The sequence below is a fragment of the Pristiophorus japonicus genome, chromosome 8 (genome assembly GCF_044704955.1).
Source record: "Pristiophorus japonicus isolate sPriJap1 chromosome 8, sPriJap1.hap1, whole genome shotgun sequence".
In the NCBI taxonomy this organism is placed as follows: Eukaryota; Metazoa; Chordata; class Chondrichthyes; family Pristiophoridae; genus Pristiophorus; species Pristiophorus japonicus.
This window is the reverse complement of record NC_091984.1, coordinates 42593228-42737406: the sequence shown is the minus strand read 5'-3', so window position 1 is coordinate 42737406 and position 144179 is coordinate 42593228. Positions and strand designations below refer to the sequence as shown.

The following is a 144179-nucleotide window of genomic DNA, read 5'->3' as shown; positions in this document are numbered from 1 at the left end:
AAACTGCGGCATGGACTGATTGGGCCGAATGGCCTGTTTCTGCGCTGTAAATACTTTGTAATATTTATTTGCGCTTATGTTTCTTATTTTTCCTGTTTGAATTTAGAAGTCTTTAAAAAGTTTGTTTTCAGCACTGTTGCCAAATAAGTAAATCCTGCAACAGAATAACAAGATCTGTTGGTATGGGCAACTCAAGAGATGTACAACTCAAGGTAAACGTGGGTTTAAGTTTTATATGCAACTTCGGAGGAGTATAGTATGCAGCGGTGTGGCCCAAGATGATTAAAACATGGACCCCTGCTGTTGACTATTTTAATTCTCGTACCCTTCGATCACTTTATTTGCCGAATAGCTGTCCAATTCTCTGTAGATTTTGCTGACACTATCTATTGCCACTGCTTGCCCAGACAATCTGTTTCAATATTTACCACCCGTTGTGTAAAGATGTTCATTCTAAACGATCGGTTCACCTTCTCTCTGCTGAGCTTAAGTCTGTGCCCCCTTGTTAAGGTACCAGACAGATTTGATTTTTTTTAATTATTGTTCCCTATGGATCCTATATCCTGACTGTCCTACTTTATATTTCTGTTTTTGTATCAGATCTTCAATATGCTGGCTACAGCAGATTTTTTTAATAACTGGTAAGCAAGAGGTCTTCAGGAAAATAAAATCAAAAGCAAAAAATATTCCCTAACCATCTAAATAATTATGTATAATTGGCTGCTCCACATATTTTGCAAGTTTAGTAATAATAGTGCATCTTTCAATTGCTTACTTTCAGAAATTGCTAATTTTATGGTTTAATTTGTTTCACTAGTATATGTTGCAGTTTAAATCTGTGAATACAAATAGAGCAGGATGCATAGAATTATATCGAATATACGGCACAGAAACAGGCCATTGGGCCCAACCAGTCCATTGCTGGCGTTTATGCTCCATTCGAGCCCCCTCCCATGCTTCCTCACTTAACTCTTATCAGCATAACCCTCTATTCGCTTCTCCCTCATATGCTTGTCTACCTTGCCCTTAAATGCATCTATACTATTCGCTTCAACCACTCCTGGTGGTAGCGAGTTCCACTTTCTCACCACTCTCTAGGTAAAGAAGTTTCTTCTGAATTCTTTATTTGATTTGTTGGTGACTATCTTATATTGATGACCTCTGGTTATGCTTTTCCCCACAAGTGGAAACATTGGGGCCAAAATTCAGGCCCGCCAGAAACCTGGCCCACCTGCCTTCTTTTTGGCGCCAGGGTTTGCAGCTAGGCCCTGAGGAGGGAAGGAGTTGTGTTCAAGGATGGCTGGTGCTGCTGGGCCAAGGAGTGCAACTCGATTTTCAGACGCTGAGCTGGAGACCCTGATGCAGGCTGTCGAGGGAAGGAGGCGAGTCCTGTACCCAGATGTGGGGAGACCCACTCACGAGGTGTTTACCAATGCCTGAAGGGAGATTGCTGTCGAGGTCTCAGGGACCTCCATTCATAACCGCACCGCCACGCAGTGCAGAAAACGGCTGAATGTCATCATCTATCTGATGAAAGTGAGTACCTGTTCCACCAACTGCTGACCTTGCATCTGTGAGCCTCTCCTTCATCCTTTTCTTATTTCCCACCTTCACTGTATAGTCACTGAAGCATCATCTCATTGTTGAAGCCTCAATATATATACACGTGTGTGGGTTTGCACAATGGAAGCTCCCTCTCATCTCACAGTTACAGCTGCATGTCAGGGACATACTTGTGCACTCATTTCTGAGTGTTAATAAAACAAGCCTGAAGGCTCTGTGTCTCAATGCAAGGAGCATTCATAATAAGGTAGATGAATTAACTGTGCAGATAGCTGTTAACGGATATGATGTAATTGGGATTACGGAGACATGGCTCCAGGATGACCATGGCTGGGAACTCAACATTCAGTGGTATTCAATATTCAGGAAGGATAGACAGAAAAGAAAAGGAGGTGGGGTAGCGTTGCTGGTTAAAGAGGAGATTAACACAATAGTAAGGAAGGACATTAGCTTGGATGATGTGGAATCTGTATGGGTAGAGCTATGGAACACCAAAGGGCAGAAAACGCTAGTGGGAGTTGTGTACAGAGCACCAAACAGTAGTAGTGAGGTTGGGGATGGCATCAGACAGGAAATTAGGGATGCGTGCAATAAAGGTGCAGCAGTTTAATCTACATATGGATTGGGCTAACCAAACTAGTAGCAATATGGTGGAGGAGGATTTCCTGGAGTGTATAAGGGATAGTTTTCTAGACCAATATGTCGAGGAACCAACTAGAGAGCTGGCCATCCTAGACTGGGTGTTGTGTAATGAGAGAGGATTAATTACCAATTTTATCGTATGAGGCCCCTTGGGGAAGAATGACCATAATATGGTAGAATTCTTCATTAAGATGGACAGTGACACAGTTAATTCAGAGACTAGGGTCCTGAACTTAAAGAAAGGTAACTTTGATGGTATGAGACGTGAATTGACTAGGATAGACTGGCGAATGATACTTAAAGGGTTGACGGTGGATAGGCAATGGCAGACATTTAAGGATGACATGGATGAACATCAACAATTGTGCATTCCTGTCTGGCGTAAAAATAAAACGGGGAAGGTGGCTCAACCGTGGCTAACAAGGGAAATTAGGGGTAGTGTTAAATCCAAGGAAGAGGCATATAAATTGGCCAGAAAAAGCAGCAAACCTGAGGACTGGGAGAAATTTAGAATTCAGCAGAGGAGGACAAAGGGTTTAATTAGGAGGGGGAAAATAGAATATGAGAGTAAGCGTGCAGGGAACATAAAAACTGACTGCAAAAGCTTCTATAGATATGTGAAGAGAAAAAGATTAGTGAAGAAAAATGTAGGTCCCTTGCAGTCAGATTCAGGTGAATTTATAATGGGGAACAAAGAAATGGCAGACCAATTGAACAAATACTTTGGTTCTGTCTTCACTAAGGAAGACAAAAATAACCTTCCGGAAATACTAGGCGACCGAGGGTCTAGAGAGAAGGAGGAACTGAAGTAAATCGTTATTAGTCAGGAAATTGTGTTAGGGAAATTGATGGGATTGAAGGCCGATAAATCCCCAGGGCCTGATAGCCTGCATCCCAGAGTACTTAAGGAAGTGCCCCTAAAAATAGTGGATGCATTGGTGTTCATTTTCCAACTTTCTATAGATTCTGGATCAGTTCCTATGGATTGGATGGCAGCTAATGTAACACCACTTTTTAAAAAAGGAAGGAGAGAGAAAACAGGAAATTATAGACCGGTTAGCCTGACATCAGTAGTGGGAAAATGTTGGAATCAATTATTAAAGATGTAATATTAGTGCATTTGGAAAGCAGTGACAGGATCGATCCAAGTCAGCATGGATTTATGAAAGGGAAATCATGCTTGACAAATCTTCCAGAATTTTTTGAGGATGTAACTAATAGAGTGGACAAGAGAGAACCAGTGGATGTGGTATATTTGGACTTTCAAAAGGCTTTTGACAAGGTCCCACACAAGAGTTAGTGTGTAAAATTAAAGCACATGGTATTGGGGTAATGTATTGACATGGATAGAGAACTGGTTGGCAGACAGAAAGCAAAGAGAAGGAATAAACGGGTCCTTTTCAGAATGGCAGGCCGTTACTAGTGGGGTACCGCAAGGTTCAGTGCTGGGACTCCAGCTATTTACAATATACATTAATGATTTGGACGAAGGAATGGAATGTAATATCTCCAAGTTTGCCGATGATACTTAGCTGGGTGGCAGTGTGAGCTGTGAGGAGGATGCGAAGAGGCTGCAGGGTGACTTGGACAGGTTAGGTGGGTGGGCAACTGCATGGCAGATGCAGTATAATGTAGATAAATGTGAGGTTATCAACTTTGGTATCAAAAACAGGAAGGCAGAATATTATCTGAATGGTGACAGATTAGGAAAAGGGGAGGTGCAATGAGACCTGGGTGTCATGGTACATCAGTCATTGAAAGTTGGCATGCAAGTACAGCAGGCAGTGAAGAAGGCAAATGGCATGTTAGCCTTCATAGCGAGAGGATTTGAGTACAGGAGCAGGGAGGTCTTACTGCAGTTGTACAGGGCCTTGGTGGGGCCCCAACTTGAAAATTGTGTTCAGGTTTGGTTTCCTAATCTGAGGAAGGACATTCTTGCTATTGAGGGAGTGCAGCGAAGGTTCACCAGACTGATTCCCGGGATGGCAGGACTGACATATGAAGAAAGACTGGATCGACTAGGCTTATATTCACTGGAATTTAGAAGAATGAGAGGGGATCTCATAGAAACATATAAAATTCTGACGGGATTGGACAGGTTAGATGCAGGAAGAATGTTCCCGATGTTGGGGAAGTCCAGAACCAGGGGTCACAGTTTAAGGATAAGGGGTAAACCATTTAGGATCGAGATGAGGAGAAACTTCTTCATTCATAGAATTGTGAACCTGTGGAATTCTCTATCACAGAAAGTTGTTGAGGCCAGTTCGTTCGATAAATTCAAAAGGAAGTTAGATGTGGCCCTTACAGCTAAAGGGATCAAGGGGTATGGAGAGAAATGGGGTACTAAAGTTGCATGATCAGCCATGATCATATTGAATGATGGTGCAGGCTCGATGGGCCGAATGGCCTACTCCTGCACCTATTTTCTACGTTTCTATGTCATCACAGTGGTACTCACCAGCCATTCTATGTTTTGCAGGCCAAACTGTCTCACAATAGAATGGAGCAAAGGAGGACTGGTGGTGGCGAGCCCCAGCTGCAAATCCTCACACTTTTGGAGGAGAGGGTCGAGGCGCTCGTAGGCAGACATGCTGCCTTCTCGGTGGCCACTGGTACTGTTGCTGCTGATGTAGTTAAGCAAAGGCCCTCCTTTAATGCCCTCTCTCCCTGAATGCTCCAGCGCCTACTGTGCCTTTACCTCTGAAAGTCTGCTGGTTGCAGCCTCAATGCGTCAATCCCCCACCTCCCCCTCATGACAACCCTTCTCCCATTTATGCTTGCAAATGAGACGCCCTTTGTGGACCTTCGGTACTGGCGACGCTGATGTGGGCAGCATGGGTAATTATTATTTAAATGGAGAAAGATTGCAAAGTGCCGCAGTACAGCGGGACCTGGGGGTTCTTGTGCATGAAACACAAAAGGTAGTATGCAGGTACAGCAAGTGATCAGGAAGGCCAATGGTATCTTGGCCTTTATTGCAAAAGGGATGGAGTAGAAAAGCAGGGAAGTCTTGCTACAGCTATACAGGGTATTGGTGAGGCCACACCTGAAATACTGCGTACAGTTTTGGTTTCCATATTTACGAAAGCATATACTTGCTTTGGAGGTAGTTCAGAAAAGGTTCACTAGGTTGATTCCGGGGATGAGGGGGTTGACTTATGAGGAAAGGTTGAGTAGGTTGGGCCTCTACTCAATGGAATTCAGAAGAATGAGAGGTGATCTTATCTAAACGTATAAGTTTATGAGGGGGCTTGACAAGGTGGATGCAGAGAGGATGTTTCCACTGATGGGGGAGACTAGAACTAGAGGGCATGATTGTAGAATAAGGGGCCGCCCATTTAAAATAGAGATGAAGAGAAATTTCTTCTCTGAGGGTTGTAAATCTGTGGAATTCACTGCCTCAGAGAGCTGTGAAAGCTGGGACATTGAATGAATTTAAGACAGAAATAGACAGTTTCTTAAACGATAAGGGGATAAGGGGTTATGGGGAGTGGGAGGGTAAGTGGAGCTGAGTCCATGATCAGATCAGCCATGATCTTATTGAATGGCGGAACAGGCTCAAGGGGCCATATGGCCTACTCCTGTTCCTATTTCTTATATTCTGATGTTCTTATGTTCTTATTAATGCTCTCTCTACCTGAATGCTCCAGCGCCTACTATGCCTTTCTGTAGTGTCTCTGCACCTTGTTACAAACTCACACGAGGCATGGATATATCAGACACGGTCACTCTGTGACCTTCACTTTATTTCCAAGACTGAAGAGTCCTGATCCTGGGTGGGACCTCCCCTTTTACACCTGGAAGCCCAGGTGAGGAGCTCACTCCCTGTGGTTAGGGTGTGCATTACAAGGGTACAGGTACAGTATGCATGAGTTACAGTTACATACTTAAATTCATTGCAAGATGGTGAAATACATGACATCACCTCCCCTAGGTCTTTTAGTTTCCGAGGTTAAGTCTATCGGGTGACCGGCGCTCTCTTGTGGAGCGCCGCAGTTTTGGCTCTGGTGGCTGAGCCTCAGCAGGCGTCTCTGTCACTTGAGGTGATTCCGGCCTGTCCAGGCTGGCCACAGGGACTGTGCATGCTGAGGTCTGCCTTTGTTGCTCGTGCGCTGGCAGAGGTGTGGTTGCTATCTCATCATGCTCTTCTTCCGGTTCCTCCGTGTCTGCACTAAACCTTGTCTTTATTTGGTCCAAGTGTTTGCGGCATATCTGCCCATTGTTTAGTCTGACCACCATGATCCTGTTTCCTTCTTTGCCAATTACGGTGCCCTCAAGCCATTTGGGTCCCAAAGCATGGTTAAGAACAAAGACCGGGTCATCTATTTCTATACACCTCTCCCTTGAGCCTCGATCATGGAGCTCGGTTTGGGACTGGCGCTTGCCCTCAACAATGTCTGCCAGGGCTGGGTGAATAAGTGATAGCCACGCCTTGAGCGTGCGTTTCATGAGGAGTTCCGCTGGCGGGACTCCCGTGAGCGAGTGCAGCCGGGACCTGTAGGCCAGCAGGAGGCGCGATAGGTGGTACTGAAGGGAGGGTCCTTGGATGCGTAGCATGCCCTGCTTTATGATTTGGACCGCCCATTCCACCTGGCCGTTGGAAGCCGGCTTGAAGGGCGCTGTCCGGACGTGCTTGATCCCATTGCCCGACATAAACTCCTGGAATTCATGGCTGGTGAAACACGGGCCATTATCGCTGACCAGGATGTCGGGCAAACCGTGGGTCGTGAAAACCGTACGCAGACTTGCCACAGTGATGCACGAGTTCAATATGCTGCACTCGATCCACTTCGAGTATGCATCGACAACGATCAGGAAAATTTTTCCCATGAACGGGCCCGCATAGTCCACGTGAATACGTGACCATGGCCTGGTGGGCCAGGGCCACGGGCTGAGTGGGGCCTCCCTGGGAGCATTGCCCAGCTGGGCACACGTCGTGCACCTGCAAACCCAGTGTTCCAGGTCTGAGTCAATCCCTGGCCACCACACGTGTGACCGGGCAATGGCCTTCATTAACACGATGCCAGGATACTCGCTGTGGAGTTCCCTGATGAACGTTTCCCTTCCTTTCTGGGGCATGATCATCTGGCTGCCCCATAACAGGCAGTCGGCTTGGACGGAGAGTTCATCCATCCATCTCTGAAACGGCCTGACTTCCTCGGGGCATGCCCTGTGTGCGGGCGCCCAGTCCCCAGTCAGGACACATTTCTTTATCATGGATAGGAGGGGGTCCCTGTTGGTCCAGAGTTTGATCTGGCGGGCTGTGATGGGGGAGCCCGCAGTGTCAAAAGCCTCAACGGCCATGACCATCTCGGCGCTCTGCTCCAACGCCCCCTCGTTGATGGCCAGTGGGAGCCTGCTGAGCGCGTCAGCGCATTTTCAGTGCCTGGCCGGTGCCGTATGGTGTAGTCATACGCAGCCAGCGTGAGGGCCCATCGCTGTATATGAGCTGATGCATTAGCGTTGACAGCCTTGCTGTCGGACAACAGGGATGTTAACGGCTTGTGGTCTGTCTCTAGCTCGGACCGTCTACCAAAAAGATACTGGTGCATCTTTTTCACGCGGTACAAACACGCGAGTACCTCCTTCTCGACCATGCCGTATCCACGCTCTGCCTGGGAGAGCGACCTGGAGGTGTAAGCCACCGGTTGGAGTCGGCCGTCATCGTTACCCTGCTGCAAAACACACCCAACCCCGTAGGATGACGCATCGCATGTTAAAACCAGTTTTTTACAGGGGTCATACAAAGTCAACAGTTTGTTGGAACACAGCAGGTTCCTCGCCTTATTGAAAGCCCGTTCTTGACAGTCCCCCCAAGACCATTCACAACCTTTACGGAGGAGCATGTGTAACGGCTCCAACAATGTGCTTAAGTTCAGCAGGAAGTTCCCAAAATAGTTCAAGACTCGCAGGAATGATCGCAACTCCGACGTGTTGCAGGGCCTGGGCGCCCGGCGAATCACCTCAGTTTTTGATTCAGTGGGCCGGATCCCGTCTGCGGCAACCCTCCTGCCCAGGAACTCGACCTCTGGGGCCAAAAACACGCACTTGGCCTTTTTCAGCCACAGGCCTACCCGTTCCAATCGGCGTAGCACCTCCTCCAGGTTGCGGAGGTGTTCCTCAGTGTCTCGACCCGTTATAAGGATGTCGTCTTGGAACACGATCGTTCCAGGGATGGACTTGAGCAAGCTTTCCATGTTTCGCTGAAAGATAGCCGCTGTCGAACGAATGCCAAACGGGCACCTATTGTAAACAAATAATCCTTTGTGTGTCGTGATGGTGGTCAGAAACTTGGATTCTTCAGCCAGTTCCTGAGTCATGTAGGCCGAAGCGAGGTCCAGCTTCATGAACAGCTTACCACCTGCCAGCGTGGCAAAAAGGTCCTCTGCTCTCGGGAGCGGGTATTGGTCTTGCAGCGACACTCGGTTGATGGTGGCTTTGTAGTCGCCACAAATCCTAACCGAGCCATCTGCTTTGAGGACGGGAATAATGGGACTTGCCCAGTCGCTGAATTCAACGGGCGTAATTATACCTTCTCTGAGCAGCCTATCCAGTTCACTTTCAATTTTTTCACACATCACGTACGGCACCACTCTGGCTTTGTGGTGCACTGGTCTGGCGTCCGGAGTGATGCGTATCACTACTTTGGTGCCCTTGAACGTTCCAACACCGGGTTGAAAGAATGACTTGGATTTTTGCAATACCTGCGAGCATGAACTTCGCACCACGGATGAAATGGCGTGCACATCCCCCCATTTCCAATTCATCTCAGCTAGCCAACTCCTCCTCAAGAATGCGGGGCCATTTTCCGGAACAATCCAGGGTGGCAGCCAGTTCTGTGATCCATTATGCGTTACCACCAAGTTTGCACTGCCCAGCACTGGGATGATGTCTTTGGTGTACATACGTAGCTGCATCTCAATGTGTTCCAATTTGGGCCTGCTAGCTCCGTGTGGCCATAGTCTCTCAAATTGTTGGCCGCTCATGAGGGACTGGCTAGCTCTGGTATCCAGCTCCAAGTGTACCGGGATGCCATTCAGTAAGACTTTCATCATCATGGGTGGCGTTTTGGTGTATGAGCTGTGGATGTCGGCCACATGAACTCTCTGAACTTCAGCATTCATGGTTGTTCCCCAGGCCTCATCCTGCATTTCAGACCCCTCGCCTGGTTCGTCTGTCTCGCAGACTAGCCTCTCTACTGCCTTTTTGCACATCCTGGCCAGGTGTTCCTTGACATTACAAATCCTACAGGTGTAAAGTTGGAACCTGCAGATTTTTGCAGTGTGTCTGCTCCCACATCTCCAACATGAGCTGAGATTGCTGTTAACAAAAGGGCTATTCCCAGGCATTCCTCTCTGATGGCTCGTTTGGCTCTTTCTAAGCACTCCGATGGAGGGTGTTAATTGTCCCATCACAGGATGCATTGTTCCTCGTGATGGCGTGAATTGCCGATCCCCTTTCCATTGCCCCTGTTGCAGGCCCACCCTGGAGCTAGTTGCTGCCTGGACAGTGTCGAATTGCCCTTGCCTGCCTGCCTGGATGGTGTTGAATTGCCCTTGCCTGCCTGCCTGGATGGTATCGAATTGCCCTTGCCTGCCTGTGGGGTTCTGTGTCCTTTTTACATTAACTCCCTGGTTCATTGCAACATTGAAACCAGGGCTGTGTGACTAAATTAGCGTGGTCTCCTCTTCCCCTGCCATGAAGGTCTGAGCGATCAATGCTGCCCCTTCTAAAGTCAAATCCTTAGTCTTTATGAGCTTCCTGAAAATGCTGGCATGATTAATGCCCTCGATGAAAAAGTCCCTTAACATCTCCCCCCTGCAGGCATCGGGGAACTTACAGAGACTGGCCAAACGCTGCAGTTCCGCCCCGAAGCCCGAGATGTTTTGACCCTCACGACGCCGGTGAGAGTGGAACCGGTGCCAGGCCATGTGTACGCTACTTGCCGGCTTGAGATGCTCACTGATCAGCTGGCTGAGCTCTTCGAAGGACTTGTCCGCTGGCTTTTGGGGTGCGAGCAGGTCTTTCATCAGCGCATACGTCTGTGGACCGCAGCTGGTCAGTAGATGCGCCCTCCACTTGTCAGCCGCTGCCTCTTCCAGCCAGTCCTTTGTGACAAAGCTCTGCTGGAATCTTTCCACAAAGTCGTCCCAACGTCCCAAAGTCACCAACACATGCAGGGAGACAGAGGGAAACAAAAAGGAGACAAAAGCAAAAGCCAGAATGGAGATGAGGAAAATTGGAGGGCAGAGAAACCCAAGAAAAAGAACAAAAAGGGCCACTGTACAGCAAAATTCTAAAAGGACAAAGGGTGTTAAAAAAACAAGCCTGAAGGCTTTGTGTCTTAATGCAAGGAGTATCCGTAATAAGGTGGATGAATTAACTGTGCAAATAGATGTTAACAAATATGATGTGATTGGGATTACAGAGACGTGGCTCCAGGATGATCAGGGCTGGGAACTCAACATCCAGGGGTATTCAACATTCAGGAAGGATAGAATAAAAGGAAAAGGAGGTGGGGTAGCATTGCTGGTTAAAGAGGAGATTAATGCAATAGTTAGGAAAGACATTAGCTTGGATGATGTGGAATCTATATGGGTAGAGCTGCAGAACACAAAGGGCAAAAAACATTAGTGGGAGTTGTGTACAGACCTCCAAACAGTAGTAGTGATGTTGGGGAGGGCATCAAACAAGAAATTAGGGTTGCATGCAATAAAGGTGCAGCAGTTATCATGGGTGACTTTAATATGCATATAGATTGGGCTAGCCAAACTGGAAGCAATACGGTGGAGGAGGATTTCCTGGAGTGCATACGGGATGGTTTTCTAGACCAATATGTCGAGGAACCAACTAGGGGGGAGGCCATCTTAGACTGGGTGCTGTGTAATGAGAGAGGATTAATTAGCAATCTCGTTGTGCGAGGCCCCTTGGGAAGAGTGACCATAATATGGTGGAATTCTGCATTCAGATGGAGAATGAAACAGTTAATTCAGAGACCATGATCCAGAACTTAAAGAAGGCTAACTTTGAAGGTATGAGGCGTGAATTGGCTAGGATAGATTGGCGAATGATACTTAAGGGGTTGACTGTGGATGGGCAATGGCAGACATTTAGAGACCGCATGGATGAACTACAACAATTGTACATTCCTGTCTGGCGTAAAAATAAAAAAGGGAAGGTGGCTCAACCGTGGCTATCAAGGGAAATCAGGGATAGTATTAAAGCCAAGGAAGTGGCATACAAATTGGCCAGAAATAGCAGCGAACCCAGGGACTGGGAGAAATTTAGAACTCAGCAGAGGAGGACAAAGGGTTTGATTAGGGCAGGGAAAATTGAGTACGAGAAGAAGCTTGCAGGGAACATTAAGATGGATTGCAAAAGCTTCTATAGATATGTAAAGAGAAAAAGGTTAGTAAAGACAAATGTAGGTCCCCTGCAGTCAGAATCAGGGGAAGTCAGAACGGGGAACAAAGAAATGGCAGACCAATTGAACAAGTACTTTGGTTCGGTATTCACTAAGGAGGACACAAACAACCTTCTGGATATAAAAGGGGTCAGAGGGTTTTGTAAGGAGGAGGAACTGAGGGAAATTTTTATTAGTCGGGAAATTGTGTTGGGGAAATTGATGGGATTGAAGGCCGATAAATCCCCAGGGCCTGATGGACTGCATCCCAGAGTACTTAAGGAGGTGGCCTTGGAAATTGCGGATGCATTGACAGTCATTTTCCAACATTCCATTGACTCTGGATCAGTTCCTATCGAGTGGAGGGTAGCCAATGTAACCCCACTTTTTAAAAAAGGAGGGAGAGAGAAAACAGGGAATTATAGACCGGTCAGCCTGACCTCAGTAGTGGGTAAAATGATGGAATCAATTATTAAGGATGTCATAGCAGCGCATTTGGAAAGAGGTGACATGATAGGTCCAAGTCAGCATGGATTTGTGAAAGGGAAATCATGCTTGACAAATCTTCTGGAATTTTTTGAGGATGTTTCCAATAGAGTGGACAAGGGAGAACCAGTTGATGTGGTATATTTGGACTTTCAGAAGGCTTTCGACAAGGTCCCACACAAGAGATTAATGTGCAAAGTTAAAGCACATGGGATTGGGGGTATTGTGCTGACGTGGATTGAGAACTGGTTGTCAGACAGGAAGCAAAGAGTAGGAGTAAATGGGTACTTTTCAGAATGACAGGCAGTGACTAGTGGGGTACCGCAAGGTTCTGTGCTGGGGCCCCAGCTGTTTACACTGTACATTATGATTTAGACGAGGGGATTAAATGTAGTATCTCCAAATTTGCAGATGACACTAAGTTGGGTGGCAGTGTGAGCTGCGAGGAGGATGCTATGAGGCTACAGAGTGACTTGGATAGGTTAGGTGAGTGGACAAATGCATGGCAGATGAAGTATAATGTGGATAAATGTGAGGTTATCCACTTTGGTGGTAAAAACAGAGAGACAGACTATTATCTGAATGGTGACAGATTAGGAAAAGGGGAGGCGCAACGAGACCTGGGTGTCATGGTACATCAGTCATTGAAGGTTGGCATGCAGGTACAGCAGGCGGTTAAGAAAGCAAATGGCATGTTGGCCTTCATAGTGAGGGGATTTGAGTACAGGGGCAGGGAGGTGTTGCTACAGTTGTACAGGGCCTTGGTTAGGCCACACCTGGAGTATTGTGTACAGTTTTGGTCTCCTAACTTGAGGAAGGATATTCTTGCTATTGAGGGAGTGCAGCGAAGGTTCACCAGACTGATTCCCGGGATGGTGGGACTGACCTATCAAGAAAGACTGGATCAACTGGGCTTGTATTCACTGGAGTTCAGAAGAATGAGAGGGGACCTCATAGAAATGTTTAAAATTCTGACGGGTTTAGACAGGTTAGATGCAGGAAGAATGTTCCCAATGTTGGGGAAGTCCAGAACTGGGGTCATAAGGGGTAAGCCATTTAGAACCGAGATGAGGAGAAACTTCTTCACCCAGAGAGTGGTGAACCTGTGGAATTCTCTACCACAGAAAGTTGTTGAGGCCAATTCACTAAATATATTCAAGAGGGAGTTAGATGAAGTCCTTACTACTAGGGGGATCAAGGGGTGTGGCGAGAAAGCAGGAAGTGGGTACTGAAGTTGCATGTTCAACCATGAACTCATTGAATGGCGGTGCAGGCTAGAAGGGCCGAATGGTCTAATCCTGCACCTATTTTCTATGTTTCTAAGTAGCATTCATCTGTGCCACCGGTGGCCATCCTCGTGGTTCGGTGATTCCCGATTCTCGTCGCCAGATGTAGTGTCTCTGCACCTTGTTACAAACTCACACGAGGCATGGATATATCAGATACGGTCACTCTGTGGCATTCACTTTATTTCCAGGACTGAAGATTCCTGATCCTGGGTGGGACCTCCCCTTTTCTACCTGGAAGCCCAGGTGAGGAGCTCACTCCCTGTGGTCAGGGTGTGCATTACAAGGGTACAGGTACAGTATGCATGAGTGACAGTTACATACTTATAGTCATTGCTAGATGGTGAAATTCATGACACTTTCCTTCTGGAATTCTGCTATTTGCAGCCTCCATGCTTCAATGCCCTACCTCCCCCTCACGGCAGCCCTTCTCCCATTTATGCTTGCAGATGAGAGTCCAAGTGGCAGCTGAGGAGACAGGGAGGCACCACCTGTCAGACCAGTGCCAGGCCTCGCTGACACCCTTGAGGATATCAGTACCGAAACGGCTAATGACAGCATCGAGGACATTGAGGGCTCTAGCCTTGCTGATAAGGTGGAGCACACTCCATCTTTTGGGGATCTCAGTGATGAGAAAGAGGAAGAGGAGGACACTGCTGGCAGCACCGTGTCACTGCTTCCACCCACACGCACCAGCTTAGATACTGGGAGTACTCAGTACTATCTAGTTCAGATAGTACAGGGCTTTGTACTGGGTGTTGCACCGGGGCATAGAGGGCTTTGGCATGGTGACGGGGCTAGGCAACCTCAGGTTCTATCTCTCCGGGGGGGTGGGGGGGCGAGTCGGCACCGGAGTTCTGCGGAGGAGGACTCAGACGAGCCCATCGATGTTGCGGCTTATGAGAGAAAGGTGGAGGCCATGCATTCCCAGATGTTGGGGGCACTGATAAGGGTGCCGGAGAGCCTGTCGGAAGTGGTGGGGAGCGTGGAGGAGTCCGCCTCCCGCATAATCGACAGCTCTGCGCACACCATGGAGTCCAACATTGCCAGTGTGCAGGCGATGGTGGACACCCAGAGTGTCCGTGCGGATCCAGTTGTGAATCTGCAACTTAAAGGTGATGTGTAAGCTGCCATTGCAGCACAGGTGTGAAGGAACAAGTGCATTGGTGCGGGTTTGGAGAGGATGGCCGCGGCCCTGGAAGCTATGAATGCTCTTATGCACTCTGGGCAACAGGCCATGGAGCGTCAAACTGCTACCGTGTCTGCTAGTTTTGAGACTCTGGCTGCTCTCATGCAGTCTCAGCTCGATGCCACCTGAGACCTCAGTGTTGCCTTCGTGACTGGGTCCATCATGGGTCACGGAGGACTTTCCGGTGTGGCGCCACAGCCCCGATCTGAGCTCCCTCCAGTTGATGTAGGTGGTAAAGCGCCGCCCCCGATGAGTGACTTAGGCTCCTCGGACCAGGGTATGGATGATGCGCTCCCTCCGGCTCGCAGCATCCCTGGCCCCAGGCCTGTCACTCCGCCAGTGCCTCCATGCATGGCCTCGCCCGAGCCAAGCCAGACCGAACCCTCCCAGGAGGGTGTTGACCAATCTCCAACCGTCCCTTCCAGACCCAAAGTTGCTCGAGGGCGCCCTGGAAAGAAATCTGCAGCTTCCACATAGGGAACACAGCAGCCTTCCCAGATCCATAAACACAGACACTGAGGCATAGTAGTATATTAGGCACACGTAAGAAGGGTTATAAGGAAATGCACAAGGGTGAGAAATTATGTTTTTGTGTAAGTGTTCTGTTAGTTTTTTTGCACTGATTTGGATGATATCATAAATGTTTATTTTTTTTTACACCTATATCTGGGCAGGTGTATCATTTGAGAGTGGGCAATTTTTTATGAAGGCACTCATTGGTTTGGCCATGGAAAGTAGGTGAAGGATGATGTGGGGATCAAATTATCTCCCCCTCCTCCTCCTCCTCCTCCTCCTCCTCTTGGCTCGACCTCCAGCGGCTGGCCCCTCATGAGAGCCAGTATGCAGCAGACCACTACGAATATGGAAACCCATTCAGGAGAGTACTGCAAAGCGCCAGAGCGGTCCAGGCAACGGATCCTCTGTTTGAGGATCCCAATGCAGTGCGTGATGATGTTGCTTGTGGCAGAATGAGCATCATTGTGAGCCGCTGTCCTGGGGTTCAGAAGTGGAGTCAGCAGCCAAGTGGACAGGGGCTATCCCCATGTACAATCATGGTTTGGCATCGTGAAGACAGCGGGCACACTGCTCTGGCGCAGGATGAACAAATCGTGGCTGCCGCCTGGATATCTGGCATCAGCTGCCAGGATCCTACGCTGATGGTCACACACCAGCTGCACACTGAGGGAGTGGAATCCCTTTCTGTTCATAAAGAGTTCGGGATGGTTCAGTGGTGCCCTCAGACCAACGTGTGTGCAGTCGATAGCCCCCTGCACCCTGGGGAACCCTGCAATCCGGACAAATCCGGTCTGCCGCTCCACCTGCTTCACCCTGGTCATCGGGAAGGAGATATATTGGACTCTTCTCTTACACAGACTGTCATGTATCTCACATTACTGTATATAACTGTATCTTACCATGCTATACATGACTGTACCTGGATATGACCTGTAACAATAAGCATACCTTACCACCAGGGGTGCACTTCCAGGAGACACTCCATACCTGTCCCACTGAGGTATATAAAGGGAGGTTTCAGGCAAGTGCAGGACTGGCGAGCTGGAATTAAAGGTGCAGGTCCTGAGTGACCTTGACTTCAGCATTTGTCTCGTATAAGTCAGTACATTAGAGTCAGGACTTAACAGTGGCGATGAGTTACGGGATCACAGAATCCACAGAATGGCTACCAACAGCTCAGATGAGAAATACAATGCTGGAGACAATTGGGATGACTTTATAGAAAGACTCCAGCAAAGCTTTGTGATCAAAGACTGGCTGGGCGACGATAAGGCAGACAAGAGAAGAGCCCATCTCTTGACCAGCTGTGGCTCGAAAACATATGCTTTAATGAAAGACCTGCTGGCACCCGAGAAACCAGCAAGCAAGTCGTTTGAGGAGTTGAGCACACTAGTGAGAGACCACCTGAAGCCAGTGAGCAGCCTACACATGGCCAGATACAGGTTCTACAACTACAGATGCTGTGTGGGCCAAAGCATACCCGACTTCGTGGCGGAACTTTGGAGGCTGGTTAGTTCATGTGAGTTCCCCGATGAACTAAGGAGAGAAGTACTGAGAGACTTTTTTATTGAAGGAATAGGCCACGCAGGCATATTCCAAAAGCTTATAGAGACTAAGAACTTGACTCTAGAGGCAGCAGCACTGGTCGCACAGACGCGCTTAGCAGGCTACCCCTGGTGACCACAGAAGGGTCCGACGAACAGGACTGTGAGATGGTCATGGCAATCAATGCCTTTGAATCCACAGGTTCGCCCATGACAGCTCGCCAAATCAGAGCCTGGACGACCAGCGACCCCACGTTATCTCTAGTTAAAAGATGCGTTTTAACCGGTGACTGGGCAGAGGCTCGCGATGCCTGACCCGAGGAGGTCAAACCCTTCCATAGGCGCATGCATGAACTCTCACTACAGGCAGACTGCCTGATGTGGGGCAGCTGAGTAGTTATGCCCTTACGAGGCAGGGAGGCGTTTGTCCGGGAGCTCCATCGCGAGCACCCGGGAATCGTCCTTATGAAGGCCATAGCCAGATCTCATGTCTGGTGGCCTGGCATTGACGCGGACTTGGAGCTCTGCGTCCATCGGTGCACCATTTGTGCCCAACTCAGTAATGCCCCCAGGGAGGCCCCCCTAAGCCCCTGGCCCTGGCCCACAAAACCGTGGTCGCAGGTGCATGTAGACTATGCGGGCCCATTCATGGGCAAAATGTTCCTCGTAGTCGTTCATGCATTTTCAAAATGGATCGAGTGCACCATTTTAAACTCGAGCACCACCTCCACCACTGTGGAGAGCCTTAGAACCATGTTTTCAATGCACGGCATTCCTGACATATTGGTCAGTGATAATGGTCCGTGCTTCACCAGCGCAGAATTTCATGATTTTATAGTTGACCACGGTATAAATCATGTTAAGACGGCTCCTTTGAAGCCGGCCTCCAATGGCCAGGTGGAGCGAGCAGTGCAGATCATTAAACAAGGCATGCTCAGAATCCAAGGTCCTATGCTGCAGAGCCGCCTGTCATAGAAACATAGAAACATAGAAAATAGGTGCAGGAGTAGGCCATTCGGCCCTTCTAGCCTGCACCGCCATTCAATGAGTTCATGGCTGAACATTCAACTTCAGTACCCCATTCCTGCTTTCTCGCCATACCCCTTGATCCCCCTAGCAGTAAGGACCTCATCTAACTCCTTTTTGAATATATTTAGTGAATTGGCCTCAACAACTTTCTGTGGTAGAGAATTCCACAGGTTCACCACTCTCTGGGTGAAGAAGTTCCTCCGCATCTCGGTCCTAAATGGCTTACCCCTTATCCTTAGACTGTGACCCCTGGTTCTGGACTTCCCCAACATTGGGAACATTCTTCCTGCATCTAACCTGTCTAACCCCGTCAGAATTTTATATGTTTCTATGAGGTCCCCTCTCATTCTTCTGAACTCCAGTGAATACAAGCCCAGTTGATCCAGTCTTTCTTGATAGGTCAGTCCCGCCATCCCGGGAATCAGTCTGGTGAACCTTCGCTGCACTCCCTCAATAGCAAGAATGTCCTTCCTCAGGTTAGGAGACCAAAACTGTACACAATACTCCAGGTGTGGCCTCACCAATGCCCTGTACAACTGTAGCAACACCTCCCTGCCCCTGTACTCAAATCCCCTTGCTATGAAGGCCAACATGCCATTTGCTTTCTTAACCGCCTGCTGCACCTGCATGCCAACCTTCAATGACTGATGTACCATGACACCCAGGTCTCTTTGCACCTCCCCTTTTCCTAATCTGTCACCATTCAGATAATAGTCTGTCTCTCTGTTTTTACCACCAAAGTGGATAACCTCACATTTATCCACATTATACTTCATCTGCCATGCATTTGCCCACTCACCTAACCTATCCAAGTCGCTCTGCAGCCTCACAGCATCCTCCTCGCAGCTCACACTGCCACCCAACTTAGTGTCATCCGCAAATTTGGAGATACTACATTTAATCCCCTCATCTAAATCATTAATGTACAGTGTAAACAGCTGGGGCCCCAGCACAGAACCTTGCGGTACCCCACTAGTCACTGCCTGCCATTCTGAAAAGTACCCATTTACTCCTACTCTTTGCTTCCTGTCTGACAACCAGTTCTCAATCCATGTCAGTACACTACCCCCAATCCCATGTGCTCTAACTTTGCACATCAATCTCTTGTGTGGGACCTTGTCGAACGCCTTCTGAAAGTCCAAATATACCACATCAACTGGTTCTCCCTTATCCACTCTACTGGAAACATCCTCAAAAAATTCCAGAATATTTGTCAAGCATGATTTCCCTTTCACAAATCCATGCTGACTTGGACCTATCATGTCACCTCTTTCCAAATGCACTGCTATGACATCCTTAATAATTGATTCCATCATTTTACCCACTACCGATGTCAGGCTGACCGGTCTATAATTCCCTGTTTTCTCTCTCCCTCCTTTTTTAAAAAGTGGGGTTACATTGGCTACCCTCCACTCCATAGGAACTGATCCAGAGTCAATGGAATGTTGGAAAATGACTGTCAACGCATCCACTATTTCCAAGGCCACCTCCTTAAGTACTCTGGGATGCAGTCCATCAGGCCCTGGGGATTTATCGGCCTTCAATCCCATCAATTTCCCCAACACAATTTCCCGGCTAATAAGGATTTCCCTCAGTTCCTCCTCCTTACTAGACCCCCCGACCCCTTTTATAACCGGAAGGTTGTTCGTGTCCTCCTTCGTGAATACCGAACCAAAGTACTTGTTCAATTGGTCCGCCATTTCTTTGTTCCCCGTTATGACTTCCCCTGATTCTGACTGCAGGGGACCTACATTTGTCTTTACTAACCTTTTTCTCTTTACATATCTATAGAAACTTTTGCAATCCGTCTTAATGTTCCCTGCAAGCTTCTTCTCATACTCTATTTTCCCTGCCCTAATCAAACCCTTTGTCCTCCTCTGCTGAGTTCTAAATTTCTCCCAGTCCCCAGGTTCGCTGCTATTTCTGGCCAATTTGTATGCCACTTCCTTGGCTTTAATACTATCCCTGATTTCCTTTGATAGCCACGGTTGAGCCACCTTCCCTTTTTTATTTCTATGCCAGACAGGAATGTACAATTGTTGTAGTTCATCCATGCGGTCTCTAAATGTCTGCCATTGCCCATCCACAGTCAACCCCTTAAGTATCATTCGCCAATCCATCTCAGCCAATTCACGCCTCATACCTTCAAAGTTAGCCTTCTTTAAGTTCTGGACCATGGTCTCTGAATTAACTGTTTCATTCTCCATCCTAATGCAGAATTCCACCATATTATGGTCACTCTTCCCCAAGGGGCCTCGCACAACGAGATTGCTAATTAATCCTTTCTCATTACATAACACCCAGTCTAAGATGGCCTCCCCCCTAGTTGGTTCCTCGACATATTGGTCTAAAAAACCATCCCTTATGCACTCCAGAAAATCCTCCTCCACCGTATTGCTTCCAGTTTGGTTAGCCCAATCTATGTGCATATTAAAGTCACCCATTATAACTGCTGCACCTTTATTGCACGCACCGCTAATTTCCTGTTTGATGCCCTCCCCAACATCACTACTACTGTTTGGAGGTCTGTACACAACTCCCACTAACGTTTTTTGCCCTTTGGTGTTCTGCAGCTCTACCCATATAGATTCCACATCATCCAAGCTAATGTCCTTCCTAACTATTGCCTTAATCTCCTCCTTAACCAGCAATGCTACCCCACCTCCTTTTCCTTTTATTCTATCCTTCCTGAATGTTGAATACCCCTGGATGTTGAGTTCCCAGCCCTGCTCATCCTGGAGCCACGTCTCCGTAATCCCAATCACATCATATTTGTTAACATCTATTTGCACAGTCGCGACTGCTGCTGGCATACAGATCTCATCCGCATTCGTTGACGGGGGTTCCCCCCACGCAACTATTGATGAAACGAACCTTAAAGACCAGGCTCTCGTTAATCCTCCCAGACATGCATGAAATTGTTGAGGCTAAGTGTCAAAAGCTAACTGAGTATCATGACCGAAATTCGAGGGGGAGGTGGAATGAGATAGGGGACAAAGTGTTTGTGCTAAACTATGGCCGGGGTCCCAAATGGCTTGCAGGGACAGTAACAGACAAAGAGGGAAACAGGCTACTGGTTGTACAAATGGACAATGGCCAAACCTGCCGGAGGCATGTAGACCAAGTAAAAAGTAGATTCACTGATAACACTGAAGAACCAGAGGCAGACTACAATGTGGAATTCACACCACACCTGGTGGACAGACAGGTGGAACAACCTGAGGAAAGGGCAGTCTCAACAGACAGCCCAGGTGAGATACCAGCAATCACACTGAATGAAATAGACAGCCCAGGTGAGATACCAGCAATCACACTGAACGAAAAACAGGCACCAAGGCAAACAACTGAACCACAGCTAAGACGCTCCACGCAAGAGCGCAGACCACCTGAGAGACTGAATCTATAAAGGCAATAAGACTGTGGGGAGGGTGATGTCATGTATCTCACATTACTGTATATAACTGTATCTTACCATGCTATACATGACTGTAACTGGATATGACCTGTAACAATAAGCATACCTTACCACCAGGGGTGCACTTGCAGGAGACACTCCATACCTGTCCCACTGAGGTATATAAAGGGAGGTCTCAGGCAAGTGCAGGACTGGAGAGCTGGAATTAAAGGTGCAGGTCCTGAGTGACCTTGACTTCAGCATTTGTCTCATATAAGTCAGTACATTAGAGTCAGGACTTAACACAGACCATTGGTCACCTGCCGGATGGAGCAATGGGCGGAGAATTGGGATATGTTGGATATGTCTGTAGTTGCAGACTGGAAAGAGCCTGTCGCGTAAAAGGTTGAGAGCTATGGTGACCTTGGTCTCAATGCTGAGAGCGGTCCTCAGCCTTGTGTGAGGCTGCAGATCTGGCCACAGGACATCGCACTGCTCCCTCAGTATGTCCTTTCTAAATCGCAGCCTTTGCAAACATTGCTCATCACTGAGCTCCAGGAAGGAGAACATGTCGTTAGACCCTTGCACGGTAGGTCCTCCTTCCCCCTGGTCTGTGCTGAGCTCCTCCAATGACAACTGGCTGGTCGCCTTCTCCCTGTTCCTCCTCATGTTCAGGAACCTCTGCAGGCTGATGCTGGCATGGCTCCTGGCCCAGTATCTGGTGCGGGATCAGTGTACCTGACCCTTCTCCTTACGCCATCGCCCTCCTGGCCACCCTCTCTACGTGGAGGTCTGCGGCCTTCTGCAGGCCCTTCTCCATGTTGGGCAGCCATGGCTGCTGGCTCCCTTGCCCGCTGCTGACGTCTCCTGCGTGCCGCCGTGCCTCTCGCAATGTACACTGCCAATACTGAGCCCATTCTGTCTGCAGGCTCGACCCTCACAGTGAGACTCTGTGGAGCAGAGAATGAGGCCCACAGGCCACGACTAATCAGTGATAATGAAAAAGTGTTCGAACTCTCAAAAAGTTCTCAAAACTCTGCTGCAGGTTCAGCAAATCCCTACAGAGAAATCCCCAAAAAAGTTTGCACAAAAAAATACCCAATCACACCAAACCTCCGTTCTCCTCCTCTGGCGGTCTCGAGCAGCCCGGCAAAGTGCACTGACCCAAAAAGCTGGCGGGGACACCGTCACAAAAGAAGCTGTTTTTTTTAAATACTGAAAATAGGTGGCGTGGCGGAGCTGCAGCGGCGCGCACTTTAATGATGTCATTGCGGCCGCAGGACCCACACCGCAGTGTAAGTCGGGGGATCGGGGCAGAAGTGGACACCGCCCCAAAATCTCCCATAATATGGGTCGTGGCGGCAAATCGACTGCAAGGAGGCGGCCACTCAATTCCGCCGCATGGCCGCGGTAACGAGCTATATCTGGTCCCTGAATTTGGGCCCCATTCTCTCTGTGTCTACTCTATCCAAACCTTTCATAATTTTAAAGACCTCTATTAGGTCACCTCTCAGCCTTATCTTTTTGAGAGTAAAGCAACCCAGCCTGTCCATTCTTTCCAGATAGATATAACCTTGCAGTTCTGTTATCATCCTTGTCAATCTTTTTTGCAGCCCCTCTGCTGCCTGGGAAAGTCTTTAGACACACCTATCTGTATAGGTGTTTTTTTTTAAAACATAGATTTTATCTAAATTACCTTAAACGATTTGTCCAAGATTGCTAAAGGTATATATTTGCATATGTTATGGTCCTGCCAATGCTTCTAGTCTCAGTGTATAATTTCTGTATTCAAATTGAGTTAACTTTATCTTTGGCTTACCTCCAGACCCAGAAGTTAACATGTATCAGTCTTGTGCTTGCTGCATGTAGGAATATACAGAGAAACTGTATCTATGGGCCTTTTAATGAATAGCTTTCATAATAGCTTTTTAAATTAGGATTAAAGCAGATCACTTTTCTATGGGCCAATGGCCATCTTGTAGGCTGCTAAAAAGGTACCAATTAGTTTAAAATATGACATAGAACGCCTGCATTTCCATCTATTTCCCCTACCAGCATGATAAATGCTTCTGCACAGGGAAAGAAAATCGACGGTTGAGTCATCCCAAGTCCATTACTGCACACCTTTTAGCAGCCAGCTCAAGATCAACACAGTAGTTAAAGGAAGGAAAGATGACCTGCCTGATCCTTTCAAGATGATATATTGCCATATATGGAGATGAAATGAGACCATCGAAGAAAAATTTGATTAAAAATTCACTATTAGCTCAGTGGGTTGAAGCCTAGATATTCTATTTACATAAATATAACTAATTGAAAGTCATAGAAAGGAAATCTAAACCCAAAGAGCTGATAACTTAACACAGACCAGTACTTAATAGTATCAAGCATACAGTAATTAGTAGTTCTACTCCCTTTTGGAGCAAGAGGACCAGAGAGAATATAAACTCTAATTTGAAGAGTGATTTAATTAAACTTGGATTAAAAATGAGACAGATATATCAATAATACAACAGACAGAGCTAAGCAATAGAGAGATGAATCTTTCTTCAATTGGTGCTAACAGCAACATAACGGGGTAGAGTTTCCGCTTTGAGCATAATCGGCGATTTCGGTGCATATTGCACCCGTTTTGGGAAGTGTTCCTCTCCCCCCCACCAGCCGACCTGGAGTTCTGCTAAAACTCATTTGCATATCACCGAATGGAAAATCTGTCATGAAACACTGCAACCGGGCCATTATTTGTAAAAAAATTGCTTTAAAAAATATTCCTTGATAATATTTAAGAGTGGTAACTTTGTAAAGTTTGATCAATACAGCTGAAAATGGGTTTAATCATAAAAAATAAGTATTTTAAATCAATGTCACTCCACCACCTGTGAGTAACCAGATTTTAAATGACTGAAAATATACAAAACTATTTCCTAGTTAGATTGAGGTAGTTTTTCATTCAACATTTTTCAAAATGTACCTGCTGCCCAAAAGATCCAGCGTACTTTTTGGAGCCTCAACAAAGGCCTGAAAATGAGCGCAATTAGCGGAAACTCCCAATGATGATTCATTCATCCTGGGGGCATGGCCAATTTTGTGGCGAGGCCTGCTTCCAGTGCAATGCTTTTAAAAATAGCACAAAAGATCACAGAAACTCAATTGGCGCTTAAAAATTCTGTAATCTTTTGCGTTTGTTATGCCAATATCAAGCGATTGTGCTTGACAAAACCAGCACAATCAAACAGAAACGCCAGGCCAATGTGTAGTTTAGTATACCCTTACAGGCAAAATTAAACATATATATACATTAAATGCATGTTTTTTGTTTGACTGCTTGCCAAGTTAATATTCAGTAGTTTTAGATCTGTATCTGCCTCAATTACAAACCAGTTCAACAGTTATGTTAGCACACTACAAAGCAGGAAACGTAGGTTTTCTACATGAACAAAATGTGAATACAGAAGAACATCGAGGACATTTATTATATCCTGGGGAGTGTCTAGGGTTGTAACTTTAAAGGTCCTTTTATGTATTTTCCAAAAAGATTTGATGTAATTGCTGATGTGAGTTCTAGTTTTAGAATAGAAAATTAGAATTTTTTTATGGAGAGAAAGATGATGTTTTTACAGCGTTGTACGCTGTAGCATTGTAGCGTCTTAGGGCGCTAGAGCGGCTGAGCATGTGAAAATCCCGAGCTAAACAGCCGGCCGGAGTGCCCTGAGAGAGGCCTGGGGAGAAAAAAACCTCACCAAAAACATTCCCAATACATAGCCCATGCCATCGCAACATAAATCGCAAAAAAAAAAGAAAAAACAGTCACACTTACCTGAGGTGGACATTACTTATCTCACTGCAGCCAGTATAGGTCAGATCACCCATTTTCACAGGCGGACACAGCAGGGGGCGCTGCATGGCACACAGGTTGGGCGGGACCTCTTCCGGGCTGTAATGCACCGTGCTCCCAACGTAACCGGCCCCGAAAACCCCGGCGGGGCGCTGGAAGCTGGAAGCCTACCCAGCAATGCCCACTGCAGCCACTGCCACCCCTCCGGAGTGGAAACAGAAGTGCAAATCACTGGAAAATCCACCCCATCTCTGTTCCTCAGTTTTTAAAAAAAGTCTTACTCACTTATCGGGGGATTGCCAAAAGATGTGGGTGTGATTACGTGTACATGTATCATGCAGCAAGATTCAGAGGGAGAGATTTTTTTCTGTTGTTTAGGATGCTTTCTGGCAGAAAAGTTATGCATTGTAAGATAGTGTGAGGGGGAGGAAATGCTTTGTGGCATGTGAAAGTGGTTTTGCCTCTGGTGGTTTCGAAACAGCCCTCTTACAATAGTTCTAGACTCCGGAATTATAGTCATGAACAGTAATATACAGTCATAGACAGATCTTTTCGGTTTCAACCGTCACAATGCTTTTATTCAAGTGAAAACACACCTGCTCCCAGTAAAAACACACCCTGGTAGTGTTATACAAACAAACACAGTACAACATACAGTCTGGCCTGTCTAAACAGGCCCTTAACGCGAAGTACCCACGTCTAAAACACCCCTGCTCGGATTCAAAATTGCACCACTAAAATGTGCGTACGCTTATGATCCCTGCAAAAAAAACCTCCCCACTAAAACCCCTTAGGCTTGGTTGGGACCCACGACACCCTTTCACACTATGCAGTGGTCTTAAAGATCCGTGGGCTGGAATAAATGCTCACCAATTACCCCTCTGGCTTACTCACTGCTTCTCCCGATAAGGAGTATCTTCTGGGTTCGTACCAAACTGTGGTATTCAAGTCCAGTCTCCAGATCAGCTTCCCAGTCGAAGTAGCAAGGCTCTCTTGGTTCGTAAATGGTGATTTCTTCTCTCCGTCCCAGATAGAGTGCTTGGTCATTGTGCATTGCAAGCAGGTGTAGAAGAGAGGGGGAGAGAGAGAGAGAAATGGCTGCCAACTGCCTTCTCTTATACCTGCAAGACTGCTAAAAGTCCAACTGTCCTTCCCGCCTGAGGTTGTCCAACTGAAAAGCAAAAACAAGTCTTTGCCTGCCCCTTTGTCAAACTGGGCTGTCCCTTGATGGGTGGCTCCGATGAATCTGTAATGAAAATAGCTTTCCTTTGTCTTTCAATGGCCTGAAACACCAGCCACTTTACTTAACATCTCACTGATTGCAAGACAAAAGGCCTCCATTAACCACGATGTTCCTGCTTTCAGCCATTCTCATTCCCGCCCAGTTGATGTGCATTCAAGTTAAAACATGTTTGCACTTGCCCAGGTTAGCTCTTCTGCTGTACAGTGAATAGTAACAATGTCCAAAAAGCCCAAAAAGCTTGTTTTCACCAAATCTTACACATGCAAACTTTGCTCAACCACTTAGTATAAGATAATGAGAGGTACACTTACCTTAAGTGACCAGGCAAAATCTCTGATATATATGGTGAAAAACAATTAAATGTTGGTAGTCAGAGAGATTTGACAGAAATACAGATAATTAGCATGCAGGTACAGCAAACAATTTGGAAGGTAAATGACTTGTTGGCCTTTATTGCTAGAGGGTTTGAGTACAAGAGTAAGGAAGTCTTGCGACAACTGTACAGGGCTCTGGTGAGACCACACCTGGAGTACTGTGCTCAGTTTTGGTTTCCTTGTTTAAGGAAGGATATACTTGCCTTCGAGGCGGTGAAACGAAGGTTCACTATATTGATCCTTGGGATGAGAGGGTTGTCCTATGAGGAGAGATTGAGTAGGTTAGGCTTATACTCTCTGGAGCCGAAACTCATCCCCACTGGAAATGGGTCACACCTACCATTTTTCTTGTGTTTTCACCGTCGCGCTGGATGCGGTGGCCTCTTGTGTGAAATTCAGCTTTGTCTTTTTTTTTCCAAGTGGGGCGGAAGTCGGTTATAATGGGTGCGGAAATGGGGGCGGGAGCAGAATGTCCGCTACTGTCAGTCATCAACGTAGAGCTGATGATGTCATCACGTTGGCGTGTCACCACGTCTCTCCCCTTCACTTAAAGGGGAGAGCCATTGTGAACTCTGCGATTCTTTTCGTTAGGTCCACTGGCCCACCAGGAAGGGTTTGGGCCATGCCAAGTGGGGTTGGCAGGCTGCCTGTTGGCGGCCCGGCCGAACCTGAGGTCATAAGATGCCGACCGCGGCAGTGCGCCCTCCCCTTTAATGGCGGCCACAACGCCAAGAGGCATATAAATTGCCCAGAAAAGCAGTAAACCTGAGGACTGGGAGAAATTTAGAATTTAGCAGAGGAGGACAAAGGGTTTAATTAGGGGAGGAGGGGGGAAATAGAGTATGAGAGGAAGCTCGCTGGGAACATAAAAACTGACTGCAAAAGCTTCTACAGATATGTGAAGAGAAAAAGATTAGTGAAGACAAACGTAGTCAGATTCAGGTGAATTTATAATGGGGAACAAAGAAATGGCAGACCAGTTGAACAAATACTTTGGTTCTGTCTTCACGAAGGAAGACACAAATAACATTCCGGAAATACTAGGGGACCGAGGGTCTAGCGAGAAGGAGGAACTGAAGGAAATCCTTATTAGTCGGGAAATTGTGTTAGGGAAATTGATGGGATTGAAGGCTGATAAATCCCCGGGGCCTGATAGTCTGCATCCCAGAGTACTTAAGGAAGTGGCCCTAGAAATAGTGGATGCATTGGTGATCATTTTCCAACAGTCTATTGACTCTGGATCAGTTCCGATGGACTGGAGGGTGGCTAATGTAACACCACTTTTTAAAAATGGAGGGAGAGAGAAAACGGTTAGCCTGACATCAGTAGTGGGGAAAATGTTGGAATCAATTATTAAAGATGAAATAGCAGCGCATTTGGAAAGCAGTGACAGGATCGGTCCAAGTCAGCATGGATTTATGAAAGGGAAATCATGCTTGACAAATCTTCTGGAATTTTCTGAGGATGTAATTAGTAGAGTGGACAATGGAGAACCAGTGGATTTGGTGTTTGGACTTTCAAAAGGCTTTTGACAAGGTCCCACACAAGAGATTGGTGTCCAAAATTAAAGCACATGGTATTGGGGGTAATATACTGATGTGGATAGAGAACTGGTTGTCAGACAGGAAGCAGAGAGTCAGGATAAACGGGTCCTTTTCAGAATGGCAGGCAGTGACTAGTGGGGTGCCGCAGGGCTCAGTGCTGGGACCCCAACTATTTACAATATACATTAATGATTTAGATGCAGGAATTGATTGTAATATCTCCAAGTTTGCACATGACACTAAACTGGATGGCGGTGTGTGCTGTGAGGAAGACGCTAAGAGGCTGAAATGTGACTTGGACAGGTTAGGTGAGTGGGCAAATGCATGGCAAATGAAGTGTAATGTGGATAAAGGTGAGGTTATCCACTTTGGGGGCAAAAACACGAAGGCAGAATATTGTCTGAATGGCGGCAGATTAGGAAAAGGGGAGGTGCAATGAGACCTGTGTCTCATGGTACATCAGTCATTGAAAGTTGGCATGCAGGAACAGTAGGTGGTGAAGAAGGCAAATGGTATGTTGGCCTTCATAGCTAGGGGATTTGAGTATAGGAACAGGGAGGTCTGACTGCAGTTGTACAGGGCCTTGGTGAGGCCTCACCTTGAATATTTTGTACAGTTTTGGTCTCCTAATTTGAGAAATGACATTCTTGCTATTGAGGGAGTGTAGCGAAGGTTCACCAGACTGATTCCCGGGATGGCTGGACTGATATATGAAGAGAGACTGGATCGACTGGGCCTTTATTCACTGGAGTTTAGAAGGATCAGAGGGGATCTCATAGAAACATATAAAATTCTGACGGGACTGTACAGGTTAGATGCAGGAAGAATGTTCCCGATATTGGGGAACCAGGGGACATAGAAACATAGAAACATAGAAAATAGGTGCAGGAGTAGGCCATTCGGCCCTTCGAGCCTGCACCGCCATTTAATGACTTCATGGCTGAACATGCAACTTCAGTACCCCATTCGTGCTTTCTCGCCATACCCCTTGATCCCCCTAGTAGTAAGGGCTACATCTAACTCCTTTTTGAATATATTTAGCGAATTGGCCTCAACAACTTCCTGTGGTAGAGAATTCCACAGGTTCACCACTCTCTGGGTGAAGAAGTTTCTCCTCATCTCGATCCTAAATGGCTTACCCCTTATCCTTAGACTGTGACCCCTGGTTCTGGACTTCCCCAACATTGGGAACATTCTTCCTGCATCTAACCTGTCTAAACCCGTCAGAATTTTAAACGTTTCTATGAGATCCCCTCTCATTCTTCTGAACTCCAGTGAATACAAGCCCAGTTGATCCAGTCTTTCTTGATATGTCAGTCCCGCCATCCTGGGAATCAGTCTGGTGAACCTTCACTGCACTCCCTCAATAGCAAGAATGTCCTTCCTCAAGTTTGGAGACCAAAACTGTACACAATACTCCAGGTGTGGCCTTACCAAGGTCCTGTACAACTGTAGTAACACCTCCCTGCCCCTGTACTCAAATCCCCTTGCTATGAAGGCCAACATGCCATTTGCTTTCTTAACCGTCTGCTGTACCTGCATGCCAACCTTCAATGACTGATGTACCATGACACCCAGGTCTCGTTGCACCTCCCCTTTTCCTAATCTGTCACCATTCAGATAATAGTCTGTCTCTCTGTTTTTACCACCAAAGTGGATAACCTCACATTTATCCACATTATACTTCATCTGAAATGCATTTGCCCACTCACCTAACCTATCCAAGTCACTCTGCTGCCTCATAGCATCCTCCTCGCAGCTCACACTGCCACCCAACTTAGTGTCATCCGCAAATTTGGAGATACTACATTTAATCCCCTCGTCTAAATCATTAATGTACAATGTAAACAGCTGGGGCCCCAGCACAGAACCTTGCGGTGTCCCACTAGTCTCTGCCTGCCATTCTGAAATGTACCCATTTACTCCTACTCTTTGCTTCCTGTCTGCCAACCAGTTCTCAATCCACGTCAGCACACTACCCCCTTTAACTTTGCACATTAATCTCTTGTGTGGGACCTTGTCGAAAGCTTTCTGAAAGTCCAAATACACCACATCAACTGGTTCTCCCTTGCCCACTCTACTGGAAACATCCTCAAAAAATTCCAGAAGATTTGTCAAGCATGATTTCCCTTTCACTAATCCATGCTGATGTGGACCTATCATGTCACCTCTTTCCAAATGCGCTGCTATGACATCCTTAATAATTGATTCCATCAATTTACCCATTACTGATTTCAGGCTGACCAGTCGATAATTCCCTGTTTTCTTTCTCCCTCCTTTTTTCAAAAGTGGGGTTACATTGACGACCCTCCACTCCATAGGAACTGATCCAGAGTCTATGGAATGCTGGAAAATGACCATCAATGCATCCGCTAGTTCCAAGGCCACCTCCTTAAGTACTCTGGGATGCACACCATCAGGCCCTGGGGATTTATCGGCCTTCAATCCCATCAATTTCTCTAACACAATTTCCCGACTAATAAGGATTTCCCTCAGTTCCTCCTTCTTACTAGACCCTCTGACCCCTTTTATATCCGGAAGGTTGTTTGTGTCCTCCTTAGAGAATACCAAACCAAAGTACTTGTTCAATTGGTCTGCCATTTCTTTGTTCCCTGTTATGACTTTCCCTGATTCAGACTGCAGGGGGCCTACGTTTATCTTTACTAACCTTTTTCTCTTTACATATCTATAGAAGCTTTTGCAGTCCGTCTTAATGTTCCCTGCAAGCTTCCTCTCGTACTCTATTTTCCCTGCCCTAATCAAACCCTTTGTCCTCCTCTGCTGAGTTCTAAATTTCTCCCAGTCCCCAGGTTCACTGCTATTTCTGGCCAATTTGTATGCCACTTCCTTGGCTTTAATGCTATCCCTGATTTTCCTTGATAGCCACGGTTGAGCCACCTTCCCTTTTTTATTTTTACGCCAGACAGGGATGTACAATTGTTGTAGTTCATCCATGCGGTCTCTAAATGTCTGCCATTGCCCATCCACTGTCAACCCCTTAAGTATCATTTGCCAATCTATCCTAGCCAATTCACGCCTCATACCTTCAAAGTTACCCTTCTTTAAGTTCTGGACCATGGTCTCTGAATTAACTGTTTCATTCTCTATCCTAATGTACAATTCCACCATATTATGGTCACTCTTCCCCAAGGGGCCTCGCACAACGAGATTGCTAATTAATCCTCTCTCATTACACAACACCCAGTCTAAGATGGCCTCCCCTCTAGTTGGTTCCTTGACATATTGGTCTAGAAAACCATCCCTTACGCACTCCAGGAAATCCTCCTCCACCGTATTGCTTCCAGTTTGGTTAGCCCAATCTATATGCATATTAAAGTCACCCATGATAACTGCTGCACCTTTATTGCATGCACCAATAATTTCCTGTTTGATGCCCTCCCCAACATCACTACTACTGTTTGGAGGTCTGTACACAACTCCCACTAACGTTTTTTGCCCTTTGGTGTTCTGCAACTCTACCCATATAGATTCCACATTATCCAAGCTAATGTCCTTCCTAACTATTGCATTAATCTCTTCTTTAACCAGCAATGCTACCCCACCTCCTTTTCCTTTTATTCTATCCTTCCTGAATGTTGAATACCCTTGGATGTTGAGTTCCCAGCCCTGATCATCCTGGAGCCACGTCTCTGTAATCCCAATCACATCATATCCGTTAACATCTATTTGCACAGTTAATTCATCCACCTTATTATGGATACTCCTTGCATTAAGACACAAAGCCTTCAGGCTTGTTTTTTTAACACCCTTTGTCCTTTTAAAATTATGATGTAGTGTGGCCCTTTTTGTTTCTTGTCTTTGTTTACTTGGCCTTCCATTATTGCTTTTTACCTTTCTACCATCTGTTTCTGACTCCATATTACTTCGCCCTGTCTTGCTGCATCGGTTCCCATTCCCCTTCCATATTAGTTTAAACACTCCCGAACTGCATTAGCAAATGTTACCCCCAGGACATCAGTTCCAGTCCTGCCCAAGTGCAGACTGTCCCTTTTGTACAGGTCCCACTTCCCCCAGAACTGGTTCCAATGTCCCAGGAATTTGAATCCCTCCCTCTTGTACCACTGCTCAAGCCGCGTATTTATTCTAACTATCCTGCTCCTTCTACTCTGATTAGCACGTGGCACTGGTAGCAATCCAGAGATTTCTACCTTTGAGGTCCTACTTTTTAAATGTAACTCCTAGTTCCCTAAATTCAGCTTGTAGGACCTCTTCCCGCTTCTTACCTATATCGTTGGTACCTACATGTAGCACGACAACTGGCTGTTCACCCTCCCTCTCCAGAATGCTCTGCAGCCGCTCCGAGACATCCTTGACCCTTGCACCAGGGAGGCAACATACCATCCTGGAGTCTCGGTTGCGGCCGCAGAAACTCCTATCTATTCCCCTTACAATAGAGTCCCCTATCACTATAGCTCTCCCACTCTTTTTCCCGCCCTTCTGTGCAGCAGAGCCACCCATGGTGCCATGAACCTGGCTGCTGGTGCCTTCCCCTGGTAAGTCATCTCCCCTAACAGTATAGTTTAAGGATAAGGGGTCAGCCATTTAGGATTGAGATGAGGAGAAACTTCTTCACTCAGAGAGTTGTTAACCTGTGGAATTCCCTACCGCAGAGAGTTGTTGATTCCAGTTCGTTGGATATATTCAAGATGGAGTTAGATTTGGCCCTTATGGCTAAAGGGATCAAGGGGTATGGAGAGAAAGCAGGAAAGAGGTACTGAGGTGAATGATCAGCCATGATCTTATTGAATGGTGCTGCAGGCTCGAAGGGCTGAATGGCCTACTCCTGCACCTATTTTCTATGATTCTATTCCAGTTCACTTAACCTGGCAACCAGCTGCATTTCAAACACTCGAATGTCTTTAATTTTACCAACTAATTTGGAAGATGGTTATCCTTTCAGTAAAGAACATATTTCGAGTATCTATGTTTTAAATTTTCTTTTCACTCATTTAAATGTATGCTCTCTGACCCACAAATTCATCTTAAACATAGTGTAGTAGCCATTACAGAGACCTGGCTACAAGCTGGGCATGATTGAGAGCTAAATATTCCAGACTTTCAGATCTTTAGCAAAGACAAGAAAATTAGGATAGTAAGTGGGAGTAGCACTATTGATAAAAGACACAATTACAGCAGTGAAAGAAGGGATTTCAGTGAGGATGACCAGGCAGTGGAAATACCATGGGTAGAGTGAAAGAAACAGCAAAGGATGCAAGACTCTGGCAGGAGTTGTCTACAGGCTTCTTGATAGTAATTATGTAGTGGAATGATGTATAAATATAGAGATCAGGGAAGCAAAAAGCAAAAACAATGTGGTTATAATGAGATTTTAATGTTCATATAGACTGGGAGAAGAACAGTTCAAGTCGTAAAGGCAATGAATTTCTAGTATTCAGGATAGTTTTCTAGAACAATACATTTTAGAACCGAAACTGGAACAGGCCATATCATTGGTGATGAGTGACAGAACACAATTCGTCAACAATCTGACGGTAAGGGAACATGTTGCAAATAGTGACCATAATATGATTGAATTGGTATCAGATTTGAGAGGGAGAGTGGAGAATCACAAACCTGGGTTTTATATTTAAGACAGACAAACTTTGAAGGGATGAGAAATGAATTGACAGCAGTAAACTGGGCTGAACTGTTACCGGGTAAACCTACAGGCAAACAGTGGGAAGCATTCAAAAAAGAATACAAAACAAGTACATACCCCCAAAAGACAAAGACTCCACTTGTGTAGTTAGGCAACCATGGTCAACAAATGAGGTAATAGACAGCATCGAGCTAAAATAAAATGTTTACGCAAATACAAGGAAAAGTGGAAATCCAGTGGGCTTAGAGAGCTATAAAAAATAACAAAGGGATACAAATAATGGGTGCAGAAGGGGAATATGAAAAAAATCAAGTATATCAAAGCTGACAGCAAAAGAATTTTATAAATATATTGAGAGAGTGGTGAATGGAAATGTAGGTCCATTAAACTCAGATGCAGGCGAGACTATAATTAACAATAAGGAAAAGCAATAAAAACAGGAAATGCTGGAAATAATCAGCAGGTCAGGCTGCATCTGTGGAGAGAGGACCAGAGTAAATGTTTCAGGTTGAGGACCTTTCGTCACAACATTCTGACGAAAGGTTAACTGAAACATTAACTGAAGGTTAACTGAAGGACATGGCTGACAGACTGGACCTGCAGCAGGTGGTGAGAAAACCAACACGAGGGAAAAACCTACTTAACCTCGTCCTCACCAAGTTATCTGTCGCAGATGCATCTGCCCATAGCAGCATTGGTAGCAATGATCATCGCACAGTCATTGTGGAGATGAAGTCCCGTCACACTGAGGACACCATCCATTGTGTTGTGTGGTACTACCACTGTGCTAAATGGGATAGATTCAGAATAGATCTAGCAGCTCAATACTGGGCATCCATGAGGTGCTGTGGGCCATCAGCAGCAGCAGAATTGTATTCCACCACAATCTGTAACCTCATGACCCGGCACATCCTTCACTCTACCATTACCATCAGGCCAGGGGACCAACCCTGGTTCAATGAGGAGTGCAGAAGAGCATGTCAAGAGCAGCACCAGGCATACTTAAAAATGAGGTGCTAACCTGGGGAAGTTTCAACACAGGACTACATGCATGCTAAAAAGCAGAAGTAGCAAGCTATAGACAAGGCTAAGCGATCCCACAACCAACAGATCAGATTAAAGCTCTGTAGTCCTGCTACATCCATTCGTGAATGGTGGTGGACGATTAAATAACTAACGGGAGGAGGCTCCATGAATTCCCATCCTCAAATAATGGCGGAGCCCAGCACGTGAGTGCAAAAGACAAGGCTAAAGTGTTTACAACCATCTTCAGCCAGAAGTGATGCATATTGGCCTCCTCCTCAGGTCCCCACCATCACAGAAGCCAGTCTTCAGCCAATTCGATCCACGTGATATCAAGAAACGACTGAGCGCACTGAATACAGCAAAGGCTATGGGCCCCGACAACATTCCAACTGTTGTGCTGAAGACTTGTGCTCCAGCACTAGCGACGCCTCTAGCCAAGCTGTTCCAGTACAGCTACAACACTGACATCTATCCAACAATGTGGAAAATTGCCCAGGTATGTCCTGTCTACAAAAAGCAGGACAAATCCAATCTGGCCAATTACTGCAGTATTAGTCTACTCTCAATCATCAGCAACGTGATGGAAGGTGCCGTCAACGGTGGTATCAAGCAGCACTTACTCACCAATAATCTGCTCACCAGTGCCCAGTTTGGGTTCTGCCAGGACCACTCGGCTCCATATCTTATTACAGCCTTGGTCCAAACATGGACAAAAGAGCTGAATTCCAGAGGTGAGATGAGAGTGACTGCCCTTGACATCAAGACAGCATTTGACAGAATGTAGCGTCAAGGAGCCCTATAAAACTGAAGTCAATGGGAATCAGGGGGAAAACTCTCCACTGGCTGAAGTCATACCTAGCAAAAGAAAGATGGTTGTGGTGGTTGGAGGTCAATCATCACAGCCCCAGGACATCACTGCAGGAGTTGCTCAGGGCAGTGTCCTAGGCCCAACCATCTTCAACTGCTTCATCAATGACCTTCCCTCCATCATAAGGTCAGAAGTGGGGATGTTCGCTGATGACTGCAGTGTTCAGTGCCATTCGCAATTCCTCAGATAATCGAGCAGCCCATGCCCACATGCAGCAACACCTGGAAGACATTCAGGCTTGGGCTGATATGTGGCAAGTAACATTCACGTCACACATGTGCCAGGCAATGAAGCGAGAGTCTAATCACCGTCCCTTGACATTCAATGGCATCACCATCGCCGAATCCGCCACCATCAACATCCTGGGGGTCACCATTAACCAGAAACTTAACTGGACCGGCCACATAAATACTGTGGCAACAAGAGCAGGTCAGAGGCTGGGTATTCTGCAGCGAGTGTCTCACCTCCTGACTCCCTAAAGCCTTTCCACCATCTATAAGGCACAAGACAGGAGTGTGATAGAATAGTCTCTACTTGCCTGGATGAGTTCAGCTCCAACAACACAGAAGAAGCTCCACACCATCCAGGCCAAAATCAGCCCGCTTGATTGGTACCCCATCCACCACCTTAAACATTCACTCCCTCCATCATCAACGTACCGTGGCTGCAGTGTGTACCATCTACAAGATGCACTGCAACAACTCACCACGTCTTCTTCGGCAGCACCTCCCAAACCCGCGACCTCTACCACCTAGATGGACGAGGGCAGCAGGCGCATGGGAACACCACCACCTCTACATTCCCCTCCAAGTCACACACCATCCTGACTTGTAAGTATATCACCGTTCCTTCATCATCGCTGGGTCAAAATCCTGGAACTCCCTCCCTAACTGCACTGTGGGAGTACCTTCATCACAGACTGCAGCGGTTCAAGAAGGTGGCTCACCACCATCTTTGCAAGGGCAATTAGGGATGGGCAATAAATGCTAGTCTTGCCAACGATGCCCATATCCCATGAACGAATAAAATCCCATGGACCTCTGAAACCCATTTAATTACAGTGAAAGCAGCACTATAAATTAACACATCTTTAGAATCTTTTACATCACTAGGATTGCAAGAAATGTTTCAGTAAAACTTTAAGTGCAAAGAGCTTTTTTTAATGACTGAATCATCCACTTAATTGCATGAAACGTTTCTTATTATGCAAACCCAATCCATTTTTGAAATATTTGTGTAACTTGCTTATTCATGAGTTTCCACTTGAAATTTACGTTACGTGTTCCAGTCGAGTCTTCAGATCGAACTTCCACCAATCAACTTCTTTGCTGTATTGCAGTCACACAAGAATAATTTATAGCATCTCACTTTATGTTAACTATCATAGCCCACATATACAAATTGTAATGAATTGCACATTTAACAACAGGTTTGGAATATATTAAAACTATATTGCACTCATTTGTAAATATTTATGGCAAAGTGACTTTATTATATATTACTAGGTTAGATAATGGACATTTCAGCACATCTCCAATTAGAAAATATCCTGTTTTGTCTTAAGAGATTTGGACTAAAGCCTTTATCCAACCTGCATAAGTGAGGGATCTCTTTCTTTGATGGAAAAGAAATGGCACAGCGAGTTACAACACTCTCCTATCACTTCTCCGGCCTAGGTTAGAATATAGCTCAGACACACAGGATGGTCAAAGGAGATATTTGGCCATTCTCAATACATTGCACATCAGTGATTTACTGTGTATAAAAAAACACAGACTACCTTTGTACAGTCAATTGGTGCTACAATAATCAAGTTGTAATTCCAAATATTGCATGAGTGTATTATTGGTTTAAAATATTGTCAAATGCACATTACAATCCAGTATATTCAGTTCCAATGTTAACTTTTAAAAATGTTCTTAAAATGTGGGGATCTACAAGTCAACAGGTGATTCATCAACAGCGAATGCCATGGAGTTTTTTTTTAAATATTCGTTCCTGGGATGTGGGCGCCTCTGGCAAGACCAGCATTTATTATGGTGAAGGTACTCCCACAGTGCTGTTAGGGAGGGAGTTCCAGGATTTTGACCCAGGGACGATGAAGGAACAGCAATACATTTCCAAGTCAGGATGCTGTGCGATTTGGAGGACTTAGAGATGATGGTGTTCCCATGCGCCTGCTCCCTTGTTGGTAGAGGTCGAGGGTTTGGGAGGTGCTGCTGAAGAAAGGCTGTGGAAGGATACTGGTTCATGCTTGCAATTCCTCACAGTGGAGATGCTGGACTGAGGAGCTTTACCACGGGAAGGAGGGGAAAAAAAGTCACTCCCACGGCCACTTTTATAGACTTCCTTGCATTGAATTACAGAGCTGTACTATTGGATGTGGGAGACCAGACCAGATCAGCTGCTCAGTGGACCAACAATGGTACATACTAGGGTGTGAGTGGGAAATAAACGGTTTAGCCGAGGTTTAGAGTGGCTGCTTGTCACATTTCCTCTATGCACTAGGTGTAGCAACATGTTTAATCTATTCTTTATAAACACGCTTAAGATTTTACTACACCGAACATGTAGAGGAAATCTTCCACAAAACTGAAACCCTTTATTTTAGCAAGTCTCTTGTTTATACGCTATAGTGCTTCAGCTTCATCTGAAACTCAGATGTGCACTACTTAGTCACATTCAAAGTTTTGAGCTTCAGACACTCCCCTGTGAGGGGTAGCCAGTAATAGGAATCATCCCCAGATGTTGCAAAAACCTAGTTCCAAGACAGTGTTGTTCATAGAAACTGGCCAACAAAAGTGCAAAGTACATTGTATAGATTTCAGTGTCATTCTTTCTAGGTCCATGACAAAGGTCACATAGAGTTATTGATACTAAATCTCTCAGCCTTTTCCACAAAAAGGTACACGGTTCCTAAGTCTCTGCCCTCCCATTTCTCATCAACGTGCCTCCAATTCCACGCTGCTCAATCTCAGCAATGACTGACATGTGTTGGAAATCGCTGGGTTTATGGTTGAATGTCTCCACCAGATTGAAGGTCTTTAGGCAGTCTGTGGCGTAAAAGAGTTGTGCTTGATTGGCCAGACACTGTGCCTCTTGTACACCCTGTAAGTCAGAAACACAACGTTCAGTAAATGGCACCATTTAAACAAGTATGACCTAGGTTTTCCAATTGTAATGCTGTCAGTAGCTCATTCATTTTAAGTTACCGTTGCTTTATGATTGGAAAACTTAAGACCGATTGGTGGTTCCATCCTCTTCTTCCCCAAAGGATGATTCAAACTGAGATATATTTGCACAGGGGCAAGCTGCCTTCCCATACCATTTACAACTATCCCTTTTACAAATGCCCATTGTTCAAATTGGCAAAGGTTGAAGTGTTCTTGTTAACACGTCAATGTCTGCCCGCTTCTAAACTGGGGTGACAAAGGCAATAGCTTCATATTTTTGTTCATTTGCAATCTGCAACATGTTTTGCTGATTTAAAAGCACTGCCTTTTGCGACTGTTAAACAGCTTAAATTAGTAGTCTTTGTTACTTCTGAAGGTGCCATTTACAAGTCAATAAAGCATCAGACCTTAATGCGTTGTCCTTTTCATCTTGATTTTTATTATTGTTTTCCTTTCAACAGTTTTGATTTCTCTTTAAAGCAGGGATCTGCTGTGGTGCAGTGTGGATTTTCATTATTGTCTGCTCCATTTGTTGTGATGCATACCCAGTCTCAGCTGAGACACTGGAGTTTGGAGTGGCCAAGGGATGGGGAATTAGTCCCTTTCCCATAGAAGGGCGGAAAAGAAATCGGGGACAAGTCCTCACTGAGACAACTTTCCTGTGTTTCTCCAATTCTAGTGTGAGTGTCCATACCAACTGATTTTCTATGTGACAAGGATAAACGTAAAAAAGGATTGATACTGTGCAGCTCTGCAAGATAGCTGACAGCGCCATCTGTGGGAGGTCACTAGTAAAGCAGACAGCAAGAGTATAACAAGAACACTTATTCCTGCTTCAGGATGTCGTTAGTAGTCAGCAAGCAGATGCACCCATTATACAGGAGGTAAAAAACATTTTAAAAAACCCTGCTTATGAACATTATGTATTGGACCTTCCAACACAGCCTGTGTAATTTAATCATTTGTTGTATACAGGCAGAGCGTCCGAAATCTGAAAACCTCGGGACCGAGGCCGTTCCGGATTTTGGGTATTTCCGGATTTCGGAACGTCTTTCCGATGTCCCAAATCCAGAAATGCCTGGACCGAGGTAGGATGGGGGGGTGGGTGGGGGCTGCAGCCGAGGTGAGTCCGGTGGCACATTTTCTGGATTGCGGACGACCCTGCCACAGATCGGCCTGGTGTCCGGATTTCAGACGCTCAACCTGTACCACATTCGACAGTCAAAGAGCAATGATGGCCATTTATCTTTAACCCTGAAAGAGATCAAATGAAAAACGCCAAAAATCACTTTAATACAATTCTATCACTAGTGGTTGTGTTCTATCTAAATGTCTATCTTTACTTAGCCCCAGAACTTACAATTCCGCTCACAACCAAATATCCAGAAGAGTTAATGGCCACTGCACTCACTACTTTTGATAAGAGATTTATTCCACACATTTACTATTACTATACAGCAAAAGGAAATGTCGTACCAGAAACGTTGTGTCTATTTCTGCAGTAAGAAGCGCAATGCCCTTCTCCTTCTGGAGATCAAGGTAATGATATATTATTAGCTGGCTTGGTGAATTCTCCCCCAAAGACTGCAAGGCAAAGAAAAGAAAACAAATAACTGGAAAGAGCAGAAAGAAACTCAAGAAGCTACAAGTAGTTCCTGAACAGTGGTGCATGGTCTGTACAGAAAGGGTATAGCAAAGGATTAAAAACATAATACTTTAGTGCAATCATAATGATTTGTTTTTGCAAGAATTTCCTCTGCACATCCCAAATACTGCAGAGACACCCACACACAACAGCGCCATAGAGCAGACCATATGTCTGCCTCCTCAGCTAATAACGAAAAATACACCATAAAATACACAGACGCATAGCAAATGTTAACATTCGCCTGCCATGGCTAGTATGGCAAAGGAAGTTGCAAATATTTTTTTTGGTGGGACAAAGCATGAAAAAGTTTGAGAGTTCATGAATTAGACGCACTGCCATTGGAACCAACATTAACCTTACTGAACAGACGTAAACGGTGCTGACCAAACATTAACATGCAATGCAACAATAAAATCAGTGTTTATCTATCGAGTGCCAAAAATTTTATTTTTGCTAGTCTGTTGAATTTTAGAAAAAATATCGGAAGGACAGTTTGGGTTTCTCAGCAATGCTGCAATTGTTGAATTGTGATTAGACACTGTAAATTGATGCTTGACATTGTGTGTATTTTTCTGGATCACGTGCTACTTTTGTGCATCAAAATTTGCAACATTTTAGAAAACATATTTGGAATCATGGCACTCCACAAAATTTTAGGTTGCTTAGTCCATTACCCTTTTTACGCAAGATTGCGCACGTCACAACAAAGTCTAGGGCTAGAAATTGCGTAGCACTCCGTTTGGGACGATAACTTTTCAGGGAGTGCAAAAGAATCGTCGGGCGAAAAAGATGCGCTGCTACCGGGAACTTCCACTTTAACGCTCCAAGAGGGAAATGGAGTGCTAAATAAAGTTCTACCAATTCTCTTAGAGCGCTGGAGTGAGTGGGAGGGGCAGTATCGGCAGCTCTGCCAACTTTACAGTCTTCTTCCTCGATTAAAGGGAAGAACCAATGATGGGTTGAATGAATCTTCAGGCTGTCTGTGTTGAGTCACGGCAGCTGCGCTACGTGCATAGCAGCCCCAAACACTCAGAGTGCAGGGCTGAGCAATTGTGGGGGCAAAATAAATCAGGAGGCACCAGAATGGGGAGATAAATAAATGTTGCCCTACCTGACCACCACTGCCTTTAAATATCACTCCCCAAGTGGCCAGCCGAGGTGACGAAGCCTCCTGCAGCTGCCGTTGTTGACGCCCGATGAGGCTGCAGGGGGCAGGAGCGAATATCACATCCGGGGCGGTAAGGGGGACACCGGATGATGTCACGATCTCCGGGCCGCAAGAGAGCGAGGCGGTAAGTGTTAGCGCCAGCGCAAAACTACCAGGGAAGCTCGTGGTGATTTTGCCCGGTCGGTAATCCCGCAGGCGCTAATGGGAGGAGCAAACCAGGCCAATTTTTCACCCCTCGTGTCTTCCAACTTTAAGCTAGATGTGTAAAAGCAGTTAACTGCAGGTTGTGTGTATGTGTTGTTCCCATTTTTTTTATGTAAAAAGGTGCTGTAAATAAAGTTTCTTTCCTGAAACAGATCACAAAATACATGTAAATATAACTCGTATGTAAAAGTTTTGCATCTAGCAAGTGACACTTTGTTAAAGACACAAAATGATTTTTTTTTAAATAGACCAGGAGCCTGAAATTTACAAAAATACTGATCAATTTACCTCAAGAATTACAGCTACAATTACCTGGATTCCCAACGGGAGTGCCGGAGCAGCACCCTTAAACGGGACAGAACCCATTAGCAGCTAAATGTCAGACAATGTGAACAACGCCGCTGGAGAGACTTTGAACATGTTCAATCACACACTGGCCTTAAAGGCAAAATTAACAGTTAAACATCACAACTTTGGTCCAGACTAGAGATTATCTGCAAGCAACACCACAGGCACCTAATTATAACAACTTGTAGTTATATAGTGCCTTTAATGTAGTAAAACGTCCCAAGATGCTTCACAGGAGTATTATGAACAAATTGACTGAGATATGCTGTTTTCATCATAATTATTTTCAAAAATAGCATTAATGTACAGCCTGCAAGTTTATGATTACTCATAATATGTGCAGTAAGCCAGACACTAGATACCTAGGAGTGTGTTATAAAGCAATTACACATTTTAGAGATTCGGAGTGAGACTCAAGTCCAGAGATTCACATATCTTTGAAGTGCTTTCCAATGCAGCTTTTTTTCTTAAGCATTACAGAAATCACTGAATTTACTCAAGGACCTCCCAAGGCTACTTTGACCAGTCTCCACGTTCAGTATGAAGCCTCACCCATCAGCAGTACAGATGCAGAAAACTATAACTCTTCTCTATTCTTGCCTTATACTCACCAACTACCACTAGAGGTTGCAAATGCACAATGTAAAATATAGATTAGACCCACCCCACCATGTGCTCTTGGGAGCCACTGTGTTAAAGAGAGTAAGTGATATATTTGAGCAACTGCGATAGGGTAAGTGCTTCAGAGGCAGGCTTCAGTACTAAGAGTAATTGTTAACACATCAACAGTGCACCACTGAGCTGCCAAAGAAGTGCTTATTCCAACATTAGTTTATTACTCTGGAGCTCCTCTTCCACATTCAGTCACATACCTGAAGATTTATTAAGGAGGAAAAGTGAAGCTCAGTCGCAGACCACTGACCCACAAAGAACTCATAGCCTGCTTGTCTTGGCAAAGCGTACAAGAACTAGAAAAGAACAAGACAGTTATAAACACATGAGGTGCAGGAATTATATGAGGTACTCTTGCTTCTTACAGATATCTTTATTTGGGCATGGATCATATTAAAATGTACAGCTTAGAATCCTGAGTTTATAACAATACATGACAAGCCACACAGTTCGGAGAGGGGAAGTCTTGCTACCAGAACCCCTTCTAGAATTTGGTTACTAAGGCTGGAGAATTGTTTTTTGTCATGTGACACTTTGAAGTTAGACTTGAATACTTTTCCCATATTGGTGAGTCCCTTCTAAAACCACGCCTTCATATCTGGACAAGAAATAAAACAAAGCTAATCTGATAGACAATCCCAATCTGCCCTTGAAATTGCCTCGCTCTCTTCTCCACTCCTCCCTCCAGCCAATCGCATCTGTCCTTGACTCGCTTTTATCAATTCTAATATGGTTGAGTTTTCACGTCTTGTTCCTTCTCAGCTGCATATGTACTGTCCTTCCTCCTCCCTCCATCCCCAGGACAATCTCCGACTGTGCGCTATTCTTTCCTGGGACCCCAAGGCTTGGGATTTCTTCATCTCCCTCAGTTGTTCTCTCCTTCCTCCTAAAATTAATTCCTTTTACTCCTCACAAGTATGGCAAAGTATTTCCCCAGGAATGACCCGTGGAACCTGTATTATTTAAACTAGATTCTGCTGAATTTGGAACATTAGGAACAGGAATAAGCCATTGAGCCTGCTCCGCCATTCAATTAGATCATAGTGTGAATGTTTAAAAATGTATTGAGACATTGAAGTTGAGAACGTGGGAATTGTATAGGGACAGTATAAGCTAACAAAGAATTCATGGAGGAATAGCCATGACATCTCAGACTCGAGACTGCGAAATGTTACAACACTAACACATATTGAAACAAAACCCACAGCTTGCAGAAAAACCTCAAGGTCTTATTAAATCATGTTATTAACCTGAAACATTAACAGAAGGTCTTTGTTTAAAATCAGACCATACTTAGGTCGGCTTATGAGTGGACAAAGGGAAAGAGGGATCAAAAGAGATAGGCTGAACTAGGATGTCATTCTAGCCCTATCTTGTTATCTTTTGCCGAAAATGTATAACCATCGTCCCTTTACAAAGTAACGTCACTTTGTCCATAGGAAGTGGGTGCGTTCGAACAGACTTGCATTCCTTCTGTCTGATAAGGTCCCCGATCGGGATTTGCTTTTTAAAATAAAAGCTTGCTTTGTTTAAAGCACAAACGGTATTCGTTTCAATAATTTTGCTGAACCAGATTGAGAGAAAAGAATCTACATTTACATTTGGTGTCAGAAGTGGGATCTCAACGGACGACTGCCGAAAACCTGCGAATTAAGAGCCAGACTAGCCTTGGACGAGACGAGGGGAAAGTGGCCACTGGAGTGAGTATGATTTCAATACTGCTCCAGTTTCCCCCGGTTTCAAAAGTCTGAGGAAAGTTTAGCCACTCGCTGGTTCTCAGGTAGTGTCTGAACGAGATCCAGGACAATCTGGTGAATACCTTTCAAACTTAGAATAGGGATAGAGATAGGGAAATTGCGCGGTGACGCAAACCAAGCGGCGACTTGGAAAGATAGGTTAGAATAGGTAAGTATTGCGCGGTGATGCAAACCAAGCGGCGACTTGGAAAGATAGGTTAGAATTGCGTGGTGACGCAAACCAAGCGGCGACTTGGAAAGAGTAGATCCGTGCGGCGACACGGAAAGTAGGGATAGTTAGAGCTAGATAGGGATAGATGATCAATCATAGATCCAAAAATTAATAGGAAAGAAAAGAGACTCTTGTGAACGTCTGTTTAAATGAGAAATGCTTCTGTGATTTTTACTGTAAAAAAAAAGCCGGGGAGTTGTGGTTTGTTTTGTCTCCACCTACTTTTTCCAAACAGAATGAAAGTTTTTTTTAACCCTTCGTAGTGTTGTCCTGTATGTGGGAAGTTTAAGAGTGTGAACCTTATTGAATTACGTATATTCGGATGATAAGTTACGGAGCCAGGAAATGCACAAAGGATAGGTTTGTTGAGTAAAAAAACAAGAAAAAATTACATGGTCCCGGTGGTTAAAAAAAAGGATTTAACATGCTCACTTACTTGTCGAAAGAAAACATTCAGAGAAGGCACAGCAAAACAACTGAGATGGATTCAAAAGGATTCAAAAAAAAAATTATATTAAATAACACGACCTTGAGGCTGGAACAATTGAGATAACGAAAAGCAGTCCACAGCCTACGTGCCAGACTTCTCTCTAGTTATGGAAAAGACAAAAAAAAAGTAATGTACTAAATAGGTGCTGAAAGAAAAAAGAAAATGTTCTGAGATTTTAAATTATGAGAAAAATTTCACTGCAGTCTAAAAAAAAAATCACTCCTGTCCAGTTGGCAGAAAAACTCCATTAAATTAGGGCTTTCATTGACAGAAGGAGGACATATTAAAAACCGTAGACGTCTTAAAGAAAGAGTGCACGCACGAGAAACGTACTCAGAGTTCCACTGGGACCTCTGAGAAAGGTATCGATAGACTACGTAGTTAAAATGGTTGGCTTTGCGTTGACCGAGGCTGATGACGAAATTGAATTTCAGTAAACAAATGTGTGGTCTCGTTTTAAATCAATTAAAAAAATATCTTTGGCAAGTACTTGAATAAGAAGCTAAAAAATGCTGCCTTTCCTGATGAAAAGATTTTTTTTCAGATGGTTACGTGAAGTCACGTAATGACATCAGGTCTTCTTACAAACCTGTAAAGGAGTTAACCCTTTTCATTGAAAGCCATTTCATACTGAACATTATCAATTTGGATTTCTTAATAGAAAAAAGACTCACCTAACAGAGGAATGGTGCGATAGTCAGAATAAAAATAAAAACAGAACTAGCTTATGTAATAATACTTGCCTGATACAATAAAGAAATAGATACTCAAACAAAACAAATTGAAGAGTTAAAAGGCTAAGATAAATAAGCTGAAAGGGATCCACAAACCCAACTTAACCCTGACCTCCGATTTCACGGAGTGACCTCGACATGCATGGATATAATGCAGAATCAAGGGACCTGTGGGCCATGATAAAGCAAACCCTGAGCCCAACTGAGCATGCCTGATTTCTAACTCACCTAGGGCGTGCTACTCATGATGCATTGTTGGTTGCTCACCCTAACGATGTCCAGGACCGCCTAAACGCTATCTTTAATGCTCTCACCACGACCCTTCAGAAGCCCATCAGTATGGCCGCAGTATTAGAAACTAAACTCAAACGAGAAGAAACTGCCGATTAATTCATGGAAAGATTTATTGAAATATACGGAAGTCAATCAGGAGATAATGCCTTCAGGGCAGGAGAGGATTCTCCTCAATTCTGCGCTATCCTACTTCAGTGCCTGCCCTATTCGGTTGCTCACGCTATCCGGACAAATAATTGGGCAGATAATAGTAAAGCCCAGATGGAAAGGGCGGTTAAAAATTATTGGCAGGAAAAGAAAGGAGAGGGGGGAGGTGCGCCCCCAACCCGGGTCAAGACTGAATACGTGACTAGAAAGGAAGAGCCGCCTCGGGTGGAAGGACCAAAACCCGACCCAAGGGGATACCAGATGGAACCGCAGTATTGCGTGCAGGGTTGGGTGGATAAACAGGGATACGGTTATATCAAACACCCAAATGGCCCGGGCCCTGCTAATTACGGACCGCCCTACTGTCCCCGGCCTGCTTTGGGAAGAGGTCGGGGCTGGGAAAGACGAAATGGATGCTTTATTTGTGGGCAAGAAGGACATTGGAATAGAAATTGTCCCTCCCGTCAGCACGAAAAAGGAAGAGGAGGAAGAGGAGGGGGGCAAGGGGGGAGAGGACGGGGATCTTACACTAACTTCTCCCAGAACAATCCCTTTGGCCAACCGTCCCCCGATTCGTATTGACTACGCAGGGACCCTCCCCGGATGACGAACCGATGATATTGTTAAAAATTCGGAATGAGTGGCAACCCTTCTTGATAGATATGGGAGCCTTCATGTCTTCTGTACAATCAAAGCTTAAACTCCCCACCTTCACTGAAACACAGGGACTGTCAGGATTCCTGGGACAAGTCTCTACATTCCCGGTGTCAGAACCGATTAAAATGGGTTACCAGGAAGAATCGGTGGAACATCGATTTGTTATCACAACCAATCTGGACTGTAACTTGATGGCTAGAGACCTCCTCTGCAAATTCCAGTTGCATTTGGAGTGTGGAGATGATGGGATTATTGTAAAACAGGGAACCCTTAAGCAGCAGTATACCACTAGAACCCCTCAGTGGTGGTCTCTGGACCTGCTGCAGGCACCCTATCACGTGACCCTAGCATACAATCCCAGTGGAAATGGGAATGTTGACGGAAGTTCTTCTATTAATCCAGAAGGTACACGAATCTCAGGATACGCCATAGTAAAACAGGAGAATCAGATCTTGGAATCTGCCGCTTTTGAAACCGCCTATTCTGCCCAACAAGCTGAACTATTCGCCCTCACCCGAGCCTGTATCTTGGCCAAAGATCTCAAAGTCAATATCTATACCAACTCTAGGTATGCCTTTGGGGTGGCCCATGATTTCGGACAATTATGGAAAAATGGTAGTGCCCAAAATGATGAGTCAGACTAAAAATCCTGCGAAGGATAAGTTAGCCTCGGAAAAACCAATGCCAACCATCCAAGATGTTATAAAAGCACAGGAGGACGCTCCTGAAAAAGATAAACTGTTGTGGAAATATTATGCATGTACTTATGACAATGTTTCTAAACTCTGGACCACTCCCGCGGAACAGACTTGCATGTCTGACGAGTTGTATGCATTTTGCTACTCATTGTGGAGCAAGAACCACGAGTGATACACTTTTGGCTACTTGGTGGCACCCTAGACTCCAGGCGCTCGCCCAGAACATCAGTAGTCGTTGCCTGGTTTGCCAGCAACATAATCCAGGGAAGGGAGTCCCCTGTGATTGGGGTAAAACGCCCCTACCTGAAGGTCCCTTTGAGACATTTCAGTTGGACTACATTGAGTTGCAAAAAGTTCAGTGTTACAAATATGTGTTAGTAATAGTAGATGTGTTTAGCAGATGAATTGAAGCCTACCCTAACTGGGACAATAAGGCTCAAACTGTTGTTAAGGTGTTAATGAGGGAAATTGTTCCTAGATCTCAGCTCGACTGATGACCACCTATGTTCTTTCTCTGACTCAGGCTCTGCGACTAGCTCACAACCAGGTTCAAGATGCTCACCTCGACCTCCCAGTTTTACCCGAATTGTCCCTCGTGGCACCAGGGAAGTATGGATTCGGAAGGGATTAGAGCCACAATGGGAGGGGCCTTTTCAGGTGTTACTCACTACCCCCACTGCAGCCAAGGTTGAGGGGAGGGGTGCCTGGGTTCACCTGCACCACTGCAAGCTCACCACCCTCTAACGAACCTATTTTACTGGTTATTCGAATTCCTGTTTCTGTTCCAGACTTCCTCTTCTCCATAGCTGAACAAGGCCATTGGCATCCTAATTGGAACGTGGACCAGTTTGAACTTTTACCCGTAGTGATAGACAGCCAGCTACACCGACGGTGACCTAAGAAGAGAGACGGGAGAACCGAACTCTTTTAATCAGCAAAATAATTGGACTATTTATCTGAATCCTGAGCCATAAGATGAAACTGTCTGTATGCCACAGTCTGTATAATAGTGTTGATATATGACAGTTTCGGCGCATGGGAGGGGAGACAGAGACGAGAGCTACATGTAAACACCTTTTTGTACATGTCTTATGTTTATGCGCAAAATGGGAACTTTTCTAGATGTTGGGTGTGTTCACATTCCCTATACATTCCAAAGGGGAAATTCCTTTGCGCCCCGTTCCACTAACCCTAACTGAGACTGTCAGATGGATTCAGAGCCAAACTATCACGAGAGGAGGGGGGCCAATACAATACTGCTGAAGCTCTGGAGGGCATCACAGCTGAAATGGTAGCAATAAGGACCGTAGCATTACAAAACCGAATGGCCCTCAATTACCTGTTAGCTGAGAAAGGGGGAACGTGTGCCCTGATAGGATCTGAATGTTGCACTTACATTCCTGATAGTTCAGAAAACATAACCAATCTCGCTGATCACATAAGAAGGGAGGTGAAGAAGTTATCCACACCAGCAGAAGGATCTAGCTGGTTTGATTGGCTATCAGATGGATCTTGGAGATCCTATCTAATTGTTGGTTGCCTTAACCTTTGTTGTAAAGGTGGCAAGGTTAGCAAACCCTCTTGTGGTCAAGGGCTCCCGAGTTATGATCCAACGAACTAAAGAACTACTCGACACTAACAACAATATGATTCAGGAAATAGAGTGTGAACGGATTAATGCGATACTCCTAGAATGATCCTAAGTGTTATCATGGAATGATAAAAGGGGGGAATGTGAATGTTTAAAAATGTATAGAGACAGTGAAGTTGCGAACGTGGGAATTGTATAGGGACAGTATAAGCTAACAAAGAATTCATGGAGGAATAGCCATGACATCTCAGACTCGAGACTGCGAAATGTTACAACACTAACACATATTGAAACAAAACCCACAGCTTGCAGAAAAACCTCAAGGTCTTATTAAATCATGTTATTAACCTGAAACATTAACAGAAGGTCTTTGTTTAAAATCAGACCATACTTAGGTCGGCTTATGAGTGGACAAAGGGAAAGAGGGATCAAAAGAGATAGGCTGAACTAGGATGTCACTCTAACCTTATCTTGTTATCTTTTGTCGAAAATGTATAACCATCGTCCCTTTACAATGTAACGTCACTTTGTCCGTAGGAAGTGGGTGCGTTCGAACAGACTTGCATTCCTTCTGTCTGATAAGGTCCCCGATTGGGATTTGCTTTTTAAAATAAAAGCTTGCTTTGTTTAAAGCACAAACGGTATTCGTTTCAGTAATTTTGCTGAACCAGATTGAGAGAAAAGAATCTACATTTACAATAGCTGATCTGTACCTCAACTCCATGGTCCTTGATGTTCTTACCTCACAAAAATATTTCTATCTCTGTCTTGAAAGCTCCAATTATCTCAGCAGCTTTATCTTAAAATACTAAGTTTCTCTGATCATGGCCGGGCGAACCTTTAAGGAATCCCCATCACTCACCTCCCATGCAAACAGACCCTTAGCCAACCCACCTCCGCTCCCCAGTACCAAGGAGCAGGAAATGGCAGCCAAGAGGGTCAGACAGCATCAGGCCACAGGCCCAACTTTAACAACTCCAAAGAAGGTGGCACTATGGAAACAGAGCTAGGAGGTCTGAGTCCCAGGCTTGACTCCCTCTTAGATAAGTCTACAGCTTCCCTCTGTGTGTCTCTTGGCATCCTTCAAATCCTATCAATGCACTGGTTGCTGCCACCTTACGATCAGCAGCCCCAACTGTCCTAACCTGGAGGAAATTGTAAAAAAAAAGTGCGACAGACAGATGAGAAGAAATAGCATGCCAGAAAAAGCGAGACAGAAATATAATGACAGGAAAGTGTTACGGGAAACAAGTGTCGGTTATGGGAAGTGTCTGCAATAGGCAAGACTGTGATCATTTTGACAAATTGAATGCCTGCAGCTCACAAATATATGAAGAACAAGATTTCCACTAAAGCAACATGCAGAACACGTTAAATTATTTTTCCACAATTCAACTGCTCACGGTCAAATAATATTTTAGAACACCCCGATCACAATACGTTGACATTGAACAGTAATGTTTACTCACGGTGGGACATTTCCGTGACCTGCTGTGCATCAGGTCAAATGTTGTACCCTTGTAAAAAAGAAAACGATAAAAAAATAATTGCAATTTTAAAAGCTAAAAACAATCATTTATTGCATAATCCTTAAATCAAAGCCATACTCACAGGAATTACTGCAGAGATAGTATTCTTCGAAGCAAAATACTGATTCCAAATCTGAAAATATGTAGATATGATGGAGCACATCAAGGACATTTCCAAGGTTTAAACAGTTTTTGTTTTTTTTCAACAGTCATATAAACACAACTTCCCATCCCTTCCTTCACACAACACACACACGTATACCCAGTATCCGAAACTGGCCCAATGGGCATATTCACACTAGTCAATTAAATAAACCAAATGAAACAAAAAATACAGTAAGGTAATTGGATATTTAAATCTGAAAAGGGTAAAATGTTGGAGGGTATAAGTGTTTTCCCATGCAAAGGCATTGTATAACAAAGTTATCAGACCAGAAAGATTTAGACCCAGCCTGTGATGGATTAAGCTCAACTCAGTGGAGGTGACAGTAGGAGCACTGGTCTTCAATTGTCTTTAGTAACCCTGAGTTAGGGAAAAGCAATGCTCCTGCCCACCCTCCCCCCGCCTGACTGCTATCGATTGATCCATGCTGGAAATCATGCATTTGGATGTGGGCCAAAGAGAGGATCAGGCTTGGCAGTGAAACAACCCATCAACACTCACTGTCTAGGCTCATGTATGAAGAATGGCCATTTGGCCAATATAACAGGAAGTGATCAGGGCCTGTTGAACTTATGTCAGCATGAATTGCTTCCTTTCGCTGAAAAGGAGTGAGAATTGGGGGGGAAAAAATTGTTTCAGGGTCCAGGACACATGTGAGTTTGTGTGTATATTTTGGTCACCAAACTTAAAAAGAAAAGACTGGAAGAAAAAGACTTATATGATGACATGACATGGTAAGTGTAGCATACTTGGGAGGAACAGGTGACTGCGGACCCATGACTCCCAAAGCTCTCCACCACTGGTGTTTTGCTCACATCATGTCAGGGTCTATGGGCTCAATTTTCCCCAGTGATTTGCGCTGGTTTTTTTGGTGCAGGCTGCTTTTTTTGACCCAAGTTAAAAAACCTAAGATTCTACGATCAATTTGCACCAGCACTCAGTTAGTTCTGATTTTTTTAGGAACGTTTTTCTTTCAACCAAAGGGGGCGTAACCTGCCACCCAAACCAATTCTGGCCAGTTAGGCAAGTTTGGCCAGTTGAGACTTACTCCAGTTCTTCTTAGGCCAGCGTATGTGGCCTCTGTAGAAAAACCTTCTGGTGAGTTAAGGAAATCGGCACAGATAAGGAAATCAGCGCAGGTAAGTGCAGCAGAAGCCTGGACAGCAGCAGCAGGAGAGGTAAGAGAGGGGGGGGGGACGGGGGGGGCGAGGAGTCTTTCAGGTATAGTTAGGTGCAGGGACCAGGAGGGAGAAGGCCATTCAACCTGGGATAGGTGCGGGGGAGTAGACCGTAATTCGGCCTAGGTTAGGTGTGGGGGAGCAGACCAGGAAGTCATTCGGCCTAGGATAGGTGCGGGGGCCCCGACCAGGAGGCCACGGTCTGGGATAGGTGCGGGGGAGCGGACCGGAAGGCCACTCGGCCAGGGCTAGATGCGGGGAGCGGACCGAGAGGCCACGGTCTGGGATAGGTGCGGGGGAGCGGACCGGGAGGCCACTCGGACAGGGCTAGGTGCGGGGAGCAGACCCAGAGGCCATTCAGCCTGGGATAGGTGCGGGGGAGCGGACCAGGAGGCCACTCAGCCAGGGCTAGGTGCGGGGAGCGGACCGAGAGGCCACGGTCTGGGATAGGTGCGGGGGAGCGGACCAGGAGGCCACTCAGCCAGGACTAGGTGCGGGGGTGGGGGGGGGGCGGACCGGGAGGCCACTCGGCCAGGGCTAGGTGCGGGGGTGGGGGGGGAGCGGACCGGGAGGCCACTCGGCCAGGGCTAGGTGCGGGGGTGGGGGGAAGCGGACCGGGAGGCCACTCGGCCAGGGCTAGGTGCGGGGGGGCGGACCGGGAGGCCACTCGGCCAGGGCTAGGTGCGGGGGTGGGGGGGGGGGGCGGATCGGGAGGCCACTCGGCCAGGGCTAGGTGCGGGGGTGGGGGGGGGTGTGGACCGGGAGGCCACTCGGCCAGGGCTAGGTGCGGGGGTGGGGATCGGGAGGCCACTCAGCCAGGGCTAGGTGCGGGGGTGGGGGGGGGGGGGGGGCGGACCGGGAGGCCACTCAGCCAGGGCTAGGTGCGGGGGTGGGGGGGTGTGGACCGGGAGGCCATTCGGCCAGGGCTAGGTGCGGGGGTGGGGGGCGGACCGGGAGGCCACTCGGCCAGGGCTAGGTGCGGGGGTGGGCGGATCGGGAGGCCACTCGGCCAGGGCTAGGTGCGGGGGTGGGGGGGGGCAGACCGGGAGGCCACTCAGCCAGGGCTAGGTGCGGGGGTGGGGGGTGGGGGGGTGCGGACCGGGAGGCCACTCGGCCAGGGCTAGGTGCAGGGGTGGGGGGGTGCGAACCGGGAGGCCACTCGGCCAGGGCTAGGTGCGGGGGTGGGGGGTGGGGGGGGGGCGGACCGGGAGGCCACTCGGCCAGGGCTAGGTGCGGGGGTGGGGGGGAGGCGGACCGGGAGGCCACTCGGCCAGGGCTAGGTGCGGGGGTGGGGGGGTGCGGACCGGGAGGCCACTCGGCCAGGGCTAGGTGCGGGGGTGGGGGGGGGGGCGGACCGGGAGGCCACTCGGCCAGGGCTAGTTGCGGGGGTGAGGGGGGGGGCGGACCGGGAGGCCACTCGGCCAGGGCTAGGTGCGGGGGTGGGGGGGGGCGGATCGGGAGGCCACTCGGCCAGGGCTAGGTGCGGGGGTGGGGGGGTGGGGCGGACCGGGAGGCCACTTGGCCAGGGCTAGGTGCGGGGGTGGGGGGGGGCGGACCGGGAGGCCACTCGGCCAGAGTTGGGTGCGGGGAGCGGGATTGGGGGGCCTTCGGCCTGGGATAGGAGCGGAGATCGGGAGCGGGGGACTTTACTAATTTAATGGAGGTAAGTTGCTGCTATGTATTTTAATGTGCTTGTGCAAGTTGCGAGCTGGCTGTGTGTTTCATGTTCCAGCCTCAGCCCGCATTGTGTCCCTGGTTGCTGTGGCAAGCCGATCTTTTTAGTGCAGATCAAGACTCCACCCCCAAAACTAAAGGACAAACTAAGCTACGCCAAAGATCAAGGGGTTTGACGAGAAAGCAGGAATGGGGTACTGAAGTTGCATGTTCAGCCATGAAATCATTGAATGGCGGTGCAGGCTCGAAGGGCCAAATGGCCTACTCCTGCACCTATTTTCTATGTTTCTATGTTTAAAATGAAGAAATCAAACGGGGAAACTTGGAACATTTTTTTTTGGCATACTTGGGCCCCAAAAAATGGGCGTAACTCTTCAAGTACGCCAAAAAAAAAGCTTTGGGGAAAATTGAGCCCTATGATTGGTCAACAATTCCATATTCGTTGTACCATGCGACTGCCAGGATGGTAGAGGACGAACTAGATGGATCTTGGTCTTTCTTTGTCTAGAAATTCCCATGTTCCTAAAAGAGGAAGGTAACTATAGTAACTTTTCAGTTTCAATTCACTTCTAGTGCCATTAGATGGCCTTCACTATGTCATTGTTTGTGTATAACAGTGGCTCCAACCACCACAAAATATTTTGTAACAATGCTTCAATTCTTTCATCTGTAAACCCTAACTCTTTGACCAGGCTTTTGATCATCTGTCCTAATATCTCCTTGTGTGGCTCAGTGTCAAAAGTTGATGATATTGTTCCTATGAATCACCCTGTGATATTAACTACCTTAAAGGCGCTATATAAATGTAAGTTATTGTCGTTACTGTTGGATCAAAGTTGACTAGCCAGAATTTGCATATAACTACAGGACTGTAATTGCCTATCACGCAAGGTCAAAATCACATAAACACAAGAGAAAGAAACACCTGGACTCTTTTCATGTTGAAATGGATGTAGATAAGTTTTTGAGTTCATTGCAATATGATGACTGATTATGTAGAATTCGATATGGCCTTAATTTCAAATGAGTAACGGAACTGCTCTTGCATCCTAATCCGTTTATCTACACTCACTGATTCCTGGTATTGTATTATTGATGTACAAAATTCTACCACTATTGTTAATTTAATAGACACTCAGGAATCCCTCCAAGAAAATACTGCTGAAGGTTAGCTATAATCTTTGTCCACCTCAAATGCAAGGTTGCACTGCAATCGGAGTGTTCATCTTACTACACACCAACTCCAGGAATTTGTAGTGTTAATACAGTCATTGAAGTGGAAAGAGACTGCCTCCTTCAGGGAATCATATGAACAGGAGTAGACCATTCAGCCCCTCAAGCCTGTTCCACCATCTAATTAGACCATGGCTGATCTGCATCTCAACCTCACTTACCCAGCTTCACTCCACACCCTTATGTTACAAAAATCTATTGATCTCGGTCTTGAAAATTTTAATTGACCCAACATCCAGCCTTTGGGGAGAGCTCCACATTTCCACTACCCTTTCATTCTACGTCACCTCAGATTCAGAGCAATATTTACACTCCAACTTCAGTGCTGCAGCAAAGTGAAACTGCTTCGCACCTATACTAGAGTTGTAGTGTAAAGGTAGCCTGAAAATGCACAAATATTTGGAATGAAAAATAATTCTTTGCTTCAAGCAATTTGCTGTTGCAAGCTGAAAGCAATATCAAATAAGTTGCTATTTGTAAGTAAGCAGCTTGATTTATTAGCAGTGGAGCAAAATTATACAGGGTTATCCCTTGCTCCCACCAAACCACACACAATAACACATACATGTTAGACTATTCATTTCAGTCTAGTAAACATGCCTGGAAGTTATAAATGCTGGGCACATTCTTCTTAATGCTTTTAAAGTCTATTTCCTTCTATAGAAAATAGGTGCAGGAGTAGGCCAATCGGCCCTTCGAGCCTGCACCACCATTCAATATGATCATGGCTGATCATGCAACTTCAGTATCCCATTCCTGCCTTCTCTCCATACCCTTGATCCCTTTAGCTGTAAGGGCCACATCTAACTCCCTTTTGAATATATCTAACGAACTGGGGGTTGGGTTAATAATGGTCAATCTGTGCCATCAAAATAAGAAAAATGGAGCTCGTTAGTGAATGGCTTTGATAAAGTGATTGGAGCTTTCTTTTTAAAATCGGATTTCTTACTTTAAATGCTCACCTGTCCTATTTCATCTGGAGTTTTTTCTTTCATCATATCCAGATTGAGAATTGAATGAAGCGTCTAAAACAAGATTAGATCAAAAAGATTGAACAAAACTCAGAGACAAATCAACTCAGCAAAGGAAATATATGAGGGCTATTAAAGTTGGACATGTTGATTTATATCTGCACATAGTAATCAGGAGCAAGTACTTTGCACTGAGGGTCAACAGTTTATGGAACAGATCATCTGGCAAACTGAAGGAGAACTTGGCTGAAGCATCAAGAAAGAAATGGAGAATCCCAATGCAACAGAAAGCAGATTCGCTAACAGTAGTTCAAGCTGTTTTTTAATCTTCTGTATCTTTCCTCTCTGAGCTGTACACCATTCTCTGATTGATTCCCTGGTGTTTTTGTGACTGGAAGGCTGTTACCAGTGGGGTTCCACAGGCCTCAGTACTCGGCTCCTTGCTTTTTGTGGTATATATCAATGATTTAGACTTAAATGTAGGGGACATGATACAGAAGTTTGCAGATGATACAAAAATTGGCCGTGTGGTTGACAGTGAGGAGGAAAGCTGTATATTGCAGGAAGATATCCATGGACTGGTCAGGTGGGCACAAAAGTGGAAAATGGAATTCAATCTGGAGAAGTGTGAGGTAATGCATTTGGGGAGGTGCAACAAGGCAAGGGAATACACAATAAATGGGAGGATACTGAGAGGTGTGGAGGAACAGAGGGACCTTGGAGTGTATGACCACAAATCCTTAAATGTAGCAGGACAGGTCGATAAGGTAGTTAAAAAGGCATAAACAATGCTTTCCTTTATTAGCTGGGGCACATAATATAAGAGCAGGGAATTTATGCTGGAACTGTATACAACACTAGTTAGGACACAGCTTGAGTACTGCATACAGTTCTGGTCACCACATTACAGGAAGGATGTGATTGCACTAGAAAGGGCACAGAGGAAATTTACAAGGATGCTGCTAAGATGGGAAAATTTTAGCTATGAGGAAAGATTGGATAGGCTGGGGTTGTTTTCTTTGGAACAGAGGAGGTGGAGGGGAGATTTAATTGAGGTGTATAAAATTATGGGGCCTAGTTAGAGTAGATAGGAAGGACCTATTTCCCTTAGCAGAGAGGTCAATAACCAGGGGGCATAGATGTTAAGTAGTTGGTAGAAAGATTAGAGAGGAGTTGAGGGGAAAAAAATTCACCTAAGACAGGTGGGAGTCTGGAACTCACTGCCTGAAAGGGTGGTAGAGGCAGAAACCCTCATCACAGTTAAAGAGTACTTGGATGTGCACTTAAAGAGCCGTGACCTATAGGGCTATGGACCTAGTGCTGGAAGGTGGGATTAGGCTGGATAACTCTTTTTCGACTGGCATGGATACGATGGGCCGAATGGCTTCCTACTGTGTCTTAATTTTTCTATGATTCTATGATAGGGCAAGGTGAACTAAGAGAAAATATCTGCCGGTCTATAAACAGCTGTTAGGAAGTGCACTAGAGCTGTGAGAATTTTTTCGGTCTTCTGGAAGGCAGTTCATTTCTATTCATCATGGAGTGAGGAAAATTTGAAACCCCATATTGTTGGCAAGCATACCAGGTGCTTAACACTCTGAGATAGACAATCACAGCATTGATATTGATTCAACAGTAATCCAATTCAGATTTACAACTGCAAAATGATCTCCTTAATCTAACCGCCCAAGAACCACTTGCATTATTCTGCAATAATGAGATCAAAACAGTTTCTGGTTTCTCACAGTGCTAATTTTAACTGTCATAGTTTTCACTGTATTGAGGCAAATTATCAAAAAAATGACAAAGGCTGCAATTTAATCTCATAGTTCAAGCAAGCTCATCAAGCATGACAGCAATATGTGAACTTCTGTATTAAACTGCAGCCTCATTATTAACTGCCAGTTATCTGTAATTCTATATGGAACAGAGTTTCGGGGAAATCACCTCTTACCTTATCCTTATTGAAACCAATTTTCTTTCCAGATGCTCTTTCGCCGAGTTTTTCTGACTATGAAAAAACATAAATTAGCATATAACAAAATAATTCAGATGCAATCATGTTCTGGCCAGTCAAGTCTTTGAGCATTTTACAATGATCCCAAATGCACTCAATGACATTTTGCTGTTCAAATCCAGGCATCTGGTATTTAATTAAATTAACCTTCTGTGAGACTGATTATTGGTTTAATTTCACAATTTCTATTTAATCACACCTTCCACTTAAGTTAGGCTGACATCAGTAACAGGGAAAATGCTGGAGTCTATTATAAAGGATGTGATAACACCACACTTAGATAATTTCAACGGGATTAAACAAAGTCAACATGGATTTATGAAAGGAAAATCATGTTTGACAAACCTACTGGAGTTTTTTTGAGGATGTAACTGATAGAATAGATAAGGGAGAACCAGTGGGTGTAGTATATTTGGATTTTCAGAAGGCCTTTGATAAAGTCCCACATAAGTGGTTAGTGTGAAAAATTAAAGCACATGGGATTGGAGGTAATGTATTGGCATAGATTGAACATTGGTTAACTGACAGGAAACAGTGTAGGAATAAACGGGTCTTTTTCGGGGTGGCGGGCAGTGACTAGTGGGGTACCACAGGGATCAGTGCTTGGGCCCCAGAGGGAACCAAATGTAATAGTTCCAAGTTTGCAGATGACACAAAATTAGGTGGGATTGTGAGTTGTGAGGAGGATGCAAAGACGCTACAAGGCGATTTAGATAGGTTGAGTGAGTGGGCAAACATATGGCAGATGCAGTATAATGTGGATAAATGTGAAGTTATCCACTTTGGTAGGAAAAACATAAGGACAAAGTATTATTTAAATGGTGATGGCTTGGGAAGTGTCGATGTACAGAGGGATCTGGATGTCCTTGTACACTAGTCATTGAAAGAAACATGCAGGTGCAGCAAGCAGTTAGGAAGGCAAATAGTATGTTGGCCTTCATTGCAAGAGGATTTGAGTACAGGAGCAAGGATGTCTTACTACAGTTATACAGGGCCTTGGTGAAACTGCACCTGGAGTATTGTGTGCAGTTTTGGTCTCCTTACCTAAGAAAGGATATACTTGCCAGAGAGGGAGTGCAGCGAAGATTCACTAGACTGATTCCTGGGATGGCAGGACTGTTGTATGAGGAGAGATTGGGTCGACTAGGCCTGTATTCACTAGAGTTTAGAAGAATGAGAGGGGATCTCATTGAAACGTATAAAATTCTGACTCGGTTGGATAGACTGGATGCGGGGAGGATGTTTCCCCTGGCTGGGAAGTCTAGAACAAGGGGTCACAGTCTCAGAATACAGGATAGGAAATTTAGGACCGAGATGAGGAAAAATGTTTTCACTCAGAGGGTGGTGAACCTGTGGAATACCATAGAAGGCTGTGGAGGCCAAGTCACTGAATATATTTAAGAGAGAGATAGATAGATTTCTAGAAACAAAAGGCATCAAGGGGTATGGGGAAAAAGCGGGAATATGGTGTTGCGATAGAGGATCAGCCATGATCATATTGAATGGTGGTGCAGATTCAAAGGGCCGAATGGCCTACTACTGTTCCTATTTTCTATGTTTCTATGTTTCTATGTTAAAAGGAATATAACTTCAATGAACACAACACAAATTATTTCAAAATAATTTTTTCATAAAATGTTCATACATTTAAACACAAATTATTCAAAAATTAATGTTCATGTATGAAGTCTGCATTGCATTTGAGAAACTTATGAATGAATAGGTGCTGCTGTGAGATAACGGGTAAAGCAAAATGGTTGTGAACTGGAGATGGACTCTCCACGTTCAGTGCACCAAAAAGGTTTTGTCTCTCTCTGCCCTGGTCTGGCAAGTTAACCTGGTCGAGGGTTTATGAAAAGCTGAGCATTACATTTACAAATAGTCATAATAACTAAAAACACAGTCTAAAATTTATATTTTGAATCCAAATAGAAGTACTATTGTTACAAGGTAGTTTGTAAAGCTGGAGTGATTGCCACTAGAGGGCCTCAATTAGAAGATTTCCTAAGAGAGCAAAAATAATAGGCCCGGATTTTGCATTGAGAATAACAGTAGGCTAACAGTGCTCACTGTTATTATGGAATAACTCAGACAGCAATTTCCGGAGTCCGCACATGCGCAATTAAATGCAGAAATCCAGAAGTTGCAGTCCGATTTGCCCAACTCCTCCATAAGCTGTGCTACACTGGAACCTCGTCGATAGACTTGGCATTGAAATCCAGGTAAGGGCGTGAAGTTGTGGTACTTACCCACTAAACATGCCAGATAATGTTAGTGCCTGTGCATTCAAGGTGTAAGTAAATTTTTAACACTGATAATTACTGCCAAACCTCTGTGACACTGAAAATGTTATTTTACAAGTGTGGAGTCTCATTCCTTCAGAATTTAACTAGTGTTGGAGTTTACTTTTTCTGTCTGTCTTTTTATCTCTCTTAAACCCATCTTTCTTTCCCTCTCTTTAATTTACTCAGTTGGTAGTATCCTCGACTTAAGCACAAAAATCTAGGCTGACACTGCATTGCTGCATTGTCAGATGCCTTCTTCGGATGAGACGTTAAACCAAGGTCCCATCTGCTCTCTCAGTTGGACATAAAAAATCCTATGGCACTATATCAAAGAAGAGCGGGGGAGTTATCCCCGGTGTCCTAGCCAATATTTATCTCTCAATCAACACTATCACATTGCTGTTTGTGGGAGCTTGCTGTGCGCAAATTGACTACCACGTTTCCTACATTACAACAGTAACTACACTTCAAGAAAAAATTACTTCATTGGCTGTAAAGCGCTTTGGGATATCTGATGGTTGTGAAAGGTGCTTTATAAATGTAGCCTTTCTTTTCTTTTTACTTCCTGGTTTAGACTCTTTGTGTTTCAGTTGAGGATTCTGTAATCTGATTGGTTGAAGAGACATGCTGTTGCTTGACCTACTCACAGATGCCTCAAATCTCCTCTAGAGGGTGCTGCACTGAACCAGATATCCAATGACAGCAAGTCTCTGCGTAAAAGCCCGCAAAAACTCTGGACAGCTGTCAGCAAGCGTTGTCCTTCGCCGCTGACTACAAATTCCGGGCCATAGTGAAACAGTGCAGCATAGAGCATGTTTCCAATTGATTTCACATTAATAATCACGACTGGTCCTGTCTCAATACTGGCAGTTCCCAGAAATCGCACAGAAACAATTTTCATTCTTCAATGGACTGATGCCTGTAATAATTTACACAGTAATTATTTGTACTAAGTCTCCCTTCTGCACATGCTTGTCCTGACTCATGCGCAGAAGCGAGTTAGGCTGAATATCACCGGGTCCGCACACCACCCCCCCCACTCCCCCGTCAGTGCAATTCTCACTAACCCTTTTCTGCGCATGCGTCCAACACCACATTGCCTCTGATCCATTCAGCAGCAGCCCTGAGGCCGAGCCTCCCATAGCGCTGAGCGGGCCATGGGCTCCTAGCCGCTCCGAGCCCCGAGTGGGCTCCGAGCCCCGAGCCTCCCTGAGCGGGCCATGGGCCTCCCCAAGCCCCGAGCGGGCCACGGGCTCCGAGCCTCCCTGAGCAGGCTCTGAGACTCCTGAGCCCCGAGCTGGGTATGAGTCTACCGCAACGCCGGGGAGAGCTAGAATTGAGGAGAGAGCGCTTGGGGGGGGGGGGGGGGGGAAGAGAGCTTGGAGGGGGGTGAGAAAGAGCTTGAGGGGGGTGAGAAAGAGCTTGGGGGGAGAGAGAGCCTGGTGGGGGAGAGAGGGAGGGAGCGGAAGAGAGAGACACAGGTGAGGGGGGGGGGGGGGGGAGGATCGGAGGGGAGAGAGAGAACTCGGAGAAGACTGATCACGTTCTTCCAACCCCCTGGTGCATGCAAGCTCGGTGTGTGTGTTACAAGGGATATCGTTGGGGTGGATGAAATCCAAAAGTCACGACACTGTCACTATTCACTTCATACCCAATAAACATATTAACAATCCGCACACAATGCCCCATCTATGGCGGGGGGGGGGGTTATAAGATCTTGCGCTTGGGTAAGGTCTTCAGCTGGCGGCAGGATTGCTGGGGTAAGGGTCTTCAAATGGCGGAGGGATGCACTTGCGCTGGGGTAAGGGACTTCGGCTAGAACTTGGTGGCTTTTGGGGAGATCCATTCTTTGTGGCTTCTGAAGTCAAAATGCATCGAATTACAAATTGGAAATTCACCCAGAACTTGGGCCGGGCAGTTCCAGTTACACATTCCAGAGAAACTTCAGGGTGTGGCTTATCTTCCAAGGGGACCAATCAGCAATAGGTCTGGAGAGCCAATCAGAGAAATGGCTGCATTTCAGTTAATACAAATAGCTGCATCCAATAATTTATTAAGGAAGTGGTAACAGGGCATTTAGAAAATCATAGCCTGATTAGGCAGAGTCAACCTGGTTTTATGAAAGGGAAATTGTGTTTAACAAATTTATTAGAGTTCTTTGAGAATGTAACTAGTAGGGTAGATATAGGGGAAACAATGGATGTAGTATATTTGGATTTCCAAAAGGCATTCGATAAGGTGCCACATAAAAGGTTGCTATACAAGATAAAGAACATAAGAACATAAGAAATAGGAACAGGAGTAGGCCATACGGCCCCTCGAGCCTGCTCCGCCATTCAATAAGATTATGGCTGATCTGATCATGGACTCAGCTCCACTTCCCCGCCCACTCCCCATAAACCCTTATCCCCTTATCGTTTAAGAAACTCTATTTCTGTCTTAAATGTATTCAATGTCCCAGCTTCCACAGCTCTCTGAGGCAGCGAATTCCACAGATTTCCAACCCTCAGAGAAGAAATCATCTCTGTTTTAAATGGGCGGCTCCTTATTCTAAAATTTTGCCCTCTAGTTCTAGTCTCCCCCATCAGTGGAAACATCCTCTCTGCATCCACCTTGTCAAGCCCCCTCATAATCTTATACATTTCGATACGATCTCCTCTCATTCTTCTGAATTCCAATGAGTAGAGGCCCAACCTACTCAACTTTTCCTCATAAGTCAACCCCCTCATCTCCGGAATCAACCTAATGAACCTTCTCTGAACTGCAAGTATATCCTTTCATAAATATGGAAACCAAAACTGCACACAGTATTCCAGGTGTGGCCTCACCAATACCTGTAGCAAGACTTCCCTGCTTTTATACTCCATCCCCTTTGCAATAAAGGCCAAGATTCCATTGGCCTTCCTGATCACTTGCTGTACCTGCATACAATCCTTTTGTGTTTCATGCACAAGTACCCCCAGGTCCTGCTGTACTATGGCACTTTGCAATCTTTCTCCATTTAAATAATAACTTGCTCTTTGATTTTTTTCTGCCAAAGTGCATGACCTCACACTTTCCAGCATGATACTCCATCTGCCAAATATTTGCCCACTCACTTAGCCTGTCTATATCCTTTTGCAGATTTTGTGTGTCCTCCTCACACATTGCTTTTCCTCCCATCTTTGTATCGTCAGCAAACTTGGCTACGTTACACTCAGTCCCCTCTTCCAAGTCGTTAATATAGATTGTAAATAGTTGGGGTCCCAGCACTGATCCCTGCGGCACCCCACTAGTTACTGGTTGCCAACCAGTGAATGAACCATTTATCCTGACTCTGTTTTCTGTTAGTTAGCCAATCCTCTATCCATGTTAATCTATTACCCCCGTGAACTTTTATCTTGTGCAGTAACCTTTTATGTGGCACTTTGTCAAATGCCTTCTGGAAGTCCAAATACACCACATCCACTGGTTCCCTTTTATCCACCCTTACATCCTCAAAGAACTCCAGCAAATTTGTCAAACATGACTTCCCCTTCATAAATCCATGCTGACTCTGCCTGACCGAATTTTGCTTTTCCAAATGTCCTGCTACTGCTTCTTTAATAATGGACTCCAACATTTTCCCAACCATAAAGACTCGTAGGGGCCAATTTTCCACATTGCCAATTTTTGGTGCAGTTATAGAGGTGCGTCCGATTTTTTAGTGGTCTACTGCGCTAAAAAAAGTTGCAAGTTTTGCCGTAATAAATTCTGAATTTGGCGTGGTGCACATAGTCCTTAAGCTCTGTGGGTGGAGCTTAAGGTCTGCACCAAAAAGCTAAAAGCTGAGGTCGCCAGGGTAACGAGGGCTGAGGCTGGAAAGTGAAACATACACAAGACATAAGCAATTGTAGAGCACCAGTGCCGTCCTATCCTGGGCCGCTGGCCCCCCTGCCCCCGGTGCCATTCCGTTACAGCAAGAATAAACAGACATAACTGCTGTTAGTTGTTTCAATTGAGCCATATGTTTCATTTGAAGGAACTGCTTTCCATCGTCCTTGACTGCCTCTGGGCAGCTCATTGTATAAATAATAACAGTAACTTGTACAAGCACCTTTCTGTAGCAAACTGCCCCAAGTGTCTTCACATTAGGAGGTGCCACTCCTATTCCGGGCCGAATGGCCCCCCTCCCGTGCTGCTCCTATCCCGGGCCGAAGGCACCGCCCCCCCGCCCTGCCCCGCCCCCAGTGCTGCTCCTATCCTGGGCCGAATGGACCCCGCCCCCGGTGCTGCCCCTATCCTTGGCCGAATGGCCTCCCGCCCCCGGTGCTGCTCCTATCCCAGGCCGCAAGACCCCCCACTGCCGCTGCTATCCGGGCCGTGGAACTCGATCTTCTGCGCTAATTTTCTTAAGTTAGGTAAGGTTTTTCAGAACAGTGCACTGCGCCGTTTTTGAAAAAAATCGTAGTTGGCCAAACTCGCTTAAATGGCCAGAAATGGCGCGGCTGGTACTCGTCTCCCCTAGTGACGTCAAAAAATCAGGAAGTAAAAAAAATCAGTGTAACTAGTTTATGATAGCGCAGAACGTTTGGCAAAACTTGGAGATTTTAGTTTGCTCGAAAAAAAACAGCAGGCGCCAAACAAACGGCGCAGAATGGTGGCGAAAATTGAGCCCATGGGATTGGGGTATATTAACATGTATAGAGGATTAGTTAACGGACACATAACAGAGCAGGGATAAACGGCTCATTTTCAGGTTGGCAGGCTTAACCAGTGGGGTGCCGCAAGGATCAGGGGCCTCAGCTATTTACAATCTATATTAATGACTTAGATGAAGAGACAGAGTGAAATGCATCCAAGTTTGCTGATGATACAAAGCAAGGTGGAAAAGTAAGATGTGAGGAGGACATAAATAGCTTGCAAAGGGATATAAACAGGTTAAGTGAATGGGCAATAAGGTGGCAGATGGAGGATAATATGGGCAAATGTGAGATTATTCACTTTGGTAGGAAGAATAGAAAAACAGAATATTTTTGAATGGTGAGAGAGATGTAGATGTCCTCGTACAGAAAACACAAAAAGCTAGTATGCAGGTACAGCAAGCAATTAGGAAGGCAAATGGCATGTTGGCCTTTATTGCAAGGGTGATGGAGTATAAGAGTAAGGAAGTCTTACTACAACTGTAAAGGGCTTTGGTATGACCACACCTGGAGTACTGTGCACAGCTTTGGTCTCCTTAGCTGAGAAAAGACATACATTCCTTAAAGGCGGCGGCATGAAAAATCACTCGATTGATCCCTGGGATATGAGGGTTGTCCTATGAGGAGAGATTGAGTAGATTGAGCCTATACTCTTTGGAGTTTAGAAGAATGAGAGGTAATCTCTTTGAAACATTCTGAGGGGGATTGACAGGGTAGATGCTAGGAGGTTGTTTCCCTCGGCAGGAGAGTCTAGAACTAGGGGGCATAGCCTCAGGATAAGGGGTCAGCTATTTAAGACTGAGATAAGGAGGAATTTCTTCACTCAGAGGATTGTGAATCTTTGGAATTCACTACCCGAAAGGGCTGTGGACACCGAGTCTCTGAGCATATTCAAGGCTGAGAGAGACAGATTTTTGGATTCTAGGGGGATCAAGAGATATGGGGATTAGGCGGGAATGTGGAGTTGAGGTCGAAGATCTTATTGAATGGTGGAGCAGACTCAAAGGGCCGTATGGCTTGCTCCTGCTCCTAGTTCTTGTAAGCCAATAAAACTACAACAGTAGCTTAACAATATGACAAAAAGTTGCCATTAAAAATGCTTCACTTACTTAACTGCAGTCACAAAAGTTATTATATTTGAAAGACCTCAACGTTAAATATGTAACAAATCTTCAATAGAAAATGATATATAGAAATCTAAGGCTTATTGATTTAATTACTTTTGCTTTTAAAAGTAATTCGGCTTCTAACTCTAAAACAATTGACATTTTAGAACATAATCACTGAATTTTCTCGGGGCTTCCCCTGCTCTGCCATTGCTTTTACACATATAAAGAGGGTTTCTGCTGAAGTTACAGCGCTGGAATGGGAAAAGCCCCCCCCCCAATCCCACCACCATGTCCAGTTTCAGATAGCCCTTAAAAAGACAAGGCACTTGTATAGCATGATAGTTAATACTTTGGTGATTACCATCCAAGTGATGTACAGCTTATGGAGCTCCCTTGCGCTGTCACACTCAGTAATTCAAATCAGGCAGTTCCCCCAGTAGCATCCACATTACAATAAATGTTCAAAAGAAACAAAAACAGAACTAGATGGAACTCACACCCTAACAAAAAAAGGATGCAAGAACGCATTGTAATAAATGATTGAATTTATATGGGGTATTGACAAGGAGAGTTTATTTTTAATACAATTCAGGCACAACGTATTTTAATAAAGAAAATTATACAGATTCTTGCCTTCTCTTCCATGAGTTTGATAAACTCGCCCTGTTTTGAATGTCCGAATGAGTGCCTCTTAACCTCTTCTTTGTTTGCCATACGAACCTCATACAGATCCGGTTTTGTCCTAGAATACAAAAATATTTGCAGTTAGGGGAGGCTTAATGCATACATGAAAGAGAACAGAGGGATATGGGGTGGGTAGAGGCCATTAGAATGGGAGGAGAGACATGTGGAAACACCAGTATCGACCAGTTTGGCCAAATTACCTGTTTTTCTGTTGTAGATTCAATGTAGCTCTATGTAATAACCCATCCAAACTTGAAAAATGAGACACCGATTACAACATAATGGCCCAGAATTTGCGGTTATAATGGCGGCATAACTGCCAGCGCTCCCCATCACAGTATCAATCTGACAGCAACTTCTGGTGTCCGCACATTTGCAGTTAAATGTAGAAATCTGGAAGTTGCTGTGATGCCCTACAGGGTGCTTTGTTACAGTCGTCACAGATGCAATCAACACAGAAATAGTGATTTGACGTGAACGGCAACTTATTTCATACTATTGTTGCTTTAAAAACCATTCAAAAAGTTAAGGCTTGTTAAATGAAGTGGAACTGAGTTTTTAACGTGTATTGAATCATAAGTACTGCTCTCTGGCCCTGTAAAATTAATTTTGTAAGTGTGGTCTGTCATTTCCTCCATTCCATAAAAAGTCTATAGATTTTTAAAATAATAACAATTTCTTTTTAATGTTTGTTTATAATATTTCATCTTCTACCTTAATCCCATCGTAAGTCCCAATCTTTATTTTGCTTTCTGTAAAATGATTAAAAGAATAATGATAATCAGTGCTTTTTACTTCCTGGTTTGCTGTGAGAATTCTTCAGTCTGATTGGCTGCTTAGCCTCTTGATGATTTAACTGTTCCTGGATGCCATAGATCCCCTACAGATGGCTCCAGGTGGAAAGTGCTGCTGTAATAGAGGAAATCAACGCCATAGAGCCCACTAAATCTTTGTGGGCAGCTTTCTTCAAGATCAGCTGCGAGCTCCGTCACTTCACCACTGACCACAAAATCCAGGCATATAATGAGGGACTGGGCACTATATGAATGCAAGTTGTGTTGGGATAGTGTCAGTACTTTTACATTGGTGCAGATTCTAGGCGCAAATGCAAAGACATTTACAATGAAGATTGACACTTTTAGTTTTGAAACCGCAGTTCTTGATATATATTAATTACTGTGGGTGTGGGTATACAGGGCACAATTTCAACATTTGCAGATGACATAAAACTTGGAAGTATAGTGAACAGTGAGGAGAATAGTGATGGACTTCAAGAGGACATAGACAGGCTGGTGGAATGAGCGGACACATGGCAGATGAAATTTTACACAGAAAAGTGTGAAGTGATTGGTGGAGAGAAGTATGAACTAAAGGTATAATCCTAAAGGGGGTTGAACAGAGAGACCTAGGGGTATATGGGCACAAATCATTGAAGGTGGCAGGGCAAGTTGAGAAAGCAGTTAAAAAAGCTTACAGGATCCTGGGCTTCATGAATAGAGGTATAGAGTACAAAACCGTGGAAATTATGATTCCTGTGTAAAACACTGGTTCTGCCTCAACTGGAGTATTGTGTCCAATTCTCGGCACTACACTTTAGGAAGGATGCAGAAAGGGTGCAGAAAAGATTTACGAGAATGATTACAGAGATGAGGGACTTCAGTTACGTGGATAGACTGGAGAAGCTGGGGTTGTTCTCCTTAGAAAAGACAAGATTGAGAGGAGATTTGATAGAGGTGTTCAAAATCCTGAGGGGTCTGGAAAAAGTAGATAAGAGAGAAACTGTTTCCATTGGCAGAAGGGTCGAGAACCAGAGGACACAGATTTAAGGTGATTGGCAAAAGAACCAAAGGCGACACAAGATAAAGCAGTGAGTGGTTAGGATCTGGCATGCAGTACCTGACAGGGTGGTGGAGGCAGATTCAATCTTATCTTTCAAAAGAGAGTTGAATAAGTACCTGAAAGAAAACAATTTGCAGGGCTACGGGGAAAGGGCGGGGGAGTTTGACTAGCTGAAGTGCTCTTGCAGAGAGCTGGCACGGACTCGACAGGCCGAATGGCCTCCTTCTGTGCTGTTACCATTATATGATTCTAGCAACTGGCTTGCATCACATCTGCATGCTTTCTTATGCACAGAAAAGTCTCTGGCTGGGCAGATAGCTGTGACTCAACCACCAGTGGTTCCAGGGCTGATAACAACTCTTAGCGACACAGTCTAGGATTAGTTGTCAGGAGTGACTCCTGATAACTACCGGAAGCTGCGCAAATTTAAAAAATAACCGGCAAATTTAAAAAATAATGTTCACAACGGCGCGTGTAGCTCTGTGGCGATGAAGCCACATCAACTCTCGGTTAAAATGCTTTTTACCAAAATCGAGAGCCCCCAACAGTCCTAGCTTCAGAGTTAAACGGGGACATGACATTTTTAGAATTGTAAAAATCTAAATGTTCATTTAAAGAAGCGAATAATTTGTTTTTGAAAACAGAGGATGTGAGGGGATACACCTGTATAGACTGTTGCCATCACGCTAGACTAAGGTCAATTGAAGGAATCCGTTGATTTATATGAATCACGATGGTTAATTTTGAACCAGTGCCTCCTCCACGTGTCAAATGTAACTTAAACATATTCAACACGATGCGAGTAGGAACTGAGATCAATATCACTGGTCAGGGCTATCAACACGGAGGGTCATCGATCTGAAACATTAACTCTGTTTCTCTCCACAGATGCTGCCTGACCTGCTGAGATTTCCAGCAATTTCTCTTTTTATTTCTGTCAACACAGGAGCTGTTAGGAGAAATGTCTGATCAGAGGCAGATCACAATCCCCTTTCAAACAAATGGCCACACCTTAATGACCATAATTTCTACAATTCAAACAATTAATAAATTAAACTACAACTGAACATAATTTTTAAAATCTTAATTCATAATTTTGTGAAGTCTGGCGACAATAAAGCAAAAGAAATGATCCCATCACCAATCACATCTTCCCCTCCCCTCCCCTCTCAGCATTCCGAAGGGACCGCTCCCTCCTCGACACCGTGGACCATTCCGCAGTCATCCCCAACACCCCCTCCCCTCCCCTCCCCACGGCACCTTCCCGTGCAAGCACAGAAGATGCAATACCTGTCCTTTTACCTCCTCCCTTCCCACTGTCCAGGGCCCCAAATACTCCTTCCAGGTGAAACAAAGATTTACTTATAATTCTTTCAATTTAGTATACTGTATTCGCTGCTCACAATGCGGTCTCCTCTAGATTGGGTAGACCAAACACAGATTGGGTGACCGCTTTGCGGAACACCTCCATTCAGTCCATAAGCATGACCCCGAGCTTCCGGTCCCATGTCACTTTAATTCTCCGCTCTACTCCCACTCCATCTCCGTCCTTTTACACTGCTTCAATGAAGCTCAACGCAAGCTCGAGGAACAGCACCTCATCTTTTGTTTAGGCACTTTACAGTCTTCTGGACTCAACATCGAACTCAACAATTTCAGACCCTAACCTCAGACCATATTTTGCTCCCTTTCCTCTTTTTATGAACTCCGCCTGCCTCGATCTTATGTAATTTTTTTCGCTGTTTCTCATGGCAGCTGGTAATTATTCCACCATTCGCACCCTATCTAGTCTGATCTTTTTCTAACTTCAGCCATTATCATCTCAAGTCGGTCCATCGTCCCATTTGTCTCTCAAATCTCTCCTACCTTCCACCCTATCACAGTTCTTCCCTTTTGTTCTTCCCCTCCCCTCGCCCTTTCAGTGCTTCTTAAGAATCTGTTCATTTCGAATATTCGCCAGTTCTGACGAAGGGTCATTGACCTGAAATGTTAACTCTCTCTCCACAGATGCTGCCTGGCCCGTTGAGATTTCCAGCATTTTCTGTTTTTAATTTTACAAAAGAAATGGAACTGCGCGTGCGCAACGACTTCCGGTTCGTTGGCAGCAGCCGCGGGCGGAAATGCCGTTTTAACCCATAGCCGGACAACAGCCGCTCCTCTCTCACCTCCGCAGCTCCTGTATCTTGGTCTGGTACTTGGTGTAAAACTGATTTTCCTGCGGCTCCTTCTCCTTCTCGACTCGATTTAAAATGCCGGACATGGAGAACATGCGGAGCTGGTTGGAGACCACGCCGAGCCCCAGTGGGAGGGGGCAGCGGCTCCTGACGGCCAGGGCCCGGTTAGAGAAAGACCAGAGCTCCCTCACCGCCGCCATCTTGCCCGCCTCCATGCACATCACACGGCTCGGAGGAAACCGCATCCCAGCACAAACGTTCCGCCCTCGAAATTTCAAAGTGCAGTTTAGAAAATGAACCACGAGTAACTGTTTCTTTAGTTTCCTTTTGTTGTGTTAAAAGCGGTCTTGCAATTTAACCGCTAATTGCGACTACTGCTGGATTTAACTACTAACGTACATTGGTCGGTTATAAATTCACATTGTGTCAAACCCATCGAGTTGGCGGACTTCATTAGGGTGGCGGACGGAGGAGCCGGCCTGTGCGCTCAGCGTGACGTTGACCTTCTCAACATGGCGGCGTAGCAACGGCGCCAGCGGACTCAGGGCGCGGGTGATGGAGCCGAGCGGGCCCGGGGAGGAGAGCCGCGATGTGCCCACTTTATTTACCGTCTGTGCACAGAATGTCAGCGAGAATATGGTCAGGCTGGAGCAGCGGGCGTGGGGTAAGTATTGAAGTTATAATCCCGGGACCAGGTGGGCCGGGTTTCCCGGTGACTGCGGCCCAGCCTCTTAAACTGTAACCTCTCCGGCACCTGCTCTGGGGGCCGGGGCACTCTTTGATAAAAGCCACGATGAAAACCTTGGATTGAAACTTTTTTATCGGCACTTGCTCCGCTGAGGAGAGCTCCCCCACCCCCTATGTTCAGTGCCTTTTTTAATAGTTTCATGCCACCAGCAACAACTTGTATTTATATAGCACCTTTTAAAGTAGTAAAACATCCCAAGGCGCTTCACAGGAGCGTTATCAATCAAAATTTGTCAGCGATCCACATGAGGAGATATTAGGGCAGATTACCAAAAACTTGGCCAAAGAGAAAGGTTTTAAGGAGCATATTAAAGGAGGAACATAAGAACATAACAAATAAAAACAGGAGTAGGCCATTTGGCCCCTCGAGCCTGCTCCGCCATTCAATAAGATCATGTCAGATCTTCTACCTCAACTCCTCTTTCCTGCATTAACTCCATATTCCTTGAATATCAAAAAATCTATCAATCTCTGTCTTGAATATACTGAACCACAGCATTCACAGCCCTTTGGGGTAGACAATTCCAAAGATGCACCACCCTGTGAGTGAAGAAATTTCTCCCCATCTCAGTCCTAAACGGCTGGCTCCATATTCTGAGCTTGTGACCCCTGGTTCTGGTCCACAGCCAGGGGGAAAATCCTGCATCTACCCTGCCGAGCCCTGTAAGAATTCTGTATGTTTCATTGAGATCAACCCTTATTCTTCTAAACTCTCAAGAATATAGGCCTAGTCTACTCAACCTTTCCTCGTAGGACAGTTCCCCCCCCCCCATCCCAAGAATCAGTCTGGTGAATCTTCGTTGCGCTCCCTTCATGGCAAGTATATCCTTCCTTAGGTAAGGAGACCCAAACTGTACGCAATACCCTAGGTGCGATCTCACCGGGGCCCTATATAATTGCAGTAAGTCGTCTTTACTCTTGTATTCAAATCCTCTTGTAATAAAGGCCAACATACCATTCAGTATTAACGATTTCTCTACCCCGCACCCACCCCCCCCCGGCCCGGCCCGGCCCGGCCCCAATTTGGTGTCATCTGCAAATTTAGAAATGGTGTTTTTAGTTCCAAAGTCTAAATTGTGAACGTAAATCGTGAACAACAGTGGTCCAGCACTGATCCTTGTGGAACACCACTACCCACCAAATTTGCATGTGCTGCTTTTTTTTAATAAAAGAGGCACAACTAATAAAATAATTTAAGCCTAAAGTTTACTTTCAATAAGCTGAAAAGGAAATTTATAAAACTAAAACATAATGGCCTAGAAATCTCAGTCGGCTGTTTTCCACGGGCGATCAACTGAAATAGGGAAAAAAGACACGCACTTACCTTATCCTGCTGCGCCCACGAGAGATCCCAGTCCTGAGGCCTCTACTCATTGTGCGTCAGAACGCGTGCACGTCTGGAAGTCCGTAGAGCTGGAGCTGCAGTCACATGGCTCTGGGCAGCTAATCCAGATACAGTATTTTCTCATTCATAATAATGGGAGCTCCGTAAGTTGGAGAACCCATTATTATGATTGAGAAACCCCCCCCCCCCAAACACCCAAAACACTAATTAAAAAAAATAGAAAAAATACACCACATATTTAACATTAATTTAAATTAAAGTTATTTATGTCTTCTATAAAAAAAAATATATATTTCCCGATTTTTTTTTTTTTAAAAAGCTTTTTTAATTATGGTTTAAAATAAACTTACCGTAGTAGGGAGGGTTTTTAACAATAAAATGTGTTTTTTTAATTTCATTTTATTATGTTTTTGTGTGTTTTAAAACTCTTATGCCTGTAAAGGTAGGCTATGAGCCTGCTTTTATCAGGCGCAAGAGTTTGCAGGACATTTGCTGGGCAAGATCTGGGTAAATGCTGCAATCTTGCCCTTGCAAATGTCCTGGCTCCCGAGATACGGAGAATCTGTCAAACTGGAGCTTGGCAGATCGGAAAAGCCGGTTTTCAGCGCATGCGCATTATGTGGTGAAAAATGCCTTTTGTGATACCTTCCTGGATCCGTACACACTCTGTACGAACCTGGGGAGGCCGGGATTTCCGAGCCAATGCGTGTGTGTCTACCAGACACTATTGTCTGCGGTGCCCACCGGTCACGGAAGTGTATGTTTAGCGCAGGGACTGTTTAATGTTAGCTGAAAGTTTGCACTTCCTTGTAACTGCCACTTTCTAAATCTCCCATCGCCCTGTTCTGTGTTGTGTTCCATATGCAGGTTTGCCAACACCAATTCTTCGACAATTGCTGCAGTTCCTTAACATTTATGATTTGGAGAGGATTGAAGAGGTTGCAGTAAAAAAAGGTAAAATTACTTCAGCAATTTCACCCTAAAAATTCAAACTCTTGTAACCCATCCGTTTGTGAAATTTCTAGAATTAGGATTATTGTAATGTTCTCAGGATTGGGATATCCTTAAGTTGAAAATTACAAATAATTAGTAATTTTAACTTCCTCTCTCTCTTTTTTGTATATTTTTTAACTTGTAAATGCTCATGACTTCATCAAAGGAACAGTTCTGGAGGAATTCCTTCTGAAGGCGGATACCCTGAATTGACTGGTTATGGTATCCTGTAATCATAACCAAAAATCCAGACAGCTGATTGGATACAGTGGATCTCCTTTAACATTATAACAAATGAAAATGCAAGTAGCATATCTAACTTTTGAATATCAGAATTTTCAACTTTTTTGTACACACCTGGCTATATGTTGGATAATGCCATCATTAGCAAAGTGATTAAAAAAAAATTGCTCATATCAGAATCCATTCACAAATACTTTCTCCAAAATGGCATCAGATCAGTAGCTTGGAAGTTAAATGTAGGTACAAGGGAGGGTTGAGAGATAAAAACTGATGTACAGAAATCCCACTGTATTAGATTTAGGCTTGTGTGTCAATACCGGGAAGCCTTTATTTGTATGCTCATGTTAATAAACATTTAGCTGCTTATCGTTTAGGTGGGATGTTGAACTGAGGTCCCATCTACCTGTTCTGCTGGTTTAGATAGATATTAAACTTTTCGTAGCACGGTTTGAAGAGTAGCAGGGGAACCATCCAGTGTTCTGGCAAACATTTTTCCCTCAACCAATTTTCTAAAAATAAACAATTACTTGGCCTTTCATCTTGTATGTGGGATGTTGCTAACACAGAATGGCAGCTGTATTTCAATACACAAGTCAGTGCACATTATGAAACTCTGATGTTTCAATATGAAAAGCCACCATATAAGTGGAAGCATATTTACAAAAATGCCACATTTATTCCTACCTGTAAAGGCTCGTGCTTTTGAAGCATATTTCCCCTCCCCTCACACAATACAGTACTTTAGTGGCAGCCACCCATCTCGAAAGACAATGCTGTAAGAGCTAAAGTAGTTTAATTACTTTGCCATGACTGAAGCGTCCAATTCTCAAGCAACAGTCCTTGCCAAGGGGGTGCAGCCATAAACCACAAGGTCAGATTATGAGGTTCGCGCAGTATTGACTCTTGATGTGCTTCCTGTTTGCTCTCTTCTCTTTCCTCTCTCGGCCTCCTTGGTTCTTTGATGCAGACCAGCCTCCAGTGTGGCCTGTTAGCCATAATCTTCCCAGCTTGCGATGTCAGTGTTAACGGGTGTCAAGTATCTTTTAGTATACTTTTACTTTTGTGTTTACTTTTATAGGAATTTCAACTCGGGCTCTTTGGCTCCAGCTTTGGAAGGATGTGATTGGGACAAATCCTAAAGTTAAAACGGTAAGTTTATCCCACCCATCCTGTCACCAAAGGATGACTAAAAAAATAATAGAGGGAAGATAGATTATGAGAGTAAACTAGCAAGAAATATAAAAACAGATAGTTGAGCTTCTACAGGTATATAAAAAGGAAGAGAATAGCTAAAGTAAACTTTGGTCCCTTGGAGGATGAGACTGGGGAATTAATAATGGGGAACAGAGAAATGGCAGAGACTTTGAACAAATATTTTGTATTGGTGTTCACAGTCGAAGACACTAAAAACATCCCAATAATTGAGAATCAAGGGGCTATAGGGAGGGAGGAACTACTATCACTCAAGAAAAAGTACTTGGTAAAATAATGGAACTAAAGGTGGACAAGTCCCCTGTACCTAATGGCCTGCATCCTAGGGTCTTAAAAGAAGTGGCTGCAGAGATAGTGGATGCATTGGTTGTAATCTACCAAAATTCCCTGGATTCTGGAGAGGTCCCAGCAGATTGGAAAACCGCAAATGTAATGCCCCTATTTTAAAAAGGAGGCAGACAGACATCCGGAAACTATAGACCAGTTAGCCTAACATCTGTCATTGGGAAAATGCTGGAGTCCATTTTTAAGGAAGCAGTATCAGGACATTTGGAAAAGCATAATACAGTCAAGGAGAGTCATCATGGTTTTATGAAAAGGAAATCACGTTTGACAAATTTGCTAGAGTTCTTTGAGGATGTAACGAGCAGGGTGGATAAGGGGGAACCAGTGGGTGTGATGTATTTGGATTTCCAGAAGGCATTCGATAAGGTGCCACATAAAAGGTTACTGCATAAGATAAGAACTCACAGGGTTGGGGGTAATATATTAACGTGGATAGCGGATTGGCTAACTAACAGAAAACAGAGAGTCGGGATAAATAAGTCATATTCCGGTTGGCAAATGGTAACTAGTGGGGTGCCACAGGGATCAGTGCTGGGGCCACAACTATTTATAATCTATATTAATGACTTGGATGAAGGGACCGAGTGTAATGTAGCCAAGTTTGCTGATGATACAAAGATGGGTGGGAAAGCCAAGTTGTGAGGACACATAAAATCTGCAAAGGGATATAGACAAGCTAAGTGAGTGGGCAAACATTTGGCAGATGGAGTATAATGTGGGAAAGTGAGATTATCCACTTTGGCAGGAAAAATAAAAAAAGCAAATTATTATTAAAGTGGAGAAAAATTACAAAATGCTGCAGTACAGAGGGACCTGGGGGTCCTTGTGCATGAAACAAAAAGTTAGTACAGAGGTGCGGCAAGTAATCAGGAAGGCAAATGGAAAGTTGGCTTTTATTGCAAAGGGGATGGAGTATAACAGCAGAGAAGTCCTGCTACAACTGTACAGGGTATTGGTAAGACCACACTTGGAGTACTGCAAAGAGTTTTGGTCTCATTTCAGGAGGGATATACTTGCATTGGAGGCAGTTCAGAGAAGGTTCACTAGGTTGATTCCTGAGATGAGGGGGTTGACGTATGAAGAAAGGTTGAGCCGGTTGGGCCTATACTCATTGGAGTTTAGAATAATGAGAGGTGATCTTATTGAAACATATAAGATACTGAGAGGGCTCGACAAGGTAGATGCAGAGAGGATGTTTCTCCCCCGTGAGGGAATCTAGAACTAGGGGGCATAGTTTCAGAATAAGGGGTTGCCCATTTAGAACTGAGATGAGGAGGAATTTCTTCTCGGAGGGTTGTAAATCTGTGGAATTCTCTGCCCCAGAGAGCTGTGCAGATTGAGTCATTGAATATATTTAAGGTGGAGATAGACAGATTTTTGAATGATAAGGGAGTGAAGGGTTATGGGGAGCAGGCAGGGAAGTGGAGCTGAGTCCATGATCAGATCAGCCATGATCTTATTAAATGGCGGAGCAGGCTCGAGAGGCCAAATGGCCTACTCCTGCTCCTATTTCTTATGTTCTTGTGTTTATCTTTTCATAATTTTTATGCTGTCAATTCTTTACATAACTATTAATATATTTAGAAGTTAAAAGTAGGGAATTCAACACTGCTAATAACTAGTCTCTTTGTTACTGTCTTTGCTAACTTTGTAAAAACAAAAACTACAACAAAAATTGTTATCATATTTTTGGAAAGCGTCAACATACTTAATTTGTGTTAGTCTTGCTCTGAGGAAATATACCCTCCATAATCTGAAGTTTAAAATGGGTAAAGAAAAATTAGTTTAATTTCTTATTCGGGCCTCATTAGGTTGACTAATGATGAGTTCATGCATCAATCTGTAGCAGTTAAATTGAACAGTGAATATTTTTTCTGGCCCAGATCTGGAGTTAGTTAACCTAACACAGGTGAAGTTGTACCGCTGGACCCCCAATTCGTTTCACATTAATAGAAGTTCCAGTGGCAAATAGGACTCATTGTCAACATATTGTTAATATTGCACAATACTGTATGGTTTACTTGTGACATCATACTCAGCTGCTCCTGTTCTAATTCCTCACAGTAACACTGCATCAGCATTAACTTCCTTGCAGATCCTACCAGATCCACTGGGTGGATGCTAAAGCGATTTCCCCCACAAAGAGGAGAGGGCATTCTCTTGTGCATTTCCTAGTAGTATTGGCATAGGCAGTTGCACAAGTTGTTTGGGAAAAGGGTTCTAAAGAGAAGAGGAAACAAAATTAAAGATTATTCTTCGGAATTCTTAAGGTAATTTTAGAGTTGTCACCATGGAATGTAGTTGCTTCTGTATACTGACCAATTTTTTCTTTAATACTACAGGAACCTTTTAACTGGAGGCAAAAATTCCTGCAAACATTCTTTCATGGTGTCTTGTGGGGAACATTGGATATCTTGAAAGACAAGCGTTTAAATAATTCTCGTTCTTCTGCCTTGGTACTCGGATCCCGACATGTAAGCAAGCTGGTTATACGCAACAAGCTCCAAGGAGTGAAGGAACTTGCTGATAATCCAAGCATTTGTAACCGTTTGACCTGCACAGTGCATAAAATGGTGTTTCAACATCTGCGTTCTGTGGATCTAATATTACAACACTCATTGTTAATGTTGCTTCATAGCCTTGTTCACCATGGAGTTGTGAAGGAGGTGGCATTGTCACATTGGAATGAGCCCCATCCTGAATTATTGGCTCTCATACTGAGGACAAGTGCAGGACTTTGGCGTGAAGGGAAGATGGAATATCAAGGGATAGATTGTTGTGGTGAGGACAAATTAAAGATGGACATTAAAGCAATGAAGCCAACAGTTCAGAGAAATATATTGGATTGCTGCCACCAGCAGGCTGAAAAGACTGCATACTGTACTTTATCTGATTGGATATTCACCACTACTGAAAGCAACAGAGCTAAGAAAATCATGACTCCAAGTGTTAACGTGCCTTCTGATAGCCTGATATCGCCACATGCACATTGTGTAACTTCTGAAGAATCATCATGTGGGGAACTTTGGGTCGTAGATGGGTCTAGTTGTCGTAAAACACATGGAACTTATCCCAAAAAGCGCAAATCCTGTGGCACAATGTGTGGAGCGCTAAGGTGTCCTGATGTACAAAATATTGTTTCAGAAATGCAGCCTTTTTCTGGAAGTCGTGGTATGGCTTTGACTGAACCGGATTCATGTGCACACAGCAATCTGTTAGAGCAGAGGCCCTCTTGTATATCTGGCAAGACTTGTGATGAAAGCAATTGTAATGGGCAGAAGATCCTAAAAGGGCAGTTATATTCTTGTGCATGCAGCAGGGTTGTGAAAGAGCCTGGGTGTCCTGATCAACATCACAATGGTTCTGAAGAAAAACGTTATTCCCATGATGCTAATAGCAGAATGTTTATAGAATCAACATCGTCCGCTGTGGATATTGGGACTTCAAAACAGCTAGTGTCTCATTATGAATGTACCAATGCTATTGAAAATCAAGACTCTGCAATTACAGAAGAACTAACATGCCCAAATGCAAGTGGTAGTTTTTCAGAAGGTCCAGGATCTCCTGAAATGACTTTTGGGGAATCTGAATCAACAAATGCACACGGTAAAACTTTGGAAGAGCCGTGTCTTCTCAATTCAAGCACTTGGATCCCAGAAGATCTGGTGTCATGTTTTACAAATAATAGAACATGCAAAAAGCCAAGACTCGCTGATGTATGTAACATTAAGTCAGCTGAAAAATCAAAGACTGGGTTATCTGAAGTGATTGAGAAGCCAGGGGACATCTATGATTATATTTTCATGATAGGTGGAAGTAAAACAGACACTGAGCAGAACACCTCCGGCACTGATGAAAACAGTGACGACCTACTAGAAGGTTTGAATGACTGTGATTTCTTTGGCCGAGAGCAAGCTGACAAAACACTTATTTCCTGTCCTCCTGAGCTCTATCTTAGAAGTGTGTCGGTGCTGGAAATTACATCAGTCCCATTTTCATACACGTCTTCCATGATGTTATGCAAGTTGCTCAGTTCATGGGTGTCCCTGCAGAAACTAGTCTTGGAATATAATGGTTAGTTGGTGAGGATTGCAGAGATTAAATAAAAGCATTGCACAATTTGGAACTATAATCACTCCAAAGTTTCAGCTTGGGGATATAGTAACCTTTAGCATCATTGGGTGTCTTTATTTAGCTGCATTATGTCCACCTCATAGAATGAATGTTTCACCTATTCCTAGTTTGTATAACAAAATATGAACCCTGAATTCATAGCAAAATAAATGATTTGTTCTCCCTTGTCCACCCAAATAAAATCAAGAATTAGATCAAGTTTTGAAAACCTCACTGGTAGTTTCACCTCGGGTTTTTAAAAAAAATAACTTTTACCATTTACAATTCTTTTGAAAGCATTATAGGTTCATGTCAATTTGCCAGGAATGTTATCAAGTTAATGTTTTGAATTTTTCTGTGCGTGTTACCTGTATTTGCTTTTTTTTAGTTTATGTCTGGGGTTGGGGATGGAGCTGCAATTGCTTTGCTCCAGTTCATGCTGGCAGGTTATGTTGGTGTTTTAGTATCCTAGTAAATAGTTTAATGAATGTCTGTTGCAACATTATTTATTTTTGCTTTATTTAAAAGTTAATTTCTGTATCCACACCATTCCCCAGCTGAGAGAGGATCAGCTCGTCACCAGTTAGTAGTCCTCAACCTGCCTTGTAACCACGAACTGGGTTTGAGTTGGCTCAGCCACAACTCCACAAATATTAAAATTTACAAAAAGTTAGCATGCAGGTACAGCAAGTAATTAGAAAGGCAAATGGAATGTAGGCATTTATTGCAAGGAAGATGGAGTATAAAAGTAGGGAAGTCCTGCTACAACTGTACACGGTGTTGGTGAGACCACACCTGGAGTACTGTGTATAACAGTTGAGCAGGTTGGGTCTATACTCATTGGAGTTTAGAAGAATGAGAGGGGATCTTATTGAAACATAAAAGATTCTGAAGGTAGTTGACAGGGTAGATGCAGAGAGGATGTTTCCTTGTGGGGGAATCTACTCTAGGGGGCATAGTTTCAGAATAAGAGGTCGCCCATTTAAAACAGAAATGAGGAAGAATTTCTTCTGAGGGTTGTGAATCTGTGGAATTCTCTTCCTCAGAGAGCTGTGGAGGCTGGGTCATTGACTATATTTAAGGTGGAGATAAACAGATTTTTGAATGATAAGGGAGTGAAGGGTTATGGTGAGCGGGTGGGGAAGTGGAGTTGAGGCCAGGATCAGATCAGCCATGATATTGAATGGTGAAGCAGGCTCGAGGGGCCAAATGGCCTGCTCCTATTTCTTATGTTCTTATATTATGTTCTTTACCACATGAGAAATCATAGTCATGTGAATGCTTCATGCTTTAAATGGACACCACTGGTCATATTCTGTTGCTTCTTCTGCTTTTAGGTCTCGGTCCTGCCATCTTTCTGATTCTCAAGGAACTCTGTGTCCTCTCTCGCTGCCATGACAACCGTCTTTCCACGCTAGTATTAAAAGATGATATCCTTCACCTTCCCATGATAAAGCTGGTTAAAATCCTGCTTGGCAACTTTCCCCGCCTGCGCACATTCCACGTGGGCTTCCTGCTGGAAATACAAAATGAGTCCCTGGAAAACGAGTTGTTGATGGCTACTGCAGAGGTAACAGGTCAGAAATATGTTTTTATTGTATCTTTTAAAAAAAAAATACATAAAATGAATGTCCCCTCGTTTCAAGAGAAACGTGTTCTTAAAGTTCTTGAGTTACTCCACCTTGTCATTAGGTTGGGAGAAAAATATTCTCATTGTGTCTGTCCCGCATGCTCTCTGTGAAATTCTGGTCAGGCTACAGAAGATTGGCAGGAAAGCTGGTGGAGTAGCAGGAGTGTCACCTAGGTTGATTTTTGTATATTTTTATATTTGTATATTTAAAAAATTTAGTAGTCCATTGGTGATAGAACTTCAGTTAACTTGTCTTAGTTAATGTTCATCCCAGCAATTGCAAAACTATGCTTTAACATTTTAAATTATAAATGGTTGATAATTCTATTTAAGATTTCGATGTTAACTTTGGAATGCATTCTAATTACTCACTTCTGTGTTTTTTCAGGTAGCTGTTTGGAGGACTTGAGTCTGAGTTGCACAAATAAACCTCTACAGGTTGACATGCTCCTGCCTGTTTTAAGAGGATTGAAATTCCTCAGACGCCTGTGTCTGCACAGGGCATCGTTCGGAGCTCCCGAGGAACTTGGCAAACTGCTGCATGCAACTACATGTGCGTGGTAATGTACACTGAAGGGATAAGTCTGTCAAATATATTTTTTAATTTTAAAAGATTTTGCTACCATTTCACAGCCTATGTGCAGTGATGTATGTCACCCTGTGAAACCAGTGATGCTGATACCCTTATCTTGGCCACTCTAACACATCTGCAGTTTGCCCTACAGCAAATAAAAGCATACTGGCTCCAGAGGAACCCTTTAGATGCATGTTTCCCAACAATTAAGTATTGACTGTGATACTCAATAATACATAGCCCGTTGATCTCGCAATCTTTTCCCCCTACCTGGTATGATCCGTTGCTTGGAGATACCAATGATTTTTCTGGTTCTCACTGAGAATATTTTCCTTTCCTGGGTAATACTGGGGTAAGAGTACAAAAGGAGAAGCACTTACTATCTGGGAGCATGACGTCCCATATCGAAATGTTGTTTATATTTGTAAAGCAGCATGGTTTAATGATGTAACAAACAATTTTGTCTCCTAGTTTTTCTCTCTGCATTAGATTGGATTACCATACAAGACGTTAACCTCGCTGTGTGTTTTAAGGAAGTTCTAGATCTTTTGCATAGTGCTCCTCTTAAAGGTAAGAACTAGCAGATGATGTAGTAATACATAATATTGACTTAAAAAAAATGTTGGACAGCTTTATTGTTGTGTGAACTGTGTATGGGTATCAATAATGAGTGTAATGCAATATAGTTAGTAAATTGTCATACTCTGAAGTGGAAAGTACTGCTGCCAGATATATAAATCCCAAGTTAGTCATCTTCCTCTCTATCATACCCTGTCCTGGAATGTATTTTTCCCACCTTTTTTAGGTCCCCTGTGCCCCAGTCAAGAATATGATCAGTTCACAGATCTCTGAAACTGTCACTTACATTTTTTGCTAGAGGTGTGCAGAATTGGTCTGGAATCACTCCCAACTTTTTCTCTACTTACTGGAAAATAGATTATCCAGTTAATTATCTTATTGCTGCTTGTGGCACCTTGCTATGTTTCTCGACAGTACAACAGTGACTACACTTCAAAAGTATTTAATTGGCTGTAAAACGTTTGCGACCAATGTTCCCTTTAAATGTTTTTTGGGTGTGCGGCCCCTTTAATGGGCAGCGTGGCCCATTCATATTCCCACGGCATGCACGTTTTTTTTTCTATTTGAAAGCCAGTGTGCTGGCTGCTGCGTAGCTTGAAGGGATTGTTTGGCATTTCTTGAGGTTGTGAAAGGTACTACATTAATGCAAGTCCTTTCCTTTACATAGTGACTATTTGAGGAATTGCAAATGTGAATCTACAACATATGACTCCGCAGCACATTTGGAGCAATGGATAAGGGAATGTCTTTTCCACTTCACATTCACAGGTTTAACGTTGGATAACTGTCGGTTGTTTGAAAGGCACGCAGCAGAAACTGTGTCTGAAATCGTCACTGCTCTGAAGCAAAATCAGTCCCTCAAATTTCTATCTTTACCAGCAAATCGATTAGGTTGGTACACCCCATTATTTTATTCTCCCCCCACTTGGTTGGTTGTGTAGCTCTGCTGTTATAAACTCGTGTTGAGATTAACCTATCTCTTGACTTTCAAATAATCAGGATCAAGTGTAAACCAATATGGTGGGTATATTGTGTTTAATCAGAGTTTAGGACAGAATATAACACACTAGTTACACAGCAAAAACATATGACCGTGACAAGTAGCTGGTACTGCCCCCCATCGGCCAGACGACTGGCATGCGCAAGCAACTCTTCTTATTCGTTCTCCTTCGTGTCTCTCTTCTTGAACTACCCAAGGGTGTTAGACTGTGGTCAGCATGGGTCCACCCTCGGAAGAGTGCTAGACCACCTGATCCACTCTTCAGAGTCCTCCCCTCCACTGTCTGAGCTAATGGCTCTTTAGGTCTTCCCTTTATTCTCTTTTTAGAGGTGGGCCTGGGATAGAATATTGTCAAGACCATTTAACCTATAGATGTTTCCTTTAAAACAAGATGCCCAATGACATATCAAGTTCTTTGTCTAAAATTATAGTTGAAGACCCTCTCTCAAGGGGTGGTCTTCACAACCATTACACACACATTCTTGTTTAGACGTTTTGAAGGCCAATTCATCTGGATCCCTCTTATCTCGTCCGGCCTTCTCTTTCCAAAGCTATAATCTCTTACCTCATTCCTGTCTTGTTCCCCCTGGTCTGGAGTCAGTAGCCCACCAATGACATGTCGAGTTCTTTGTCTAAAATTACAGTTGAAGACCCTCTCTCAAGGGGTGGTCTTCACAACCATTACACACGCATTCTTGTTTGGCCTTCAGTCAGAGGCCTCATTATTCATAACTGCTTATTATCAGTTTATGTTCATGCAGTTGGTCATGCACACTTTCATTTTATTATCAGACTGTTGTACTATCAAATGAATCATTACATTCTATTCTTACACACTGGTTAACTTGTGCATCTTAGCAAGAAATTCTGTTAAATGAACTCCAATTCCTAACTTAGCATTATAATATGGTTATTAGCAATAATGGAAGAAACAGCTTGGGCCTTTGTTGGCCAAATTAAAGACACACTAAACAAAGTCAAAATCCTAAGTTACAAATAACAGACAACTAGCCTGGCAGACAGGTCATCTTCTGAGCGCCTGTGTGGAATGTTATGCATCATCTAATCTAACTAACTAAAAACATTTGTCTCAAATTCTAATACAAGCTTCTAGGAAACCGAAACTTGCGCAGTCCCAGTAAAACATAACTTATAACACAACCCCTTGCTTGTCTAGAGCACTAATACAATCATTTAAACACAGTATTATTCACGTCACAGTTTCATTCGCATAATTATATACATTTTTAAGCACCCCTAATTTCTAACACTTGAAACAACATTCATTATTGTCTTTAAATAAAATTTCCTTCACCATGTGTCAACCAGGCTATATACTATTTACAAGCCAGGTCTCAGGTGTACCACTTATAATAGGAATATGTACAGTCCATTTATGGGTTTAAATATTTTTGACAAATCTATGAAAGAGCAATAATTCTTGCACTAAAATGCACTATGTTTTGTATTGATGGTAGTAATTCAGCTTCTGCTGTAAAAGGCATCCCATAAACGTGTATTCAAATGTAATGGTACATGTTTCCCCATCATTCATGCACTTTTTGGTACCATTCCACTTTTATGGAAATGGATATCTACATATAAAACATCATTGTGTAATAAAAAGTATTCTGACCTACTGTTCTTAGAAGGCGTGTTCCAGGTACCTGTAGAGCACATTCTTCCTTGAATACACCACTGTCAACACAGCTTAAAGCTTTTCTAATCTCTTTCTGTAGTTTAGTAACTCTTCTACTGTTGCCTTGTCGCTTCTAATGCTCCCTTTAGTTATCCGGAATCTTGTCACCCTAAATCCTCATTGCTTCTTGATTCCTTGTAACTTTGACTTTGGTTTGACCATCTTCATATAAAATTAATATAGGGATGATTTTTGGTACGATCCTGCTCGGCGTGCCCAGTGTAGTCCTTTTTCGTGGACATTAACATTGAATTGGTGAGCTGCCAGAATTACACATGTTTCTTACCGAATTATCCCCGGTGTCCTGGCCAATCATCATCATAGGCAGTCCCTCGAAATCGAGGAAGAATTGCTTCCACTCTAAAAGTGAGTTCTTAGGTGACTGAACAGTCCAAAACAGGATCCACAGTCTCTGTCACAGGTGGGACAGACAGTCGTTGAAGGAAAGATGGGTGGGACTGGTTTGCCACACGCTCCTTCCGCTACCTGCGCCTGTTTTCTGCATGCTCTCGGCGACTAGACTCGAGGTGCTCAGTGCCCTCCCGGATGCACGCCTCCACCTAGGGTGGTCTTTGGCCAGGGACTCCCAGGTGTCGGTGAGGATGTTGCATTTTATCAAGGAGGTTTTGAGGGTGTCCTTGAAATGTTTCCTCTGCCCACCTTGGGCTCACTTGCCATGTAGGAGTTCTGATTCTTGCTTTGGGAGTCTCAGAAACATAGAAATTTACAGCACAGAAGGAGGCTATTTCGGCCCATCGTGTCCATGCCGGCCGACAAAGAGCCGCACGGCCTTCGGTCAGCAGCCCTGAAGGTTACATATAAACCTACGAACAATGAACAATGACGGAAGGGCAAAGAGCACCCAACCCAACCAGTCCGCCTCACACAACTGCAATACCCCTTATACTGAAACATTCTACACTCCACCCCAACCAGAGCCATGTGATCTCCCGGGAGAGGCAAAAACCAGATTAAAAACCCAGGCCAATTTAGGGAGAAAAAAAATCTGGTAAAATTCCTCTCCGACCCAGCGAGGCGATTGAAACTAGTCCATGAGATCATCCTGGCTGTATTCGATTCCTTGCAGTACTTACCATTATATCTGTGCCGGCCAACAAAAGGTTATCTAGTCTAATCCCAATTACCAGCTCTAGGTCCGTAACCCTGCAGGCTTACGGCACTTTAAGTGCCCATCCAACCATCTCTTGTGTCAGGCATGTGAACAGTGTGGCCCGCCCAACGGAGCTGGTCGAGTGTGGTCAGTGCTTCGATGTTGGCCTGATCGAGTGATTTTGAAGTGTCTACTGTATATGGTCCATGTCTCTGAGCCATACAGGAGGCCGGGTATCACTACAACCCTGTAGACCATGAGCTTGGTGGCTTGGTAATCAATATTTATCCCTCAATCAACATAACAAAAAAATATTATCTGGTCATTATCATATTGCTGTTTGTGGGAGCTTGCTGTGCGCAAATTGGCTGCCGCATTTCCCATATTACAACAGTGACTACACTCCAAAAGTACTTTATTGATTATAAAGCACTTTGAGACATCCGGTGGTGGTCGTGAAAAGCGTTATATAAATCCAAGTCATTCTTTCTTTCTATAGGCAGTCTGCTAATTGGAAGGATGAGATGCACAGCTGACCTTTTAATAAGTGCTGCCTTTGGCCCTGAAGTGGGAATGTAAGAGAAGCAGCATTTTATCATGGAATAGAATTATCAAATATTGGAAACCTAATAAGGCTCAAAACAAACAAATGACTGCTGTAATAATGAGTGCTAGACCTGCTTCCAACCTTCCTTTTCTACAATCCCTTTAAATGGATGCCTCCTGACATGTAATACCCATGGTTTGTAGGCAGGTGGTCGCAATGTGGGCAGAAAAGGAAATGGCCTTGCGATCATCATTTGACACTAATTTTGCACATATTAACTGACTTCATAGCCTTTGCTAGACATGCATAACCTTGCTGCATTCTGTTTCTTGATTGCCTGTATTTAAAAAATATATGTATTTCCATTTATTCACAACCAGAAGTGAAGGTTTGTCAGAGAAACATAGCTGAGCACCTGGGACCAGTGACTTCCAAACCCAGTGGGTGTGAGATGTTTATTGATCACCAAGATAAGCTAACAAGCTGCTTGTTTATTTAGTCTTTGGGAAAAACAATTTCTATAACTATATTAACCTTTCATATAAATGCTACCCCCGCCCCACCCAAAACCCAGCCTCCGAACTTGAGTGAAAATACCTTGCTTCAAAAACTCAACATAGAAATGTTTTTTTTTCAAATTCATTTTGTAGAAAAATGATCCAAAAATCCAGAGTTATGGCAGTTCCTAATTAATATTTTGTATAACACATTACTGTTCTTTTTGTTACTAGGCAACAAAGGTTTGCTGTCACTGGCGAAACTCTTTACTGAGGATTCTTTATCATGCATCTCTTGCCTGAATGTGAGGTAACCAATTTTTTTTAATAGTCCCTTACTTCATTCCAGATGCACCATTCTCTGGTTGACTGAGGAGATGGTCCCAGGTTCCTGTTACTAGGTGTTCAAAAATAGCATGAAATTATTTGTGCTCAGATTTCAAAACTGCTATAAAGGTTTTCTGATGCTCTATGAGAACAGCCTGATCATTCGGTCCAACAAAAGATGGAGGCAAACATTCTGGCCTAGAAATTGCATTGCAGCCCGTTTGGTGCACAAGTATCGCCGGGCAAAAAAGATTCGCTGCTGCTGGGAACTTCCGCTTTAGCGCTGCAAGAGGGAAGTGGAGTGTTAAATCAAGTGCTACCACTTCCCTTAGAGCGCTGAAATGAGTGAGGGGGAGGTATCGGCGGAGCACTGAACAATGTTCGGTGCAGTGCTGCCGTCTCTCCAGGCTCCTTTCCTCGCTTAAAGGGAAGGGCCAATGAATGAATCTTCTGTTTGTGTTGGGTCACGGCACCTGCGCTGCGTGCATAGCAGCCCCAAACACTCAAAATGCAGGGCTGAGCAATCGCGGGGACAAAAGAAATCTGGAGGCACCAAAATGGAGAGATAAATAATGTTGCCCTACCTGACCACCGCTGCCTTTAAATATCACTCCCCAAGCGGCCAGCTGAGGTGACAACACCTCCTGCAGCTGCCATTGTTGGCGCCTGGCGATGCTGCAGGGGGCGGGAGTGAATATTACATCCGGGGCAGTAATGGGGCGCAAGAGAGCGATGCGGTGTTAGCACCAGGGAAGTTCGCGGGGGTCAGTGAATTTGTCGGTAACCCCTTAGTGCCCCCCGCAGGTGCAAATCAGGCCAATTTTGCCCCCCTCGTGCCTTTCAATTTTAAGGTAGATGTGTAAAAGCAGTTAACTGCAGGTTGTGTGTGTAGCTACCACTTTTTGGTTTGTTTAGATTTCTATGGAATTCAGAAACAGGGAGACAGTAAATTTCCTCTTTTCTTATTTCTTTATTGACTGTACAGTACAACCTATTCATTTCTTATCAGTTCTTTCTTTCATTATACAATGCATACGACCTTTTATTTTTATCTACCGTGGCTAGTTCTGTCTGTGTAAACAGCCTTTCAAATCTTTTTATTCGTGCCCATATCATCTTATTCATGCCTAGGGTTGGTACTTCCCCGCCTGTAAAATGCTTGCTTTCTTCCCTATTCTTGTACCCAGTTTGTTTACAAGCTGCTTTCTCCCTTTTTATTTATTAAACCATCTTCAAGGGCTTTTTGCCTATTTTTCAGCAGATCATTAATTTTATGTCATTGGAGCTGTTACAACCACGACCCACATTCCTTTTTTCAAGTTGGAGAGTACAAAAAGCACAAGATTATAATAGTTCATTTAATCAATTCTGCATTTTGTAATATGGTGAGATTTTTGGGAAATTAGTTTCATTTGTCAATAGTATGCTACGCTGGTAATAGGGCCCAAAGAGTAAAGCACTTTAACATTGTGCTAGTTTTAGAAGCAATGTACATATTTGTAGTCTCTGCTGCTCTGTTTATCACAGCAACATGGTAGAGTGTGAAAGTTCGGCAGGGATTACAAGTGGGTTATAATGCAGTTGCTGCAGATTACATTGAGGATGAGCCATAGCTAGAGGTTGTGTTCGAAGCAAAGCTGACTGAGCTATTGTTATGATTAACCTCACCAGTACTGGTATTTATTGCATAACATACCTAACAAAATTAAATCATTGGTGCATTGCTAATTGAGTCAAATGTCATGATCTCCCTATGTAATTTTATTTTAAAGTGCAAATTGTATTCGAGGAGATGGATTACTCGAGTTTGCAAAGATCCTTCTGAGCTCCGAATCGGAACGATCTGGTGGGCTGAAGCTAAAGGAACTAAACATAAGCGAGAACCTATTCTTCAGAGATCCTGCACCTACGCAGGAGGCACTTGAACTCTTCAAAAACAAATGTCATATAATCACTGTACAGTCTCTTACTGACCCATTACAAGCATTTGCTGACCATATCAGTGTAATGTAAACATTCCAATATGGTGCACATCCAGTGGCTTTATTTTACGAACTGTTATAAATTACTAGGTTCAACTGTCTTGGTTATTTGACTTCATTTATAACCAGAGCCATTCTGATACTTGTAATTGGAGTCCCCTCATTAATTTATACACAAGTCATTGCAGTTCCAAGAAAAATCAGTACCTATCATATACTTGGAAAGCTATAATTTTTCTTGCTTGGCTGGCTCTGGATCCAAGTGGTCCAAAGTGCATACTCAAATAAAAACTGATGGGCTACACCCATATCTTCTGAGCAGCATTTGGGAGGCAAAATGAGTTGTGAAATTGGATTTTGTTTCTCAATTTTTTTTTAGCATTTATATGGTACTTTGTACTGAAGTTTTTTTAATTTTCCTTTTTGTATTAAAAAAATATGGAAGATATATTCCTTTTTTTTGGAAGGTGGGTCAGCAATCCCCTCACAGCATATGCCAGTGCTGGTCTTGGGCTACACTGTTAATAAAACTAACTTTTCTGTGCTCCCCGAACATTGCCTGGTTTTATTTTTATGTTAAAGGTTCACGATAATTACAAGTGTTAGTATAAGTTCATTGCTCAGCAGTGGTTTATTTTTCCCTTTTAAACAAATGTGATTTAAAATGAGCTTCAGTTTTGAGTACTCCCAAGATCCATCCTTTATCATTAGACCCTCCAACAGCAGCTGTAACCAGTACAAACTTAACGGTTTAAATAAATAGTTCCCATATCTATCAGGCAGAGGGAGTATAGTGCATGGAGCTTAATACTCCAAGGATGTGTAGTTTTTCATATGCTAGAGAACCACAACCTTTAAACCAAATACATAATTTTTGAATGCAGGAAACATCCTGTCCCTGCCACTGATCATCCTGGCAAGTATAATTAATTATCTTCCGATCTCTGCCATTAATATGGCTGGAGACCAAGTTGGTTTGGTGAACTTCATTATTGCTGTCTTTGCAGCAGCCTAGTGGAAAGGCAAAAGGCTGATCAGTATGATGTTTTGGTGACTCAGCCTATTTACACAGGGAGGGTGTTTTCTATCCCATCAAGAGAAGCATCCTTCACATAAATGACTGCCAGAGGTAGATGTATGGAACATTAACTGGTAAAACTATTTTTATAAAGTGATTAAGATGCAATTGTGTAAGAATTACAGCAGCTGTTGCCAGATGCAGAATTCAGGAGTAGGGCTTTGCTGAGATTGCACATCCCTTGTAGTTTTAACAGTTAGGAATACCTTGAAGAATTATATTGATGGTGCAGAGTGTTCTCCCAGGCTTTCTGCTGCAGCCTTTGTTGTTGTTGCAATATAGACATAACTGGTCCTAATAACAATGCAGTTAGCTGTTACAGAAATATGCTTAGCAATGAGGTACCTGACTTGACAAATCAGGAAAAAGGGGAGTGAAGTTTCTGAATCAGCAGCTGGTGCCAATGCAAATGTCCAAAAATGATGAATCTAGGACTGTAAATTCTGGCCCAATAAAGGAATAGGACCTTAGATTAATATCCTTGGTACACCATAATATCCTTGATGCCCCACTAATCCGCCTATCCAAGTGGCATCAGGATGTTGGACTAATTACCTTACAGCAAGTCCAAGTTTAGTAGTAACTTCTTTCTCATGAATAAAAGGAATGAATCCATTATCAAACATTGTCTATTAAACTGCAGATCTATCACATATCCCAACTGTTACTTATTTCCAGGATTTTCCTCGGCTTCTGCCGATTGGTCACTAATACTGGCAGAAACACTTTCTGAAGTTACAGCAGCCAAGCAGTAGAACAACAACTTGAATTAAAAAGCGCCTTTAATGTAGTGAAACATCCCAAGGTGCTTCACAGGAGCATTGAGATTAAAAATTTGACACTGAGCTGCGTAAGTAGAAATTAGCGCAGGTTGCCAAAAACTTGGGCAAAGAGGTAGGTTTTAAGGAGCGTCTTGAAGGAGGGCGGAGAGGTTTAGGCAGGGAGTTCCAGAGCTTGAGGCCTAGGCAACAGAAGGCATAGCCACCAATGGTTGTGCGATTATAATCAGGGATGCTCAAGAGGGCAGATTTAGAGGAGCGCAGAGATCTCGGTGGGGAGTGGGGTCACAGCACTCCTGGCCCCAGACCTGTCACTCTGCCAGTGCTTCCATGCATGGCCTCATCTCAGACTGAACCCTCCCAGGAGGGTGTTGACCAGTATTCAGCCGGCCCAAAGCTGCTTGAAGGCGTCCTAGAAGGACATCTGCAGCTTCCACACAGGGAGCACAGCAGCCTTCCCAGACCCATGAGGCAGCCACAGTGGTGACACTGAGGCGAAGTCACAGGTTAGGCAGATCCTCAAAGTCGAGGATGACTTGCTTCCACTCAAAGTGAGTTCTCAGGTGGCTGAACAGTCCAATGCGGAATCGACAGTCTCTGTCACAGGTGGGGCAGACAGTGGTTGAAGGAAAGGGTGGGTGGGAAGCCTGAGCTGCTGCATACTCCTTCCGCTGTCTGCGCTTGGTTTCTGCATGCTTTCGGCGACGAGACTCTAGGTGCTCAGCGCCCTCCTGGATGCTGTTCCTCCACTTTGGGGAGTCTTGGGCCAGGGATTGCCAGGTGCCGGTGGGGATGTTGCACTTTTATCAAGGCGTCTTTGAGGGTGTCCTTGAAGTGTTTCCTCTGCCCACCTGGGGCTTGCTTGCCGTGTCAAGGCTCCGAGAAGGGCACTTGCTTTGGGAGTCTCGTGTTAGGCATACGGACGATGTGGCCCGCCCAGCAGAGCTGATCGAGTGTGGTCAGTGCTTCGATGCTGGCCTGAGCGAGAACACTGACGTCGGTGTGTCTGTCCTCCCAGTGGATTTGCAGGATCTTGTGGAGGCAGAGCTGGTGGTACTTCTCCAGCGCTTTGAGGTGTCTACTGTATATAGTCCATGTCTCTGAGCCATGTAGGAGGGCGGGTATCACTACTGCCCTGTAGACCATAAGCTTGGTGTCAGATTTGAGGTCCTGGTCTTCAAAAAAACTCTTAGGCGACTGAAGGCTGCTTGGCACACTGAAGGCGGTGTTGGACGTCGTCATCGATGTCTGCCCTTGCTGATAGTAGGCTCCCAAGGTATGGAAAATGGTCCACGTTGTCCAAGGCGTCACTGTGGATTTTGATAACCGGGAGGGGGGGCAGTGCTGTGTGGTGGAGGACCTTTGTCATATGGATGTTTAGTGTAAGGTCTATGTTTTCGTGTGCCTCGGTGAAGATGTTGATGATGGCTTGGAGTTTGGCCTCTGAGTGTGTGCAGACCCAAGTGTCGTCTGTGTACTGTAGTTCAATGACCGAGGATGGGACGACCTTGGATCGAGCCTGGAGGCAGCGGAGGTGGAACAGATTCCCATTTGTTACCGCTCGGAATGCTGAGCTGGGGCGACAGTTCAGTCTGAGCCCCTGGATTGAGATTTCAGTTTTATTTCTGTGAATCTCGGGATCTTTATTTCTCTCTCTAGATTTCTTTTCCCCCTTTTCTCTTTATCCCTATTTATCTCCCAATCAAATTTTCTCATTCTGTTTCTCATTTCTATCTCTTTCCTCACTTCTATCTCTTTTTCCTTTCCTTCCCTCTCCCCTTGAGTGCAGATTGTGAACATCCTCAGGTTTGGATCTTACCACCTTGTCTCCGCTCCCATGGCTCAGAGTTCTGCCACTCCGCGGGGGTACCGGCCGCTAAAGGGCCGGCTTCTTAACGCTGAAAATGGGTCCGGGGCGGAGCGGCAGCAGTGCGCACTTTTAGCGCATCACTACTGCCGCAAGCCCCACACCGCCACGAGTGTCGGCGGTGGCCCACACCGCTGCACGACCTCCCAGGCCGAATCTAGGTCGGGTCAGCCAGTTGAGCCCAAAGCGGCAGCCATTCGATTTTGACGAATGGCCGCCGCAAACGGGTAGTAACGGTCCTTCCCTGACCGCTAATTTTGGGGCCATAGTGCTTTAAGTTGGAAGCAAAAATGAAAAATTGCAATTCCATAAAAATATAGGAGGAAAACATTTAATATTGAACAAACAAAACGTACATTTTGCAGAGGATCAGTGTGTCTCAATAACACACACTTGACCACCATTGTACAATTCCCCCATTCACAGAATAGACCATAAAACTTCTCTACATAATATGCTGTCCAGTCCTTCACGTCAATACACTGGAGAAGTCTCAGAAGTATTTTATATGAAAATGATATAACATCCAGTGACGAATATTTTTAGCCACGTGTACAAGGCAGCAGAGCTTCAATATGCAAAAATCTATTGAAATCCAGGTGGACTGAGGAGCTCATTCACATTCCTTAATGAAGTTGTGGGACTCCACTGAAAGCACAACATTGTTGAGTCTACAATGCAATCAGACTTCGCAGAGGCATCAAATCCATTTCATGCCCTGTCAATTCACAACAAGGCTTTCTTCGCTACAATTTTGCATCTGCAGTTGCGCATCTCAGATAATTCCACGCTGTTCCTCATGGGAGTGGTGATGAAATGCAAAGGAGACTGCAGCATCCCAAGCAGACTGAAGGACCGTGTCTCGCAGTCCACGTTTATCTGCACAGTGATTCCACTGAGAGAGATCAGATGTACAATCTGAGCCCTCAGGAGGAGGACGCACCTGGTGTCCATTCACACATCGACGGCACTTCAATCTGCAGAAAGGAAACAGGTGGTCACATTACAGTTAGCTTCACATACAGACAACTCATAAAGGTACAGAGATTTACAAAACCACTGCAGTTTATTAATTAAGGAAAGAATGGACATTGTTCTGAATTAGAGAATGATTGACAAGTCACAGTTTAGTCCTTTAACTCGCGGTTGTCCTTAAGTTCTCCATTTCAGTGTCTTATGACAATGTTCTGACCTGAATGCTACAGATTTAACTTTGGTCAAGGGGAATCAGTTATGATTTGAGAATCCCTATTAACACACAACAGACAGCAACCGATCTTCAGTGTGTCATTTCCCCCTTATCAAGGAAGGGGAAAAATAAAGGCCCCTATTTTCGCCACGATTGGGCGCCATGTTTTTGGCGTGAAATCCTCCTTTTGCAACTTTGGCAAAACTTTGTGGGCCGGCGCCCACTGTCAGCACCAGTTTTATTTTTGGGGGCGTCCGATGACGTCATAACTGGGTCAGGTGCTGTTTTTGGCCATTTTTTCAGACAAGTGATTTTCCCCATGTGCGATTTTTTGAGTGCGGCGCAGTGGCCAAAAGCACCGCAAAAAATACTTCTGTTAACTTAAGGAAATCGGCGCGGTACACAAGAGGACATTGGAGCGAGGCAAAAGACAAATTAAAATACAAATGTATGATTATTTTTCACAGGGAACTCTGAAATCAGAGCAAGGGAAGAATATTTTTCAGAGGGAACTATTTCATGGATTTTCATCTGTTGCCGCCCCTCCCCCCCCCCCCCCCCGCTGTAACCCCCGGGCCGAAAGGACCCACTCCCCCCGCTGTAACCCCGGGCCGACAGGACCCACTCCCCCCGCTGTAACCCCAGGCCGACAGGACCCACTCCTCCCGCTGTAACCCCGGGCCGACAGGACCCACTCCCCCCGCTGTAACCCCGGTCAGAAAGGACCGGAGCCCCCCCCCCCCCCCCCGCTGTAACCCCGGGCCGAAAGGACTGCTCCCCCCACTGTAACCCCGGACCGAAAGGACCCACTCCCCCCGCCGTAACCCCAGGCTGACAGGACCCACTCCCCCCGCTGTAACCCCGGACCGAAAGGACCCACTCCCCCCGCTGTAACCCCGGGCCGACAGGACCCACTCCCCCCGCTGTAACCCCGGTCAGAAAGGACCGGAGCCCCCCCCCCGCTGTAACCCCGGGCCGAAAGGACTGCTCCCCCCACTGTAACCCCGGACCGAAAGGACCCACTCCCCCCGCTGTAACCCCAGGCCGACAGGACCCACTCCCCCCGCTGTAACCCCGGTCAGAAAGGACCCACTCCCACCGCTGTAACCCCGGACCGAAAGGACTGCTCCTCCCCACTGTACCTGCTGCAACCCTGGGTCAAATGGCCCTCCCGTTCCTAGTCCTACAGCAACTCCGGGCCTTGAAACTTCAACTCGCAGGGGAAGTGGGATCGGGGAGGCCATTCGGTCTGGTATTGCAACGGGTGTGGGGCGGGGGGGGGGGGAGGGGAGCAGTCCTTTTTGGCTGGGGTTACAGCAGGGAGCGGGCTTAAGCTTATTTCAGCTGTCAGTGAGCCTTTAGTTGCTCTGGCAACCTCAGCTTTCCGTGCATGCCCACAGAGTTTTCGGCGCACACTTGAAGCTCCGCCCCCAGATTTAACTTCGGGTAGCGCGCCAAAATTAAATTTTACTTTGGGAAAGTTGCGTTTTTTTGGGGCGCAATCGGGCAAAAAAAAAATCGTATGTTATTGTACGCAGGCGCCAAAAATCGGGAAAGTGGATAATAGGGGCAAAAGTCTCTGGATTGCTGATGCACCTCCCTTGCAACTGCGATACTTGATAGCAGTTTTCTTGTCGGGAACATTGTGTAATACAGGTAGGGATATTAAGGGAAGAAAAATAAAAAGTATATTGAAACCCCATCTGTGCTTTACACTTTTTCTCTATTAGCTCATCTTTGTAGCGTTGATTATTTCTAATTTTCAAGTGCCATTTTGGATAAGTCATATCTTTTATTCCCTCTCTCCCCGTGGGAAGTTATAATTCTGTTTTGTGTCACCTGCACTTAATTCTTCATATACCCCATTCAGCTTAACCAATATCAGGCGAACAGAGTCAACAGCAATCCATACCGTACCTCTACACCAACACATTATACCACTAAGTTTCCTTGAATTGGTACATTTGAAAATAGCTGCTGCTCAAGTTAACTGTAAAATTATAATAGTTACCTATCGTGCGTGTCACTGGCTGTGCTCTCATTTAGAGTAAAGAGCTCCTTAAGTTCTCCGAGGGAGAAGTGTCGTTCAACATCTTGCTCCTCATCCACTACACAGCTACTAAGTGCCTTCTTATGAGTCTGGCGCTGGAAAATCTTCTCCTCGATTGTCCCCGTCTGAAACACCACAGGACACTTATGATAAATTACCATTCAATACATTATTTCAATTTATTTAGTGCATTATCACATAATGCCTCAAAGCTCTTCACACAATTAATTATGTACTTGAGTACTAAAGCAATCATTTTGCATACTGTTTTGAAACCTGGACCACATTATCATCTGATAGGACACCGCACTTGATGAAAACAGCTTCCTTAAAATTAAACACATAAATAAAGCTCAGCTCAAATATTTTCTTTGCCAGAATTTATATTATAAAATGTCTGATACCAAAAATTTTCACAGAAAAGCTCAAAACTTAAGGGGATGCCATATTTTCCCTTCCCCTATGTATAAAAAATGCTTTGCAAAATGAAGAAAAATAAATTGAATTACATGGCACCTCATCAGATCCTCAGGGCGACTCAAAGTGCTTCACATCTATGGATTACTTCTGAAGTGCAGTCACTGTTGTTACATGGGCAAACAGAGCAGCCAATTCTGCACAATAAAGTCCCACATACAGCAATTGAAATAAATGGCCAGGGTGCCAGGAGAACTCCCTGCTCTTTTCATATAATGCCACTGAATCTTTACCATCCATCCAAACAGGCAGAGATGGCTTTGGTTGAAGTGTTTACCCAAAAGACATCAATTCAAAATGTACCGCTCTCTCAGTAGTGTTAGCTTAGATTATGTACTTAAATCCTGGAGCGGAGCTTGAACCCACAATCTTCTAACTCAGAAGTGAGAATGCTAGCAACTGAGCCAACTTGAAACTTAAAGTAGGATTGAGAAACCAAGCTAAATGAACAAGTTCAGATCAAGTATGATTTATTTGCTTAAATACATGTCAATTATTTTAAATCCGACTAACCCTAATGCAGTGTTTTGAAAAATCCAAATAAGTTATGGCAACTGGTACAAGGGCACTTGTGGCTGGATCTGTTCATCAAACGGAGTTATAAAAGGTAGCTGAACCAATTGCAAATTTCATAGGAAAACGTTTGATGTAGACTAGCTGACTCCCAGAGTCAGAAAAGGTTCCAAGAAAGAAAAGGACTAGGGGGGCTAGAAATTTGATAAATAACATAATTTCAGTGAAGAAATAAGAATTAAAATTGCGCCATTTTTTAAGGGGGTAAAGTTGGCCACAAAATACGCCAGTCGTTAAAAAACAGCGTTGCACGAGAACTTGTGGTAAAAACCACGATCTCGTCAACTTTAGCCCGAGGGAGGGGAGAAAACACAAAAAAAGGTTGCAAAAAAAAAAATCACAAAACATTTACAAGACCCTTAACTAAGTAATCGCTGCAAGAGAATTAAAAAATAAAAAAACTTTAACTTACCTTTTTTGCAGGTCTTCCTACTTACCGATGTTTGAGGCTGCAATGCCTGCTTTTCTCGTGCGTTTTTTCATCCGAGAACGGGTTCGCCGAATGGGCAAACTTAGGTGGTGTTTTTTTTCCGCATTGCACATTGACGATCCGCTTTTCGATGATATTTTGAAATGCCATTCTTAAACTTTGGGGAATTTTGTGCACTTCATTTAAGCACTTTTAACGCGAAAAAAATCGCTTTAGGCTGGGGAAATTCTAGCCCTAGGTTTCTAAACATTACTTGTAACACAATAGGTCAGTATTAGATTATTCTTCATTATTTTGTCTACCTGAGAAGTTAGATACAAGACTTTCTACTATAAATATATATATTTATTATATCAGATTATATCTTTTTAAGCTTAAGATATCAAGCGAATAAACAGGTCTGGCGTGATGCTCTGCCATTTTCAAAGACTCAAATGAAATCTTATGAAGGCACACTACCCCATATCCCCGCCCGCCCCCCCCCACCTTCTCCCCGGCACATTACCAAAAACTTACCTACATCAAGACAAGAATAGACATTGTTAAAGGTATGGGGAGTTGGCACTCGCCCATGAGGGAGATCTAAGATACGAAAGCTGAAATAATAGAGTAAGAAGATTGAAGAAGCTCAAAAGACATAACAAGCACATTTTCACAAGAAGATTGTGCCTCTGACTTACATCAAATCTGTCAATCTTTATTCCAAATTTCTAGTCAGAATATTATTAGCCATGAATAATTAACAGTCCAGTGAAATATCGCACATGGTTCGCCTATTGAGAGAGAAATAGGGGCTGAAATTGCCCCCTTTTAAAAAAAAAGAGCTGTTACTGCCTCAAATGGGGCGGAAATGAGTTTCCACCCAGTTGAGGCAGACTTTCCGGTGATCGGGACATTGTCCTCGTGTTTTTGAGGCGGAGAAGGTATCTGCCCTGCTCCTGTGCAAATGGCGGTAGTGACGTCATTAGAGTGTGCACCACCTAGTCCCTGTCCTCAAATAATCGTTCCACCGCTTGTCGGTGCCTCTGACAGCTTCGCATGGCGGGAAGCAGCCAGTGACTTGGTGGCGCGTCCGCCCTTGAAGGGGAGGGCACAATGCCGCGGCCACCATTTTATTTTAATTGTCGGCCGACTCTGTGATCGGCTCGACAATGGCGGTTACGGATTCGGCCAAGCCCGGCACCCCCTCTTGGGTGCTGGCCCACTGGCCCGGCTGAAGCCCTCCCTGATGGCCCAATGGGCGGCAAGTAGGCCTCGCAGCGTGCCTTCCCTTTAAGTGAAGGGGAGGGACGTAGCTAAGCATCAGCGCGACACGTCCACGTCGCTCTGACGTCATCAGCGTCGCTCTGACGTCATCAGCACGGCGCTGATGATACCACCCGCCTTCCACCAGCATTTTAAGTCCGTCTGCGATTCTGTGAACAGCAACTATAACAAACCATTAGATTCTTACCGACAAAAGCCTGTAGATGTAGCAAATCTTCTTCTGTCCATCTCGCCACACACGAGCCATCGCTTGCTCGTCATTGGCCGGATTCCAGTCTGGATCAAACATGACCAATCGGTTTGCACCAATCAGATTCAAGCCACACCCACCAGCTTTGCTGCTCAGCATAAAGATAAATTCCGGACTCTACAAGGAAATTAACAAATAATGAAACCCTTGCAAAACCCAAACCCAAATTGAAAATTTATGACAATCATAAAATCGAATTATAAATATTCATGGCTTTCCTGGCTAATCAAGGAGCATAATTTAAGACATTTGAAGATCTTCTCAAATGGCCAGAAAGTAAAATTCAGGATGAGTTAATATTTCAGGCCTAGACTCTTCACAATAACTGAATTCCAGCACAAAAAAACTAGTTGCATAATTATTTGAACTAGATAGCTGTACTTAATCATATTTGGCATTGTATGAAATACTACATATTGAGAAATATCCAATGAGAATGGAGAAGCTTAACTACCATTTTGGCTGGGATAGCTCAGTTTGGAATGGATATAGAAATCCACTTTTACAAAATTTGCATACAGCTGGAATTTGTGCACCATGTTATATGGAGGGATTTTGAAAGTATGAGAAAACCTTGTATGCAACCATTGTTTAAATTCAAGAGGTTTGACAGTAATTCATGTGCTAATAGTTGGCCTTTTTAATGATCAAAAATCACACAAAAAGTGGGAAGGGTCAGAGATCTTACAATAGGGAGAAACATAGCAAGGAGGGTAATGAAGGAGAGAGCATGCGCAAAACATTTGTCACCAGCTCACTAGTTTGAACACAGGCTAAGCTTAATATCATGTCCTGATAAGTTTTCTTTCACTGAGCTTTCTAATTTTCAGACATCCTGCTAGCTAGTGAGAAATTCTCATAGCTCCCTGCATTAAGAATATTGGTAGCGTTATGCAAAAAAAAAGTTTCTCAGCTCCACTTCGCAGTGTCTGCTGCTCCTTTACCACTCCTCCATCCATTTCTTCAGTGTCAATGGTAGCATTCTTGCCTCTCTGATTCAGAATTCCGTGGGATCAAGCGCAAAATTTGAGCACATAATCTAGAATAACATTTCAGCGCAGTACTACACCTTATTATAAAAAGGATATAGAGGCACTGGAGAGGGTGCAGAGAAGATTTACAAGGATGATACCAGAAACGAGATGTTATACCCATCAGGAAAGAATAAACAGGCTGGATCTCTTTTTTCTTGAAAAGAGAAGGTGGAGGGGTTACCTAATAGAGGTCTTTCAAATTATGAAAGGTTTTGATAGAATAGACACAAAGTCTGTTTCCACTTGTGGGGAAGAGCAAAACTAGAGGCCTTCAATAGAAGATAATTCATCATCATAGGCAGTCCCTCGAAATTGAGGAAGACTAGCTTCCACTCTAAAAGTGAGTTCTCAGGTGACTGCACAGTCCAATACGGGAATTACAGTCTCTGTCACGGTGGGACAGATAGTCGTTGGAGGAAAGGGTGGGTGGGGAGTCTGGTTTGCCGCACGCTCCTTCCGCTGCCTGCGCTTGTTTTCTACATGCTCTTGGCGACGAGACACTCGGTGCTCAGCGCCCTCCTGGATGCTCTTCCTCCACTTAAGGCAGTCTTTAGCCAGGGACTCTCAGGTATCAGTGGGGATGTTGCACTTTATCAAGGAGGCTTTGAGGATGTCCTTGAAACGTTTCCTCTGCCCACCTGGGGCTCACTTACCGCGTAGATGTTCGGAGTAGAGCACTTGCTTTGGGAGTCTGTGTCAGGCAGGCGAACAATGTGGCCCATCCACGGAGCTAGTCAAGTGTGGTCAGTGCTTTGATGCATGGGGCTGTTGGCCTGATTGAGAACACTCACGTTGGTGTCTGTCCTCCCAGGGGATTTGCAGGATCTTGCGGAAACATTGTTGGTGGTATTCCTCCAGCGATTTGAGGTCTCTGCTGTATATGGTCCACGTCTCAACCATACAGGAGGGTGGATATCACTACAGCCGTGTAGACCGTAAGCTTGGTGCCAGATCTGAGGTCCTGATCTTTGAATACTCTCTTCCTCAGGTGGCCGAAGGCTGCGCTGGTGCACCGGAGCCGGTGTTGAACCTCGTCGTCGATGTCTGCCCTTGCTGATAATAGGCTCCCGAGGTACGGAAAGTGGTCCATGTTGTCCAGGGCCACGCCGTGGATCTTGACAACTGGGGAGGCAGTGCTGTGTGGCGGGGTCAGCTTGGTGGAGGACCTTTGTCTTACGAATGTTTAGTGTCAGGCCCATGCTTTCGTATGCCTCGGTGAAGACAATGACTTGGAGTTCAGCCTCTGAAAGTACGCAGACGCAAGCGTCATCCGTGTACAGTAGTTCGACGACAGTGGTTGGGACGATCTTGGATCTGGCCTGGAGACGATGAAGGTTTAACAGGTTCCCACTGGTTCTATAGTTTAGTTCCACTCCAACGGGGAGCTTGTTGAATGTGAGGTGGAGCACTGCAGCGAGGAAGATCGAGAAGAGGGTTGGCGCAATGACGCAGCCCTGCTTAACCCCGGTCCGGACATGGATTGGGTCTGTGGTGGATCCGTTGGTCAGGATCACGGCTTGCATGTCATCGTGAAGCAGGCGGAGGATGGCGTCAAACTTTTGAGGGCAGCCGAAACGCTCCATAGTCCCTCACGGTTAACATGTCAAAGGCCTTTGTAAGGTCAAAGGCGGCCAGGTACAAGGGTTGGTGCTGTTCCCTGCATTTCTCTTGCAGTTGTCGCGCCATAAAGATCATGTCCATTGTACCCCGTAGTGGACGGAATCCGCACTGTGACTCCGGGAGGAGCTCCTCAGCCACAGGGAGAAGACGGTTGAGGGGGATTCTAGCGACGACTTGCCCAGTGACCGACAACAGGGAGATTCCTCTGTAGTTGCCGCAGTCAACTTTTTAAAAAGGTGGTCACGATTACTGCATCTATGAGATCTCCCAGCATGCTCTCCTCCTTCCAGATGAGAGAGATGAGGTCATGCATTCGTGCCAATAGTGCCTCTTTGCCATAAATTAATGCCTCGGCGGAGATTCCATCCGTTCCCGATGCCTTGTTGTTCTTGAGCTGACGGATGGCCTTTTCTACCTCGTGCAGGGCTGGGGTTTTCCTGAGATAGCGGCGGGTAGCATGCTGCGGGATGGAGTTGAGGACACTCGAGTCAAAGGCAGAGTCTCGATTAAGGAGATCTTCGAAATGCTCATTCCAGCGGGTCCTGACTGCCTCGGTGTCCTTAATGAGTGTCTCCCCGTTCTTGGCCATGAAATCAAACAGGGAATTCAGAAGGAACTTCTTTATCCAGAGAGTGGTGAGAATATGGAACTCACTACCACAGGGAGTGGTTGAGGTGAATAGTATAGATGCATTTAAGGGAAGGCTGGATAAGCATATGAGGGAGAAGAGACTAGAGGGTTATGCCGATAAGTGTTAGATGAGGAAGGATAGGAGGAGGCTCAAGTGGAACATAAACGCCGGACTGATTGGGTCAATTGCGTGTTTCTGTGTTGTATAACCCATATGATTCTATGTAAGTGCAGCATTGCCAGAAGTGCTGTCTTTTAGATGAGATGTTAAACCAGTTCTGAATGTAAAAAATCAAATGGCACTATTTAAATAGTAGCAGGAGAGTTCTCCTGGTGTCGGGCCAACATTTGTCCCTCAACCAACACAACCAAAAAAATTAACCTGGTTATTTATCTCATTTGCTGTGTGTGGGACTTTGCTGTGAGCAAATTGACTGCCATATTTGTCTATAAAACAATTGTGATTGTACTTTAAAAGGAATTCGTGGCTGTGAAGAGACATCTTGTGAAAGGTACTATATAAATGCAAATATTTATTTTCTTTCCCTCCCTTTCCTGCAGTTTAGAATGGTGTGTGGGGAGACAGTTTAGAATGGTGCGTGGGGAGACAGTTTAGAATGGTGTGTGGGGAGACAGTTTAGAATGGTGCGTGAGGAGACAGTTTAGAATAGTGCGTGGGGAGACAGTTTAGAATGGTGTGTGGGGAGACAGTTTAGAATAGTGCGTGGGGAGACAGTTTAGAATGATGTGTGGGGAGACAGTTTAGAATGATGTGTGGGGAGACAGTTTAGAATGATGTGTGGGGAGACAGTTTAGAATGGTGTGTGGGGAGACAGTTTAGAATGGTGTGTGGGGAGACAGTTTAGAATGGTGTGTGGGGAGACAGTTTAGAATGGTGCGTGGGGAGACAGTTTAGAATGGTGCGTGGGGAGACAGTTTAGAATGGTGCGTGGGGAGACAGTTTAGAATGGTGCGTGGGAAGACAAAGAGAATTGAAGGAAATGCAGGCAGCTGAAACAGCAGATATAAAGACCCAGACTCCCCCCAGACAGTCAGGAAGAACACTGCAACAGTACTAGCACCATTCCAAATAAAGACAGCATTGACTCAGATTCTCCAAACCGTTCAGCACACCTACATTTGAGAACCCTGCAATAAATTATTTAGGACAGTAATTCGATAACATATCGCACATGTCAGTAGGAGTCTCTCAGTGAAAACAGTCAAAAACAATGTTGCAAAAAATATCCAAAACGTCACTGACTTTTTTTGAATCTGAAAGACACACTACGTTACACTTGTATTAATTAATAGAAAAAACACCAATTTCATTGCAAATAAAGCAAGCGAGCACCCACCATCTCAATGTGTCGGTGTGCTGAGGATGTTACAGGCTCACCTAGAATTAATTTTAGGAATATGACTACTTCCTATCTGCAGCTTCATTTTACTAATGTGGACACCTCCGTACAAGAAAAAGTGTGATAAAGTACTGAATCCATAATGATAGGCCAGCCTGAAACAGGATGTAGCTTAGATATCAAATGAGGATATCAGGGACTTCCAAGTATCAATGGATAGCTACTCCAATATGTTCCTATAAACATGAAACATCTGTATATAGATAGAGCAATTCTGTTTATTGTTACTACCTGTACTATGTTGGAGAGCAAGTGAGTTGTCAGCTGCTATGGAGCTGCTAGCCAATATAACCCCACTTTTTAAAAAGGGGAGGGGAAGAGAGAGAACAGGGAATTATAGACCGGTCAGCCAGACATCGGTAGTGGGGAAAATGATGGAATCAATTATTAAGGATGTCATAGCAGCGCATTTGGAAAGAGGTGACATGATAGGTCCAAGTCAGCATGGATTTGTGAAAGGGAAATCATGCTTGACAAATCTTCTGGAATTTTTTGAGGAGGTTTCCAGTAGAGTGGACAAGGAAAACCAGTTGATGTGGTATATTTGGACTTTCAGAAGGCTTTCGACAAGGTCCCACACAAGAGATTAATGTGCAAAGTTAAAGCACATGGGATTGGGGGTAGTGTGCTGACGTGGATTGAGAACTGGTTGGCAGACAGGAAGCAAAGAGTAGGAGTAAATGGGTACTTTTCAGAATGGCAGGCAGTGACTAGTGGGGTACCGCAAGGTTCTGTGCTGGGGCCCCAGCTGTTTACATTGTACATTAATGATTTAGACGAGGGGATTAAATGTAGTATCTCCAAATTTGCGGATGACACTAAGTTGGGTTGCAGTGTGAGCTCTGAGGATGTTGCTATGAGGCTGCAGAGTGACTTGGATAGGTTAGGTGAGTGGGCAAATGCATGGCAGATGAAGTATAATGTGGATAAATGTGAGGTTATCCACTTTGGTGGTAAAAACAGAGAGACAGACTATTATCTGAATGGTGACAGATTAGGAAAAGGGGAGGTGCAACGAGACCTGTGTGTCATGGTACATCAGTCATTGAAGGTTGGCATGCAGGTACAGCAGGCGGTTAAGAAAGCAAATGGCATGTTGGCCTTCATAACGAGGGGATTTGAGTACAGGGGCAGGGAGGTGTTACTACAGTTGTACAGGGCCTTGGTGAGGCCACACCTGGAGTATTGTGTACAGTTTTGGTCTCCTAACATGAGGAAGGACATTCTTGCTATTGAGGGAATGCAGTGAAGGTTCACCAGACTGATTCCCGGGATGGTGGGACTGACTTATCAAGAAAGACTGGATCAATTGGGCTTGTATTCACTGGAGTTCAGAAGAATGAGAGGGGATCTCATAGAAACGTTTAAAATTCTGACAGGTTTAGACAGGTTAGATGCAGGAAGAATGTTCCCAATGTTGGGGAAGTCCAGAACCAGGGGTCACAGTCTAAGGATAAGGGGTAAGCCATTTAGGACCGAGATGAGGAGAAACTTCTTCACCCAGAGAGTGGTGAACCTGTGGAATTCTCTACCACAGAAAGTTGTTGAGGCCAATTCACTAAATATATTCAAAAAGGAGTTAGATATAGTCCTTACTATTAGGGGGATCAAGGGGTATGGCGAGAAAGCAGGAATGGGGGACTGAAGTTGCATGTTCAGCCATGAACTCATTGAATGGCGGTGCAGGCTCGAAGGGCCTATTTTCTATGTCTATGTTTTCTATGTTACTGGTTCTGTTACTTTAAATTTCAAGCCCTATGGCACGTTATCTCCATGCAGAGGAATCAGGAATTATTTTATGGCAATAAATTGTTGCATAAAGACATATGCTATCACTTACTGTGGGATTATTAAAACGCTCCACAATCTTGGCCCTCTTTTTTACTGTCATGGTACCATCCAATCTAACATACAGGTATCTGACAGAAGGAGAACACATTAAAAGGTTATTTTTCTTTCAGGTAGAAGTAAACATTATATGATATGAAACAAGAAACATACAGCTCATCTCATTCAGCTATAGGACCAATGTCTCCTGCAGTGCAGATATGGAACTACAGAAACCTAGAACAGAGATGAACCAAAGGACATTCTCAGGCCCACTTAAAAAAAAAACCATATGTACAATATATACAATTTCCTGTAGCTAAAACTGTGACCGAGAAGCTAATGTATCACGTTACCCATACAACGTCAGGTTCTGTCTCCATCGTCCTTATTGCTGGTTTACTTTTGTCACACCACCTCCATGGTGTCTACTGCAACCCTCAAAATAAATGATTTGAATGTAACCCTTAGATTGCTGGCAGCTTCAGCACCCAGTTACTCATTAAGTTTCAGCTCAAATACCACAATGTTGAAACAAACCCTACTACTAATGTAATAAAACCACTCGGATGCTAGGAGTAGTTTCATTACTGTAATATTATCTCTAAATTACAAATACACACAATATTTTCTTCAATTTTTTTTAACACTTCGGCTTACCACTTTTTCTTCACCATTCTCGCTTATATTTTTGTTATAACTACATTATTACATTCCTATAAAGAAAGGATTTGCATTTTATAGAGCTCATCATGATCTCAGGACATCCCAAAGCACTTTACAGCCAAAGAAGTACTTTTGAAGTGTAGTCACTGGTGTAATGTAGGAACCTGGCAGCCAATTTGTGCACAGCAAGCTCCCACAAACAGCAATGACATAATGACTAGATAATCTATTTTAATGAAGTTGGTTGAAGTATAAATATTGGCCAGGACATCAGGGATAACTCCCCTGCAGTGCTATGAAATCTTTTACATTCACCTGAGAGGAGAGATAGGACCTCAGTTCAACATCTCATCCAAAAGATAGCATCTTTGACAGTGCAGCACTCCCTCAGTACTACACTGGAGTGTCAACCTACATTATGTGCTCAAGTCTCTGGAGTGGGACTTGAACCCACAACCTTCCGACTCAGAGGTGAGAGTGCTACCCACTGAGCTAAGGAAGACACCTTGTAACATTTTTAGAAATTTTTAAACACTGTACTTTTTATTTTTGTATTGTTCGTATCGCCGAATCCATTTTGAAGATTCAAACCATTAAAAAAAAAGCCTCTGATTCACTGAAAGTTAGCTCCAAAAGTGGTAGGTTTTAAAGAACATCTTAAAGGAGAGAGAGATAGTGAGGCGGAGAGGTTTTGGGAGGAAATTCCAGAGCACTGGACCTAGGCAGCAAAAGGCATGGCCACTAGGGTTGTGGGGCTGGAGAAGGTTACAGAGATAGGAAGGAGCGAAGCCATAGAAGGATTTGAAAACAAGGATGATAATTTTAAGAGCGGTGTTGCTGGTCTGGGAGCCAATGTGCCAGCGAGCACATTGGGTGAACAGGACTTGGTGCAAGTTAAAAAACAGGTAGCACAGTTTTGGATCAGCGCTCAGTAGTCGAAAGATTGACATCACAGACACACAAGTCAATTTTTGATATGATTTTGCAGCATCAGAGAGGAAGCACAACTGACCAAACTGGTAGCGCTCTCAGCTCTGAATCAGAAGGTTATGGATTCAAGCTCCACTCTAAGATTTCAGCACATAATCTAGGATGATTCTTCAGTTCAGAAGGAGTGCTGCATTTCCATCATTCAGATGAGATGTTAATCACCACATTTGTACTGTTTGAGTTGACAGTAAAGACCCGATGGCATTATTCATAGAGCAGGGAGCTCTCCTTGTATCCTCCCACTTTAGGAATGGCCTGAATGTACAATAAATTGATTCAACACCATTTACAACCATAGCAGCCAACGTTTGTAGCTGCTGTCACTTTCAGCCCAAATCAATTCTCAAATCTGTTTTTTTTCTCTCCAAAATACCTGGGCCAATATCTTACAGGATTTAGTCACATAATTCTATCTTTAAAGCTTTTTGAAGTAAGGGGAGTTCCTCTTTTCCACATTATATAGGAGATCCAAACTGGTCCAATACTTATTTACTTGCAATGTCACACAACTTACCTCCTGTCTCTGCAGAGCTTCTCAAACAAATCCAGAGTCTGTGTGTAGTTTGATACCAGCACCACTTTATCAGAGCTAGTACTTCGAGTCATGGCCAAGATATAATCAAGGATAAGTATCTTGCCTGGAACAAGAAACAGTAAAACATGGAAGGATTAAAATTATTTTATTAAAAATCATATTTTCCACCCTGTCATTTAAATACAGAAATAGAAACATTCCACATGCTGTTCAAGAAAAACTGATCGCTTGTAAAACCTGGACCCTGAACTTCTTCACAACCGGGGGTATAACTCAGGGTGATTGCAGGCAGAGTGGAAAATGGGGTGTAACCCGGTAACGCAGGTCTCTGACCGAAGATAGCGGAGGGAATTCCCTCTGGAAGCATGGGCAGGCTGTAGTTTTGCCGGCCCCTTGGAAGCCGGACATCAAAAAAATTGTGCCAGAATTCCCACTGCTCGCACATCATCTTCCCAGCACAGACACGATGGGTCGAATGGCCACCTGTTGTGCCATAAACATCTATGATTCCATCTTCCTTGAATGTACTGCACACTGTTTCAGCGTTCGGTACAATGGAGCAGCACAAGTGGAATCCACAATAGTATTTCAAGGCTAAAACGTTCCAGAAAAGAAAATTCTATCCTAGTGAAATCAGCCTTCATAAAGGGGAGCCTGTTTCTACTAGATACAGATACTGCAGCCAGGCCTTCCCCCAATAGTAGTTCTGATGAGAGTTGAGAAACTAGAGCAGAGAAAGTTAAGGACGTTTTAACGGAGTTATTCAAAGTATTTGAAGAGATTAGGAGAGTAGATAGAGATTATTTCTGCTAGGTGGTGAATCAGTAACAAGGGAGCATACATTTGGAATTAGTATTAAAAGCATAAATGGAGAATTTAGAGGATTTGTTTTCAGGCACTGGGCCACTAGAATATAAACGCAAGTGTGTGTCATGTATCTTACATTATTATATATAACTGTATCCTAACATGCTATACATGACTGTAATAAGATATGACCTGTAACAACCAGCATACCTTACCACCAGGAGTGCACTTGCAAGAGACAGGTATATAAGGACATGTCTCAGGCAAGTGCAGCATTCCAGAGCTGTGAAATAAAGGTGCAGGTCCAGAGTGACCTTGACTTCACTACATGCCTAGTGTGAATCTGTACTGAGGGGACAGGACTTTACAGTGGCACGGCCAGCAACCCCACGTTATCCTTAGTAAAAAGATGTGTCCTAACCGGTGACTGGGCAGAGGCTTGCCCCGAGGAATTAAAACCCTTTCACAGGCACATGCATGAGCTATCACTACAAGCAGACTGCCTGATGTGGGGCAGCTGAGTAGTCATGCCTCTGTGAGGCAGAGAGGCATTTGTCCGGGAGCTCCACCGCGAGCACCCGGGGATCGTTCTCATGAAGGCCATAGCCAGATCCCACGTCTGGTGGCCTGGTATTGACGTGGACCTGGAGCTCTGCGTCCGAAGATGCACCATTTGTGCTCAACTCAGCAATGCCCCCAGGGAGGCTCCACTGAGCCCCTGGCCTACCAAACCGTGGTCGCGGGTGCACGTAAATTATGCGGGCCCATTCATGGGCAAAATGTTCCTCGTAGTTGAAGATGCATTTTCAAAGTGGATCGAATGCACCATTTTAAACTCGAGCACAACCTCCACCACTGTGGAGAGCCTCGCAACCATGTTTGCAACGCACGGAATCCCTGATATATTGGTCAGTGACAATGGTCCGTGCTTCACCAGCGCAGAATTCCAATACTTTATAATTGACCACGGCATAAATCACGTCAAGACGGCACCGTTCAAGCCGGCCTCCAACGGCCAGGTGGAGAGAGCAGTGCAAATCATTAAACAAGGCATGCTTAAAATCCAAGGTCCCACGCTGCAGGGTCGCCTGTCACGACTGCTGCTGGCATATAGATCTCGCCCGCACTCATTGACTGGGAACCCCCCCGCGCAACTGTTGATGAAAAGGACTTTAAAAACAAGGCTCCCATTAATCCTCCCAGACATGCATGAAATCGTTGAGGCAAAGCGCCGTAAGCTGACTGAGTACCATGACAGAAATTCGAGGGGGAGATGGAATGAGATAGGGAACAAAGTGTTTGTGCTAAACTATGGCAGGGGTCCCAAATGGCAGAGACAGTAACGGGCAAGGAAGGAAACAGGCAACTGGTAGTACAAATGGACAATGGCAAAACCTGCCGGAGGCATGTAGACCAAGTCAAAAGCAGATTTACCAACAACACTGCGGAACCAGAGGCAGACTACAATGTGGAACTCACACCACACCTGGTGGACAGATAGAGGAAACAACCTGAGGAAAGGGCAACTGAACCACAACTCAGACGCTCCACGCGAGAGCGTAGACCACCTGAGGGACTGAACCTATAAAGACAATAAGACCTTGGGGGAGGGTGATGTCATGTATCTTACATTATTATATGTAACTGTATCCTAACATGCTATACATGACTGTAATAAGATATGACCTGTAACCCCCAGCATACCTTACCACCAGAGGTGCACTTACAAGAGACAGGTATATAAGGACAGGTCTCAGGCAAATGCAGCATTCCAGAGCTGTGAAATAAAGGTGCAGGTCCAGAGTGACCTTGGCTTCACTACATGCCTCGTGTGAATCTGTACTGAGGGGACAGGACTTTACAGTGAGGCTACCGAAGTAGAATCAATCGCGAGAAAAAGGAAGTAGATAAATAGTTGAAGAGAAAAATATTTAAGGGTACAGGGAAAGAGCATGCAAATGGCTGAGAATAGATAGCTTCAATCTTAAGCTATCACTGACATGGGTATGATGGACGGAATGACCTTCATCTGTCTGAAATTTCTAGAATTGTACTAATCCTAGAAACATACCAAAGGAAAGAAATACCCAAATCATTCTTCATAGGTCTGTTCTCATTGGGAGACAAAGATTTTTTAACATCCCAGTGAGCATCGATGGTTTATTTTCAAAATAGTGATTACGTCACTGATCTGTAGTGCATTGCGATGCACCACTGAATTGACGCACCCATAATAATTATTTATTAGCAAGCATTTTTCTATAATGTAGAAATATTATAATAAGCTAGGCTCGTATCAGTAAGTCATTAGTGAGTTTCCTGACTGATGTTCTATTACTTTGTTTCCAGACACTTTGTTCGCAAAACTGTTGAGTAGCAGTATCAGCTACAAAATCTGTAGTTTTTAAAAAATTCATTCCGGGATGTGGGCGTCGCTAGCAAGGCCAGCATTTATTACCCATCCCGAAATACCCAAGAAGCTAGTGGTGAGCCGCCTCCTTCAACCGCTGCAGTCATTCCAAACATTCATTTAAATCCTATAATGTTCGCAACTAGTCCTTGGCACACTCGTGTATGTACAGTATTAAAAATTAAAGCTTGGCTGCTTTTATATTGCAATATATTATATTGCAACCGGAGTCTCAGGGCATGTGAACAGCCTTCCTGTGAATGAGCTGCATTGTGACAACCAAATGTTCGGCACACACGCAGGCTGGCCATTATCATTTTAGCCAACGTGCATATGTGGCCATCATGCTGTCACTACAGAAGAATGGAAACATTCGTGCGTAATAACGTCATGACAGAAAATCACAATGTCATCACTGAAATGAGTTGCTGCCATTGCAGCAACAGCCAGGTGAAAAACTTCCTCTCACCAATCTAAAGAATTTGGCAGAGATACATTGATGTGGCTGGCAGCTGCAGGATACAGCGGCTAAAAGTCAATACAAAAAGAAGCTGGTGACACCATTGTTTTGCAGAGATCCCAGGGAGCGTGACTGCTACCCAGCTGCACTCAGCAAATGGAAGGAATACACAAAATGTTTAGATTGGCTCTATAAACTCTGGGCACCCGAAGACTAGACAGCAATTGTTAACAAGCCATTCAATTATGGGGGCATGGCAGACGAGCCCGATTCTATCCTTACATGCACACTTTCCAGCAGGGTCACTGGACAGCAATTAGAAGTGGGAATTCTTAAATATTAAACCTGGAAATGTACTTCAATTTAATTGGTGCTTTTAAAGTCACATGTTTGCCAGTTGCTGAGTTAAGAAAGGATTTTTTCCAAGCCCAAAGTGCAATACGTATTGACTTGAAACCTCACCAGACAACTGAGGTTCCACTGATTTTGTGCTGTATCCTAATGGAAAGAGATCGAGTGCTCCCTGAAATCCTTCTTCACCTTCCACACACTTCTGGTAGATCAATGCCGGGTCTGGGCAGAAAAGATGATACAAAGCATTAGAAGAAAGAGAAGTGGCAGCTTTCCTCACATAAAAGCAATTATTCCTTTTTGATGGAATTCCTTCAGGGTGTCAAAAGAATTGTACTCTGAATCCTGTACAATTTTATTTTTTATTTGGCTTCCACCCCATTCTTTGGATTCCGCCAACTTCTAAGGCAAACTGCTCCCAGGCCTTTGCATTACAACTGGTTGCCATGAAATGGAAAGCAAGCTTGTTCCCTCCTGCTCTGTCTCAGCAATGTGACTTAACTGCCAACCTCAGAAGAACACATTTACTGCACCATCTGAATGATTCTATTTGTAAACTGTGGTATCTGAACAAGGCCGATTTGTGGCAAAAATACAGAGAGTTTTGTTCTACCTGCCCACAAAAGCTAGGCTGAGATAGAAGAATTCAAACCAATCAGTCTGGGATAGATTTCAAGCCAGGTCCCAGGCATAAGGAGACACTGCATTATCCAATTTCAAAATTAGTATTATCAATCAGACATATAGGGGCTGAAATTGCCCCTCTCCTTCAGGCCTGTTACCACTGCAAATCGACAGCCACGCTGCGGAGTGGAGTGGCCGCCGGCTTTTCGTGGAATGGCCGCTGATAGTCCAATTGCCCTTCCGAGTTTTCCCGGCGGTGCCCCGATTTCCCCCCCCACCCCGCCCCACTGCTCCGCTGCTGCCGTCAGTGTTAAGTGCGTCATCACCGTGCGCACTGCCAATGTACCCCCACCCCCAACGGTGACATTCCCCTCTGAAAATCTCTGGCCTGCCTGGCGGTGCCAAAACCTGTTTTTTCCCGGTAGTCCAGTGAGGCTGTGGCCTTCTGCAACGGCGGTGCAGCTTCCCTTAAAGGGGAAGATGCACTGCCGCTGCGTTTTCTTTTGTCGGCCGATTGCCATGTCGGCCTGACAATTATGTCCTCGGGTTCGGCCGGGCTGCCAACGGGCTGCCTGGCACCCCCTCTTGGGTGCCTGGCCACTGGCCTGGCCGAAACCCTCCCTGGTGGCCCAAAGTTTTAAAATCGCAAAACCTTTCCCCTTTAAGTGAAGGGGAGAGCCGAGGTGATGCGGCGCCATGATGACGTCATCGCGGTGGTCACTCTGCACCGCCCCCAACTTCCGCCGCTTAGGTGTTGCCACCGCCGTGTATCCATCCCTCTCGTGTAGTCACCACCCCCATTAAGAGCGACTTCTGGATCCGAATTAAAAAAAACCAACAAAGACAGAATTTTGCTCAAGAGGCAACCTCGACCACGGCGTGCGCCCCGTTTCAGGCGGGGGGGAAATTTATACCCCAGTGTTTAATCGTATTATTCATCTGATCTTGTTCTACAAAGGGGGAATTAAATATTGCTTTTTTCAATTGCAATCTTACCTTTGATGGCTTCGTCTTTAATCTATTGACATTAAGTGTCAGCTGTGGCTCAGCGGGTAGCACGCTCACCTTTTAGTCAGAAGGTTGTAGGTTCCAATCCCACTCCAGGGACTTGAGCACAAAATCTAGACTGACACCACAGTGCAGTACTGAGGGGGTGCTGCACAATTGGAGGTGCTGTCTTTCAGCGGAGATGGTAAGCTGAGACCCAGTCTGCCCTCTCGCAGATGTAAAAGATCCCATGGCACTATTCGAAGAGCAGGGGAGTTCTCCCCAGTGTCCTAGCCAATATTTATCCCTCAAACACCACCACTAAAAAACAGATTATCTGGTCATTATCATAGAAATTTACAGCACAGAATGTCATTCGGCCCATCTCCTCAACTAATCCTTCTACCAATTACTTTAAATCGATGACCCCTGGCTGTTGACCCCTATGCCAAGGGAAGTAGGTCCTTCCTATCCACTCTATCTACACCCCATATAATTTTATACACCTCAATAAGGTCTCGCTTCAGCCTTCTCTGTTCCAAAGAAAACAACCCCAGCCTATCCAATCTTTCCTCATAGCTTCTTCAGTCCAGGCAACATCCTCGTAAATCTCCTCTGTACCCTCTCTAGTGCAATCACATCTTTCCTGTAATATGGTGACCAGAACTGCATGCAGTACTTTAGCTGTGGCCTAACTAGTGTTTCATACAGTTCTCCCTCCCTACTCTTATATTATCCTGTATGCCTTCTTAACCACCTTAATCTACCTGGCCTGCTACCTTCAGGGATCGGTGGACGTGCATTCCAAGGGCCCTTTGTTCCTCTACACTGCTCAACCATTTATTGTGTATTCCCTTGCCTTGTTACCCCCTCCCCCCTAAATGCATTACCTCACACTTCTCCGGGTTGAATTCCATTTGCCACTGTTCTGCCCACCTGACCAGTCCATGGATATCTTCCTGCAGTCTACAGCTTTCTTCTTCATTATCAACCACATAGCCGATTTTAGTATCATCTGCAAACTTCTTAATCATACCCCCTACATTCTAGTCTAAATCATTGATATATACCACAAAAAGCAAGGGACCTAGTACTGAGCCCTGCAGAACCCCACTGGAAACAGCCTTCTCGTCACAAAAACACCCATCGACGTTACTCTTTGCTTCCTGCCTATGAGCCAATTTTGGATCCAACTTGCCACTTTGCCTTGGATCCCATGGACTTTTACTTTCATGACCAGTCTGCCATGTGGGATCTTATCAAAAGCCTTACTAAAATCCAGATACACTACATCAAACGCACTACCCTCATCGACCCTCCTTGTAACCTCCTCAAAAAATTCAATCAAGTTAGTCAGACACGATCTTCCCTTGACAAATCCATGCTGTGTACTGTGTGCAGTTCTGGTCACCACATTACAGGAATGATGTGATTACATTGGAAAGGGTGCAGAGGAGATTTACAAGAATGTTGCCTGGACTGGAGAATTTTGGTTATGAGGAAAGATTGGAGATGCTGGGTCTGTTTTCTTTGGAACAGAGGAGGCTGAGGGGAGACCTGATTGAGGTGCAAACATTATGAGGGGCCTGGATAGAGTGGATAGGAAGGACCTGTTTCCCTTGGCAGAGGGATCAACAACCAGGGGGCATAGATTTTAAGTAATTTTTGGAAGGTTTAGAGGAGATATCAGGGGAAATTTCTTCACCCAGAGGGTGGTAGGGGTCTGGAACTCACTGCCTGAAAGGCTGGTAGAGGCAGGAACCCTCACCACATTTAAAAGATAATTGGATGTGCACTTAGTGCCATAACCTACAGGGCTACAGACCAAGAGCTGGAAAGTGGGATTCAGCTGGATAGCTCTTGGTCGGCCAATGCGGACACGATGGGCCTAAATGGCCTCCTTCCATGCTGTAAATTTCTATGATTCTATGAAAACAGATGCAAAGTATTCATTAAGAACCATACCCTCCACACACAGAATACCATTATGGTCTCTAATAGACCCTACTCTTCCTTTAGTAATCCTCTTGCTCGTAATGTATTTATAAAACATTTTTTTGTTTTTCTTTGATTTTACTTGCCAATTTTTTTTTCATGCCTTCTTTGCTTTCCTAATTTCCTTTTTAATTTCACCTCTGCACTTTCTATACTTCTCTAGGGTTTCTGCAGTATTGAGCCCTTGGTATCTGTCATAAGCTTCCCATCTTTTCTTTGTCGTACCCTGTATGCCCCTCGACATCCAGGGGGCTCTAGATTTGTTAGTCCCACCCTTTTTCTTCAAGGGGACATACTTGCTCTGGACCCTCAGGATCTCCTCCTTGAATGCCTCCCACTGCTCTGACACTGATTTATCTCCAAGTAGCTGTTTCCAGTCCACTTTGGCTAAATCACATCTCAGCTTCGCAAAATTGGCTTTTCCCCAATTGAGAGCTTTTATTCCTGGTCTATCTTTGTCCATAACTACCCATATTGTTATTTGTGGGACCTTGCTGCGTGCAAAATCCATCATTAAACTCTCTTTATTTTACTGATACTACAACGATCAGTGTCCCATACTGCAATTTTCAGTGCTCCTCCAAAACCTTGTAGCTGCTAAGCTTCAAATATGCCTTCCTACTTGCTTTTCGTGTATCTATTATGTTGAAATTAAAATTCTTTGCATAGTTCCCTACTGCAAATTCATTCTTTCCTAGCTCTCAAAACTGAAATTTCTTACTTCCCTCAATCTTGCCTTTCCGTTACAATATTCAAACTTCTAAAATAATAATTGGAGTCACTTAAATATCTTACTATCTTGAACCTTGGTTTCTCAATTAAAAGTTGAGATTTAAAAAAAATGTTAATAGTGCCAATGAGCTAAAGTATGAATCTCTATTTCAAAAATCTAGCTTTTCAGAAAATAAGACACAAAAACAATTATTCCAAATTCAATTATTTTACTACTCACGGTTACAAAGTTTTTTCAGTGAGGTAATCGAAGAGAGAGAGGAGACGCTCATCTTCCCACCATGAGCTTGCTCCATTTCTAATGCCGGTTTGGCTTGTTTTAAGAACAGCTTGTACAACTCTGACTGCAGAGAAGTGAGTCTGTAGAAAAGAGGATGAAGTTTAATTAAAATGATGGAAGTGAAGGACATCAGGGAGAAGAAATGTAGACTCGCCTAATTTTCTTACCCTTCTCCTGTTGTGGACAGGGAATGGGTGTGCAAAAGAAAGCAGGCTCCAGTGATAGAAGCATTTATCTGTTTAAGGTGGGTATAAATATATTCACAATTGGGCAAGTGAAATTCAATTATAGCTGCCCAGATCATATTAATCATATATTATTTGATTTAAAAAATGTCATGCAGATTAAAACCAATAGGACTGTAATAGTAATGAGCGTGATCATTAAGCAGAAGCCTCCTCTGTTAGCACATTAGTTGTATTTGCGGAGCTGAGCTTCCTCAAATCAATTTTATCCTCCCCTCCAACAGAAGTATTTCTTTGATGCTCGGGAATAGAAGTTATTGAGCAGATTCCAGAAAAATTGCACTGAAATGATTGTGCTATTTTAGAGTGTATTAATTCCATCGATGATGAACATAAGAATTAGGAGTAGGAATAGGCCATACAGTCTCTGGAGCCTGCTCTGCCGTTCAATAAGAACATGGCTGATCTTCAACCTCAGCTCCACTTTCCCACCTGATTTTCATATCCCTTAATTTCCCCAACGTCCAAAAATCTATCTATCTCGCCGTTCAATACACCCAATAACGACTCAGTATCCACAGCCCTTTACGGCAGAGAATTCCAAAGATTCACAACCATCTGAGTGAAGAAATTCCTCATCTCTCATAAATGGCCGACCCCTTATCCGGAGACTGTGCCACTTAGTTCTAGACTCTCCAGCCAGGGGGAAACAACCTCTCAGTATCTACCCTTTCAATCCCCCCCTCAAAATCTTGTATGTTTCAATGAGAGCACCTCTCATTCTTCTAAACGCCAGAGAGTTTAGGCCCACCATAATGCTCACCACAAGATTGCTCCCGTTTACCAGAATAGAAGGATTACAGTATGCGGCCAGTCCTGATCATGTTCAATGGAAGGAACATTCAGCCACTTTAAATAGTTCCGCCATTCTATTAGATCATGATGATTTGTACTTCAATCCATTTATTCTCCTTGATATCCTTAGCCAACAAAAATCTATCAATCTCAGTCTCAAAAATGTCAATTGTCCCAGCATCCACCACTTTTTGGGAACAAGAGTTCCAGATTTTCACAACCATTTCCTGATTTCTCTCCTAAATAGCCTAGCTCTAATTTTAAGATTATGTCCTCTTGTACTGAATTCCCTAACTAGAAGAAATAGTTTATCTGTATTTACTCTATCAAATCCCTTAATCATTTTAAACTCCTTGATTAGATCACCCTCCACCTTCATAACTCAAGAGAACACAAGCAAAATTTATGCAACCTCTCCTCATAATTGAATCCTTTAAGCCCTGGTATCATTCTGGTGAATCTGCATTGTACACCTTTCCAAGGTCAATATATCTTTTCTGAGATTCAGTGACCAAAACTGCATGCAAGAGGAGTCTAGCACCCCTGTATCATTACAGAATAAGGAGCACGTTACTCCTCTGCTCTCCACATTGTTGACTTGAGTCAATACAAAATAAGGAGAATATTACCCTGTGTCTTGGTTCAGACCGGCTGAGTCAATGTGAAGGACTTAAACTGATACAAGGAGTTGGTCAACTGGCTTTTGCATTAAAGGATCTGGATTGGGTACATTATAACTAAACACATACATTAAATTACTGATATTACCTGCAGCAGACAATCTGCTCAATCTTCACTGGCAAGTATTTGGAGAGAATGTCTGATGTTCTTCGAATTAAACACCTGAAATGAAGATTTGGGCAATAATCAGATAAAACAAATCAAAAAGCACATAGCGAGGTGAAGGCACTGTTTGTTAACCCAGGTTAAACTTATCAATTGAGGCCTTTCATATATAAGCAACAAACACGGAAGGAGTCTTTACCACGAAAAGTAAGATGAAGTATACAAGTCACAGTTCAACATATTTTATATCAACTTGAGCATCTATCTCCCCTGCGACCTCTATCACCGAGGAAGACAAGAGCAGCAATATCACAGTAACACCATCAACTCCAGGTTCTCCTTCAATACACACAACATTCATATTTGGATATATATTGTCATTCCTTTATCATCGCCGGGTCAAAACTGTGGGAGCACTATCACCAGAAGGACTGCAACAATTCAAGGAGAAGGCCCACCACCTCCTTCTCAGAGCAACTAGGGATGGACAAGAAATGAGACCTTGCCAGTGTACCCACATCCCGAGAACAAATACAAACAAAAAAGATTTAGGAGGTACTCCAGCACAATACCAGTAATTCTCTTGCCAAAATTTGTTTTCTTAAATTTATTCTCTTACCCATTCACAACGCTGATCAATTCTTTTAGTTTCTCCTCACCACACTGTCTTTCCTTCTCACTCGCATCTGCATCACGGCCCTTCAAGATGGGCAATTCAAATCGCTTTTTAAACTCCTGTGCAGTTCCTTAAAAGAAGATTTGAATAATTATTAATCTTCTTTAGAACTAAATCCTGATAGTCACATGAAGTGAACCTTTAGATAGTAGATTATCTTTTCAACGTTCAATCCTCATCATATTGAGCACAAAGGAATTCCATACAGAATCTGATATTTCATTTAGAGTGCCATCAACAACTAGTTACCGAAAAGCCTCTGCAGCTATGCAAAATGCTTGCAAAGGTCCAATTTCAATCAAAACAAGCCTGTGCAAATCATACAACTGAAACGAATACTTACCAAGTATCCCTGCATTAACAAAATGTACAAGGCTGAAGTACTCGAGCAGGTCATTCTGGATTGGAGTTCCCGAGATCAACACACGGCGCTTGGCATTTAGATTGTTCAGAGCTTGATATGTCTGGTTCTCTGAATTCTTCAACCTGTGGCCCTGTAATATAAATGAAAGAGGCCCAAATACTTCAGAAAATCTTCCTCTGCATAATTCTATTTTGGTTTTAAAATATTTTTAATTTTTAAAAACTTGCAAAAACATGGAAGAAATTAAAATTGAACTCAGGGTAAAACTGACATGTTTCTTTCAAAAAGGTATACAGTAAGCATTGCATCCAAGCAGATACCAGATGTATTTCACACAGGACCTGTACATCATTCGTACAGCAGATATACACTATTTACAGAGATACCTTATCCTCTTCATCATGTAAGCTCTTCAAAAATACTTGCTCTTCTGCTATGGTGGGTACACAGATTACGCAATCTACAGCACCACATAACCCATAGCATACCAAACTTAAATGAAACCTTAGCTTTTGCTGCATAATATGTGCAAGAACTGATGCTGAGGCATAGGTCAAGATTGAATAATCTGCTTGCACGTGGTGTGTTCCGAATCTACAGGTAAGATGTGGAACTTGAGCAACATTGTGAATAAATGTTTTGCAATTAGCCTAGAAAGGATATGTCTGGAGGTGAAGTTAGAGGCATATAAGGTTGTTGAGCATAGAGAAAACCTTAACCCAGAATATTACTTTAAATTAAACAGTAGGCCTAGAACTAGAGGACATGGGCTCATACTAATAAAATGTAATTTTAGGATTGAGATCAGGAAATTCTACTTCACACAAAGAGTAATCAGTATGTGGAATTAATGTCAGATACAGCAGTGGTGGAAAAAACCCTGAAAGCATTTAACAACTTGCTGCTATAATGGCGGGTGACATTATGGTGACGGACAATTAGGATCTCTCCGGATGGGTGAATTAAAGTGGGCCAAATAGCCTTGCGCCATCTGTAATTATCTTGTATTCTTGTGAATTGATCTGCTATCACATATACATGTTGAGACACAGATAGTACAAGCACAACCTGAAGCAAATGCAAGTTTGTCAAACACCAAATAGACTCAACTTGGTCAGATTTCACGCAGAATGGCAGTGTGGTTAAAATACAGAATAATATGAAGATTAAACTAAGTTACATGGAATTCTACCTCATCACAGATGACCAAACCAACAGCACCCCTGCAAAGCACTTCAGCATGTAGCCGGAATGTCTCATAAGAAATGATGAGGATTGGAGTTGGAATCCGCAACCCATGCTGACTCATGAACATGGCTGTGCAGGGAGGAAAAAAAATGAAGAAATCATAGAGTCAGGATATAGGTTTCTACTTAAAGCAGGAAGTTACAATGAAGGCTTTGAGTATTCTCAAACTATGATGTTTATCAGTAAAATAATTTTCTGCAGTATTAATTTTCTTAAAACTTTTTATAATTGCTGTTAATTGTAAACTTTAGCTTGTCCAAAACTCTGCTGCTTGTATCCTATCCCACACCAAGCCCCACTCACCTTGCTGACCTGTATTGGTTAACGGTTCCCCAACACCTCAAATTTAACATTCTCACCCTGGCGTTTAAACCACTTTGTGGCCTCACTTCTCGGTAAGCTCCTTCAGCCTGGAATTCCCACCCTGAACTCTCCCTTCCTCAGGCCACCAGGGAGAACTCCGCTTCTCTCTTCAAACAGTGCTATGGAATCTTTTACATCCACCTGAGGGGGCAGACAAGGCCTCGGTTCACATCTCATCCGATAGATGGCAACTCTAACAGTGGAGTGCTCCCACAGTACTTCTTGGGCAGTAGTCTTCTTAGGCAGTCCCTCGGAGTCGAGGATGACTTGCTTCCGCACTAAAAATTAGTTCTCAGGTGACTGGAGTCCAATGCGGGACCTACAGTCTGTCACAGGTGGTTGAAGGAACGGGAGGTTGGGGTGCCTGGTTGCCGTGCGCTCCTTCCGCTGTTGACATTTGGCTTCAGCTTGCTCTCAGCAAAGCGACTCGAGGTGTTCAGCGCCTTCCCGGAGGCTTTTCCTCCACTTTGGGCGGTCTTGGGCCTGGAATTCCCAGGTGTCGATGGGGATGTTGCACTTTTTCCAAAGAGGCTTTGAGGGTGTCCTTGAAGCGTTTCCCCTGCCCACCTGGGGCTGGCTTGCCATGTCAGAGCTCAGAGTAGAGTGCTTGTTTTGGCAAGCAAGGCTGTGTTATCGCACCAACGTTCTTCTCGATCTATCTTACTGCAATGCTCCATCTCACCCTCAGCAAGCTTCCCGCTGAAGTGGAGCTAATTTACAGGACGAACAGGAATCTGTACAACCTCCGCCGCCTCCAGGCCAGATCCAAGGTCATCCCATCCTCTATCATTAAACTACAGTACGCAGACGACACTTGCGTCGATGCACACTCGGAGGCCGAACTCCAAGCCATCGTCAACACCTTCACCGAGGCATACGAGAGCATGGGCCTTACTCTAAAAATCCGTAAGACAAAGGTCCTCTAGCAACCTGCTCCCACCACGTAGCACTGACCCCTGGTTATCAAAATCCACAACGAGGCCTTGGTCAAGGTGGACCATTTTCCATACCTCGGGAGCCTACTGTCAACAAGGGCAGATATAGACGACGAGGTCCAACACTGCCTTCAGTGTGCCAGTGCAGCCTTCAGTCGCCTGAGGAAGTGAGTGTTTGAAGACCAGGTCCTCCCACAGTACAGCACTGAAGTGTCAGCATAGATTATGTGCTCAAGTCTCTAAGAGTGGGATTTCAACTCAGAACCTTCTGACAAGAGGCGAGAGTGCTACCACTGAATGAAGGCAGAGTTCTTGAAAACAAAGAGAAATGTGCCCAAGATCAATCTCTAAACAGATTGAACCCATTGACAATTAATTGTATGTTTTCCTGCACTATTGCCAAGCAAGCTACTTATCAATCCAAATGTGCAGTACAGTCAGTAGCCACCAAGCACAAGTCCATTTTATCCAACCACCCTTGGTTTCCAGCCAAAAAGTTGCTAATTGAAATTACTGTTCATAAGATAGAGCCTTCAGCCCATTTGATCTCATCTTTCCAGAGTATCATCCTCTCATTACAGTTTTCAAAAAAAAAAAATCCCGACATTTATACTGGACCTTGATGGAACACCTCATCTGAAAGACGGCAACCCCCTCAGTGCCATACTTTTATGTCAGCTGAAATTAGGTGCTCAAGTCCTGATGTAGAGTTTGAAACTATAACATTCTGACTCAGATGAAGATACTACAAGCTGAGCCAATTTGATAAATAACTGTCTTACGAAATCAATTTTAATTTACCTACCCAGTTTCTTGTCAATCTCGGTCTTAGTTCCTCCATCAATAGCCAGTGATTGTAACCTTCCTGTCAGCCATTTCTCCACCTCATTATACCAGTTTTTCACCAAACTGGATGGAGTCACAACAATGACTTTCTCAATCTCTGGCTTGGCATCTGGGCTTTGTCGCAAGAGGGTCCACATCAGAGAAATGCACTGCAAAGTCTTCCCCAGTCCCATCTCATCTGCCATAATACAGCCGTAGCTATCCACAATACGCCGGCCTGTCACACAGTCCCACATGAACGTCACACCCTGAAAGACAGACACATAATTTAGCTACTACTTCAAGCTAGGCAGAGGCAGTAAATTATTATTGGGATCTCAAGTGGAAAGGTACAGGTTTACATTCATTATTTTAAACAGATCACAATCTCAACTGTGCTGCCTAGTTCTAGTGGAAGGCACTGAGTGGAGGCTAGGTCCTTCCTCCACAGGGAGGAAGGAGGGAAAATATAAGTTGTAATCCCCATTCTACTCTGGTGCACTCACTAGTAGCTAGGTCACAAACTGCATCAGCAGAGCTTAAGAAGCTGGTTGCCCCGTGACCTTTTTTGTTGGAGCATGAGAAGAGTGGAATATTCAGATTTAAACGGTTGAGTTTTTTCTTGGGACGTTTTCTTTCCTTTTTTTCCCATCTGTCATATCTCTGTGCCACAAATCTTTGCAGCTGAGAGGATGGATTGGACACATACTTTCAGATCGTGGTTATTACCACGTTCAAGGTGGATGCTAGAGCATGCCCAAGATCTGCCTAGATCAGGCCCTTTCATTTTTCTTCTCTCTGCAGGCAAGCAAGACCTACCGCTCTGCATCTCCCTGTAGTGACATAGTCGAGATCAACAACTCTGTGTGGAGAAGCTGCAGGCAGAAGTCCAGATTCATGCCAGTGCGTTGCATTTCCAATGACACCACAACATTTAACTTCCCTCCCCCACACTAAACGAATAAAAGGACATGGGCGGCGGGGGGAGTGCAGTTGAGGTAGAAGATCAGCATGATCTTATTGAATGGCGAAGCAGGCTCAAGGGGTCATATAGCCTACTTCTGCTCCTATTTATGTTCCCACACACCAAAATAAATCTACTTCATGCTAGTCTCGTATGATTTAAGGGTTTGCCCATTCCTTTAAGCAGTGCAATAAATATGTTGAAGTGCATCACAGTATATCAACAAAGTATCTTTTTCTCAGCCACAAATGACATTAACAGCTTTACACCAAAAGTGTCCCTGAACCTACCTCTCTCTGATGTGGTCTTAAGACAGAGGACAAGATAGGATCCACCACCACATGTACTGGAAGTTTCTCCCTGAGGAAAGGGGAGAATTCAAATAACAGAATTATGCAAATGATGTTGATTGATCTTGACATTCATAGCTGTCCACTGCCTGGCTTTACTTCTTAATTACCCGACTCTCATCACATTTCTCATTTTATGTATTTTGTGAATATTTTTCCTAATTATCTGTTTTCTGATGTTTAAAATTAGCAGTGAAGGCGGCTGTGCGAGGCAGCTTTAGTCCTTCTACCGCCCCAATAATCACAAATATTTTCACTGTACAAATCATTTTTGAATTGTTTCTCCAGTTCTGTCAGGTTTAATTTTATATTTTTTAGATCCCTCTCATTTCATTCTTGCTTATTTAATAATCAATACAATCATTTTCTGAACCTTCCCTGTTTTCATGCTCACATTGTAAAACTCATTTAGGAAAGAAGCCAATCATTTAGTAAAATTTACACTAATTTCAAATGGAAGGAATTTTAAACTGATGAACAATGCCGGGTTATGATATATTTGAGTAATTTATATTATTTTAAAAGTCTCAGTTTCCATATTTGACGTCGTTTTCAAACTTATGTCCTTTAGAGCATGAACCTTGCTATCTCTGTAAGCTTTCGGTAATGAAAGCCTTCTGTTGATTATTTTAGTTACTGAAATTAAAAATGTGCATCCATATGATCTTCATTAAGCAAAAGAACATCACAACATCAGACCTCATTTTAAGTTTAAGTTATTAAGTAACTTTATTTAACAAAAGATGAATAAGCGTATAAAAGTGATAATATACATACATATGTAATATGTATATATAATATATGCAGTAGAAATCCTATTTTGCTCTTTGAAAGCAAAGTAATAAAAGGTTAGAATCTAAGTGCTAGGCTGTACTTCAATAGTTAACCTTTATAAGTGCTGTTATTTGTATTTCTTAGCATTGCTGGAGCTGAAGTAGTTTAATGACATCTTTTGGAAGTTGTTCACTGACTTTCAAATTTAAACAGTTTTAATTGCCCTGCAAGCTATTGGCAGAACTTCCTAAATTTGAATAGTCTACCACATTTGAAAAAAAACTGGTTGTCATACGCATGACTGATACAGGCTGATACAAATCATACAGGCGGAGTTTGATTGAAAGTAGCTTGGGTCCTCCCTCAAGCTTAGCAGACAACCAATGAAGTTTGCAACATTTGTATCAAGTTAAGCTTGGGATAAGAATCTAATTGTAGCTACTTTAAAACAAAAATTCCTTCTGACTCGTGACTGAAATAAAAGGGGCAGCCACTGAGCCAAAACTAGACAAATAAATACCTCTTTTTGTCACAGATTCCACTAATTTTATCAGCAACATGGCATTCTTATTTGGAAAGGGATTGTCAAAACGGAATTGTACAGTTTAATACAATACAAATTATAATCCTGAGGTTTGGTATGCTGAAACAGCCCCATTTGTGAATAACTTATTCTTGCCCGCATGTCGTACTTAAGGTTCCCTTGGACTGAAGGCACGGGGATTAAGCGTTTCTGGGAATCTGTCATGTGCTAGTACTCCAAAATCATCCAGATGGATGCACACTCCAATTTTATGCTTTTACTGCCAAGCTCAAGAACCCACCACAGTACAGTCAGTCCGTTCAGCTATTTTGATTAAGTAAGCAGACTCTACTTAACAGATTTTCATATGACAAAATGAGGAAAACGGATAAAATTATCATGGATTTCACACACTGCAGTTGATCGAGATAACTTGATACAAACATTTGTGTAAGATAATATTATTGGGATATGGCTATACCCCATAAATCCTTTGACAAAGAAGAATTGATATTTATTACTCACTTGTCAGCTTTTAGTTGGTCATGTGCACTCAGAGATGGAGGTTCATAGAGTACCAAAGCCCCTTCTTCATACGGATCATGGAGTGATCGTCTGGCTCCTGCACGCTTAATCCCCAGTGCCTTCAGTCCAAGGGAACCTTAAGTCCGACATGCAGGCAAGAATTAGTTATTCACAAACATTTCACATACCATTAATGTAAAATAGACCATCCAGGTCTTTGCTCTTTTATCAATGACAATTGGTGCTCAGAGCAGATTCAGCTTCCAGATTGATAAGAGGTTCTTGGAACTGAATTGGACCCAACGTAAAATTAAACCTTGGGATAGGTTTTATGCTGTGAACAATCTGAAAGCATGGACGTGTCGGTGATTACCAGAAATGTACTGATATCCACTCCTTATTGATGAACTTTTAAAAAAAAAAACTACAGTACTTGCATTAGTATTCACATTATGTCAAGATATCACACACTAAGTTCTGATGAAAGTTCAATGACCTAAAACGTTAACTCTGTTTCTCTCTCCACAGATACTGCCTGACTGGCTGAGTATTTCAAACATTTTCAGATTTTATTACAGATTTCCAGCAACCACAGTGTTTTGCTTCTGACATATTAAATCACTTTTGGAGTGCAGTGACTATTACCGGTACAAACACTGTAGCCGTTTTATGCTAACAACTTTCCACAAACAGTAATAAAATGGTTGTCCAGTTGTTTGTCAAGAAAGAAATATTAGCCAGAATACCAGAGGAGTGACCTGCTCTTCTTTGAATCGTGCCATGGGATCTTTAACATCAAACAGATGGGGCCTCAATTTAATATCTTACTCGAAGGATGGTCCCTCTGACAATATAGCAATCCTCCATTAATGTATTGGAGTATCAGCCTAAATTACGAGTTCAACCCCATCTTCTGACCCAGAGGTACAAGCGTTTGTCAATCTGGTACACATTTATTGGGTTGCATATGTCCACAGTGATGGATGCCCACACATTGCATATTCGTGTATGCATTGGAAAAGTTAATAATATGCTTATGCTTATACCACTGAGAGGGAAGCTCCACTCAGATTGCCATAGAGAGCCTAAATTAGACTGAACATGTGCAATGATGCACAGCACATCAATGGCTTCAGAACAGGCCCCACTCTTCTGGAGTGTTAAATTTCCCTTTCTTTCCCCTTTGGTTGGCATTTCAGTAAGCAAACACACAAAATACATAAATCGTAGCCTCATGAGCCACGCTATACAAATCCACTATCTGCTCGCTCCCCAAAAATTTCCTGTTCAAAGAATTTTGGAAACTCAGTCAGAGCATCTGCTATTGCTCCCCCAGGATCCCTGGTCAGAAACTATCCAGCTGAGGTCCAAGGTTCTGAACCATCATCATCATCATCATAGGCAGTCCCTCGAAATCGAGGCAGACTTGCTTCCACTCTAAAAGTGAGTTCTCGGGTGACTGTACAGTCCAATATGGGAATTGCAGTCTCTGTCACAGGTGGGACAGTCAGTCGTTGGAGGAAAGAGTGGGTGGGGAGTCTGTTTTGCTGCACGCTCCTTCCGCTGCCTGTTTTCTGCATGCTCTCAGCGACGAGACTCGAGGTGCTCAGCCCCTGCCGGATGCTCTTCCTCCACTTAGGATGGTCTTTGGCCAGGGACTCCCAGGTGTCAGTGGGGATGTTGTATTTTATCAAGGAGGCTTTGAGGGTGTCCTTGAAACATTTTCTCTACCCACCTGGGGCTACGCTTGCCGTGTAGAGCGCTTGCTTTAGGAGTCTTGTGTCGGGCATGTGAACAGTGTGGCCCGCCCAACGGAGCTGGTCGAGTGTGGTCAGTGCTTCTAGGCGGGGGTTGTTGGCCTGATCGAGAACACTGACGTTGGTGCGCCTGTCCTCCCAGGGGATTTGGAGGATCTTGAGGAGGCATCGTTGGTGGTATTCCTCCAGCGATTTGAGGCGTCTACTGTAAATGGTCCACGTCCCTGAGCCATACAGGAGGGCGGATATCACTGCAGCCCTGTAGATCATGAGCTTGGTACCAGATTTGAGGGCCTGATCTTCAAATACACTCTTCCTCAGGTGGCCGAAGGCTGCGCTGGCACACTGGAGGCGGTGTTGAACCTCGTCGTCAATGTCTGCCCTTACTGATAATAGGCTCCCGAGGTATGGAAAGTGGTCCATGGTGTCCAGGGCCGTGCCGTGGATCTTGACGGGTGGGCAGTACTGTGGTGGGATCAAGTTGGCGGAGGACCTTTGTCTTACGGATGTTTCATGTAAGGCCTGTGCTTTCGTACGCCTCGGTGAAGATGTTGACGATGACTTGGAGTTCAGCCTCTGAATGCGTGCAGATGCAAGCGGCTTGTACATGGCCTTTAACCTTACAAAGATCTTTGACACTGTTAACCGCGAGGGACTATGGAGCGTCCTTCTCCGTTTCGGCTGCCCCCAAAGATTTGTCGCCATCTTCCGTCTGCCCCAAGACGACATGCAAGCCGTGATCTTGACCAACGGATCCATCACAGACCTGATCAACGTCCGGACCGGGGTCAAGCAGGGCTGTGTCATCGTGCCAACCCACTTCTCGATCTTCCTCGCTGCAATGCTCCACCTCACACTCAACAAGCTCCCAACTGGAGTGGAACTAAATTATAGAACCAGTGGAAAACTGTTCAACCTTCGTCGCCTCCAGGTCAGATCCAAGACCGTTTCATCCTCTGTCCCAATTTATAGGCCCTATTCAATCCCCCATGTAATAACTGATTCTTCCTCTCTCTTTCCTGATGAGGCACACTCCTACTGTTCTCAGTCCAGACACACTCATACCTTCAATTACCTGTTCCCACCTAGCAGCACACCTTGCTATAGGCTTGAGCCCCACAATACCAGAATTCATCATTTCCTCTCCTCATTCCCAGCCACATGAATGTCTCAAACTTCAATGCTCACTCCTTTTCTAAATATGTGAACATAACAATTATTTTAATAAAATCTCAAATGTAATCACAATATATGCAGTTAAGGAATATATACAATAAAAATCATATGCTTAGGTTGCTAAATAGAAAAAGGTAAATATAATTTTACGTAAGTAAATATTTTACAACACTAGAAGGAATTATGAAAAAGATAATTACATCAAGTACAAATGTAAACTGGGGATTACAAGCTAAATATTGGAACAGAAGGAAGACATTTTAAAAATAAATTTGATATCGAGAGCAAATAATGTATAAATAATTCGGGAATAACGTATTATTTTTTAATATTGTTCAATATTTTAAAATTAAGTTCAATTACTTTTTTCCATATTCCATAAGAAATCAATATTGTAAATAATATTAGACACCAGATAATTATTTCAGGGTTACAATTTATAGCAGAATGTTATGAATTGCTCAAGCTACCTTTGCTCTTCCTGATCTCCTTGATTGAATTATTGTAATAATTCTCACAAGCTGCACAATGATTCTATATATAAACCATCACAGCCTCTTAATTAAATTAGTCTTCGAACTCACTTTGGCATATCCATTATATCATAAATAAGTGATCCAGTTACAATTTTCAAAGTTAACAGATCAACTAAAAATCCTGACTATTGAGGCAGCTAGTACTTTACAATCCCAGAATATAAAACAACTTGTATTTATATAATGCCTTTAATGTAGTGGAATGTCCCAAGGCGCTTCACACATATAATGTAGTTACTATATGCATTCATGCTATCATATAGCTATTCTGCCAGAAGCTATTGATAATAGTTCCAGACAGGCTATTGCTTATACCTGTGTAGTTTGGAATAGGCACTCGGAAAGGTTTGGCCAGGATGCTGCGAATAAAAGCCTCCTGTGGGGAACAGAAAAAGAAAATGTCAACAAATACATCATTCTTACTATTATGATAAATTGCTTTGAAACTTGTTTCCAATAACCATTTAAATTGACTAGATGGACTGCAATGGTATTTTACAATTCTGTAGGTTTCTATTGACATCCCTGATTAATAATGTGGAAATTAAATCTGACATTTAGAGATTTCCCTCTACTATGACAAGTTCCTAAGTTTAGTCACATGGCCTGACGTAGGTCTCAAATGAAAGCTCACCATGAGGGAAATAGAAGTGCAAAACTTCAAAATAAACCAATTGGAAGTGCAGTATCATTTCATCGCTAGAATCGGACTTCAAATCCAGCTCAAACGGATAGATAAAAGTCACCAATATCCAATGGCTATATGGGTTTTACAATGAATAGGTTTAGGCTCCCTCAATCGAGTTCCTAATAGATGGGAGTTCGCAGCACAAAATCACCCCCAATTTAGCAGTAAATCGGCAGTCTCACTCAGATATATCACAACTATGGCTGATGTGGGCAATGGAATGGTGACACTGGTAAAGTAGGAAGCAGTCTTCTGGGATTGTTAAGGCAGTATTATTATGTTAGCTTTACTCTGCATTTAATCAGCACGGTTCTTGACCTATGATTGCGTGATGCTAAGAATGGGTGCCAAACATGCAAAGGCCCGGTGTTCACCTGAATAAGCAGGGGGGAAATTGCAGGCCATTCTCACACATTGTAGTGATTGTTGTACAGATAAGTGTGGCAACTATTTTGCATACAGCAAGATCCCACAAACCAAGACATTAGAATAGAGGGTTACAGCCAGTCAGGAAGTTGTGGGTTCAAGCTCCACTCCAGGACTTGAGGACATAATTGAGGCCAACATTTCAGTGCAGTACTGAGAGAATGCTGCATTACCAGAGGTGCTGTCCTTTGAATGAGATGTTAAATCAATACCACATCAGCCTGTTCCTGTGATTTAAATGGATCCTATGGCACTATTCAAAAGAAGAGCAGGGCGTTCCCTCGGTATCCTGGCCAACATTATTTCCTCAAACAATCCCATCAAAAATAGACTAACTGATCATTCATCTGATTGGGTTTGTGGAATCTTACTGTGCACAAAAATAGTTGCCAAATTCATTAATACAATGACTGCACTTGAAAGCAATTCATTGTATGTAAAGCACTAAAGGAATATTTCTGAGAGGTGTAATAAGGCACTATAAAAATACAAATTCTTTATTACCTAGGTCTCTATCAATGCTAGTAGGACGACCCCAAAGGTGGCCTGATATTCAGTTTCTAGGAATTACAAAATAAATTATCTGCTGTTTCAGGACCATATTTTTCACACTGAATAATCCAAACGAAAGTGACAATATTTGGTTAATGTGAAGGCCTTCTTTTTTTAAGATAACAGAGACATATTGAGAACAGCTTCCTTGGCAGCCCAATGATTCAGGTTTCTGTCTCCTACTCCCCCTCCCCCTGAAACACATCATTACCATACAGCAAGTTCTCAACTGAGCCATCGTGGCAACATGCTTTAGGAATTTATTTATTTTTACGTAATATATAATTTGAAAGCCGAGTGAACCCATGCTACTCTCATGTATCTCCAAGCAGTCAGAGCAACAGTTTTTAAATGTGTTCATTTTCACCCTTCCTCTTCGGAAGGGGAAAATAATTACATTTTAAAGACACATAAGCTTACACTTGAGTGTTCAATCATGGGCGTGAAAGGCATCGCAGCCAAACCCAATCCTATCCTCACTATCCAGGCAACTTGTGTTCTCCCCTCCTTAGTCCAGGACTAGCAAGACCAATTGCAGCAGTCCTACCACCATCAAGGTCAGCCAACTCAACACAGACTAGTGCAAGGGTGTTCAAAGTGTGCCCCCGCCTCCGACAGTTCGGGCCTTGAGGCCCAGCGAGCTCAGTCCTATTTGCACACATTTCTCCTTTGTTGGCTTGTCCTGTTTATAATTTTATAGGCCTGGAAAGGGCTGTTCTTACTGTGGTCTTATTGAATGAATCCTAAATAGAATACCTAGATCTGTCAGTAGCAGCAATTTAACACAAGTAAGTTAATGGGAACACGGGTTGAAACTTTATACATATCCTCCAAAGCTCCATGGTTCACACCCCAAAGGCAAAAAGCCTGGGCACCCTGGGCTAGGGTACAAACCTAAGATTTTCCTGGATTATAAGAACATAACAAATAGGAGCAGGGGTAGGCCATCTGGCCCCTCGAGTCTGATCCACCATTCAATATCATGGCTGATCTATGTACCTCAGTACCACACCACACGCTGGGCGGGCCTTGGCAAAATTCTGGAGCCCAAATTATCTGCCCTCGTATCAGTTCGAGATTATTAGAATGGAAGATAATAGGTTCAATACACTACAGTTAAACCTTTATTGAAACCATAAAATGTACCAGTTGGATCAGAATCTTTGCTTGTACCACAGTTGTATTTATATAGATCTCACTGCAAATGTAAAGTTTGCTACAAATGGAATCAACAGAAGTCAATCACCTTCAGCTCTACCCAATGATACACCTCCCACCCCCAAGTTCCTTCCCTATAATCAATTACTTGTTGCACTGATCACTCACATGCTGGCTGCTGTCAAGGCACACAGGCCGATTGGTGAGCGGTGCTAGTGGTTTCCGAAATGGTGATATAAAACTTTCACTATTGTTTAGCTCGGATCCTAGCTTTCGCCTTTTTGGATTCTGTAAGAAAAAGTGAATTACATTTTTTTTTAATCTTACACCTTTTGATTTTATGCAAACTACATATTCCAGCTTTATCAATCAGTCTCCCATCCATTCATACAGCCAAAACATCAGGGATTTGAAATATACTGTACATTCAAGCTCCATCGTGTACTGACACAATGTGGTGCAGAAGTAATCGTATGTGGATTTTAGTCCAGGATTCCCTACTGTCAGATGGGAAAATGAGACAAGAATTGATCTACTAACCTAAAAGTATATCAATAAAATCAAAAACCTGCCATTCTGGCCAACCTTCGCTCTGCCTGTCATATGTTATTTGATTTCACACCTCTATAAATTATTTTATATATTTTAAGCATTTATATTTAGTTTCAGTGCTGAGGAAGAAATTCCAGCATTATCTTTTCAGAAGCTTTGCCTGCGATATTCCCAAGAGCATAAGAAAAGTATGGCCTACTGAAGCCCGTCCCATTAGTATGCTGGAAATGAGGTTAAAATGAGAGTTCACTATACTGTAATTCAACACGGTCAGTTGCAAGAAGTGGTCCAGACAAGTCAGTTTTTTGAATAATAAGAACATGTTTTCTTTGACTTAACTTGCTTTTCATTGAATTTTAATAGGGCTCACCTGAAGAGCTGCAATTTCAACTGATGTGCTGCTCTTCATGGACAGAGAGCTGCATCCTTACATTTGTCATCCCCTAACCAATGTTTTATAGTGCCTGATATACTATAAAAGGACACATTCCTTGTTTTGTCACAATGTTATTCGCTACAAATGCAGTATCAATTAGAAAAAACTTTTTTTTAAACAAAGCATAGCTCAAGAGCACAGAATCATCTTACATATCCAAGCACATAAACAAAAGACATTAATAGTTCAACCATTTCAAATTTGCATTAGATTACTGTACCGCATCGTCATCATCAGACAAATGTCCTGGCTTTCGCTTGGCAAGCTGACTCGGGGCAAAACTTCTTCTCTAGGGAAGGAGATTGACAAATTTACAAGAACAGTTAGAAAGAAAGGTAGACTTGCATTTATATAGTGCCTCTCACAACCTCAGGACATCCCAAAGCATTTTACAGCCAATGATGTACTTTTGAAGTGTGTTCACTGTTGTAATGTGGGAAACGCGGCAGCCAATTTGCACACGAGCAAGCTCCCACAAACAGCAATGTGAGAATGACTAGATAATCTGTTTTTTTTAAAAGTAATGTTGGTTGAGAGATAAATATTGGTTAGGACAACAGTTTGATTGTAATAAGCTTCTAATTACTACAGCATGTAAACAGTCAAGAGTTTAAAAATGCAATTTAGCTTTTGCATCGGTTTGAAAGGTCTCCATACATGTAAATGGAAACCCATCTAAGAAATGCTTCCAGTATATGTTAAGTGTAAAGCAGATTTTCAATTAAGAAAAAACTTGGGTTCATTTGCGTAGCAAGTAAATATAAAGAAAATTGGTGTCAAGCCCTTAACATACATCCAACTGATAATGTATTGAAGGGTAGAACATAAGTTGGTATTTGGGGCAAGGGAGCGGTTTTTTTACACAGTTAATTTTGCCAGCTTGGGAATCTTGTATAAAAGAAAGGTTTGCATTTATATACTGCCTTCTCATATTTCTCAGAAATGTTTCAAACTGCTTCAAATATACTTTGAAGTGCAGTGACTATTATGCAGACAGCAAGATTTCACAAACTGCAGTTAATCTGTTTTTGGCAGTGTTAGTTGAGGGAGCAATGTTTACCAGCATCCGGGAAAAATGCACTATTCTTCATATAGTGCAATGAAGTCTTTAATACCCACTGGAACCACAAAACACCAATGGGGCCTGGGTTTAACATCTCATTCAAAGGATGGGATGTCTGACATTGCAGCACTCCTTTAGCACTGCATTGGAACCTCAGCCTATGTTATGTGCTCCAGTTTTGTAGTGACACTTGAACCCACGTCGCTCAGACTCAGAGGCGAGTGCACTACCAAATAAATATGCTGCTGACACTTTTCCCAGCAGTTCTCATTGGGATATCTCAATTAAAAACAGGACAGTTGAAAGGCATGTCCTAAATATTCAGCTAACTCAAATCACTCTCCAATTTTACTTACCATTTTCTGCAACTGTGATCCCAATGCAACTCAGAATATCTATTTATTCAATCAGTTTTAAAGTTTCTTTTTTTCCCCATCAAAAATCCATGATGTTCTCTACTTGAAAAACTAGCTGAACTGTGGGTGGCTTTGTCTCATCCAACTTCTAGTCCATAATCATTGAACCATGGGAGTTCTTTAGTTTCCATTCTCTATTCCATTGTTGAGCAGTTTATTCACTGCTTTTGTGACTCCAATTATCAGGTCTAAACCATCACCTCGCCATTATTTTCCAGTTTCCACTTGTGTAGCTTCTCCCTTTGGACTGAGCTCTTTCATAAAATGCTAATATTTTCTGATAAATTTGGGCTACCTTATAAATCACTGCTAAACAATCACTGTGCCCTTATCTTCCACAATCTTATTCGATCAACTTTATGTGGAGTTGGTTTATTTTACCTCGCTCAATAATTGCTTATTTTTATTTCTAGTACAAAATCACCTGGATAGTATAATTTCATTGTCTGCTATTTTATATCAATTATTCTCCATTTTTCAATAAGTACTAATAATCTCAATCACTCCTTCTCCTGCAGTACATCCATTATGCAATGTAAACATGATTAGCTCAAAATCCACTACCTGATCAGGTCGCTGCCCAATTTTAGATTACAATTAAGTCAAACAATGCACCTTTATATTCATAGTCTGTCCCACTCAAACTGTTTAAAAAGCATTCCTGTCCCAATCCCTGGATTACACTGTGTGCTCCTCCCTTGTTTGATGTTTGCGTTCCAGTCCTTAGATTGCAGCTATATCCCTGTGCCAATCCCCAGGTTACAGGTCAGTCTCCCTGTGCCAATCCCTAGGTCACAGGTCTGTCTCCCTGTGCCAATCCCTAGGTCACAGGTCTGTCTCCCTGTGCCAATCCCTAGGTCACAGGTCGGTCTCCCTGTGCCAATCCCTAGGTCACAGGTCGGTCTCCCTGTGCCAATCCCTAGGTCACAGGTCGGTCTCCCTGTGCCAATCCCTAGGTCACAGGTCTGTCTCCCTGTGCCAATCCCTAGGTCACAGGTCGGTCTCCTTGTGGTCCTTTACCTCTGTGCCGCACTTTGTTCCGGTTATCTGGTAGTGACTCGACCTATCTCTCTGTCTCTCAGTCCCTCTCTCCCTAACGCTCCATTCCTCTCCCCCTATTCCCGCTATCTATCTATCCCTATCTATCTATCTATCCCTCTCTCTCTCTCTCTCTCTCTCTGTCTGTCTATCTCTCTATCTCTATTCCTTCTTTCGCTCAAACTTGCCGCCCAGAAAGCGGAGCAGCACAGCACGCCTGCGCAATCCCGGGTTACGGATGCTGCTCAGGCTCAGCCGCTGAGCCGGACCGCGTTTCACAGTGGAACCTTCTGGGCCCGATGGACTGGTCCATGTGTGGGGGTGGGGAAGGTCCATGTATGTGCGGGGGGAGGGAGCTCCGCCAGGCTGCTCTTTCATGTTGTCGTTTGGGGCTTTACCGTAAAAGTAAAACTCTGTCCCTGCCTTTTGCTCTGACATTCAGTGTGCAGCTGCGGTGTGTCCTTAAACCCCGCCATTAGAGTCAGGCAGAGATCTCTGATCGATTGGCAATCGAAGAAGTTTCATTTTAACTTCAAAACCGTTGATGCAAAGAGACAAATTGTTCGGCAAATTGTTAATACGTTTTGTTTGGGCATTTGGGAAAATAGAGATTTGTACAACATATTCGAGTTGAAGCAAAACACTTTAAATGCTGGAAAGACACAGTTTGTCATAGAATCATAGAAATTTACAGCAGGGAAGGAGGCCATTTCGGCCCATCGTGTCCGTGCCGGCCAACAAGAGGTTATCCAGCCTAATCCTACTTTCCAGCTCTAGGTCCGTTCCCCTGCAGGTCACGGCTCTTCAAGTGTGCATCCAAGTACTTTTTAAATGTGAGGGTTTCTGCCTGTAACACCCTTTCAGGTAGTGGGTTCCAGACCCGCACAACCCTCTGCATGAAGACATTTCCCCTCAAATTCCCCTCTAAACTTTCTACCAATTACTTTAAATTTATGCCCCCTGGTTGTTGACCCCTCTGCTGGAGAAATAGGCTCTTTCCACTGTATCCAGGCCCCTCATAATTTTATACACCTCAAACAGGTCTCGCCTTAGCCTCCAAAGCAAGTATATCCTTTCGTAAATATGGAAACCAAAACTGCACGCAGTATTCCAGGTGTGGCCTCACCAATACCCTGTATAACTGTAGTAAGACTTCCCTGCTTTTATACTCCATCTCCTTTGCAATAAAGGCCAAGATTCCATTGGCCTTCCTGATCACTTGCTGTACCTGCATACTATCCTTTTGTGTTTCATGCACAAGTACCCCTAGGTCCCGCTGTGCTGCAGCACTTTGCAATCTTTCTCCATTTAAATAATAACTTGCTCTTTGATTTTTGTTCTGCCAAAGTGCATGACCTCACACTTTCCAACATTATACTCCATCTGCCAAATTTTTGCCCACTCACTTAGCCTGTCTATGTCCTTTTGCAGATTTTTTGTGTCCTCACACATTCTTTTCCTCCCATCTTTATATCATCAGCAAACTTGGCTATGTTACACTCGGTCCCTTCTTCCAATTCGTTAATATAGATTGTAAATAGTTGGGGTCCCAACACTGATCCCCGCAGCACCCCACTAGTTACTGATTGCCAAACCAAGAATGAACCATGTATCCCGACTCTCTGTTTTCTATTAGTTAACCAATCCTCTATCCATACTAATATATTAGCCCCAACCCCCTGAACTTTTATCTTGTGCAGTAACCTTTTATGTGGCACCTTGTTAAATGCCTTCTGGAAGTCCAAATACACCACATCCACTGGTTCCCCTTTATCCACCCTGTTCGTTACATCCTCAAAGAATTCCTGCAAATTCGTCAAACATGACTTCCCCTTCATAAATCCATGCTGACTCTGCCTGACCAAATTTTGCTTTTCCAAATGTCCTGCTACTGCTTCTTTAATAATGGACTCCAACATTTTCCCAACCACAGATTTTAGGCTAACTGGTCTATAGTTTCCTGCTTTTTGTCTACTTCCTTTTTTAAATAGGGGCATTACATTTGCAGTTTTCCAATCTGCTGGGACCTCCCCAGTATCCAGGGAATTTTGATAAATTACAACCAATGCATCCACAATCCCTGCTGCTACTTCTTTTAAGACTTCTTTTAAGGATGCAAGCCATCAGGTCCAGGGGATTTATCTGCCTTTAGTCCTATTATCTTACTGAGTACCAACTCCTTAGTGATTGTGATTGTGTTAAGTTCCTGCCCCTTATAGCCCCTTGACTATCCACTGTTAATGTCCTCTACCATAAAGACTGATACAAAATATTTGTTCAAAGTTTCTGCCATCTCCATGTTCCCCATTACTAATTCCCCAGTCTCATCCTCTAAGGAACCAACATTTACTTTAGCCACTCTTTTCCTTTTTATATACCTATAGAAACTCTTGCTATCTTTCTCCCTTCTTAAAAAGGGTACCACATTAGCAGTCCTTCAGTCCTCTGGCACCACACATGAAGCCAGAGACGATTGGAAAATTATGGTCAGAGCCTATGCTATTTTCTCTTTTGCTTCACTTAACAACCTGGGATACATTTCATCCAGGCCTGGGTACTTATCCACTTTCAAAGCTGCTGAACCCCTTAATACCTCCTCTCTCACTATGTTTATTTCATCTAATATTTCACACTCCTCCTCCTCGATAGCAGTGGCTGCATCGCCCCTTTCTTTTGTGAAAACAGATGCAAAGTATTTATTAAGAACCATGCCCACATCTTCCCACTCCACACACAGATTACCTTCATGATCTCTAATAGGCCCTACCCTTTCTTTAGTTATTCACTTGCTCTTAATATATTTATAAAACATCTTTGGGGTTTCCTTGATTTTACTTGCCATGAATCTTTCATGTTCTCTCTTTGCTTTCCTAATATCCCTTTTAATTTCACCCCTGGACTTTCTATACACCTCGAGATTCTGCAGTATTTCACCCTTTTTTTCTTTATCCTACCCTGTATGTCCCTAGACATCCCGGGGGCTCTCGATTTGTTTGTTCCACCCTTTTCTTTAAGGACACATATTTGGCCTGGACCCTCAGGATCTCCTCTTTGAATGCCTCCCACTGCTCTGACACTGATTTACCTTCAAGCAGCTATTTCCAGTCCACTATGGCTAAATCACCTCTCAGCTTAGAAAAGTTGGCTTTTCCCCAATTTAGAACTTTTATTCCTGTTCTATCCTTGTCCTTTTCCATAACTACCTTAAATCCAACTGAATCATGGTCACTAAATGCTCTCCCGTTGATACCACTTCCATCTGCCCAGTTTCATTCCCGAATACTAAATCCAGAACCACCCCCTCTTGTGTTGGGCTTGCCTCATGCTGGCTAAAAAAGTTCTCTTGAATGCATTTTAGGAATTCCGCACCCTCTATACCCTTCACACTAATTTTGTCCCAGTTAATATTAGGATAATTGAAATCCCCCACTTTTACTGCCCTATAATTTTTGCACTTCTCAGAAATTTGCCTACACATTTGCTCTTCTAGCTCCCTCTCACTGTTTGGGGGTCTATCGTACATGCCCAGCAGTGTGATCACCCCTTTTTTGTTTTTCAGTTCAACCCATATGGTCTTGTTTGATGATCCCTCTAACATATCATCCCTCCTCACAATTGTAATAGTTTGTTTAATCAATACCACGACCCCCCCTCCTTTTTTACCCCCCTCTCTTTCTCTTCTGAAAATCCTGTAACCAGGAATGTTGAGCTGCCATACCTGCCCCTCTTTTAACCATGTCTCTGTAATAGCTATAATATCATACTCCCAAGAGTCTATCTGTGCTCTCAGTTCATCTGCCTTATTCGCTATACTCCTTGCATTGAAGTATATACCCCTAGTGTCCCTGGAGAACAGATAGGTGAACAGTTACAGCCAATGGAAGATGAGCAATAATCAGAAAAAGGTGAGGGGGAAAAGGAAATACATACTCCTAGCACAAGAGGAAATTTGTCACACATGCTAACTGTACAAGCTTGCCTCCTTCATCTCTTAGCTTGGTGTTACCTTGGTGAGAAGTAGAGCTGGATAGTGTCAACATATATATAAGCTGACCCAATGCCTATAAATGATAGCCTGGGTTTGACAGTGTACACTGTCATAAGTGCTCAGAATGGTCCCGCATAACACGGGTTTCCGCATCTACGAAAACCCGCTCCCCGTGGGCCTGCTCCTGGGCATGGCCAAGGTGGCCATTAACCAGTCCAGGCAGCAGGTGGTCGAGGGGGTCGTTCAGCCCTCTCTTCCACGGTTACATCCGAGCCAAGGTGTCCCTGGAGATGGAGTACGCGGTGTCCACCAGTAGGCTTGCGGCCTTCCGCGAGAGGTGGGCACCGGAGGGACTTGAACTGTATCATTTCAACCAGGAACAGAATTTTAATTTTAATTTTAATTTGATTTGACAAAGGTTCCCTTTTATGTTCACTTGTTAATTTGTGGTTTTTAGTGCCCTCAAAAAAAAAACAAGGGGGCACTTGAATAAAAGTTTCCACCAAAATAATTGTACGAAAACCCGAAACTTGCGATCTGTCAAGTTTTGCGTTGACAGATCCTTCGCATCCGCTGCAAAAACACTTTCGCTGGTGCAGAATTGGGCTATTTGCCCAACTACTGCCCAGCAAATGCCCATGAAATGCTTACGCCTGGTAAAAGCAGGCATAAGGTCTTTTTTATTAGTGTAAGGGTTAAAATAAATGTTAAAATTTATAATTTTTTAAAAATTAAAAAAAATACACATCCATTTAAAATTAGTTTGGGTAAATTTTAGCCTGTTTTAAAATGTTTAAATTTATTTTTCAAAAAATGTAATTTTTATTTTAAATTCTTACTTGGGAACATAGGAATAGGAGTAGGCCATTCTGCCACTCGAGCCTGATATAGGGTCTTTTAATTAATTTTAAACATGCAATCATTTATTTTTATTTATTAGGTGAAATTTTATTTATTTGGTGATTTCTATTAGGTTTATGAGGATTCAGTTCATAACTGGAACACCCCCCTTTGTGATGTTGATTGGGCCCACGTGATCCCAGGGACACTTATGAACCACATGTGCCCCTGGGATCTGTGGTCCCTGCAGGCCCAGAACAGGTGTATTCTTCTGGTACTTCTCCATATGCAAATTCAGGGCCAATGTCACCAAGCGCTAGCGTGTTGTGATGACTGTGTTGAAGCCAGAAGGCATTGTAGGAGGTGCACTCATTGCAATGAGACAGTTGGAGTGAAAACAGCAAAGGCATGGACATGAACCAAGATGGAAGGAGATGAACTGTGTCAAACATTAGGAAGAGGATATCATTAGTTGAAAAAGTTAGCTGTGAAACAGTGTTTAGAAGAACCCTGTGGTCAAGAGTTTAAGGGCAATTACTGCAGATGGGAGATAATCTGAAATGATCAGGGATACAGGTTGGCTGATTGACCTGCCACCTAAAAACATGCTGCATTACTAAAAAGTTCCAGATAAGAGAAGGAATGATTTAAAACCAACATTAGCACAGAGGATGAGTATAAGGGAGTTTTATTTTAATGTTACTGTTTTTGTTAACAGAGAGAATTCTAATATTATCGTACCATAAGATGGTAGAAGGCGAACTAGATGGACCGTGGTCTTTTTTCAGCTTTTGGGGCAGGCCCAGCATCCAGTACATCTAAAGGAAAGCAACATACCAGCCACTCAAATGTTAGAAGTGGGGCCTACGTGCCCAATGTTCCAGACCTAGACCCTCAAAAATTTTGAGAGAATTGTAAACTGTTCTGTAATGTTCCGGGGGGGGGGGGCGGGGAAAGCGGTGATCCCTGGCAATCCTCTGGAGCAGGCACCCAGAGCCACAGTTTGCAGCTTAATCACCATGGCAGACTCCTCAGATGTGCTCCTGCTGGTGTGACAATGTGCCGCTCATCTTTAAATTGGGCGTCCCCACAAATTCCCGCACTTACACTGGGATGGAGTGCCTGTGGGTTTTCAGCTCGCAAGCCATCTTTTGCATCCAGTATCTTGAAAGATGCCATTTTTTTTCCTAACCAGCAGATGGAGCACTAGAGCTGTTAAAATATCCCTAAATTAATAATACTGTTCAGATGGGATAAGAAAATGATGCACCTTAAGTAATGTCCTAAAATTAATAACAAAAGCATGCTGTAAGGAAATGGTTACATTCAACATTATTATAATAATCAAGATCTGTCACATGACACTGGTGCATGTACACCTGCTAAACGATCAACCTTGCACATTATGGGAGACCCAGAGCTGCCAGTATAGGTTGCAAATTACTTCACTTGTAAACACTTAAATTAAAAATATATAAAAATGTAATAAAAAAGAATGTATATAGCACCTTTCATGTCCTCAGGACAGCCCAAAACATTACACAGCCAATTAATTACTTTTGAAGCATGGACACTGTTGTAACATGGCAGCCAATTTCCACATAGCAAGACACCACAATGAGATAAATGACTAGTTGATCTGTTTTAATGGTGTTTGGCTGAGCAATAAATGTTGGCCAGGATAAGTAAAGAATCCTGCTCTTCATATAGTCCCAAGTGATCTTTTACATCCACGTGGGGCCTCGGTTTAACATCTTGTGTAAAAGACAGCACCTCCAACAGTGCAGCACTCATTACTGCATTGAAGTGTCATCTTACATTATGTTCTTAAGTCTCCTCAGTGGGATTTGAACCCACTACCTTCTGACTCAGAAGCAAGAGTATTACCGCTCAGCAATAGGCCTGCCATATATGGTGTAAATTCCAGTAACATAGAAAATAGGTGCAGGAGTAGGCCATTCGGCCCCTTCGAGCCTGCACCGCCATTCAATGAGTTCATGGCTGAACATGCAACTTCAGTACCCCATTCCTGCTTTCTCGCCATACCCCTGGATTCCCCCTAGTAGTAAGGACTACATCTAACTCCTTTTTGAATTATTTAGTGAATTGGCCTCAACAACTTTCTGTGGTATAGAAACATACAATTCAGCTTTTACTGAGATTTGAACTCGGATCACTAGATTCAAAGTTCAAAGTCCAGAGTGCTCACCATTACACCATTGAACCAACGATGCATGACATGTACTTGTTAGTAGCTCGTTTTATATAAAAAGGAAATGGTTTATTTAAAATAGTGTGTTGAGGGGGGTGAGGAAGGAAAGTATTTATGATCAACTACGCATCAAATCTCTAATTTGAGCTGGGCCATTGCGGGAGGGCGGGAAATGGGGAATTGGAAGCCTAGTCACCCAGGTAGCTCTTAGTTGCCAATGACAGCATTGGCAGAGCCGAGGAACAAGTCTGCTGTTCTTCAGTGTAGTATTCACTTCAGGACTCTAAAATTTTTCCTTCTCTTCCCCCTGCTCAGCCTCCCCCCACAGCACAGAAAACAATTTAAGATTTATTTAACTCCCTCAGTAGTTGTGCTGGTGAAGACAGCAAGTTGCCGAGGCAAACAGACCAGGCTTGGTGTGGATAGGCTCATTAAGGGCAGCTGCAGGGAAGTAATGCAATTGGTCTCTCATACCTGAAGGGGGCAGAACACGCATTCATGGGATACAAAGCCCATTTCAAGTGCAGTAATGTGCAGCTGGCCTAAAGTATGTAGCCAGGTGATTGCCCATATATGAAGAATGACAACTTCGGTGAGGTACCAGAGCTTACTCTGCAGCCGTAGAACAATAATCCAGCAAAAAAAAAGTCAACATCTTCAGGAAGTGGTGAGTGAAAAATTGAAAGAAGGGGAAGGGAGAAAAGTATATCTTTATGTGCATGGAAGGGGAAGCGATTTGGAGTGAGGCACTAATTGCAACATACAAAAAGGTGGAGAGAAACATTTTAGATTACTAGGCAGGATGTAGTCAGTTTAATTCATTTT

The 144179-nt window shown here is 44.0% G+C and overlaps 3 protein-coding genes across 5 annotated transcripts; 1 reads left to right on the top strand and 2 right to left on the bottom strand.

The window, feature by feature from the left end:
* Positions 1 to 33380: 33380 nt before the first annotated feature.
* Positions 33381 to 73015, bottom strand: atpaf1 (ATP synthase mitochondrial F1 complex assembly factor 1). 2 transcript variants are annotated; one of them, XM_070886715.1, is made up of 9 exons: positions 72943 to 73015; positions 66808 to 66916; positions 58057 to 58113; positions 56094 to 56156; positions 50966 to 51016; positions 50824 to 50871; positions 42976 to 43071; positions 40212 to 40319; positions 33381 to 38670 (listed from the first exon to the last, which is right to left on the bottom strand). In XM_070886715.1, exons 1-9 carry the CDS (start codon positions 72990 to 72992, stop codon positions 38479 to 38481), a joined length of 774 nt encoding a protein of 257 aa, XP_070742816.1. In that variant the 5' UTR covers positions 72993 to 73015; the 3' UTR covers positions 33381 to 38478. The 2 variants fall into 2 exon arrangements, with proteins under 2 accessions (XP_070742816.1, XP_070742815.1); XM_070886714.1 differs by lacking the exon at positions 72943 to 73015 and adding an exon at positions 70863 to 71092.
* Positions 70846 to 90400, top strand: lrrc41 (leucine rich repeat containing 41). 2 transcript variants are annotated; one of them, XM_070886713.1, is made up of 10 exons: positions 70846 to 71535; positions 73831 to 73917; positions 75278 to 75348; positions 78099 to 79635; positions 81207 to 81446; positions 81888 to 82052; positions 82545 to 82643; positions 83421 to 83543; positions 87741 to 87816; positions 89606 to 90400. In XM_070886713.1, the coding sequence occupies exons 1-10, from the start codon at positions 71427 to 71429 to the stop codon at positions 89844 to 89846; spliced, it is 2748 nt and encodes a 915-aa protein (XP_070742814.1). In that variant the 5' UTR covers positions 70846 to 71426; the 3' UTR covers positions 89847 to 90400. The 2 variants fall into 2 exon arrangements, with proteins under 2 accessions (XP_070742814.1, XP_070742812.1); XM_070886711.1 differs by having other exon boundaries at positions 78099 to 79830.
* Positions 90401 to 93854: 3454 nt separating this feature from the next.
* rad54l (RAD54 like) lies at positions 93855 to 136488 on the bottom strand. Its single transcript, XM_070886048.1, has 18 exons — positions 135217 to 136488; positions 134018 to 134086; positions 132978 to 133097; positions 130301 to 130361; positions 126517 to 126652; positions 124635 to 124704; positions 123361 to 123649; positions 121202 to 121326; positions 119989 to 120139; positions 119589 to 119715; positions 118952 to 119026; positions 117084 to 117223; positions 112637 to 112747; positions 108477 to 108600; positions 106320 to 106398; positions 99712 to 99891; positions 96740 to 96903; positions 93855 to 94516 (listed from the first exon to the last, which is right to left on the bottom strand). The coding sequence occupies exons 1-18, from the start codon at positions 135217 to 135219 to the stop codon at positions 94315 to 94317; spliced, it is 2226 nt and encodes a 741-aa protein (XP_070742149.1). The 5' UTR covers positions 135220 to 136488; the 3' UTR covers positions 93855 to 94314.
* Positions 136489 to 144179: the final 7691 nt, after the last annotated feature.

Bases quoted from the DNA above. Each gene is read 5' to 3' on its own strand.
- atpaf1 (XM_070886714.1), bottom strand. From the start codon at position 71,092: ATGTGCATGGAGGCGGGCAAGATGGCGGCGGTGAGGGAGCTCTGGTCT. The intron at 50,872-50,965 runs GTGAGTATGGCT...CTTTTTTACAAG, and splicing joins CTATCTCTGCAGTAATTCCT to GGTACAACATTTGACCTGAT. The intron at 43,072-50,823 runs GTGAGTAAACAT...GTTCTTTTCTAG, and splicing joins GGTCACGGAAATGTCCCACC to TTCTTGTACGCTTTGCCAAG.
- rad54l (XM_070886048.1), bottom strand. The intron at 130,362-132,977 runs GTGAGTGATCAG...TGTTCCCCACAG, and splicing joins GCCTTGACAGCAGCCAGCAT to GAGGCTTTTATTCGCAGCAT. The intron at 99,892-106,319 runs GTAAGTGATAGC...ATTTCCTTGTAG, and splicing joins AGCGTTTTAATAATCCCACA to AGTCCGGAATTTATCTTTAT.
- lrrc41 (XM_070886711.1), top strand. From the start codon at position 71,427: ATGGAGCCGAGCGGGCCCGGGGAGGAGAGCCGCGATGTGCCCACTTTA. The intron at 81,447-81,887 runs GTCAGAAATATG...GTGTTTTTTCAG, and splicing joins GGCTACTGCAGAGGTAACAG to GTAGCTGTTTGGAGGACTTG. The intron at 87,817-89,605 runs GTAACCAATTTT...TTTATTTTAAAG, and splicing joins ATCTCTTGCCTGAATGTGAG to TGCAAATTGTATTCGAGGAG.